At 39.3% G+C, this 144,179-nt stretch overlaps 2 protein-coding genes across 2 annotated transcripts; one reads left to right on the top strand and one right to left on the bottom strand.

The window, feature by feature from the left end:
• Positions 1–390: 390 nt before the first annotated feature.
• On the top strand, positions 391–4,071 carry FZD5 (frizzled class receptor 5). The gene is made up of 2 exons (XM_021008666.2): positions 391–1,097; positions 1,387–4,071. The coding sequence occupies exon 2, from the start codon at positions 1,666–1,668 to the stop codon at positions 3,442–3,444; it is 1,779 nt and encodes a 592-aa protein (XP_020864325.1). The 5' UTR covers positions 391–1,097; positions 1,387–1,665; the 3' UTR covers positions 3,445–4,071.
• A 10,910-nt stretch (positions 4,072–14,981) lies between these two features.
• CCNYL1 (cyclin Y like 1) lies at positions 14,982–85,133 on the bottom strand. The gene is made up of 10 exons (XM_021008668.2): positions 84,904–85,133; positions 51,906–51,980; positions 47,848–47,882; positions 44,065–44,165; positions 38,881–38,916; positions 37,361–37,412; positions 23,388–23,507; positions 21,301–21,467; positions 19,032–19,194; positions 14,982–16,772 (listed from the first exon to the last, which is right to left on the bottom strand). The coding sequence occupies exons 1-10, from the start codon at positions 85,109–85,111 to the stop codon at positions 16,656–16,658; spliced, it is 1,074 nt and encodes a 357-aa protein (XP_020864327.1). The 5' UTR covers positions 85,112–85,133; the 3' UTR covers positions 14,982–16,655.
• Between the last annotated feature and the right edge of the window lie 59,046 nt (positions 85,134–144,179).

Genomic DNA, 144,179 nt, shown 5'->3' on the forward strand with positions numbered 1-144,179 from the left:
GAGAACCCCAAATCATGGGGGTGGGGCGCAGGAGAGAGGGAGGGGAGAATTTAATCTGGAGGGTTTCCCGCTCGGGATCTCAAGACCGTATGATTAGCATAGGCTCCGCCCACTGTGGTCCTCCAGGCTGGGGATTGGCGAGTGCTGCCGGGACCGCACAATTCCGGACCTGGAGGCAGAGGCAGCGGGGCAGTGGGAGGAGACTTGGGGGGAGCGTGGCATGTGCTGCCCCTCTCGGAGGAGGCGTGCCCTTGGGCAGGCCCGAGCGGAGGGGGCGTGGCCTCTGGCGGTGCATTAGGAGGCAGGTGACAAGGGGAGGGGGTGGAGAGGCCGGTAGGCCCGCGGCTAGGGTTCCTGGGCTGCTGTGTCAGTCGGGGGTGGGGGCGAGCGCCGAGGGTGGGGGCGGAGTCGGAGTCGGAGCCGTAGCCGGAGCCGGAGCCTGAGCCTGAGTCGGGCAGCTGCTTCTGCCCCGGGCAGGCAACGCTGGACGCTGAGAGGAGAGAGAGCTAAGCGCGTCCGGCACCGGGAGAGCCCCTGACACGGGAATCTACTTGCTGTGAGCCCCAAGGAAGAAGAAGAGAGCGGGGACAGACATCGGCGACTGCCCGGTTTAATCCCAAAGCCCCGGGTGCAAGGACAGACTGCGGACACAGCCCTCGAAGCTAGGAAGACACCCTCATCCCTGTTCCTCCTCTACTCACCCCTCCCCTGCCCAGGTGAAGTGGCCCTGAGCGGGGTCCGGGGACCCTGAAGCTTTGGGCCCCGCCTCCTGGCTGCCCGTCATGCTGGGAGCTGCAGGCCCGAGAGGAGGAGGACAAGGAGGCGTAGGAGAGGGGGAGTGACCGGCCCCCACCGGAGTCCAGACCCCAGCCTGTCCCCCAGTCGGGGGTTCGAGCGGGCTCCCTTCCCTGAACTGCCGCGCACACCTGCTGCCATGTGCCGCCGCTGGCGCTCGTTCCATCGCTCCCCAACTTTGCAATCTGAAAGAAGCTCCCTGGGCCAGGCTCAGCTCTGAATCTCCATCCGTGGTTTTCAGCGAAGCATCCCAGACCCAGGACCGCAGGCGGCCGGCCGAGGACTGCCCACGGTTCGAGGAGGTGAGAGTTGCTTGGTCCCGGGCCCCTATTCTACTCCACCCCACCCCAGCCCAGTTCTGGGTCCGATTCTCGTTGAGTCCCTTCTCCAGGGGGAGGAAGGGGTGTAAGGTTAGGGGGGTCTCGGATTGGTCTGGCCCTGAACCCAGAGGAAGGCGGGGGAGATTAATGAGTTTGACTCCCGGATTTAAGGGACAATTGAACTTGTTCATTGCTTTCCTTTCTTTAATAACGAGTGTGTGTATGTGTGTCTATGTGTGTGTGTGTGTGTGTGTGTGATTATTGTTTTAAGATCACTGCTCCCGGAATTGGATCCACACTCCCATTCCCGGAGCGGCGCCGGCTAGGAGCTGAAGCCCAGCCAGCGGCGCCGGAGCCGCTTCGTGGCAGCTTGTCTTGGGAGGGATTTCGTAAAAGGGAAAGAAACCAACAGGTTGAAAGACTGAAGAAGCCAGCTTTACTCGGGACTGAGAAAAGTGTTTCCGTTTCTGCTGCCAGTCTTGGTTCCTAGGAGGGTGAAGCAGAAAGGGGACGGAGCTGTAGTGATTCGAAAGCAGGGCAGAGATCAGAGATGGCTCGCCCTGACCTGGACTCGCTGCCTGGGCTGCCGGAGCCGCCGCCACCGCCACTGCTGTCGCTGCTGCTGCTGCTCCTGGGGCAGCTGGCGGGGCGGGGAGAGGCCTCCTCCAAGGCCCTAGTGTGCCAGGAAATCACGGTGCCCATGTGCAGGGGCATCGGCTACAACCTGACGCACATGCCCAACCAGTTCAACCACGACACCCAGGACGAGGCTGGGCTGGAAGTGCACCAATTCTGGCCCCTGGTGGAAATCCACTGCTCGCCGGACCTGCGCTTCTTCCTGTGCTCCATGTACACGCCCATCTGCCTGCCCGACTACCCCAAGCCCCTGCCTCCCTGCCGCTCGGTGTGCGAGCGAGCCAAGGCCGGCTGCTCCCCGCTCATGCGCCAGTACGGCTTTGCCTGGCCAGAACGCATGAACTGCGACCGCCTCCCGGTGCTGGGGGACGCCGAGACCCTGTGCATGGACTACAACCGCAGCGAAGCCACTACGGCCCCTCCGCGGCCCTTCCCGGCCAAACCCACACTGCCCGCCCCGCGCAGCTCGGCGTCCTCTGGCGGGGAGTGCGGCGCCTGCAGGTGTCGGGATCCTTTCGTGCCCATAGTGAAAGAAACGCACCCGCTCTTCAACAAGGTGCGCACCGGCCGGGTATTGAACTGCGCGGTGCCCTGCTACCAGCCCACCTTCAGCCCGGACGAGCGCACCTTCGCCACTTTCTGGATCAGCTTATGGTCCGTGCTCTGCTTCGTCTCCACCTCCACCACGGTGGCCACTTTTCTCATAGACATGGAGCGCTTTCGCTACCCCGAGCGCCCCATCATCTTCCTGTCGGCGTGCTACCTCTTCGTGTCGTTGGGCTTCCTCGTACGCCTGCTCATGGGCCATGCCAGCGTGGCCTGCAACCGTGAGCATAGCCACATCCACTACGAGACCACCGGTCCTGCACTCTGCACTGTCGTCTTCCTGCTTGTCTACTTCTTCGGCATGGCCAGCTCCATCTGGTGGGTCATCCTTTCCTTCACCTGGTTCCTGGCGGCCGGCATGAAGTGGGGCAACGAGGCCATTGCGAGCTACTCGCAGTACTTCCACCTAGCTGCCTGGCTCATCCCCAGCGTCAAGTCCATCGCCGTGCTGGCCCTGAGCGCTGTGGATGGCGACCCCGTGGCTGGCATCTGCTACGTGGGCAACCAGAACCTAGACTACCTGCGGGGCTTCGTGCTGGCCCCGCTCGTGGTCTACTTGCTCACGGGCACGCTGTTCCTGCTGGCGGGTTTCGTGTCCCTGTTCCGCATCCGCAGCGTCATCAAGCAGGGAGGCACCAAGACGGACAAGCTGGAGAAGCTGATGATCCGCATCGGCCTTTTCACCGTGCTTTACACCGTGCCTGCCAGCATCGTGGTGGCCTGCTACCTGTATGAGCAGCATTCCCGGGAGAGCTGGGAGCGGGCCATCACCTGCCCGTGCCCCGCAGGGGAACCTGGGCAGCCCCGGGCCAAGCCGGAGTACTGGGTGCTCATGCTCAAGTATTTAATGTGCCTGCTCGTGGGCATCACCTCGGGGGTCTGGATTTGGTCGGGGAAGACGGTGGAGTCCTGGAGGCGCTTCACCAGCCGCTGTTGCTGCCACCCGCGGCGGGGCCACAAGTCGGGCGGGGCCATGGCTGCCCGGGACTACGCAGAGGCCAGCGCAGCCCTGACCGGCTGCAGGACCGGGGCTCCTTGCCCAGGTGTGCCCGCCTACCACAAGCAGGTGTCTCTGTCTCACGTGTAGGGGAGCCCGACTGGCCGCGCAGGCTGAAGGGCTGCGTGTTGGAGGCATGGGATTGGGGGAGGTCGGGGAAGTTGTTTTGAACAACTGATTTTGGTAGCTTTTTAACAGGTCATTTGTTTTGACTTCATGGTGCTGCTGCTGCTGCTGCTTCACTTCGGAATTTGGGAGGAGGGAGAAGAGACAATTTTGAGGTGGAACATAAGATAGATAGTCCCGGGACTTCTGAAGGGACCTCGCTTTTTAAATATAATTTTTAAAAAATTTTCTCATTTTCAATCCTGTGTGGGTACAAGTTGCTTTTTGGCAATGAACCCTACCTTGGCTTTGGGGAGGAGGGAGGGCTGGCTTTAAATGCTGAGATTGGGCATTATAATGAAGTTCAACTGTATCTGTTTTTTATGAACTTGTTTCTAGCCTGTTATGCCCTGAAAAAGATGTTTTGTTTTTTTAATGTGAACAGGGTAAGTTTGGGCATCTGATTGTGGAGTGGTGGAGCCAAAAGGCCTGTCCCCAGCTCACACCAGTACAAAGTGTTCTTGTGTCTTTAAGGCTAATCATGTCTGTTTTGTGTGGCTATTTGTTCCTCGGAACTGGGAAAGCGCGAAATTCTATCTAAGTGCTTTGAAACTTCACGTGTTCAGGGTCTTCCAAAGTGACAAGGAGGAGGGGAGCGGAGGGATGGCAACTTCTGTTTCTCAAGCTTGTTTGCTACATCCTATTCTCTAGGAATTTTGGTTCTGGAGGCATAGTATAACCTTAAAGTTAAAGGTAGTGCCCTTAAACTCTCTGGTGCAAACTTTTGGAGGCTTTTGAAAACTAGGTAGGCCGAGCTGTTACTTTCAAGCCTTGTGAAACTTGTTAGCTGTTGGTCGAGTCGGAGGAACTTCAACTCAAGTGCCGGACTTAAAGGGGAAATTTGCCTAAAGCCAGGACAAGTTACGTAAGGTACCTACTTGTGGAAGGACTTAGTTTGCTTGTTTCCACATAGAAGCTATGTCTTAATCTGTTTAGTATTTTAGGATGCGTGGGAGAAATCTCTTTAAAAATACATTCAGCCGTGTTTTTCTTTGCCACAACCATCCAAACAAACACCCCCACCACCTCATCAAGTGCATCACCTGAATATTACGTGTTAACCTGGGAAGGACTTGACTAGTGCAGTCCTAACACTGACCCTTGTGGTTTACCAGGGTCCTTTTGCCTCTCACTTCAACTCGATGCTGGCATTCCCGTCGGTCTATCCTTCAATGAGTGCTGCAGTTTAGCAGCACCTCTTTCTTGTCCATCCCATTTCCCTCCCCCTTGTTCCCTGTGGGCACTGGCAGTTTTGGCCTGTAAGGTGTTCAGTCCTGCCTTCCCTGGCCTTTAGAAATTTAGAAATCCAGGGGTGAGGAGCTAGAGAAGAAGAGCACAGCAAAGAAGGACAAAGAAACGTTCCCACTTCTGGATAAGTTTAAGGCCAACTGGTTTCAAAGCTGCCTGGGCTCACTGGCTAGCTAATTCATGGAGCTCTGGGTCTTCTGTAGCTTCCCCTGGTCTTTTGGAGTGTAGTCCATTGGGCGGCCACTGCCCCAGCAAGCTTCTCCCAATATTAATCTAAAAGCTTTTGTCTGGTACGGAGAGAACAAATGAGTACATACTTTACAGGTTGGTCCCTGAGCAGTCTCAACAGTCCATGTTTGCTTTCCCAATCTAATTAACCACTGATCAAAAGCCATTGAGGTTATTAAGCAGAGGAGGGGGGAGACCACTCATGATTTTTTTTTTCAAACAAGACTTGGTGAGAGCTGAACTTGAGCAAACTGAGTACCCAAAGTAATGAAAATTTACTCTAGCTGTCTAGCAAGCAAATCCTTAATATGGGAGGCCCGGGCCTTTCAGTTATTATTTGCACTAACATTACATCTACACATTGGCAAAGTGAAGAAATGTATGCCAAGGCAGGTCTTTGTTTCTCAGTCCTAAGTACTGAAAAATGCACAGTCCCTAATGGGAACAAATGTAGATGAGTTTTGCCAGGGTAAAACATGGGGTTGGTAGATAGGAGGGGAATTCCAAAAATATCCTTGGGAAAGATGATTTCTAGACCCCTAAGTCTGTCCTCAGAATGCATGAATTCTTTGTAGTGAGAAAATTACATTTTTTTGAGGCACCAAACACAATTTTCATGTGATAAGAACTGCATTAGGTGCTACCTTCCAACCAAGTCTATACAGGTGATCTCTTACCTGGGGAAAAGAGAGATGAGAATTGAAGGGCTTAGAGTCTAAGCTAGTTTTGAGTAGTAAGGACTAGACCTCAGAATGGAAAAGCTGTGGCAACAGAAAGTTTGGTTCTTTCTAGGAGACAAGTGGGGGTTGAGGGAGTGGCATTGCTCTGTACCCTTTTCTCTCTCTGCTTTATTTGAGAGCCTCATCCTGGATTCTTCTGGAGAGTATTTCTCTTTAAAGCCAAAAACCCTTCATGGAGGAAGCACCTTCATTCGTCACTGTTGGGATTTCCTTCTGGCACCCAGTCAGTTTCATTTGATAGTATAAATATGTAGTATATATTAGTTAAAATTGTCACCAATTTGAGTTGGCCTTTTGCAATTTTCTATTTTCAGTATAGAAATGTAGGTTGTGGAATGAGGTGGAGAAAATGAAAAAATCTGGGTAGTTTGCCAAAATGCCAACTGCAGGCAGGTTGGCTAGGTGGTTTATTTTTTTTTTAAACCTATATTTTAGTAAATGAAAACAGGTTACCACTGTAGAGGGCAAAACTTCTCTGAAGCCAGGCAGTACTTACAGGGTTAAATTCCTCATCTTTGCACTTTCATGGATAGGTAAGAGTACTGCTGCTGTTAGATGAATTCTCCTACCCCCTAAAGCCTCATATCCTTTATTAGTTGCCTTAAAAACCTGTTAAGTTTTTGTCTTTTAAAAGAGAAAGAGACAAAACCTTACATGCCTTTCCCAAGTCATATATTGTTATCTCACCTTCGTGAGTATTTTGACAAGTATCAGCCTTTCAAATCCATTCCTTGTGACACCATGTAGCCATTCCCCCCCCCCCACGCCACCTCTGCTTTAGACTTAGATGGACATTTGAGTCACTACCAAGGCTGGCAGACTCCTCTACCACTACAGCCAGGGGTGTTTTTAGTTTAAGCCCAACTATACCCAAGCAGCCTTTCCTTGGTTCAAGTTAAAGCACTATAAATTAGAGATCATAATGCTAAGCAAGCTACCCTGAAGAAGCAGAATTGTCACCTCAGTAATCCATATATCAAGGTGGCAAGTTTTCAGGAAACCTGTTGACTTTTATATCACAGTTTGAAATTGTCTAAATTACTGGGAGGTGCCTTCTCGGTTTGAAATCGATACAAAGCTCTTTCTCCCTTTCTATGGAATCTGTGAACTTGTCTCCCAACTCTGTGTGTGTGTGTGTGTGTGTTTTGTTTGTGTGTTTTTAAGGTGCAAAACAGCTTACAAAGTGGGACATTCATTACAATACACTGAGCCAGGGCTGCACTCACTGTACCACTGGCTACTAGGAGAGAAAACCTCCTGGTTCACACATAACAGCATTCTCATGCACAGAATAAGAATCCCAAAGCTAAGAAATCTACTTGTATATTTTTAATTAACTGCTACCTGAACCTTAAAAGGGCCTTGTTAACTTTTGTTTTCTACAGAAGGAATAAGAGGCTGAAAGGGAGAAACTTTGAAAATCCGCTTCTTGACACAAATGGAATATATGTGTAGTCATCAGGACTGTAAACAACACTCACCTTACACGTTTGGACAGGGGTGGGGGACCCTGGACAGTTAACCTGATCTCTGCTAGCCTTTCCCAATTTTCAGACAGCCGCCTGGGACATAGCAACTGGCCTACTCCTAAAGAAGGCCGTTGAATGCCATGCTTAACAAAAGTTGAAGGAAACAGGGTTCAAACACCTACCAAGGAATTAGGAGGATGACAGAAGAGCAGAATAGGATGGGAAACTCCACTGGTTTGGATCCACTTTAACCAACAGTGTATGGTACATCTTTTGAGACAGATGTTGTTACAAACTATGTAAATGTAATTTTGTTTTGTGGTTGTGTGTGTGTGTGTATATATATATACATACATATATACATAATATAAATATATATTATATATATGAGAGATTTAGTGACCTTTGATACGGGTTTGGTGCAGGTGAATTAATTACTGAGCCAAATGGAGTCAGTGGTTAGTTGAGTCCAGGGCATTAATAATTTCTCTAATAGCTATTTAATTTGTATAGTGCCTATTTCATTGCAATACAGTAACTACCATCCTGACAAATCACATCTTACTGAATAGGGGGACCATTCATCTCTGGCAGTGGTAGTTCTACATTTCAGACAACTTGGATCCATAAGTTAGTAATGAGATTATAATTCTGAATCCATCGCTCAAGGAGTGGTTATTTTGTGCCCTGTATTCAGTAGACAAAACAGTTTTATGTTAATGTTTAGTCTCCAGATACTTAAATTGCTGACTTTGTTACTTCAAAAAATTTTTTGTATATATTATATTTGTGAAAAGGTAAAATCATCTGAGATTTTATAAAATTATGGAGATTAGTTATTTATGAGAAAACAAAGAAATGTCTATTTTTTTCTTTGTTCCTGATTAATGTAGATTAAAATAAAAACCATTAAAGCAATGGGAAAAAATGAGATGATGCTGTGGAAATGAGTTTTCTCCTCTCTGTGGGAGAAAGGGCTTTCTAAGAAAACCAGTGGGATATTATTCCTCAAAACTGACCCAGATTCTCAAATTCTCTTCCTACACTGATGGTGAATCTAGAACTAGGTTGTCCTTAAGAAGTATTAAATTTATTAATGCTAAAATTTGTTGACATGAAAATTAACTATGCTTCAATGAAGGCTCAAACCCCCAGTGATGCTTCTTGAGAATCATTAATATATTTTTTTTAAAAAATCTTCACCCTATTCATGACAAACAAGGCTTCTTACTTTATTTCAGCTCTAGGCTAGATTCAGGGTAACAGTAAGCTGGAAAATGTTGAACGAACCTGACAGTGGATGACTGAAAAACTTGGGTAAATAAAGCTTAATTATTTACTTTAATCTCTTAATTTCAAATAGTACCAAGCCAATCTAGGAACACTGGATATGGCTTAATTGAAGCTCTGTTTGATCCTATTCAGGTCCAAGGAGGCATCTGAATGAAGGAGACAGAGAGCACACAGATCCAGAATCCAAAGGCTAGTACCAAATTCATGGAAAGAGCTATGCCAAAGAAGACTAAAGATGGTTCTTCTTGGCTAACTGGCATAGCTACCTCAGTGGAGACTCAAATTACTTTCCACCAGCTGAGTCAGTCTAGTGAGGTTTTAAAAGAAGCCATTCTAATGCAGGGATTACTGCAAAGTTTCTTCCTATGATTCTCTGTGGACTGGATGTATTAGAGAGAAGGTAGGCGTTTCTGCAATTCAAATACGTACCGAGTGTTTCTCATGCTAGCTGCTGTGGGGATTCTTCTTTAATCTACTACAAGTTTATTAAGTTGTAAGCTACTGAAGTTTAAAGCTGTACTCAGACTTTTGGACCACTGCAGTAAGTATAAAACATACTGTCCTCCGGGAGCTTAGAATCCAGTTTGTGAGGCAGAACAAACAGGACACGTATGATTATCAAAAGGGCTAATGCAGAAATGTAGCAAGTCAATCAAGATTTATTAAATACCTACCACCGTGGCAGGCACTGTGCTAAGCACTAGGGATGCAAAGAAGGCAAGACAGTCCCTGCCCCCAAGGAGGTCGAAAACTAAGGGGAGAGATAACATGCTAACGAATATGTACAAACAAGCCACATACAGGATAAGTAGGAAATAGTCATAGAAGGCAGGTACTAGGTTAGGAAAGACTTCCTCAAAGGGAGATTTTAGCCAGTGGGTAGAGACGACAAGACAGTATTCCAGGAATGGGAGACAGTCAGAGAAAATGCCCAAAGGCAAGTGATAAAGTGTCCCCTGTTGAGGAAGCCCATGTCACTGGGTCCAGGAGTCTGTGGTGGGGTGTAAGGTGTAAGACTGGAAAGGTAGGGCACCAACTTCAGTAAAATGGTCCAGAAGAGAAGGCAACTGATGTAGGCTAGAGCGGGTGTGGGAAGGCTTGGTAAGGGGAGGGGATGACGGCCTTTGGGCTGAACCCTAAAGAAGGGGTTTCAACAAGCAGAGAAGAGAGGAAAAGGGCAGGGATGAATGCATGTGCAAAAATATGGTGGTAGGTGCAGGTTTGCTGGTGGATTCAAACAATTTAGAGCTGAGAGGCAGATCTAGTCTAACAGCTTCATTTTACAAATAAGGAAACTGATAACACAGAGGATTTAAGTGGCTTGCCTAATCAAGGCCACAGAAATATCAGAGGAATATAGAGGACCATAAAGTCGAAGGACAGTGTTAGCCAGATTGATTTCTGAGGAGTGATGTTTAATCTATAACGGTCATGTGCAGGGTAGGTATGAATGGAAGAAAAACTGGAATCAGATGAATTTGTGTGACAGTACGGAAGTGAAGAGTGAAGGGGGAAAAAAAAAGCAGTATTCAGTGACTTAGTAGACATGGAAGGTGAAGGAAAGATGAGCAAAAAGTCTATTTTGAGCCCAAGTGACTGAGAATGATCAGGCGATTCCTCTGTCAGGTAATTAGGAAGAAGTTTACAGGGGAAGATGGGTTGGTTTTTAACATCTCCACTTTGAAATAATTGTAAGACATTCAAGTGGAAATGTTCAGTTAGTATTTGGAAATGTAAAATTAAACTGGGTGGGGAGGAGATGGGGGGGAGTGGAGAGAGAAGCCTTAAGGTCCATTCCAGTTTTGTATTGATTCATTCTATGTGACTGGAGATAAGATCAGGAAGCCATAAGCAGAGGTGACAGCTAATGGCTGGAAGACAGCTGAGTTCTCTGAGGGACAGTATAGATCAGAAGGACAAAGTTTGAAAAAGCTCACAGTTAAGGGATGAAGAGGATCCAATGTGTGAGTTTGGGGAAAAGAGGCAGTGAAGTCATGTTGCAAAAAAAAAAAATCAAGAAAGTGCAATGCCAAGTAAAAGTTTCAAGGTGGTCCAGAGTGACAAACTCAGCAGAGAATGAAAGTAGGGAAAAAGGTTGTTTTAACTTGCAAGAACATTACCACAGACTTCCTGAAATTTCAAGCACAAAGGTGGGAAATGGAGGCCAGACTGCCAAAGAGAAGGGGGTGAGGAAATAGCAGCAGTAAGGTTTGGAGCCACCCCAGTTGGAGTGTCAGTTATAGTAATAAATAAGATAGTTACTGAAGAGTTCAGCAGCATAACTGAGCTTTTGTCGTGTCAGGGAAACCACACAGGGAGATCAGCTAAGGTGGAAGAGAAGGAAAGGATGAATGTAGGACTAAGCTTCTTCAGAAGTCAGGGTTGAACTGGGGAGAAAATTCATTCAGTAATTGGGAAAGGTTAGCTTTAGAATGGAAGAACACATTTTTGAAATGAGGAAAGGGCAAGGGGACAGGAGTAACAACAGATGTGTTAAGTTAGGGATGAAGAAATAGCAGAGAATAATTTCTTGAGCTGGAAGAGGACTTAGAGGTCCTGTAGGTCACCCTTCTCATTTTACAGATGAGAGAATGCCCTTAAAGAGGTGAGATCACGTGATTTGCCCAAAGTTACAAAGGCAGTAAATATGACAAGCTGGGAAGACCCAGCTTTTCCCCACTATGTTACAGATGTGGGAACTTCCCCTTGGAAGGCCTCCCAGCTTTTCAATGGAGACTAACTGCTTTGAGTGATGGAATAGGTGGGGTAGGCACCTGACAGGTGGATCAGCAACAATGTGGGGAGTCTATTGGGTATCAGTTTAATAAAAGAACTGTTAGATACTAGGGCAAGGGTTCAGTTAAGCTGGACAGCATGAATAACCAGCTCTCCATGGCTGAACCTTTTCTCAACATTCCTCTGGGAGCCAGTAGCAGGAAATCTGGAAAAGGGGGCTAACAAGAGTGAATCCCTATTGGCTCAGTGGCCAATGACAGGCTATAAATGAAAAGGAGTCAGGTAAGGAGAGAAGGGCACCAACCAGCTATATACCGTGGGAGGAACTGAACGGCAGGGAAGATGGAGAACAGAAGGATTTGTGGTAACCAAAAAGCCTGAGTTCTAGGAAGCCAAGGGGGCTGTGTGCGAGAGGTTGGTGGAATTACGGTAGGTGGCGTTGCTGAAAACAAAGATACTTAACAGAATAGAGCTCTTATTTTTAAAATGCTAAGTTCAATAATATGTACATTACAGAATGTGCAGTATTAATTTGTGCACCTTCCTAATGGCTTTTAACTGAGGTCTTTTGCAGTAGATACTATAGTTGCTCTATAATTTACCCCCTTAAGCATTTCCATGGGCACTAATGAATTTCCCTGACCTCACACTCAAAAGCAGTGATATTCTGATAAGATTTAAAGTAATCAATTACTCCATTTCACTGTTTGCAAAATCTTCATAGCAATACTCTTACTTATCTGCATAGCCTCATCTTGCAATTTCTATACACCTCTAGTTTCCCAGATGGCCTTCCTGATGCCCAGATCCCAAACCACAAACAGGTGTTCTTGACATTTATGCCAACCCTGAAGTCCTTGTTCTCTCACCTGCCAAACCCACTTTAAATTGTTTTCATTTGAAATTGCCTTAGAAACCAAACAGATTGTGCCTGTGAGCTAAGGGAAGGGCCTGGGCTAAAGGGCTTCTGGATCTTCTAAATTTCCTTCAGGTACAGAGCCAGGCCAAATAGTGCCAGTAAATGGTGGGTAGAGTATTTAGCCTTTGGGCAATTTAATCCTGAGTTTCATCTAAAGATTCTGCTTAGAAACTAGCACTTAACTTGGGCAATTCCCCAACAGCCAGTTAGTGTTTTCCCAGGTGGTTGTGTATTCAAGAATATAGCTCTGGGGTCAGAGAACAAGTCAAAAGTCTTTTTCTTAATGTGGTTAGGAAGAATGGCTGGTGAGAACTTCTTTTAGTAGCAGCATAGGCTGGACATGAGAATAAATAAAGACACTTGTTTGTCATTTTGCCCAACTAATGGTGATTTGCCAGTTCTTGATAATATGAACACTTGGGTTTGAAATGGGAATAGTTCTGCTCTGCTTGCCCCTTTTCCAAGTAATTACAATCCTAGGTTTGATTTGTTCTGATGGAACTCTGGTTGCCCAGAAATATGAAGACAGCACAGTAACAAGCAGAGATGTTGAATAAAGGTTTTTAATTTGGTAGTAGGGCCTTGCTGACTTGATAAGGGCTTGGAGGCTTATCTGTCGCTTAACACTCAAGCAATAAGTTCCTTAATTTCAGAGTCTTTCATAAAGGATCTGAAATTTAGATGGCAATATACCAGTCAAAACAAAGTTCAATTGAGTCTTTAATGTTTTCAGAGAAAAACACATGTGGGTAAAATGAATAGATGGCTACAAACCCATGAAACAAGGTGCCATTTTCAAAAAAAAAATCATACCTTGGGGTATTACACGCATATCTATCTCACAGAATAATGTTCCTGAGATTTTTACTTCATCATACCTCTCCCAGCTACAGAACCTTGGGAAGACTGCCAACGCAGGAAAATACTACCAAGTCTTCTCCAGGTTCCACGACGCCTGGCTGACGACCTGGGTTGCCCTCTTGTGGAGCTGTAGTCATATGCCAGAGTCCACCTACCCAAATCTTTATTAATCCATTTCGGTAAATGGTTCAGTTCCTGTTGAGAAATAAAGCAAAAGAGAGATAAAATGAAATTATGCTAAATGACACTTTCAATTAGAGTGCTACGCATGCCAATGCTTACCTGACCTTGGCCATCTCCTTTCCCTTGGGCTTAATGTGTATTTGGATTATATGTAATTATTTCCACTCTTTTCCTAGTCACTGGCACCTAGGACGGTCACACTAACACATAATTCTATACCATGAAAAACATAGCATCGAATAGGATGACTGATTATTAGAATATCAATAATCACCTTCTTTGATTTTGCAGTTTTTTAACTGTACAGATATTATGAACTAATGAGTTTCTTAAACATAACAGATGAGTAAAAATTTGTCAGATTTATCATTTACCAATCATATGAGGTCCAGTTATATCAGCTGTCGATTCACAGACTTGTCCTCAGCCACCCTAAGCACCAAGCAAGAAGGCATAATATCATAATTTAGTGATGATTTCTTAAACTCAACAGCTATAAAAAAAATATCCTAAATCTCCCAAGAAGTCTTTAGAAGGAAATTCAACCTCTTCTACCTGCGTGCTTTCTGGGTACATGACCCTTTCACCCCCACTGGTATGAGAGAAAATCATGTAAAATAATCTAGTGCTATTAAGTCAATTTTCCATATCCTAAGTATAGTTTAAAATAGGATTTTGGAGACTGAAACACACGAACACCAATTTCTTTAGGGGTAAGGGAAATTTCCTGATGGTTTTTCACAACTTCTGTTATAGTACATTGGCCTACTTTCTATAATTCATGATTTCCAGGACTATTTTAAACCTTTGACTCATGAACAAATTCTACACCTTGCAAACTAATTAATCTTTCGAAAACAATTCTTAGCCTTAACAGTGACATCAAATAATTCACTGAGCTCATTCATTTCCCCCCATAGGTTAAAGTTATTTTTAATAATGACTGCATTTACCTAATGCTAGAGTTTGCAAAGTACATTCCAAGGTTTGACCTGAACCTCTCAAAATGCTTGTGAGGCAGACATTATCACATCATCACAATTTTACAGATAAACCCAAGATCCCAGTTTGGTGACTTGCTGATGGTCATACAACAAAGTATCAGAAGCAGGATTTGAATTTGGGTCTTCTGACATATAAGCATGCTATGCCACCTTGCCTATCAGGATGCTTTGGAGCTAGCAATGACATGCAGCATACAGGATCTAATCATTAAAATGCCAGTTCTTTATTACTGACCCAGAAGTACATTCTAATGGCCTTAGGGGAAGGGGAAAACATGAAGATCTCTCGGCCAAAGCACAGCAGCTGGGGTGGAAAGAAGGCTGGACTTGGAGGCCCCTTGGTTGGGCGAGGCATTTATTTGACTTCTGAGTCTCATTATGTGCATCTTTGAAATAAGGGAGCTGGAAGAGGTAGCCTCTGGATTCCACGAAGATGCTAAACATAGGATCACAAAATCCATTCTTTCAACTCGTTTAAAGAAAAATACACACCAAATTATCTTCAGATCTTATCTGATATACCTTATACATTTTACACAATTTAAAGAGCAAAATATTCTTCATTTGCAAAACATTAGTAAAATACAATCTGAATATGAGAACCAATTTTAGGTAATGATGGATATTTATCAAATGGATATTTGTGAACAAGCATACTGAAAGTTTGAAAATGCTTTTGGAACTCTGTTAGGTCCAAAGAATGAAAAAAATGAATTAAAAACACCTAGGTCAAGCTTTGTTAAGGACCAAAAAAGGGTTTTTACAAAACACACTAACCACATTTTAATTAAAATAGAGTTTATTATTAGCTTTTCTTTTAATATAAACGTGAGAAAGAAAAACCACCTGAAGTTGTAGCATTCTTTTCAAAATAAAACTGCAATCAATACCTGAAGCTCCAAGCTCCAAACTCCATAAACCATGTTTCTGGAGCTGGTAGATTGAAATATTAAAAATACCATTATTTATCATTTGTATAGCTCTTTTCCTTTGACAACAATGGGACCCGCAGCACGCAGATCTGTGGGTTTAATATGTAGCATTACTATGGTGGAAGAAAGAGTATACAGGATTCCTAGACCAGAAATGTTTTGTTCACTGGGCAAAATACCTAGGGATCTACACATAAAGGAGAAGGGAAAAGACACGTAAAATTATTAATATGCTCTAATGTTTCAGATCTATTTTGAATTTGGTTGGTATGGACACCAACTTCCTGAATCCTCCTCTCCCCACTTTTCAAAAACTTAAAATGTTTTGTTTCGTTTTGACCTTGTCTTCTCTTGAGCCATCGAGAATGAGAAGGAACGAAACTGTAACTACATCTAAGTTACACATAAAGTTTAAAAAGTTTGGACAAGTGTGATATGTTAGGAACAGAATAATCATCTATCACTATCACTGAGTCCAATTTTTTCCAATTCATTAATTTCACTTCAGATTCATTGTGAATCCAATTCCCTACCATTTCCCCCTTTCTTCCCTCCAACCCTCTAAAATCTAGAAGCAGAAATTTTAGGAGACCGAAGATAAACTGTATTTTGCACTGTAAACTCCACTGTAAATATAGCATGATGGCGCTTCAGAAAATAAAACTTCAAAAACAGCGTATTACACTAATCACGTGTCACTGGATCACCATGTTTGGAAGATTAAAGTGTTTTAACCCACTTCCTTAAATGCATGAAAAAATGTTATGGTCTGCATATTTTCCAGAGTAGGAGCAAAAGGAACAAGATGAGAAGCACCATAATTGACAAACAGCATGGACCCAATATAAATTTTCTTTGCTCACCAACCCAATACTTAAGACTGTCTGTATAACTCTAGGATGACACGGTGATCCACAGCCAGCATACACTCTGCCCAGCAGCTTTGTAATTTGATTGCTAATAGTAATTAGCAGCATTAATGGTAACAAAGTAAGGAGGAAAAACCTTTCAACGCTGACCAATGCTACAGGTTATCTGCTCCTAAGTGGCTTGATGCTTTATTTTAGAGTCCCACATTCTGAAGTTAATACCGCATTGACTGTGAAAGGCATCTGCAGCAAGGTTCTGGAGTGGTTGGAAAGGTAGAGGGAACTTTTTAACTACAGTCACACGGTTAGTGTTTAAATGCTAAAATTTAAAACTACTAATTTTTTAAAAAACTTACATAGTTCACAGCTATAGGCCTACACAGTAAGCAAACATCTGTGTATGGGGTGGGATTCAGGAGGTTTCATTATAAAGTTTGTTTTTGCACCTCTGGATACATTACAAAGGACAGGAGAATGTGCTGCTTTGACAAGGTCCCATCCTTCCTATGGAGTGTGATCCTCAGGGTCCCGAGTCCCTCGGAGTCAGTGCCCTTCCTCTTGCTGAAAACACTCTCATGCTGGTTGTCGGGCAGGGAGCATTTCTCCACTCTTTACCGATGCTGGCTTTCTGACGCACTGCACCTCACTTCTCCTTCAGGAGAGGATGGCGTTAGAACGGCGGATACCGACTAAATTATCAGCACTGAAAGATCGTCTCATGGCAGCTTTGGACAAGTCTTTGTATTTGTCTTCACACAGTCTGGAAATAGCCTAGAGAAGGAGCAGAGAGAGAATCAAGGCTTCAGAAATTCAGAGCCTCCCTCTTTATTAGCCTCTGTGAGAACAGAACCTATGACTTAGGACTCTCGGCTTCTGTCCTGTATGCTACAGCAAAACACCCTTTGTTGCTATAAAGAATTCCAGGGAGAAGAAATGGAATAAGGGTATGAAAAAAAATCTAAATTACCACCTGTCAGAAATAACACATCCCATTTTTAAAAATACTGTTATAGTTTATCACAACCTCATTTGCTCCCTTCATGTATATGTGTAAATTCAATAGATTTGATGTCCACATTAGATGGGAAATTCATTACTGTACTAGTAACTGGAGCAAGCTAAAAATAAAGGAAGTCTACCTTGGGCTCAATTGAAACACCCAAAGCATGTGAAAGGTGATTTTACTTATGATAAAGTTCCATGCCAAGGAGGACCCCAAAGACAGTGTTCATGGGAGTCCAAGGTAATGAAATGCATGGATACTCACCTGCATAATCATGCTTCATTAAGTCTTGTTCAGCACACATTCCTAATTCTTAGAAAAAACTCATTTCAAATATAAATTGGCATAAAAGTCCTCCTAATACAGCTATAAATTAACTAGATGAATTTTCATATGTGGCTTATATAAATCAGTCCTGATACTTTATAATCATATTACTTATGAATACTTTGGGGTCTACGGAAGTTATTCACAAATGGTTAAAAACAGTACAGATGGAGACTTCTTTTTTTGGAAATAGTCAATGCAAGAATTTGTTTTGTTTGACCTACACATATTTGTTGCAAGGTTTTTTATTTCATTCTTTTTCAGGGGAGTTGGGGAGAAGGGAGACAGAAAAAGCATATTATCATTAATTGAAAAAAGTAAAATTTCTTTTTAAAAATGGCTAAAGACAATAAAATGCCAACTGCTCATTTTGCTAAGAAACAGACTGGTCCTGACCCTGAGTGGCAGAAAGCTTCCGTTAGAAAAAAGTCACTATTAAATATTATTTGGTTGTGGTTTGGTTTATATCACTAAAGGAACATTGAAACTTTATAAATTCTGGGAGGACTGTGTTACATTCAGTGTGAATGATTTTATTCTATGATGACTGACTCTGACCTGGAAGCCTATGACATTACTACATTACGTTCTGCCAACACTCCTTAAGTCCACAGGGTAGATTATGGTTTGGAGCAAGCAGTGATCTCTTTATCTACTGTTTTAGACTACAATCCTCTGCTTAGTTAAAAAAAACAACAACAACAACAACTGATGCGACTGAATGGTATTAGATTTAAACTTTCCCTATCATGGTAACCTATGGTTTTTAATTAACATTTTAATTTTCATCAACAAACTGAGCCTACAAAAATATAGGCCCATGACCACAAAAACACCCCCTAAATCAAAACCAAGCCATTGTGATTGTACCCAACGGGGCCCATCAGCTGATGCTCCTGAGAGAAGAGCATTCAGGCAGTCTGTCCTTGACTTGTACTGCTCTTCTTTGATGTTCACATGGGTCTGAATGTAGGCATGATATTAATATTCTCCTTTTAAAGACGAGGAAATTGAGGGTCAGAAAAGTTAAGTAATATGTTCAAATTCTCCCAGTTAAGTCAGGAGCAGAGCCAAGTGCCAACCCTTGAGCTTCCTTCAGATGCCAAGTCCAGTGACCTTCCTGTCCCTAGCAAAGGCATACACACAAAAGGTACTTAATGCCTGTTGAACTGAATACTTCCTCCATGACACATCTGAGACAGTCTAGTTTAGGTCATATCAATGACTGAGATCATATTAATGAGGGCATTTCCTCCACTGGAAGAGATGGCAACCTATGTATGTCTTAAATAAAATTCTGGAAATTGAGTTAAAAGTAATCACCATAGTAATAGCTCTGTAGACACCCAGATGTAACAGAATACAATTCCAAGAAATTGTGACTGCATGTTTATGAGGGTGGGTAAGGACTCAGAAAAATGAAATCATTAAAATTTAGCAAATTAAATTTCAAATTTATTTGCTTTGATACATTCATTTGAACTATGATCCTCAAGGCCAGCACCTGTAACTTTTGTGCTCTGTAGATCCCAAGCCACAAAAGCAGCACAGGAAATGTTGATGACAAAGGGTTAAACTCTTCAATACGTTGACATAAAAGCTTTCAGTTTTTCTAATTACCTCCTAATATGATTAGCAACAGCCAGCCAGAGTTTTTGTTACACAACACAGCAGCTCAGCACAACGCCAACATCCTTTACCTCAAGTTTCTGTGCACGCTCTTTGCTGAGGGGCTCCAGCAGAAAACTCAAGTTGTTGTCATCTGCTAAGGAGCGAAGGTCAAAGTAGTATTTGGCATAAACACTGGCAGGAACATTAATATTAAATTGCAGGAGCTCCAAGAAGTGTCTTTCCATCTCATTCCTAGGGGAGATTAGAGAAGAAACAACACAGTCAACAGTTTTAGTCAAACTATCAGTCGGCCTTTAAAAATACCATTCTAAGCTACCAGGAGGGCTCTAAATTCGGTTTTGAAATAAATAAAGGCTAGAAGCTGGATGAATACACTTAATGTTCCAACAAGGTAGAGTTATTTATGGTCCCTTCGGAATCTCAGCACTTTCAGCTGGGCGTATCGGGGGGCAAAAGGTTAGGGCACTGCTTGTGCTCCCAGGCTGCTGACTTAGGGGGCTCATTCTTCAGAGTTCCATTAGTGCAGCTGGACAATTCATGCTCCATTCTCACTCTCGTAAGGCCCCACTCTAGTGATCAGATGAAAGGAATGATGTATGCTGTTTATTAGCTCTGAAGAACTTGCAGACATTTTCACCAGGCTGATAACAGGAAGGGGTTTATTGAAGTAGAGGCAGGCCAACAAAAGGAATAGGCATATCACCACGGCAACAAATGGATCTATGAAGAGCTACTGCTATTATCTCTAAGGAAAAAAAAAGCCTCTTGAAGCAACAAGGATTCATCTCCAAAATATTAAATAAATAAATAAGTAGCACTAGATCTGAGGTGGACACCCCTCCTTTCCCCCTCCCCCTCAAAGGATACAATGCAAGTTTTTGCTCGTCTTAACATATATCGCCTACTCAGTGCTACAGGAGAAAATACTCTCTTCATCAACAAAAAGCAAAAAGATCAAAGATAAAATGTGTCTCAGACTAAACCCACTTTATAAAATGAGCTGTGGCCAAGGCAGAGACAGTACACTCGTATGCTCTAGGTAGGGTCTGGAAATGGCGGCCTGTGTCTTACTGTCCACCAGAGGCTTGGGATGTAAATTCGTCCATGCCATGCAAAATCAAGCTTTCTGCCATTTGAAATATGAGCATTTATAAAAAGCATTACGAAGTAGCCCTTGCTGCCTTTCTAACAACATAGAGAAGAAAAACGGTGGAAGTGTAGGGTGTTATCAGCCCCTCCTAAAAGTAAACATAAACCTGGGGCTAGTACAAATTGATAAGAGGTCAGCAAACAAACAAACAAACAAAAGATAAGTCTTTGCAGCTTGCTGGGGATTTTAATATTTCTTTATTAACAAGTTAGACTAAAAATGTCCTAAGTAGAATGAAAGGAAATTACTGGTTAAGTCAAAAGAATTTTAAAATTTTTTAAAAATCTATTTTATTCACTGGAGAGAAAAACAAATGTAAAAATCAATGGTTCATTCTGCAGATAGCTGCTATAATGTGAGCAAAGCTTTGTGCTTTCTTATTCCAACACCTTGGTCCTATTAAACCTGCTGGCAAAATTAATTTCCTGTTCCTGTGGGGGTAAGCCTATAGAAATGTAAATCTCATCACGTCTGGATGATGAGCTGATCAGGGCTTGATTTACTTCATGAATAAATGCACATCACGATTTCTTTTATCCTTGTCACCCTAATACATTTTAATTGTGTAGTGATACCGTACTTCATAGGATTAACATGTCTATTAATAGGGGTTTAATCACTGAAACAAGTCAGTACACCTAGACTATTCAAAAGTCTAGGTTTGTGTGTGAGTTTAAATAAATACATAGCCAAAAGCATGAACAGCATGTCATTTATACATATAGTGAATTTGCTGATTAATAGCTACTTAGGTTTCTTATTTCCTCTTTCGAAGGTACAACTTACCTCACTAAGAGAGAAGATAAACAGGCTTTGAAATATTATTCCAAGTATTTCGTAGCAAATGAAATCTTAATTTCATCAAATTATTTCTAGAGCAATTGAAAAACTGATTTAGGAAGCAAAATGTAAGTATGAAAAATAGGCCCAAGCCTCAATTCCTATTCTATAAAAAGTGACTACATAAAAAATCTAAGTTGCAGTAATTTAACTACTTTTGAGAAACAGACAAATGGCCCATGAATCAATTACGGGATGGAATACAGTCACTGGGCTTTGAGATAGGAAAGATGATCTATGCAGTTGCATGTCTCTTGGCTTTCTGACCATTTAAGAAACTAAAAATGGATATTATGTAAGTAATTCTTATTTTATACTTGGAAAAAGGTAGACAGTTTGCAACTTACATGTCCTCAACTGTAATGTCCTTCAAGATCTGGCAATAGTCCACATTCCAAACTGCCTGATCATCCCAGACCTTAGAAGCAAGAAGAATGGCTCCCAAAACAATTCTTTTCCAGTTACTTGGGCAAATGTCAATCTCAGCATAAGTTAAAAGTCTTTCTAAGTAAACCTGAAAAAGCAGATCATTGGCCTTTAATTTTAGGTCAGTATAAATACAACGACAAGTTATTACAGGCAACTGGTTAGCTCAGAAAAATAGAATTCCATTTTACTAACCTATTCTTAAAACTGAATTTAAAATCTAATTTAAAGGACTGATTTAACATAGTCTTATACTTCATAACCAAGTGGTACCATAAAGTTTTATTCTAGTTCTACAATTTATAAAAAGAATCTTAACTGGTTCTACCAGTGTTCTAGTTATCTCTTTGGAAGCAACAAACATCTATAAATAAAACTAAGTATTAATTACTTTTGAGAAAATTGCTGTCTATTTTATGATTTTTTTAAAAAGTTCAATCCATCACACTAAATTTGCAATGAAGAGACATTCAGCTCAGTTATTAAAATAAAGAACAAAGACCATGGGTGTATGGATTCCATCCTCACACAGACCACCTTGTATCTGCAAACCCATAGTCAGCCAGCTCAAAATGTGTGCTCCTGGTCATAAAGGTGGATGGCTCAGTGCAACCAATATGCTACTGAAAGAATGCATCCTACTGAAAATAGGGTCATAAAAGATTAGAGCTGGAAGGGATCTTAGGCCACCTACTCCAACCCCTTCATTTTACAAATAAGGAAACTGAGTCCCAAAAGGTTAAAAATGACTTGCTCAAGGTCAAGTAAATGGCAGAACCAAACCCAACGCGGGTCTTCCAAGTGCAAATCCAGCACTCTTCCCCACTGTTGCATGACAACAGGTCAACAGTATCCTCTTCAAATACAGTGAGCAGCACTGGGAAGCCAAGTTTAAGTTCATTCAACAAATATTTAGTAAGTACCTATGTGCAAAGCTATTAGCATGATTTTAGACAGACTTAATGTTTTTTTGGAACAAGAGAAGAACTTGGTTGTTTTTGCTTGGCTCATCAGCATTTAGAATGCTGCTCCGGCTTTAAGGATGAAAACTGATGGTCAAGAGAGCCTCCCAGTGGCTAACTTGCAGTGTGACACTAAAGACAATAAGCAGCGTAAAAGTCTTTTGTGGTTTACTAGTGAAAGAATAACTGCTCTTTAAAGTTGCCCGCTAAATCAGTCCATGAAAAAAGCATGTCCAAATTCTTCCCCCCGCTTTTTTTAAACCATTTTTTAGCTACTTGTTTCAGCTCACCACAAAACGTACTTAACTGATATCACACGAACTAGAAGTGGTGCCAGCCACTGGTGCCCTCTGAACCACCAGCGCCATTTCCCAAGATTGCCATGTGTTTTACAAATAACAAACATTGATTCCACAAATGAACCAGATAAGGTTATAAACTGAATTACACAGATACAGACTTCCCTCTACATCAGTTACATGACTATACATACATACATACATATATATTCATTCATATATATACACACACATTCTATATATGTATCTACCACCTATTTAAAGCCTTCTACATAAAGACAAAAAACAACTCCAAAAATACATTTAATGATTGTGAAAGTTAACAGACTGAGAGCCCAGATTTGCCAGCCTCCTCTGGCTAGCCCTTCCACATATTATGGAGTAGTTCAATTCCCGTGTGCATTCAACTTTGGGGGCCTCTTGACACCTTCAACAGCAGTTCTGGTTTTGTGATATGAACTGCCAACTATCTGAAACCTGAATCAAACACCAAGGTGAAAAGTTTCTTTTTCATATCCTAGCTCAGCCTTTTCCACCTTTAACTCTCACCACTGGGGGGATCTCAGCACTTGATGGAATGGTTAGCGAGCTCCACGCTGACTACTTTGAAAACATACGTCATCTTTCTGTGACTGGCTGACTGATGCTGTCATTTAAGGATCTTATTTTTAATATGATGAAACAGGACATACAATGTGGATACAAAGCAGAAACAAAAGAGTCCTTTCAAAAAGAGAACTGCCTTACCAAAGTGACTATCGCACATTCTGCTGTTAGCTGTGCAGCACTAAAGAGCGTCCTAACAAATCGGTAAATATGCTTGTGATCAGGGTCGTGCTTGAAATAGTCATCAGGAACATCATCGCGCTGAAAGAAAAACAACAGTACTGAGTGCCCGTGGAAGAAAAAAGTCCTTTAAAAATATGCTTTTTAAGAAAATGTGCAGCTGTTCTAGCAAGCACACTTTATATGTGTTCCATGTTACTCTGTGAGTCATTTTTGGACCTTGTACCTCACCAAGGCCTTAAGGCCAGTGTCCTTAGGAGATCCAGCCTGGCCCCTCAGCCACCCCAGCTGCAAGAGGCTCAGGAGTTTGGGCCAAGTTCCAGGATTAAGTTAAACGTTCAGGTTCACTCTAAGGTGCGCCTGCCCTGAAACCAGTCTGGCCCCTGGGGATGAGAAGGAGAAGATGAAGCAGCATGAACCTGAGGATTTGCTCAGGTTCACTTCTCTCTCTTGATTATAGTTGGGGAACACAGCAATAGAACAGTGATAGATTAAAAAAGAAAAGAAACATCAGACCATAAGAACTGAAAACCATAGCTTGAGGATCTTTACTAAGATAGGCTCACTTAGACCCAAATGTCAATAGATAATCCAATGATAGGGCTTGCAAAATTATTCTCCCGCCCCATTTCTCTCCAATAATTGCTTGAACAGGAATTTGATCTTTTATTTATTTTTCTTAGTCAAGAACCAAAACAATTTTAAAACAAGCAGAAGTAACCAGGGTACAACAAAAAAAAAGCATGAGCTTAGAAATGAAATATGTACAATCACGGCAATTGTTTTTATGATCTTCCACGTTGGGGGGAGGAAGGTATCAATACAAAAATTCAGCTAATAGTTACATTCTTAGGAAACAGGCAGATAATAGGCTGAAGCTACGCCCGCCTTACAGCTCACTTGTGCCACAAAGCACCCATGAGGTAAAACTCATTCCAGGGAACAAGTGGTTCCCAAGGAGCAGTGTGATAAACCTTGCAAAGAGGAAGTAAACACTCCCCAAAACTATTAATTCGATTTTCACCTTGGGCTATCAATAGAATGACTAATCTTTTAAAAATCATCATTATCAAAATTATCCTGGGGTTTGGTTATAATGCATAAATGATACTGTTATAAAACGTTGCTTAAAGTATATACCTTATGCCATGGATAATCTTGGCAAAGCTGAAACACACTTGTTATAGTAAATAGGCTTAGAGGAAAAAGACTAGAAATGCAAATCTACAGTTTCTGAATCACTACATAAACTCACCTGAAGTAGTAGCAATGGCGCCAAGGATGGCCACGGACTAAGAGAGGGGGAGGTCCAAAAAGTTAGCACTTCTAACCCATTTAGATAACACTTATCAAGTACTTTGAAGTTTTCTACCCAAAATTTTTATCTATAAAAACATTCCACCTGAAAATATTCAATCTAAGAACTCATCCTCTGGATATATTCTGCTCAATAAGTACATCAGACAGAACAACAAACTTGTATCATTTGCTCTTTGAGCTTAATCAGAACATTTAAATAACCACATTTCCCCAGAAACTAGTGTTTTCTATTTCTAAATGACTCAACTTCGAAATTTCACTCTCTACTTGCAATTTTGAATCCTTACATCTAGAGGACTGCCACTAAATTGCCTTAACCCTTATCATGCCCTAAGGTCCCCTGACCCATCTTTATTCTTTGAATCCATTACTGACTGCCCACCCAGAAATGGCGTTGTGTTCACATGGAGTCTCAGGTCCGTCTACCGCTTTAACATTTGATATGCTACATGCTAGAATCCTTTGTCCCAATGACCTTATGTCTCCCCCAACACTGTTATCCCTCATTTCTGAATAAACTCCACCAACTTTACTCATCATTGTAAGAATGCTAAACAATCACTGGAAAAAGTCACCAAATGAAGCTAATGTATGTTACCAGGCCAACCCTTCCAGGAGCTGGACAATTCTATGACTCTACTATTACTATTATCTCATTTCCATGGTAATCGCTCCAAACCTTTTTTTTCCTCTACCCTAGCCATCAACTGCATGACTCTGCCCACCTTTTGCCAGTCGCACTCCTGTCCAGATGACCTACCTTCTTCTACTTCAACGAGGTGACAAAGGTCTCCTAACATCAACTCCCTCAACTATTTTGAATATCACCTATTCTTTTTACCCCCAGAAGCAGATAGTGTAGTATAATGGAAAGAACAAGCCAGGCTCTGATTCCACCTTTTGGAGCCTCAATTTCTTATCTATAAAATGGGAAGATTGGCCTAGATGACCCCTAAGGTCCCTTTCAGCTCTAAGATCCTATGACCCTAAAAGAGATTTCTAATCTTCACTAAGGATAATTTTCTATGCTCCTCTGATGCCATACCTTTTCCCCCACCCTTCCCCACATCTTTAATGGCTCTTTCTACTGACTCCTTCCCCACATCTATGAACGTTCTCAGTCTTGTTCTTAAAAATCCAACTCAAATGCTACCTCTTCCATGAAGGCCTCCTGATGCTCCAATCCCACAATGACCTTCCCCATTGAATTTCTCATAGCACTGTTTTACAACTCCTTAATAATGTTAGGTACTGTTTTTGTCATGTTGTCCATCTTCCCTATTAGAATTTAAGTTCTTTGACAGCAAAATCTTAAAAAAAAAATGGAGGAGGAAGGGAGGTATCCCTAATGCTTAGAAAAGCAAGTACTTCCTAGTGTTTTGTACACAACAGATACTTAATAAAGGCTTGCTGAATAAGAAAACTTTTAAAATAGTGGTTAATAAAAACATTTTTTATTTAATATTTATTATTATTGTTTAATATTTAAAATAGTGGTTAATAAAAAACTTTTAAAATAGTTTTAAAAATAGTGGTTGTACCTCATAGATTTCTGAAGTCAGCCATAAATAGTTGGGAAAAAATTTACTTTTCTTCCCTGAGGTAAGCGAAAATTTTCCAGACCCAACTTTAACTGCTTTCTTATTACGTACTTTTGCAAAGTTTATTGATCTTGGATTGATGTATTGGCCTGCGTTATTAAAACTAAAGATCTGTGGGGTCAAGGGGGGACATCAAACCCAAATTTGTAAAAGTGTTTCAGTTAGTAAAATGTTGGAAAATGATAGCCTTTACTGAACATAAAAAAAAGTAATCTCCCAAATATGAGGTTTCATATGGGGCAGCTAGGTGGTACAGTGGAGAGAATGCTGGACCTGGAGTCAGAAGACCTGAGTTCAAATGCAGTCTCAGACACTTACTAGTTATGTAATACTGGGTAAGTCACTTAACCTGTTTGCCTCAGTTTCCTCATCTGTAAAATAGGGTAAATTAGCTCCTGGGATCGTGGTAAGGATTTGTAAGGCAAAGCTTAGCACAGTGCCTGGTACAGAGTAAGTGCTATATAACCACCAATGCAGACAGTATAAAGTTTAGAGACAATCTAGCTCAATTCTATTTAACAGATGATCAAACAGCCTCATGGAGATATGGGGGGGGGGGGGAGACTGCCTACTCCAATAACACAGTATAGCATTTAGAGACAATTTAGGTCAATTCCATTTTACAGATGATGAAACAGCCTCACAGAGGTAGAGTGACTTCTTCAGCATCTAAGTAGGTTTTTTGTGTGTGTGAGGCAGTTGGAGTTAAGTGACTTGCCCAGAGTCACACAGCTAGTGAGTGTTATGTATCTGAGGTCACACTTGAACTCAGGTCCTCCTGAATCCAGGGCCAGAGCTCTATCCATTGCGCCACCTAGCTGCCCCTCAGAACTAAGTATTGATAGCAGAAGATAAACGAATCTTCTCTCTTAGTATTCTTTCCATCATATCCCAGAGCCCCTCACTTTTAGAGAGCTGAATTTAACGCTGGAAGTGTCCTGTAGGACCAAAAGTCATGAGAATAGCCCAAACTTAGATGACTGACATTGTGCATATAATAAAATATAATACTCACAACTGAATTTACAGAATCAACAAATAAAATCAATATCACTTTCTTAATTTAAATCTAAATTTAAATCTATGTATCAAATGTAGTTGCAAATCATAATCAATTCAAAAATTGGGGCATTAAGCTGGATTTATAAATTCTAAAAGGTCCGTGTAATCAATAAGAACCTTCAGTGAACTGGGAATGAGCTATATATGGCATATAAATAGATATAGGTATTTTATGTATATATGCATATATGATACATATGTATCTGTATTATATATGTAAAATATATAGAACATTAAAATACTCAAAGCTATTCAAACAGCCAACTCTAGGGACAGCTAGGTGGCACAGTGGATAGAGCACCAGCCCTGGATTCAGGAGGACCTGAGTTCAAATCTGGGCTCAGACACATAACACTATCTGTGTGACCCTGGGCAAGTCACTTAACCCCATTGCCTAAAAAAACAAAAACAAAAAACACAACAAACAGCCAGCTCTTAACCTTCACAGGAAATAAGTTCTAAGGGTCCTCAAATACTATATCTGAAAAGAAAAGAAGCTGGAGGCACATAGACATATAAGTCCTTTTCCCTTTTCCCCTCCTCCTCCCAACAGAGAAGAGATGAACTAGCCTAGCCTAGAAACTAGGCTTAGCTGGGGAAAGTTGAAGTTTATAGCCTTCAAAACTAGTTCTGATCTTAACTCAATGACAGGAATAATGTTCTGAGTCCTAGGAAATATTATAGAAGGTAGCTGAATTTACTTGGTATATTTCCAGTTGCTTGTATGTCCATTAAACACTTTAATGTCCTCTGGCTGTCCACAGTTGCCTCTCTCCTGCCATCTCATCTCTGGCCATCATATTCTAGGTCTTCTTACGCCAATCAAAACTATTTTCCCAGGGCTCAGGTATTTGGGTTTGCATTTGAATAGAAAAGTTCCTTATTCGAACAGATTTTTCAATTTTTTTTTTTTGGTGAGGCAACTGAGGTTAAGTGACGGCCTCGCCCCCAGTCACACAGGTAGTGAGTGTTATGTGTCTGAGGCAGGATTTGAATTCAGGTCCTCTTGATTTCAGGACCAGCGTTCTACCCACTGCGCCACCTAGCTGCCCCTCCTCTCATTCAATTTAACAGGCATTTATTACAGACCTGACAAAAAAGAAAAAGTGACTACCCTTAGAAGGCTTATTTTGGGGAGGGGGAAGGCCAAAATATATGACGCAAACACATGAGTAAATGAAAAAAAAAATTCCAGATATGAGAGAGCATGGAATAACCAGGACATTAAGGAAAGCTTTCCCATAGGAGGTGAACCTGAGAGGTGAGTGGAAACTACTTCCAGCTAAGGTGGACAGTCTGTGCAAAGGTAAAGACAGGAGATGGAATACAAAGTTAGGGAAAAGCAAGCAAGCCAATTTGGCTGGAACAAGATGAGTGAATAGAGCAAAGGAGATAGGATTACAACCAAGAATCACCTACCCAGCAAAACTGAGTATAATCCTTCAGGGGAAAAAATGGTCATTCAGGGAAATAGAAGACTTTCAAGCATTCCTGATGAAAAGACCAGAGCTGAATAGAAAATGTGACTTTCAAATACAAGACTCAAGTGGAACATGAAGAGGTAAACAAGAAAGAGAAATCATAAGAGACTTATTAAGATTGAACTGTTTACATTCCTGCATGGAAAGATATTTATAACTCACGAGACCTTTGTCAGTGTTAGGGTAGTTGGAAGGAAAAAATTATATGTATGTATGTATGTATGCATATATATCGACAGACAGATAGATAGAGGGCACAGGGTGAGTTGAAGATGAAGGGGTCATATCTGGAGAATAAAATAAAGGGATGAGAGAGGATTATACCCAGAGAAGAAGAAAGGGAGAGGCAGAATGGGGTAAATTACCTCATACACACACAACCCCCCCCCCACAGAAAATTAAAGGCTCTTACAGTGGAGGGGAAACGGGGGAAGGTGAGAGGGAATGAGTGAATCTTATTCTCATAGGATTTGACTTAGGGAGGGAATAATAAACACATTCAATTGGGTATGGAAATCTGTCTGACCCTACAGGAAAATAGGGGGAGAAGGGGACAAGAGAGCAGGGCAGATTGGGAGAGTGGGTAATCAGAAGCAAATACTTCTGAGGAGGGACAGGGTCAAAAGAAAGTATAGAATAAATGAGAGGGCAGGATAGGAAGGATTAAGGGAAATAGAGTTAGTTTTTCACAACATGTCTACTATGGAAGTGTTTTGCATAACTGTACATGTATAACCTATATTGAGTTGCTTGCCTTTACAGTGAGGGTGGGTGGGGAGAGAGGAAGACAGAAAATTTGGAACCCAAACTTTTAAAAACATATGTTTAAAAAAAGGTTTTCACATGCAACTGGGAAATAAGAAATACAGGAAATGGGGTACAGAAATCTATCCTGCCCTACAGGAAAATAGAAGGGGAAGGGGTATTCAGAATGCATTCCATCTTGGGGTGGGGGAAGGGGCAAGATGGGGTGAAAATTTGGAACTCAAAATCTTGTGGAAGTAAATATTGAAAACTAAAAATAAATAAATTTATAGTTAAAAAAAAGATGAGTGAATAGAAGTTGATATGAAATCAATCTAGAAAAATGGGGTCGGACCAGATTGTGACAAGTTTTAAATTCTAAGCTGAGAAGTTTATCTTAAAGGTAAATAAGGAGTCACGAAAGATTTAATTGGTGGAATGGCAGAACATACAACATTAGTGAGCCACCAGGAGTTTCTTCCCTACCCTCTTTTTGTATTTTGCCAGAGTAAAAAGGTTGTAATTAGTAATGCTTAGAGACTACCTGGGTCTACTGCAGAGATATTCAAAACTACAACTAATAATCATCAATGTCCAGAAGGTCTCCCACATCTTCTAAGCAAAGTCATTTCAAAGAACCTCGGTTTCTTCATTTGTAAAAGAGGAAAGAGAGAGATTAGATGACTTTGTAGTCACGTATCAATAGACCTAGAAGAGATGTTTTTATCTTGGGGCCCTTGTAATTCTCCTGGTGCGTGCTTCTGTGATTATGATGTCCTTTATTTAAATTTATTTCTTTTCTTTATTTGCTATGGAGTCTGCAAAGTCCTGTGGCACTGCCCACACAGGGGAAAAAGTCTTTCTAAAATGATTAAGGAGAAGGCAATATTCCTAACACTGGCAAACCCGTGTTTCCTGCCTCCCACTTTACTTCCTATTTTTCTCAACCAAAAGCATATGCTGGCCCTACAAAAGTGGAGGCAGAGATGAGGACGAACACCAGAATCAGTCAGGTATGGAATAGGGAACAGTGGAGAGAGCATGGGAGTAGAAAAAAAAGGAGTTCAAATCTTGGCCCTGGACCCACTGCTTGCCTTCGGAAAGGTTTCTTAACCTTTTGGGGGCCTTAGTTTTCTCATCTATTAAAATTGAGAGGTTGGCCTAGATAACCTACCTCTATGATCCTATGCCCTCTATGTGAGGTCCCTATTTGTAGATGCCAACTCCTGAAAGCTCCTTGGCAAACTTCAGAGATTATTTTTTAAAATGGAGAAACTTTGTTATGATTCCTTAATATTAAAAATTAATCACCACACAATGGGTTTTATATGTCCTATTAAAACTTTTACTGCTCTCCCCAGTTGATACCCATGAATTATAACTGTTAATTGAATCAACTTTCTATATCAACACTTTTAATTTCTTCAACTAGCTAAAGGCATGCTTCTGGCCAATCAGCTACATGGCACCAGGAATAACTGAAACAGTTTTAACCTCATTAGTTAAAATTCAAACTAAAAATCCCTATTATCAACTCAATTTTCTATTCTTTTCCTATACTTGTAGGATTATATATATAATTCAGTCTCTAAAACCTTACTAAGACATTTCTATACATTAGTAATTTTTGGAAGTTTCTTTACAATAGATTTTACTCCCATTTATCCAGAATCAAAATCTTTTGAGCTTCAAATCAACAAGAATTTAATACAAACTGTGCATTCTGTATTGCGCTGTCAGGAACCACGTGAAACTGTGATATGTAAAAAGTATGCTCCTGAAGGAGCATACCAGGTCAGGAAATATGATTAACATGAAATAAGGAATGGTTTCTGCAGTACTAAGAACAAAAGGTGTTTAAAGAGAGTTAAATGCCAGGTGAATAATATTGCATAAGAAATATTATTAGACTTAAGCAGGGCTTTGGAGAATAGATTAGGTTTGGAGAGACAAAGTGAGAGCTAGAGGGAGAAAGAGTGAATAAAGACACAGGTAGTGAAGTGACTGGATTTGTCCCAACATAAAAGGGAACATTAAGGAATAGGAGAAGGTGGCTGGAGACAGCAGGGTGGTACAGTAGATAATGGTGGGCTTGGGGGTCCCTGCCTCAAACACTTACTAGCTGTGAGGCCCTGGACAAGTGATTAACTTCTCTAAGCTTTGGTTTCCTCATCTGTAAAATGAAGATGAAAATAATAGCATCTACACCTCAGTGTTGCCTGAGATCAAATGGAATGTATGTACTTTCCCAATCTGTAAATGCTATATAAATGTTAGCTATTATCATTATTAATTCAATACTTTTCTGAGACATTTTAAAGGAAGAAACATGGATTGGCTCTACTAAATACAGGGAAGATTAGTTCCAAGACTTCAAGCTTGGGAAAAATGCTGTTAACAATGGACAAAAAATGAGAACTACATGCATACCATACCATCCTTCCAAATGACTTATCTTGGATTTTGCTAAATGCAAAAAGAAATAAGCCTAGGTACACAAACCGCATGGTTCAGACCAAGGTTTTAAATGTGGCTTAGTTGGATCTCATGGCCGAGCCACTGCCTCTGTTTTATGAGGTCATATTAATCATAATCTTCTACCATTCTCCTCCAGAGTGTTTTACAAATGACTTTACATTCTAAACTAGTACTGTCCTCAGCTGCTTTCCCTCTCCACTTTACATAGACATCAAGTGTTTGCTGGCTAAGGAAATTTCTGAATCTTTTTCCCCTCTCTTTTGTGGCAACTGCTTTATAGTGGTTACATTTTTGTAGGAAACAGTGACTGTGCCATTATCTTTTCCTTAAATCCTGTGAATCTCAATTTCCTCACTTATGAAATAGGCAAAATATTTCACAGGTTGTTATGAAATGACGAGATTATGGGAAAGTGCTTTGTAATAGTAAAATACTATATAAACATAAGCTATTACTATTATTATTTACCCCAAATCTATTTCAAAACATTATACACTAAGTTAAGCATTAAACAAATAGATACGTCACCCTGGGAAGTAATACTATGTAAGGCAGAATAGATCCCAGAGCTACCTTTGGAATTAGGAAGACTTGGATTGAAATCCTGCCTCTGATACTACATAGTCACAGAGCTTCAGTTTCTTCATTTGGGCACCTCACATGAGAATGTATAAAAAGGCTTTGCAAAGCCCTTTCACAGAATGCTAATTATTGCACCCAAATAGTTTGGACAGCAACCAAATCCTATTCTTATATGGAAATGACCTTAGGTTTTTGCAGCTCGTATGCCAAGTGAAACACCTCGCTCTGGTGAGCCTTACAATGCTGGTTAGGCTAGTGATCCATCCAGTAATCCAAGGACCAGCATAAGTTCATTAATATATAGCAAAGAAGGCTTTAGGCAGTGAGACTTCAAGAAGAGAAGGTATACACTGATAAAATCAGAGACCATTAAAGTATAAAATTATTTTTCAGAGACCCAAGTAACCATGTTTTTTTTTTTACAGAATCAACTGAAATAAGACAGTGTAGTACTATACTCAGCTTTCTAATACTCATTCCACATACTGGCTACTAGAGCTTTGTAACCATGTAAAAAATCAGAGAAAAAAATAGAGCTATCTTACTTCAAATATGAATGAAATTAAAAGAATCAGAAGAAAATTATCTACTTCTATAGTTATAATAAAATACTATAAAACTAAACTAATTAGTTTTATACTGTAATTCACACATCCACATAACTTCAAGGGTATAAAATCAATCAGCCATTACACAGAACCAAGGTCTCTGGTCAACCTTAACATATGAAAACTATTTTCTGAAAATGACCAGTAGAGAAAGGGATCTAGCTTGGACACACATACAAAAAAAGCGGGAGAGGGAACTTCATTTATATAAAATCTTAGGTAAGAGATGCAAGCTAATTTTCTTTTCCTACTCATTCTAAATTCACTTTTCTCATATTTAGGCAATTAATGAAATCATAATTTTCTTGAAAGGTTCTTTATTAGGACTCTAATGACTGGGCTAATCCATATACCCATCTTTTCATTTCTACTACACGAAAATGAGGCAACAGGAAACTCAGTTCAGGACAGGGTTATTGCTCCCCCTACCCCCTTTGTAAAAAAAGAGGATAGGTATTAGAAGAGCAATATCTTAATGCCATCCTTCTTTCTTTCACCACTGGGAATGTCTTTCTTTCTTTTCTTTTCTTTTCTTTTTTTTGGAATGTCTTTCTTTTATGGAACAATTCCATGTAACTAGTCAGACGGTCTTCAAAGGGGCCTTAATTTCAACGTAGCAACAAGGAAAACAACTATTCCTCTACTGAAGGAGGAGAAAAGGGGGAGGGGAGAGAGAGAGAGAGAGAAAGAAGAGTACATAGCTAACATATGCATTCCATAGTTTCATTTAAAATAATATTAGAGCTACTAGTTTAATTATGATTCCTACAGCAAGATAATGAAAACAAACTTACTAGAAATAGAGATTAAATAGTTTTCAGCACTGACATTTACAAAAACTCATTCTTTTTAATGTAGTAGTGAGCATGCCTATTAAATTTCATCTTATTTTTGTTCCACTGTTCTAGCCAGTCTGAATTTTCTGGATACCTATTCTGTTAGCCAATATATTAACTATCTCCCTTTGCTTCATGCCACTTGCACACTGACAAATACACAATTCACTGATGAAATTTTAAAAGCAAAAAGGGCAAAGATAGCTCTCCCTGGGTATACCTCACTAGGTATCTATCTATTGATGATTACTCTAGCTCTCTCTACGGCATTAATCTTTCCTTGTCCAATAATCTTTCCCTCAGTCCACCATCACATTTCTCCCTTTCCTGAGAAAATCCTTCACTGACCCAGTTAAATTCTCTACCAACCCACTTATTTCTTCCCTTAAAATTTTTTTTACCTACACTAATTGCTTCCATTTCCTTACTACCTATTCTCCTAAATTCACCAAAAACTGGTTTCTGTCTTTTCAACTTCATTAGAATTACTTTCTTAAAGGTAACCAACTGCTTTGTTTGTTCTCATCTTTCATGACCTCTTTGGTCAAGGATTCTTCATTTCTAACTCATCACCTAGTTAAGGAAAAGGTATTTAATAAGAAAACAGTTGTTGAAGGTAAAGCAGGAATTTTCAGAGTACAGTTACAATGTAAGTATACTGGAGCTACTACTATAATTATGGTTCTTATAGTAAAAGTTGTCAGATAATTAAAACTAATTTTAACTTTAGAAGGCAATTAGGAATCAAACAGTTTTCAGAAATTTATAAAACTCACACATATATCAACTTGGAAAACTTTAGAAAGTCTTACACAACTTTCTTTTCCTCTAAATTGCCAAGCTAAAAAGAAATGTATAATTAAGAGTAACTATTCAATTTAAATTGGTCTTTAAGTTTGATGGAATAAGTTGAGTAAAGAATATTAAAATTTAGTATGGAATTTCAAGTCTCCTGTTCAGTGTTTTATAAGCATATTACAATACAGAAAGTAATGATACAGACTGAGGGCTCTAAATTTCCTTCAGAAAGTTATATCCTTCAGAAAAAAAGATCATTTCAGCTGAAGCCTAAGGCAGACAACATTCAATTAATGTCTTAAGTAGCTAGACCTGTTTTCAGTTCAAAGTTAACTAAGATTTTTCTCATTTGGTAGTAATCCAATCTCAATTGCAAAGGAAAAAAATGACACATTACATGGTTTTGGGACAAAAAGTGCACGTTACAGATCAAACTGTGGAAAGACAATGGGAATGGTTCTGTTGGGGAAAGTAGCACTAACCTCTTAACTCTCGTTAATCCTGCAAATGTTATGCCTTATTTTTTTTTAAAGGGAAGACTCTTCTTAACACAAACATTCCCAAATAGAACTAACAATTCAACAACAATTTATTAATCTTCTACTATCAGCAAAGCACTGGTACTAGGCCCTAAAGATACAGAGACAAAAAAGGTGACAATCTCAGCATTCAATCTTGAGACATACAAATCTTAAAGGCCGAGAAGTATTGGAAAAAATGTTTGGTTACTATAATCATAACTTTATTCCTAAATGATCTTCCACATAAATAAATCTCCAATTAAATTTCACTCTAGAAAAAGCTAGGGATTGGAAATAATGTGACTAAGCTTTTGGTGTTGATGTTTCCCCCTCAAGTTGTATTATTTTACGTACTTAGAATAAAAATATTTAACTTGTTGTTCTGGTTAAGAAACACCACAGAAATAAAATTTTAAAAATCAAGAACAGCAATGTCATTTTAAAAATTAAGCTCCTTTATCTCTTCTGGTAACCAAGGTCAATTCAATATTAAAGAAACAATATACAAAAATGACCCAAGACAATGCCAGGTTCAGATAACCTAAAGTTTGCCAATACAAATTTCTTGAATCTCTCCCTAAGAGACAATTTTCTTTTCCATTAACTTGTTTGTGATATTAAGTGATAACTAAATTTTTGTCTCAGTAATTCCAAGAGATTTCAATTTATCAGTCCCCTCAATACAAATAACTTCTAATATATTTTCAAAAGCTTTTTCTACATCAAAGAAATGCATTAGTAAAGTGTTTCAGCCTTTGAGAGTCTATTTAAACTCATTCTAAATGGTTTCTCCACTCATTTCCCTTTATTGTTAGACACCTAAATAATCTCTTTATGCTGCCTTCACTTATAATGGAGGTGGTCTGCCTAAACAGTCTACTGAAAATGGGCGTGTACAATGCAAATGTACCACCTTAAAAATAAGTCCTCGCAAAGAGCTTTTTACAATCCACTATTAAAACCTGATTAGACTAATTGCCTATGATCTGCCACTCTTATGCGTCTCTTAATATTGTGATGTGTTTAGCTTCCTATCCATGAAACAGTGTAGAAATTTTCTCAATGAAGTCAATGAAGTAAATCCATGGATCAAAATAATTAAAGTTATAAGAAGATATTTCTGATTTACCATCAAGTGACAATTTTGATTTTCATAATGTTGGATTTCACTGCAGGAATTTACTTTAAGAGGTATCTTAATATTTTGGATTTGACAGATTAATTATTTTGACTAAAACTGAATCTTTTTTTCTCCTCTTCATACCATGACGGCAGGTTCAAGAAGGAGAAGTGAAACAAGATTCAGCTTTTTCATACACCAACCATTATTAGTCTCTTACTAATAATCTACCTAAATGTCTTTGTAAACTACTAGAAAGAATATCACTTCTTTAATGATATTTCTATTACACAAAAATGTAATGTTTTCTAACATGCTATATACTATTTTTTAAATGGCTTACCAAAAATATCAACTTTACCCCATAGTGTAAACTTTTAAAAGGTGATTTTTTTAAAACCAGTTTTGCCAAACAGAGCATGTTAAGGCTGTCCCTTGTTGCCTTATATTCTGAAAGTTTTCATAAGCATAAAGGAAAAATATGCTGTAGATCTCCTCGGTATTTTCTAATATGAACAACTGAGTACTCACCAAGGACCACTAATTACCTAAATGTCAACAATGATTCATATTTTGTGCTATTTCAGATAATCAATCATATCACGTACACGAATTTGATCAGAATAAGTACAAGATTATCAAGCCAGAGCTATAGAAAATTAACTCTGACCTCCTAATCTAGAATTTTTTTTTCTAATAGTGATTTTTAAAATGCAAACCAGATAATAGGGAAAAAAACAAAACATGATTTTATACGAAAAAACCTCAGGAAAAGACACTTACTGTGAGTGGATGTGATTTCTCATCAAAAATATCCAAGGATCTATCTGAATCTCTATAAAACAAGAGCATGCATTTTTTTAAACTAATTCAGGAATATAGTTACCAACTTAGTAAATTATCTGCCATTGGGGGTGGGAGGAAGCTTAAAGTTTAACATGATTAACAGTACAGAGTCACACACACACACACACACACACACACACACACACACACACACACACACACACACACTCTTTTGTAAATTGTCTTCCTGGATTCTAGCATTAAGTTTTTCCTCTATTCTCTTTGAGACTTAAAACCTCAAAGTATTCAGGATAAAATGTTATAATTAGATCTGCCAATGCTGCCTTTAAATATTTAACTCTCTTTAATGGGCAATAACCATTATTAAAAGTATTAAACTAAAACCATGACCCTATAATTCTGTCAATCTAAAGTTAAGACCTTACAATTTAGCTTTTCTGTTAAACACTCCACATATTACTTTAAAAAAAAACTTTAGCAACACTCCCAATTGCAAAATACAGTAGTGTAAGAGTTTATCTTAATCCTTACAGAAAAGGAAAAAATGCTAGGTAACAGATGTCATCCTTTTTTTTTCCTAAGGAATTTTTAGGAGCTCTAAACATATGAACCATTTAGGGATTTCTTCCCATTTGCTCCTTACCAGTTTTTGTTATGTTATTGTTCTTACTTATATCTAGTTGAACCAATTTCATTTTATCTATACCTGCTATTCATTGATGTAAAGAAACCATTTCCCCTTCTTCCCTAAGTTAAAGGGCAAAGCTTGAAGACTGATTGTTGATTGGGGCACTGAAAGGTTAAGGGACTTGCCCACAAAGCCAGTAACTATTAAATTAGGCAGGACTTGTTCCCAGATCTGACCCTCCTTATCCACTAAGGCAAACTACTTCTCTGAGTCAATAGGGTATTTAAGGGAAAAAAAAAATTTTTTTAAGACAGGTAAATCGGGGCACCTAGGTAGTGCAGTGGATAGAGCACTGGCCCTGGATTCGGGAGGACCTGAGCTCAAATCCAGCCTCAGACACAGCACTTACTAGCTGTGCGATCCTGGGCAAATCAAATCACTTAACCCCATTGCCTAGCCAAAAAAAAAAAAAAGACACGTAAATCATTCAAAAGTTTTGCCATACCAATTCACTGTGTCCATTTAATTCATAATTACTAATTAACTGCAACTAAGTTAATGGGCCCATAAAATAAATGAAATGAGAAAACATGTATTAAATTTATAATCACCTTCTTATTTTTCCTTTTCATTTTTCTGTGACGAATACATCATAGGCACAGCTTCTCTTTGTAAATACTTAAGGTCAGCACACCAAAGGCAAAATTAGAAATGATCCCCTCCCTCTTCATTGCTATAAGACCTTTTAGAAATTTATGTTCTCACAGAGCTGGCTTTCATTATTTCCATAAAACTAAATTTGCCTAAAAATGAACCAGACACATGCAAAGTGACAACTTGGAATAACTATAGTTTTAAAAGAGCTCACCTGTTTTTTATGTGGTAGTATATTGCTAACGTCACACTGTGGAGGAAAAAGATAGTTTTATAGCAACATATTTCATTACTTTTCTTGGCTGGATATCTCTTCTTTACAATACATTTATTTAAAGGATCGTGAAATTCTATGGGCCTGAATACTTTAATTCATAAGCATACGATATTGACAGTTTTCTTTTGTATCTGGCTTGTACAAGAAAAAAATACAAATACTTCAAAAAACATTCTGTTAGACTATACTGAATCATTCAGTACATAAATGCTGAATATTATACCACATTCCATGTGCTTTATGTCTCTTTGTATACAGTTATGAAGGCTATTTTAAAGTGAATAGATACTATACATCAGTTAAATGCTGAAAAATTTTCCTTCCCTTACTACCAAACCAGCTCCCCAAGATTTTTCACGTCATCTACCATTAGACAGCAAGTAAACTAAGATTTACTAAATAAAATCATTTAAAATTCATTTTCTGTAACTAGTAGGAAATACTTGAGTGGCTTCAATATAGAAGATGGTAGCTATTATGAAGTTTGCAGTGATAAATGAAGCACATGCTACAAAAAGTAAATCTATGGCAAGCATTCAACAAATTATTTTGAAAGAAGATTTGAGTGAAAAAAAGATTTCTAAGAAGTCTGCTAGTAGCTAAGCTATTATAGGCCAGATAAACCTGTCTATTAAAGCATAAAATAAAATTATTTTCATTCATTAATTTTTAATAACAACCACTGACACATCTGCCATTTGATATCAGGATCTAAAATAAAGCCGAAAAGAAATCAGAATTGGAGGGAAAGCACAATTAAAAAAAAAAGCATTGGCTTAAATGTATTTAAGAAAAGCAGTAACTACTTTTAAAAATATGTTAATTTAAGATATACATAATAGCATCTCCTTAGGGAGCTATTTTAAGGAACAAATATTAGTTTTCTGAAGGGATACTTGTAAATGAGCTTAAGCACAGTTTAATCTAGTAAATGTTCAAACATCCTTCCTAAAATCCCAATTACAGTGATTAGTTTGCTCAGCAAAGCCTTTTTTATAGGCATTATTTGAATTACTTCAAAAGTGAGTAGAATCTGGATTTATAGTACTTTACTAAAACTAGACATTTAAATGTAATCTAAAATTCTATGAAAAAGTAGCAAACTAACCTAAAAAGGCTTTTTTAGACTCATGAGGGAAGCTGAGGCTCAGGGACAAAGTGTGTCATCACTCCATCATTTTCTTATCCCTGATCAACTATCACCCTAATTTCAAAGAAGCTATGAACACATCTTTACTGAGTAACTCCCAGGAGGCATGACAATGGAAGACTGATAGCTATGCTGCTGCCGCCACTACTACTACTGTTGCTATTATTACTGCTGGTACTGCTGCTACCACTGCTGCTGCTGCTGCTATGAAAACCAAGAGAGAAAAGGGTAATCTTCTGAAATAATATAATTTGAGATTGGTAAATTATAAATACTCCCACAAGATCAATTACTAAACTACTCAGGTTCACAATGCTGAAAGAGAAAGTTATCATGAGAATATAACAAGATTCTAAAGTATACATTTCTATTCTAGAAGATATTTATTTATAGATAATGTTTGTTATGCCTTGTATCCAGTCTAGGACAACAATGCAGAAAATTTCTAGAACTGGGAAGCACAAGATAATCCCAAAGAACTGTATTTCCTAGTTCATAATTCAGCAATCTGCTCCTAGGCACTAAAAGTGCTTAACAGCTACGCCTCACACAATCTCTTAATATTATAAATTTCTTGAGAAGTTTGTTTGAAATGCTATTCTCTTTTTACACATACACTTCCTTTCTCAGATGGATACTACAGGATAAGCCAAGAATCTCCGTACAATTAAAAAATGTTACACTAGGAATTTTGAATCACCATCTATTAAATCACTGAGATGACGATTTTACAGCGCTTTATTCCAATTATTTCACTGTATGATGCCAGAACACAATACAACTTAGGTGTAGCATGTATCATTGCTATGCTGCTCATTTAGCAGCAGAGCTAAATGTCTGGTCCATTTTGAATTACTTGGATATAGGTTATATAATATAAATCTTCAATGTTTAGAGCTAGTGTTCTTAACTGTTCTGTATTATGGACCTTTTTGTCTGACAGTCTGGTGAATCCTATGGACCATTTCTCAGAATAATGTTTTTAAATGTACAAAAGACATAGGATTTCAAGGAAAACTAATTATGTTGAAATATAGCTATCAAAAGTTTAAAAAAAAATAGCACACCACATTCATTGACCCCAGGTAAAAATACTCTGTATTCAAGAGTGTAAGTCTATTTTAAGTTTTGGAATCCTTGCTTCTGATAGTTAATACTAACTCTGCTAATAAAAAGGGCTGATATGGGATACTCTCATTGGGTAGAAAATAGGAAATAATTCAGTTTGCACACAATTCCTACTTTTGGTCACACAACACGGGGGTGTCCTAGTACAGTAAAGTCCTAGTACAGTCCTGTATGGGAAATGGGTTGAGAGTATAGCATGCCGGATTATAGTTTGGCCTCTTTCTTACCCAAGTAGCTATATGACCTTAGACCACCTGACATCCCCTAGTCCCCCTCACTTGCCAAGTCTGCAAAACAGGGTAGCTTAGCTAGGCTTCTAGGGTCTCTTCCAGCTCTGAAATTGACTGGTTTTTCTAGAGCATATCCAGATCAGCAGGATAACATCTAAGCCCTTTAAAAAAACCACCTATTGACGTAAGTAGTCACTAAGCAAAATGGCCCTCCAAGGGCTGAGCATCTCCAGAAGCTACATCTCATACCAAGTTCAAAGCAAGTGAAAGAGAAACACCAAAGACTTATGAAAAAAGAGAACTGCAAAATAAAAAGTTGGATTATATTCCTTCAATTTCTTTACTGGAAAGTAAAACAACTGCTAAGAACAAACTCACAAAGTTGGCTAATATTTCCCCTCTCCCAAATCTGGCCGGAAGTTGTCTTGGCAACATTAAAAAAAAATCCTAATGAGTCTTTTCAAACAGCTTAAGAATATTAAATACTTAATACTCAGATTATAAAGATATCAAATTCTACATAGTCTAGGTAAGGAAATAGCAAAAGCTCTTACCTGTATTCTATTTACTCTCAGCAGGTCAGAGGAAGGAAGTTAATAAAGGAGACTGTTCAACATCACTGAGAAAATTTTAAACGCTAGCTAACCAACAACATAACATCCTCAAGGAACAATACATTTTCCCCAAGCACTGGACTTCGGAAATATTTGCAACAGTCTCCTAAAATCACTCTCTGAAGCATTATTAATCCTCATGCCTTAATCTAAGATTTTAAAGAAGGCTGAAAATAATTTTTTTCCATCTTATTTATTCTGAGAATTTTATGATATCCCAAAAGAAAACAGGCTATGTACTTTAACAATTATTCCCCACCTGAAATCACTCTTCCAATTATTTTTTTCCATAGTAATCAACTGTGATAACCAAGAACAAGTTTTCCACTTTTGGTTCTGAATATCAGCAAAGTAAAAGAAAATTAACACATCATTCATGGCATTAGTTGTCATTACTAAAAGGGATTTTATCCAATGCTTTTCATGCAGCTTCAGACTTGGTAAGAATTAAAATGGAAAAATATGTACTGTTTTGTACCCAGGCATGTAAACATTGACTGATGATAGAGAATAATCTCCTCAGAGTTTCAATAAACCAGAATATATAATTTTTTTCTGCAGTGGTTTTTTTTTTAAAAACCACTGAAGTTTTAAAAACTGAAGCCCATTTACGGCTTTTTTAAACATCAGAATTTCCTTCTTTACTACAGAGACAACAAGGGCTTTATCCAGCATCTATGACACAATATGGACTTAATTCAATAGTATCTTAAAGTTTGAAGGGGAGGTTTGTTGTGGTCATTACACATGTGTACATCTGCAAGTGAACATACATGAGAATGTACACACATGGGCATGAAGTAGTGGCTTTAAGAAAACTCTTGGAAGGCATAAGGCAACAAGGAATATTTGAGCAGGGGGACTGCCTGGGTAATGTTACACTTTTGGCTTCCAGCTACTTGGAAAGAGTTTACTTTTCCCCCTATAAGTATGAAAATGAGATCCAGATGTTCCCTAACCTTGAGGAATTCTAATACATGTAGAATTAACAAAAATCTGAAGGTATTTTCTGCCATGAGACTAAACTGTAGCAAGAACAGAAGGTGAGAGATGGTACAGACTATAAAAAAATCTCCCTACAGCCATCCAGTTTTGTAACTCTGTACCTAGATTTTCATTCAGTATTCAGGTGAGGATAATATACGGAGAGCTTTCTCTTAGAGGATTCTCTTTGTCCTGAGAATTGAAAGGTTAAAAGGGCTGCTAAAGTATTTGTGGCTGTATGCTTGGAATAGGGTTCCTTCATATATAGTTTTCAGAACTAGAACACTCACACTCTTTATGAGAACACAGTGAATGACCATAATTGCATTTTCTTATCTTCATTTACTCTTCTGAGCATTTTGTCCCCAAATAAAAAAAAAATTATGCTCTACTTTGGTCTAAATAGAAATAGACGGGAAAATAAAAGTTCCAGTTGGACAACCTTAACACCACAAATTTACTTTTTCAAATTGGAAAGATGATATAGGAAGCCAATTTTTTTAGAAAATCCACAACTTTAAATTGACACATAAAATAACACCAGAAATTCAATGAAATAAAAAAGGCAGCTACACTGTATTGCCAGTAGGGGGACAAGCCATTCCTCCCAAAAGTAGCTTGGAAAGGAGTGTAAGCCAAGTTAGTCCTTCACAAAGAACGAAAAGATAAGCTTGTCTAGAAATTGTCTATTTTAAAATCAAAGCGTCTTCCTCCTCATTCCTCCCAATGCTTGAGTTACTTGAGTAATATAAGGCATCAAATAAAAGATTTTTGTGACATCTTATTTAGTTAGTTTTTTCCTTCCCTCATATGGCATAAGATATAAATATAAAATCCCATATTAAAGTCTGGGAAATCAACCTAGAAGCTGAAACCAGTCTCTGAGAAAGAAGCTACTAAGGGTCAATTCACTGACTAAAAATGATGACTTGAGCTCAAAGAGTTTCCCAATTTGCTTTTAGCATAAAGAAAGAGTGATGTGTCACTCAACCTTTGGTACTTTAATCGTACTTACCACTTGATTGTGCTTCTAAGATTAGGCTGGCTCACTGTGCTGTCATCTATAAATATTGTTGAGCACGAGCTATACTTTTTAGTGAGCTGCCCTGGAGACAACTGAAGGGGAAAGGAAATAAAAAGAAAATAACATGGTAATTTTTTAAAGGTGAATTTCCCCCCTCATAGATTACAATTTCAAAATATGAAAATGAACGTAATACACATACACTCCAGAAATATATTATATGATAATACCATGCATGACAGTATGAAAGACATAAAAATTCAGACTTATTAAAGAAATATTTGAGCAACAAATTATAAAGTTTTTACTTGAAAAGTACCTTTAAAACATCAACTAGCTGGAGACTCAATGAAATATTTGTTAGCATCTCCTTTTTCGCACAGGTATATCTTACAAAAAGATTTGTGATTTTTAAGGACTAATGAAAAAGCTGAAAATTTATTTTTATCTTCTCATCTGTGTAACACTATCGACTAAATGCAATAAATATTCATGGCAATAAATTGCTGACAGCTGAAAAAAATTCATATGGGGCATTTTATTGTAATAAATAAGAATTGATAGGCAACATGGCCAGACAGTTGTCCTTAGAGTCATGAAGAGCTGGGTTCCAGGTTGGCCTCTGACACACGCTGGCCATGTAACCCTGGGAAAGCCCCTTTACCCCACTGGGAACTACTCCTCTCATCTATTTCCTAAGGTCCCTTTAAGCTCTAAGACTATATTATGATACATGATGGGAGTAGCTAGGGGGCAGCACAGTGCAAAGAGCATTAGGTCAGGAGTCACAAAAACCTGACTTCAAATCTGACGGTAGACACTTAACAACTGTGTGCCAATGGGTCAAAGTGATTAACTGTCCGTTTGCCTCAGTTTCCTCAACTGTAAAATGGGTCTAACAGTTCCTACCTTCCAGGGTTGTTGTGAGGATCAAATGAGATAATAATCAGAACATCTGCATAATGCCTGACATATATGTACTATATAAATGTAAGCTATTATTATGATATGAACAGAATACATAATATAGTAACATGAATCCCTTAACTAAGAATAAACTGTCAAAATATAATCCTCTTGGAGTTTATATTCACTTTGTTTAAATAAAATTCCCCAAATTCTAAAGCTAAAAAACACCAGCAAACTTTAGTTCCTCAGGTTATAATTTCAGAAAAAAATTGCAATCTACCTCTACTTACTGTAAATTGACTCTGAAAGCAATTATCACTTGGAAAACATCAAAAAGAAATCATTAGACCTCAAAAACTGAATACTGATAATAATTCTGACAGGACTTGGGAAAATAGGTTTGTTTTGAATATTATAAAATGTTCATTTAATACAAAATGGACTATTTTAAAGTACTTTAGAAGTTTCACTTATCTCTTTTTGTATGTCATTTTTGTGAATTATTTACAAATCTGCAAGCTTCATGAGAGCAGAGCCTATTTCTTATCTGAATTTGGCTTGCTAAGTCAATTTACTTGCAAAAAAAAAATAATAATAATAATTATACCAAGTAGGAGAAGCCATACTGATCAGGCTGATCCTTTTCTATGCATTACTTATTTATTCATTAAGGGAATACTTTTAGCAGGGAATACTTGGTTAACTTTGTTCCAACTGTTATATATATTTAAAAGTTAACAAAACTGCATTGCCTTGGAAACATTTTACAATTCAGATAAATTTAATGGGGACCACAATTGTCCAATCTTGTCCTGATATTGGTGGCAGTTCTGAATTATTCTGGTAACATTTTTAACTAAAATCCTGTATAATCAACATCATGTAAGTAACTGATAAAATGCTCCTTCAGTTGTTTTGATAGTAAGATACTTTCCATTTCTTTCCCCCTTGCTTCTTGGCTTGAAGTCATACCTCAATCACTTTCAACAGAGATGAATCAAGAGAGGGGATGAATATTTATCTATTTGGGGGTTGTATCTAAACAAGGAATCCTTAATATAACTTAAATTTTTAAGTACTGAGAGGAAAAATAATTCAGTTTGCCTCATAAAATGAAATCCCAAATCTCAAATAGATGTAATGCTTTCACTTAAGACCTTTTTAAAGTTACTAAGTAGAATAAAGATGACTCTTAAAAGTTACTGCCATCAAATAGTATTGAAATTCCCATATGCACACAACACTGTAAATAAACGGGAAATAACAGACCCAGTCTCCAACTCCCAAAGACTTAGGACAGAGGTCACCAGCCTGTTTGTCCCTAGGCTGAATTCATACCAACCAAAGATGCAAAATATTATGAAATTATCAAACTTGGGCCATAACCATGTTCTTAGTCTTGTAACAAACTTCTGGTAAGGAAAGTCTTGAGAATCACTCCATTTAAGGGAATACAAATGAACAGCCACTATTACTCATACCTTTCCCCCAAGCTATTTGCCAAAAGATTCAAGATCTAGTATGGTTTCCCCTCCCTTCAACCCCCTCCTCACCACTGTGAAGGAAGGGACAGTAGGGCATTACAAATGCAGCCCAACTCAGCAAATATTTGGGAGAGGTAGGATGATCTGACTAGTTAATGGAAGAAGACATGTTACATGCCATTAACTTCTGGTTCATGGATGACATAAATGAGCCCAAGGCTGCCCAATTTATTTAAGAACAAATCAGGCTGTCACAGAAAGAGGGAAAGGGACAAGCATTTATTAAGCACCATGCACTGCACTAAGCACTTTGAGAATATCACCTCATTTGATCCTCACAACCACCTTGGGAGATACGTGCTATCTTTTTATCCCCATTTTACAGTTAAGGAAACTGAGGCAGAGTAGTTTAGTGACTTGGCCAGGGTGGCAGAGCTAGTTAAGTAACAGAGGCTGTATTTGAACTCAGGTCTTCTTGATTCTGGGCCCAGCGCTCTATCCATCTAGCTTGCTGTTTAGCTATTTACATTTTGAAATATCCCTATAACAAAGATAAGTATATCAAAAAATGTAGAGAGCCTATTAATTCAAAATTATTTTAGTTCATTAACAGTTATGTAGGAGAATTCTTACATCACTTCTACTCATTCAGTACAAATTTCTCAAAGAAGAAATTTTAAGATGCTTGAAGCATAGGAAAAAGAGGGGTACCTGGCACAAATAAGTTGTAAAACAGTATCTTAAGTGTAAAAAGCAGATAAAAATCCTACTTAACAGCTATTATGATTACAATTTGAAATATGGTTATATTTCAGTTTAAACTTAGTTCCCTTCCACTGAAAAGTTCTATCATATTATTATTTTATCTAGTTTTTAAAAAAATGCTAATTAATTTTTTCATTTTCCTTATTTGCCAAGAGCATTTTCGTATAAGTTTCTATTTCAAGACCTTATTCATCAATGAAAATGTATTTTTTTACACAGGTTGAATACCTTTCACCAGGGTCTTAGAACACATTTTCTGACATGTACAAAATTATATTGTCAAAGATTTATCTAGATACCTTACATTTTTATTTTCAATGCATGTCTTTAAACCACAAGAATGTTACTGAAATTCAACTTTTAAAGAGATATTAAAATTGAAGAAATATTGAGCCAAAAATATTTCTTCCTGAATACAGATGGTACCTATTAAGATATTAAAATCAGCAAGAGATGCAGAAAAACTCATAAGAAAAAACGATGATAATACAGCATTATTAAACTAACAGTATTAGGCTATTGCTATTCACTGGGCATAATGGTACAATTATTTTTACTTTTTAGCTACTTAATTGTTCTTTCAAAAAACTTTATACTTCAACTGCTGTTTACTTACATGGTTTATATGGTTGCTCTTCCTCTTTTCTCTCACTAAGAATAAAAACAAATTAACCGATTAATTTTGATATTTACAGCTTGGAAAAATTAATGATATTTGATTTTATATACAGTTACATGTAAAGCTAGATATATAATTTAATTTCATTGCATATTAATTTCTGTTTATCATACAGTATATTAAAAAAGTCTGTTCTGTTTTGCAGTTCCCAATACAAATTCTAAAATTAATAGACAAGATAAGCTTCCCCACAGGGAGAAAGGACCTCACAAAATGAAATCCGTAATAACATTTTTAGTTTCACTCTGGGGCCTAACAGATACAGATACAAAGAAGAGACAGTTCCCACAGAAAAATAGGCAGAGCAAATTGGGTTAGTATTTAAAGCCATTTAACTTTCTCATATCTGATTTCTCAGCAACATAATGTTAAAAAAAAAAGTAAAAGGTCACATTCTAGGTTTAACAACTGGAAGTTCAATGTATTGATTTACAGCTAGGTGTGCTCCATCTTTACATATCTCAGTCAGTCAATGGTTCTATATTACATTGTTACTGTAAAATTAAATAGCTTTTTTGAAACAGTTAAAAAATTAACACTACATTTTCAATTAAAATAGTACACATATCTTAAAATTAATCATCCATGACATACAATCTTGTACTGCTCATAATGACCAAGTAGATGAAAAGGCACTGATGTTGCACAGTTCCTTGGTATTCTCTGATTGTCTCGCATGCTGCTGGGGGCAGTGCAGAAACTGAAGTGACAATGATAAAGGAGGTGTGCCAGCTACAACCTTCCATTCATTTAATTTTCCTTCTCTTTTCTCCAGAGCAAGCTAGTCAATGGCTCTAGGAAACTGCTGGCTTCCTTTGAGGAAGAATGTAGCTACAGCAACTCAGGTGATTTACTCAAGACAAGCAAAGTATACACACAAAAGGTTAGTAGACAAATGCCTGATTTGGATTCCCTGCTGTCACAGTACTTAAATCCATGTTGACCACCTTTCTGGGCAGCAGCAATCATTTAGATGATATAAAGTGAACTGCTTCATCTGAATTACTATTACATCCTACATATTTGATAGCTTGGATTTTCTCCTTTGCAAACTACCTGTTCATATCCTTCAACTATTTATCAACTGGGGAATAGCTCTTTTTCAATCAGTTCCTAAACAGGGTGTCCCAAAAGTTTAAGTGCTGTTTGAAACTTCAATGAGCTTTAAACTACCCCAAGACTTCTGGTTTACCTTGTAAATAAGACCTTTTCTGAAAAGATTTTTCCTGCTAGCTCTCTCCTTTCTAAATTTTTTTTTGTTTTTTTGTCAAGGCAATAGGGTGAAGTGATTTGCCCAGGGTCACACAGCTAGTAAGTGTCAAGTGTCTGAGGCCAGATTTGAACTTAAGTCTTCCTGAATCCAGGGCCGGTGCGCTATCCACTGCACCATCTAGCTGCCCCTCCCCCTTCTAATTTTAACTTCACTGGTTTTATTTCTGAACTTTTAAATTTTATGTAGTCAAAACTGTCCATTTTACCTTAGGTGACCTTTATCTCTTCTTTGGCCATGGACTATTCCCCTATCCACGGATTTGAAAAGCAATTTCTTCTTTGCAATCCTAATTTATGACATGATCTTTTATGCCTAAATCATATATCCATTTGGAGTATATCCTGGAATATGGCACCTTATTTCTAACAGCCTGCTTTCCAGTTTTCCTAGCAATTTTTGTCAAGTAGTGAGTGCTTATCCCAGTAGCTAGGGTCTTTAGGTTTACAGAAACCTAGGCTACTTGGTTCCTTTGTTTCTGTTGTGTACTTAACTTGTTACACTGAACCGCTTTTCTTTTTTTTCTTTTTTAACTAATGCCAAATAATTTTGATTGCTTTAGAATATATTATGAGACCAGGTGCTGCTAGATCCCCTATCTTTTCCACTTATTTTCATTTATTCCCTCCAGATAAATTTTAGCTCTACAAAGTAACCTTTTGATAGTTTGATTTTTTTTATGGTAGTAATGTGATTTTCATTGTATTGGCTCAGACTATTCATGAGGCATGCATATTTTTCCATTTTCTAACAATCTATTTTTCTGCAAAGTGTGTGTGCGCATGCACTTTTTGTGCATTTCTCGTTAAGCAGACATCCTCAATACACACACGCACACGCGCACATACATACATACACACACACTTTCATTTTCTAGTTATTTTAAATGGCACTTCTTCTATCTTGTCCTGCTGGTTTTTGTTGGCAATATACAGAAATGCTTATATTTTATGCCAATCTATCTTATATTCTGCAACTTCACTATTGTTGTTAATTGCATCTATTAAATTTTAATTGACTTTTTTTTTTGCTTAGTTAAGTGACTTGCCCAGGGTCACACAGCTAGTAAGTGTTAAGTGGCTGAGGCAGGATTTGAACTCAGGTCCTCCTGACTCCAAGGCCAGAGCTCTATTCACTGCACCACCTACCTGCCACCCTTAATTGACTCTCTAGCTCTCCAACTAAATACCTCTAAAAAAGTGATCATTTTTTTTCTTTGCCTCTACTTATTACCTGTTTATTTTTTACATATTAAGGAAAGGTTCATTTACTTCATGTGCATTTGAACAGTGGCATCAAACTCAAACAGAAATTGACTGCTGAAGGCTGAATGTTGTCTTAGTAAACTGCAAATTAACATCTATGTTGGACTGTATTTTTATTTATTTTGTTGAATATTTACATTTAAAATACATTTTAATATGGTTCCAACCCTACTGGGGAATTTGAGAGTTTTCTGCAGAACCCTCGACACCTATGCTTTAGAATGTTTTTATGTGTTTTTTTTAAAAACAGAAATGGATACTGAATTTTGCCAAAGGCTTCTTAAAATCTACTGATATAATTATTTTTATTACTACGACTATGATGTTTATAGTTTCCTGGCATAATTTGAAACTGCTCATAGAGAAAAATCTTTCTGACATGTTGCAGTGGCTCTTTGCTAGTACTTTACTTAAAAAATTTTGTGTGAATATTTATTACAGATAATTATCTTTGCTTCCTCTATTTTACATCAACCGGGTTTAGGTATCAAAATCATATTTATGCCAGAAAGAATTTAGTGAAATACATTATACTTTTATTTTAGCAAAACAATTTTACATGCTATTCAACTAAACAATGTTCAAAAGGAAACACAGGAGCCAGGTTATCTCCCTTCGATCATACAAGGAGAATATGTTAGCCAAGTTGTTCACATGGCAACAATCTCAAAAGAACTAGGAATCCACTTTAGGGAAAGCAAGCAAACAGCAGAGAAGTTAACAGGAAATTCTGAATTTCTCATCTCCATCAAACAGCAGACAGAAGAGATATAAGCTTGAACAGCCTAAAGCTTGCTGGATTATGGCTGCCCCTCCTGCACCTTCCCATTTAGGAAATTTCTTTACAAAGCACCCATGGAGGACTAGGCATTTCTGTATATTGCCAACAGGGTCAACGGGACACTAAAAGCTCAAAATCTCAAGGGGTCGTAACGAATGCCAGGCAGTGGGTACCTCAGTTGATCACAGATCACAACACGGTGCTTAAATGAGGCCCAAATCATGGGTTCACTTCCCATGTGAGAATGTCAGATTGGTAATCCTACAGCTTGAAAGCACCCTTATTTATGGCTATCTTAAAAATGAGTTTGCTTTATGGAGGCAAACTGGCATTGTGAAATGGTCAGCAGAAAATTGATTTTTACTCAAAATCCCGATTAGTACAGGCAACTGTGGTGTAGCAGACAGAGAACAAGATTCAAAAACCTGTAAAGTGATGGAGCTGGACTAGATACTATCTATCATCTGCACACATAAAATGCATAGCATTATGTACACCGATACAATGGTAAATAAAATAAACCACATGTGTTATCAGCGTTATCATGAAAGTTATTTATATACCAATCCATGATTCTGAATAAATGATACATAATTCCTAGCCAAAAAGGAGCAACCTATAATAGAAAAAAGTGAGGTCTTAACAGTCTCCTCAGAAAAGAAAATGGATGTCATCTTACCATCAGTCTGGGATTTGCTCAAAAATATTGTGCTTGCTCTGGGATGATCAGATGGGTTTGATTCCATGGCTAAATCTGTTGGGGAAAGAGATAAGGAAAAATGTGATATATCGTTTAGTACGTTTTAAAAATATCCATTAAGCCTTTTTAGGTACATTGCTCTGTTGACTGTTTTTTAAAAAGTCACCCCCAACATAAAGGTATAATAAGGCTATACATGAAGGAAATTCATGACAGTTTTTAAAAATCCTAACAGAAGAAAAGAAATTCTATGGAATCTTTGTGTGTAGGAATGCCAATAAAAATGGAATAATAGGGATATATGAAAGACAACCTGCCCAGTCTGAGACTGACCTAAAAAATATATGACTGGGAAAACTTCAAAACTAAGTCAGGATATAATACCACATATGTAATGACCTACAAGGAAATTGGCAGAATATTTTCACATAAAAGCCAATAATCATAAAGTTGGCCACTGTGACAAGAGGAAAAAACCCCAAGTTATTAGTTATTTTATTTTAAAAAGTTGTAAGATTTTTAGTAAACAACTGAAAAGCTTAAAAAGCACATAACCCAGAGGAGCTCTAGAGATTTATAAGTGAATATTAGAAGAAGAGCTTTACATTTGACATGTACAACATCCCTGTGAGGTAGGAACTGCCAGTAAGTATCCTCATTTGACAGGTAAGGAAACTAAGGCTCAGAGAGGTCTGGGGCCACATTTGAACTCAGTTCTTTGTGACTCCAGGCCTGGTGCTCTATCTGCTGCACTGAGCTACCCAAGAAACAAAAAACATCATGCATTCAAGCTAACCCAAACTAAAAAATACATCAGGCAGTCACTTCAAAGCTATAGGACAAAAATCAAATGGGGTGGGATCGAGGTTTGGAAATATCTTTCAAATACAGAAAAGTCTTTTAAAAAGCATCGCTACGTAGAAATTAGAAATAAGGTAGAACCATGTCCCTCACTCAACCCCAATATGGAGAAGCAGCTCACAAGAGACTTCAAATGTCAGTCTTTTAAAGAGTCCAAAAAGAGGAAGAAAAACTAGAGAATCAGTAGGACTACTTGGATCAAGGTATTAAAAAGGCAAGTATGTTCAGGATAAACAGAGAAAAAACTGAACGATTTTTTTTAACAGAAAGATGTTAGTAACACTGTCATTCGAAACAGAAAAGTAAAAGGTTATTAGATCAAATAGCTAAATGTACTAGGTTTAATTAACTAGAATTAGATCACAGGGACTGGACGACAAGACACACAAGTTTTCAAGAAATTCAAGGATAAGTGATGCTATAGACCAAAACCACATTCTATCATTACTGTACCAAAAGGTTTGCAACCCTTTTAACTTTTGCTGTCTGCTCCACTTAAGTCATAGGCTGCCTTGAGGTATATACAATTTATTAGTATTTAACATTTCATATGTTACATTGTATAGTTTAAATTTCCTTGAGGACAGAGATGACACAATATCCTCCACAAAACCTATAAGAGACAGCCAAAGAATGATAGCTGAATAAAAACATGATTATAACTAAAATATTCCAAGAGAACTCAGACCAGTGATTCTCTCTTTTCATAAAGTTATTAAGGTTATGATCTTTAAATGCAAATCAATTACTGTAGTTCTGGGAACCAAGATGGTGGAGTAAGAAGTAAACTGCTCTCACCCTCCCTTATTGACCTCTGAAAGCCCAGAAAACATCATCCCAAGAAAAACCCTGGAATAGCTGAACCAGCAGAAAGAAACCTGCAGCTTAGGAAGTTTGGGGAATTAACGGGAAAGGCCCCTCTCACTCCAGGGGAGGGGAAGCAGTATAGGATGGGAAGCATCCCAGCAAGCCCATCTCAGCAAACCAGGGAGAGATCCTGAGCCCCAGGATGGTGGAGCAGGCAAGTGCTAATAACAGGACTCCATCCCACTCCAACAGTGCCTCAACACAGGCAGAGGAACCAATAAACACCAGCTCAGAAAACCACCACGTGTGCTGCCATTCTCCAGCAGCTAAAACTCCCAGTGCTTTAGCACAACTCCAGGCTGGCGGACATCCTCCAGCAGCCAAACATTCGAGCGTTTTAAAGAAGCCTGGGTGAGCATCTGGCCCCTGGGGCCAGACTCCCCATCCCCACCCCAAGAGCTCCAGCGCTGCTGACCCCAGCTCAGCACCAAGTAAGCCGCTGGACACCTACAGACTCCAGCTGCCAGCACCTGGGATACCAGCACACAAAACCAGTGACCAGGTCCCGGGCTCCCAGAATAACAAACTTGGGTCAGTTGACCCCTGCACTCTAGCAGGAGAGCTCAACTTTAAAAGACAGAAAACAGGCAAACACCACGAGCAGAAAGAAGAAATGGACAATGATCATAGATTCTTATTATGGGAACAGGGAAGATCAAGGCACAAATTCAGAGGAGGACAAAACTGTCAACATACCCACAACGAAACCTCTAAAGGGAATATGAACTGGTCTCAAGCCCAAAAAGCTTTCTTAGAAGAGCTCAAGACAGATTTTTTTTTTAGACAATTGGGGTTAAGTGACTTGCCCAGGGTCACACAGCTAGTAAATGTCAAGTGTTTGGTCTGAGGCCAGATTTGAACTCAGGTCCTCCTCACTTCAGGGCCAGTACTCTATCCACTGCACCACCTAGCTGCCCCCCCCCGACGGATTTTAACAGTTAAATAAGAGAGGTAGAAGAAAAATTGTAAAGGAAACAAAAAGTATGGAAGAGAAAGTCAATAGCTTGGAAAAAGGAGAACAAAAATGGACTGTAGAAAACAAGTCCTTAAAAAATACAATTGGCCAAATGGAAAAAAAAGTACACTGAAGAAAACAAGTCCTTAAAAACCAGAATTGGCCAATGGAAAAGGAGACACAAAAACTCACTGAAGAGAAGAACTCCTTAAAAAGTAAAATGGGCCAAATGGAAAAGGAGATACAAAATCTAATAGAAGGAACCAATTTGTTAAAAAAGTAGAATTGGTAAGTAAAAGCTAATGATGCTATGAGATATCAAGAATTAGTCAAACAAAAACAAAACGAAAAAATAGAAGAAAACGTAAAATACTTCACTGGTAAAACAATTAACCTGGCAAACAGATCCAGGAGATACAATTTAAAAATTACTGATCTACCTGAAAACCATGATGAAAAAAAAAAAAGGAGCTTGGAGAGCATCTTTCAGAAATCAAGGAAAAACTGCCTTGAGATCCTAGAACCAGAAGGTAAAATAGTCATCAAAAGAATCCACTGATCACCTCCTGAAAGAGATCCCAAGTTGAAAACACCAAGAAATATTGCAGCCAAATTCCAAAATTACCAGGTCAAAGAGAAAATACTGCAAGCAGCCAGAAAGAAACAATTTAAATATCATAGAACTACAGTCAGGATTACACAGGACCTTGCAGCTTCTACATTAAAAGATCATAGGGTATGGAATATGATATTCCGTAAGGCAAAGGAGCTTGGATTACAACCAAGGATCCAAGGAAACCAAGGAAATTAAGCATAATCTTTCGGGGAGGAAATGGACATTCAACAAAATAGAGGACTTCCAAATCTTCCTGATGAAAAGACCAGCACTCAACAGAAAATCTGATCTTCAAATACAAGACTCAAGAGAGACATAAAAATGTAAACAGGAAAGAAAAAAAAATATGATGTTATTAATAAGGGCAAACTGTTCACACCCCTACAAGGGAAGATGATGCTCATAACTCTTGAGAACTGTACCATTATTACAACATTTAAAAGGGGTATGCATAGAGGACGAGGGTATAAGTTGACTTTGATGTGATGATAAAAAAATCTAATTATGTGGTGAGAAAGGATTGTTCTGGGAGAAAAGGAAAGGAGGAGGCAGACAAGGGCAAATTACATCACATGAAAAGGCAACAAAAACCTATTACAGTAGAAAGAAAGAAAGGAGGGAGATCAGCATTGTTTGAACCTTACTAATCAGTTAGGTACAGAAATCCAACTTACCCCATAGGAAGTAAGAGGGGAAAGGGGAAAGAAAAGGGAGGGCAGACTGAGGGAGGCAATGGTCAAAAGCAAAACTCTAGTGAGGAGGCAAACAGAGAAAGGAGAGAGAAAAGCATAAACAGGAGGGAATTGGATGGAGAGAAAGACACATCATAATCATATAATCATAATCATAACTGTGAATGTGAATGAGATGAACTCTACCATAAAACAGAAGTGCATAACAGAGTGAATTAAGAACCATAATCCTATAAAATGTTGTTTAAAAACCTGGAAAGACTTATAAGAACTGATGCTGAGTGAAATGAGAGGAACCAGGACAACACTGTACACAGTAACAGTCACACTGTTCGATGACTGACTTTGATAGACTTAGCTCTTCTCAGCAATGCAAGCATCTTAAGACAACTCCAAGAGACTCACAATGGAAAATGCTATCCACATCCAGAGAAAGACCTTTGGGGTTTGAATGCAGATGGAAGCATACTATTTCCTCTCCTTTCCTTTTGCTGTTTTGCTTTTTCTTCTTTCTCATGGTTCCTCCCATTGGTTCTAATTATTCTTTACTCCATGACTAACGTGAAAATGTTTAATATGAGTGTATAAGTAGAGCCTGTAACAGACTGCACGTCTTGGGGAGGGGGAAAAATTTTAAACTCAAAATCTTGTGGAAGTAAATGTTGAAAACTAAAAATAAATTAAATATTTTTTAAAAAACCAAAAGCAAATCAATTACTGTAAGAAAGGCAATAGTTTCTATAAATAGAAACAATATTTAAGAATTTTTGAAGAAACCACAAAGGATTAAGGGGAAAAAAAAACCACTTTGTAAATATCTGAACTGCTATGTAAATGGGAGCAATTATCAGCGATATAAAAGAACTGAGGTTAAACAGGAAAAAGCATATTCAATCATCTCTCAACAGCTGGAAAGTGAGGGGCATAAGACCTCCCGAATGCGAAAAACCATGAATAACTCTAGGCCCCATCTCAAGCCTTTATTTTTAATAATTCTGATCATATTTAACACACACAACAAGTAAAACAACACACTGCACCCATGAAAAGTTGCAGTTTCTATGTGGGAGACAGTACTATCTTGCATACTCTGCAGTCTTCCCAGCCACTTGTGAAGCTGCAGCAACTGCTTCATGGCAGGACAGAACAATCACTGCAGAGAAAAATCACTTGATTAAGCGTAGATGGCAGACAGCCAAACAGGAGGCACTCCCCAAAAGAGGGCACAGCCCACAGTTTTTTAGTGCACTGAAACTTTTAACAAAATTTAACTGTTTAAAATAAATTTATGTATGCACTCTTACAGCAGTAATTGATAAAATAGATGAATCCTATACAGCATTTATGACTTACTAAATTACTAATTTTTTTAGCCACAAATTTCCAAAATTTACCATGTAATTATTGATGGCCAATTCCCAAATAACTAAAACCATAGAGGGATGACTAATTTAATTATAGAACTAGGCTTACGAAAGTTAACGCATCATACAACTGAGAATTTATTTCATGGATGAGGAATTTACTTAAGAAACAAAGGAAAATTGGGATCATTGCTGAGATCTTCCTAATCCTCCCATTCCTCAGATGCCTTCTGCCATTCTCTTCTCCTTCACATTGGTCACTCCTGTCTCGCATGAAGAGACAGCCCTACTCCTAGACAAAGTAAATCCCTTCTACCTGCACAAGGGATTCATTCCATCATCCCATCTCCTCCAGCAGACTGCCAGTCTATCATTTTCTCTCTCCCATATCTTCATTCTCTCTCTGTCTACTGGCTCATTCCCTACCTCCTACAAACATGCCCATAACCACTTAATCCTTCCATCCCTGCTAACTTATCCCATATCCCTTCTGCCCTTTGCAACACCTCTCAAATATGCTTCCTTCTCTCCTCTGATACTGCCACCACCCTAGTGTAGCACCTCATCCCCTCATGCCTAAACTATACTTCAATGGCCTGCTGGTTGGTCTGCCTACCACAAGTTTCTCTCCACCCAAGTCTATCCTCCATTCAGAAGTCAAAGTGATTTTCCTAAAGCCCAGGTCTGACCAAGTCAACCCACCCCAATACCCTACAACTCAATAAACTCCAGTGGCTCCCTATTACTTCCAGGATCAAATACAAAATCATCTGTTTGGTCTTCAAAGCCATTTTATAACTCAGCCCTCCCTCCACTTTCCCAGGATTTTACAGCTTACTCCCCCCTCTGTGTATACTCTTCAGATCAGTGACCCTGGCCTCCTTGCGTTCCTCAAACAAGAGATCCACCTCTCAGCTCCGGACATTTTTCTCCAGCTCTCCCCCTATGCCTGGAATTGTCTCCCTCCTCATTCTACCTCTTAAATTTCCTGGCTTCCTTCAAGTCCCAGGTAAATCCTAAGCTTCTCCAGGAAGCTTCTCCCAGACTCCCTCAATTCTAGTGCCTTCTCCCCACCCCCACCATTTTATTGTGAGCTCATTGCAGACAGGGACCATCTTCTGCCTTTTCTTTTTATCCCCACTGCTTTTACTGACTTGATTGACAAGGATAAATGGGTACTTCTCTGAATGTAGAATTAAAAAGAGTAGGGCTCTTGAAGAAAACTAGGTCTCTTTACAAATATTTATAAATATTTTGGTATAGGGAACTCCTAGGTTGGGAAATTCTATCAATACAAGTCAGCATCTTTGCACCTGAAAGTCTTAGAAAGCTATAGAGGGTTTCCTTACACCAGTGAAATCACAAGTCTGGTCTCTATCTCTTAAAAAAATTATTTAGAAGACAGGGTTCACAGTAATGCCCAGGTGTACACTGGACAATAAGATATTCTAGGTAATGAAATATCAAGTAGATCAACATTAACATCAGGTAGATTTCTTGAAGCTTTAAGAGTGACTAAAAAAGTTAACAGGAAAATATTAATGTGGACCCTAACATTCAATTAGGTAAAAAAAATGCTCTAAATAAAGATATATGTATATATGCATGTGTATATATGTATGTATGTATGTATGTGTATACATATACACATAAATACACAAAAATATTAGAAGTTTGTAACTCAAAGCATAAAGCTAATTTTCAATGTCAAGTCTATTACTTACAAGACATTCCCACAATTTTTCATCTGGAAAAGAGCTTACACAGCATTTAGTCTGATACCTTTATTTTTACTATAAGGAAAGAGGCTGAGAGTGAGAAAGTGGTTTGCCTGAAGATGGAAAGCTGATTAGGGCAGAACCAGGAGCAGAATACAGGTCACCTGGTTTCTAATCTAGTTCTATTTTCTCCACACAACACAGTCTATGAGACAAAGTCACGTTTGTCTTTTCCTCATGGATTTCTAGAATGCTAGGAGAATATGAGTTATCATCAAAGAAGGACAATCTGAAACACTGCAGAGCAATGCAAATGAGTACAATCTTTTTCAGAAAGCAATGTGATTGAATCTACAACTAGCGACATTTTTGGGGTTTTGTTTTTAAAACTAGATTCTATCAGATTGTGATTTCATCAGTGTAGGGAATTCTCAATGTGTAGCCTCTTCATTCTACCAAAACAGATTAGCAACTGCTCTGAAGCATAATGACTTAAGAAAATGCACTGAGAGATTAAATGACTAGCCTAGATCTCCTAGGTCAACACTTTTTTTTTTAAAAAAATTAATTTATTTTTAGTTTGCATTTCTTTTTTTTGGGGGGGGTAATAGGCAATGGAGTTAAGTGACTTGCCCAGGGTCACACAGCTAGTAAGTGTTTGTGTCTGAGGCCACATTTGAACTCAGATCCTCCTGAATCCAGGGCTGATGCTCTATCCACTGCGCCACCTAGCTGCCCCTATTTTTAGTTTTCAACAATTACTTCCATAAAGCTTTTGAGTTTTAAATTTTCTCATCCTTTCTCCCCACCTTCCTCTCCAAGATGGTGTGCAATGTGATTTAGGCTCTATATATACATTCCTATTAAACATATTTTAACAGTATTCATGTTGTAAAGAAGAATTAGAACCAATGGGAGGAACCACAAGAAAGAAGAAACAAAACACAACAGAAGAAAAAAAAAGAGCAAATAGTATGCTTTGATCTGCATTCAAACTCCATAGTTCTTTCTTCACATGTGGACAGCATTTTCCATCATGAGACTTTTGGAGATGTCTCAGATCCTTGCATTGCTGAGAAGGGCTAAGTCTATCAAAGTTAGTCACTATATAACATGGCTGTTTATATATAACATTCTCCTGGTTCTGCTCACTTCACTCAGCATCAGACCATATAAGTCTTTCCAGGTTTTTCTGAAGTCTGCTTGCTCATCATTTCTTATAGCACAATAGTATTCCATTACCTTCATATACAACTTGTTCAGCCATTCTCCAATTGATGGGCATCCCCTCAATTTCCAATTCTTTGCCAATAAGTCAACATTCTATCAATCCACTAAACCAAGATGTCCTGGGAATATATCCCAAGGAAACAAAATAAGAAAAAAAAGCTATTTATGTGAAAATGTTATGTCAGCACTATGACTAATTTGTTGTTGTCGTTCAGTTGTGCCCAACTCTTCATGACCCCACTTGGGGTTTTCTTGGCAAAGATACTCGAGTGGTTTTTCATTCCTATCTCCAGCTTATTTTACAGATGAGGAATTGAGGTAAACAGGGTTAAGTGACTTGTCCAGGGTCACACAGCTAGTAAGTACCTGAGGCCACATTTGAACTCAGATCTTCCTGACTCCAGACCTGGTACTCCATCCACTGAACCACCTAGCTGCCCTATGCCTACTGGCAACAACAATTAAAAAAAGCAAACAAACTATAGACAATTCAAATACCTAATGACTGGGAATAGCTAAATACATGCTAAGTAAATTGAAACAATTGAGTTTTTAGTATCATAAAGAAGCATCAGAAACATGAAGAAATAAGGGGATTAAATGAAACAAAGATATGTTCTATACTGATTTAAATTAAAACTACATAAAATGTACATTCACAATATAGAGCGGATTAGAGTCAACCTCGGTGTCAAAAAAAATTCTAGTGCTCAAGGGTTGTCTCTGACAACATACCACCTCTGTGGCTATGGAGTAAATTACTTGAGCTTTCAGTATATGTCCAGGCACTGAAAATAGAAGATGCAAATGAATAAAGATAATTTTATTCAAGTCATAAGTCACATGGCCAGTCAAAATATGCACTGGACACAAAACTTAGAGGAATAGCTCATATTTTGGATTATGGGTCAGGACACTAAAATAGCTCCTGAAGGACTAGTTCACTGGAATCAAGTAAAATTAATAGGGATAAATACAGCCTTACACTTTGAGTGATAACAAAAACAATTTCATAGGTCTAACATGGAGTGGGTGTGGTTAAGTTGCAAATTGTCAGAAAAAAAGATGCAGGCATTTCAGTGGACTGTCCGTTCCCTGTGAGTCAGAAATGTGAGACGGCAGTCCACAGCTAGAGCTATAATGAGGCTGCATTAAGAAAGGCAAACTATCTGTTCTCTGTCCCGGTCCGGACCACATCTGGAGTCTTTTGGCTAGTTCAGAACATCCCAGTTTAGGAAGGCTGCTGATAAGACAGACTGTCCACAGGAAGGCAAACAGGATGGCCAAGTGCAAAGATGAGACTTGTTTCGTTTTCCCCCCAAAGGCAGAACTAGAAGCAATGGGTGAAAACTGCAGAAATAGATCTAGTACTGAACTACGGAGAGACCTAACAATTTGAGCTATTCAAAATATGCAGCGGACTACTACCTTGGGGAGTAATGAGTTTCACCATTACTGGGACTGCACTTCAAGCAGAGTAGATGACCACTTGTTGAATAGTTTGGAGAGGACATTCTTGTTCAGAGATTCCGATAAAATTTTTATTGGAAAGCTGACTTAAAAAACAAAAAAGATTTGTTGACCCAAGGATGATGATAGGATCCAAACTCTAGAAAAGATATCTAGAAATAAGTTGATAAGAGCAATGTCCTAATGTAGTCCAAAAAAACATAAAGATCATTGTTCAAGCCAGGCATGACTGCTGTAACTGTACAAAACCATAGTGCATCTAAACCTTCACTTGAAATGATACCATGTGCACTTTTTCAAGATCAACATAACAAAAATGGCAAAGACCCAGAGTGGAGGTTGGGGTCCACAGCTGTGGAACACTGCACAGACAATGTCATTTAAAAAAAGGGTTTTGTCACTGGTCTTGTTGGCTTTTTTTCCTCTTCTTCCTCCTCTGAAGAAAATTCTTTGTTATAAGCGCTGGCTCTCTGGGAGGCAAGGAGGAATACAGAAGTATAAGCAATGTAAAAATAAAATATATCAATAAAAACCCTTTTTAAAAAATCAAATGACATAAGAAAAAGACCCAGAGAAGGGCAGCTGTAAGTATGCTACATGTCAAGAGACTAAAAGTTTAGGACTCATTCTTCAATTTCCAAAGACAAATCTTGAGGGGAGGAGGGGTAAATAAATGACATCTATAAACATAAAAACAGATGAGATGAACACTGCCACGTCACCAAAACTTGAAACATTACGAGATATTACTTGGGAATATTTTAAAAACATACTTTAGGTGTAGCTAAGTGGTGTAGTGGATACAGCACCGGCCCTGAAATCAGGAGGACCTGAGTTCAAATCCAACCTCACACCAAACACTTGACACTTACTAGCTGTGTGACCCTGGGCAAGTTACTTAACCCCAATTGCCTAAAAAAAAAAAAATAAAATAAAATAAAATATACTTTATATAGTTTAAGTAATAAACATAGAAGATTCATCAACCCTAGAAGTAGTACAGGCCAAAAATTCAAACAGGTTCATAAAGGATAACTGATGGACAGAGATAGCAGATTAAGTCAAAGTAGGATTGGGAGCAGAGGAGCACATTTCTAACTTCTGAGGCTGACCTTAAGACAAACATTGAGAAATCCATTAAAAATGTGGAAAGAGAAATAAAACTTCAAGTATAAAGCATACCCCCTTAACTGAAACATATGCCAAGCATTCAATGACACCCACACATACCCATGAGAGACTGTCTTAGCACAAAAAAAGCTATAAACAATTTGCCGGATTGTTAAGCATTAGGCTTTAACAAAAAACAGATGTTACCAGAAATTTGTGCTGTAAGAATATCAATCTAGAGTTGGCACAGTTGCACTAATGACCTATTAGAATTAGTTTCCTAGGAATCTTGGTCCTTGTTCTTAAAAAGAATCCTTGTCAAATCATATCAACATCTAGATTTTGAAAATGAGGATCACCACATTGAATCAGATGAGTTAGCATCTAATAAGTATACTGTGTTAGGTGGTGGGGATACAAAGACAAATTAGAAAACAGTACCTGCCTTCAGGGAGCTTATTTCAACAGTGGGAAAGGAAAGGAGAGCAAAAAATAGAGAAATACAAGCTTATCTGGGGGGAGGGAGAAGGGGAGAGAGAGAAAGAGAGAAAGAGAGAAAGGGGGACAGAAGGAGAAGAAACGAAGGAGACAATGAGGGGGAGAGAGAAAGGATGAGGGCAGAAGAGGAGAGGGAGGAAGGAGAGAAGGAGGAAGAGGGGGAGAGGGAGGTGAGAGAGAAGAGGGAGAAGAGAGGAAAAGGGGAGAGGGCAACACTCTCCCCCAACAACCCACAAAATACTAGGTGGAAATCATGTAAAGGTTGGCTTCCCACAGGGATGGCACTAGAATTAAACGTAGAAGGAAAGCAAGGATTCTAAGAAGTGAATGAGAGTAGAGCATGCATCCCAGGCATGGAAGCAGAAAATGTCATGCTGACTACAGTAACTACAAAAAGGCCCTGGTTGGGAAGTAGCACGTGTACATAAAGGGGATTAATATAGAATACCATGGCACTGTACAGTCCTTCCATTACTTGGGCTCACACAGACAAGAAAAAGGAAAACAGAAGAAATAATCTACATATTAAATTTAGGTCAGGACTTCTTCAAAACCAACTTGAATCCTTGGGTGACGCTAGAATTATTTCAGCCTACCATTGATTCCCCAGAGATCTGGACCTGACCTCAGCTGAAAGCAGACCCTTATAACAGCTGCCTGCTACAACACATCATCTGAAACGGAACCAGTCCAAATTCACTGAGTGAGGCAACAAGTAGTGCAGCTCCTCCTTTCCCTTTAAGGGACAGCGTTGACCAGGGGCACTCAATAGTATGTGATTATGTATTTAGGTAATAGGAAATTACCACACCTCTCTATCCATATCAACTATCAAGCATATTGAGGAGATGAAATAAAAAGACAGACAAAAGAAGGAAGCGCTTAAAATAAAGGTTGGTTAATCTACGTCTGACAATTGAAATTTGATTTTGACACCTACAGCTCAATTAGCAATTCTCAAAAGAAGGCTAAAAGGTTTAACATTACCAAAAAGTAAAAAAGAAAAAGGAAGCAACTCAATAATGAAGGCTTAGAAATCAAGTTCAACTTGCTCTGGTTAGCTCTATGTAAAACAAGTATCTAATTTCTACCAAATCACAAATACTATAAAACGCCAACATAAGACAACAACTACATGGAATCAGGATGTACTTTTATCAGAGCAGATTATATTTACTGAAGACCCAGTAGCTTTCACTGGGTAAGAAAAGAATTTCAGGGGAGCTTCTTCCCAAGAAAGGGAAGTAAACTACTCAAACTCCCACTCTAGCAAAATCTTCAAGTTTTCATACTAGACTGAATAATGATCAAGAAATCCTATGAGAAACTACAGTGACTTCTTCCATCTCAGAACTGTTACAGGAGGCCAGATTGAAACCTGGGAGCTTCTAGGAAAGGCCTTTAGCAAGCCAGAACATGTAGCAAGGCTGTGTCCAGAGGTATCAAAAGCAGAAGAGTGGAGGGCTTCCATGAGAAAGCCCCAGGAGCCTAGAAGTGTTGAAGAGTGAAGACAGAGATCAGTCCAGAGAAACTTGAGAGGCACTGAAGATAAAGCTGGCCTAACTCTGGGAGGAAGTGGTCAGCCAGAGAATCGCGGAGTCCCAGGGCATGAAAAAACCAAGCTACCACCCCACTAAAAAGCACAGAAGGGAGTAGACCCTGGCTCTGAAACAAACCCCCAAATCAGAAGAAAATCAAAGAAAACATCCACTGGTATCAAAAATTGTTACCTATCTAGAGATCTGGAGGATGAGAAATACAATAGCAACTCTCTGTATAGAATTAAAGAAAAATATGGACTTTCCACAAGGACTATATAAGTACCTAGGAAAAAAATGAACAGATTAAAAACATGAATAAAAGCTCTTAAGAAAAGAATTGGAAGAACAGCTTAGAAGAGAAAGTAGTAAAAGATTACCCCAGAGATTCCCTGAAAACCTGAACAAACCAAAGAGGAATCAATCATGAAACCTCAAAGTATTAAAACAAAAATAAAAAGATTGAAAAAAACCCAAAATGTAAGAATCCCACATTTATACAGAATTTGCTACATGTAAATAATAATAATATTCCATAATATCTCTAAGCTTGCAAATAACAATAAGGTAAGATCGACTCAAGATTCTTCCATCTCTCTAACTTTTCTAAATGGGAAAAAAAGCAAATTATGTCAAGTTGATAGCTACATAAGGCTTACTTTTTAATGAGTATGGATGGCCTAAGGCCTAATTTCATTTTCTTCCCCATACAATCAACTTTTTAAGCATATGAATTTACAAGAGTCCCAATACTCAAATACTTCTCATTGTAACATTTTTATTTTCCTCTGTTAACTGACATCACCATCACCTGCAGTACTAACATTTTAATACAATGGAAATTTAAGCCATTATATTGTAAAATCACCTCTCTCTACATGAAATTTTTTCCAACTGAATAAGCCAACAGTAACAAATGGCTGCACCACCCTAGTTTCATCATCTATTGAACACTGCCAACTAGATTTAGAGATATTTCTGAAAAAAGGATTTACACTGTGCTTTCATTCTTCTAGTACTGTACTTTTTTCTTTTAAAAATTTGAAATTTCTTTAAAAAATTTTTTACATTGATGTTTTCTTACGAAAAATTAAGAATTTATGATTAAAAGTGATGAAAACATGTATAGGTTGTATCAGATTACTCGCTATCTTGGGGAGGAGGTGTGAAGGGGGGAGAAAAATTTAAAACTCAAAAGCTTATGGAAGTGACTGCTGATAAATCAAAATAAAAAAATTAACATAAGATTTAAGAAACAAGAAAATAAAAAATTGTGCTGAAAAAAGTGATGAAAACAAAAATGCATTTTAAGATCTCTTTCATTTACTGTTTAACTATTAAAATATAACCTGATTTGATGGCAAGATTAGGTGTTATAGGAAAAAATGAGATTAAAAAAGGAATACTGGGTTTTCATGTAATCTTTTACAAATCATAGAAAGAAACCTAGAATGGAAAAGTAAAGCTTGACAGGAAGACCTATACTATATGAACTGATACAAAGTGAAGTAAGGAAAACTGGGAAAATAAAATTCACAGCAACATAAGTATAAATGGAAAGAAAAACAAAAGTGCAAATGAACACTGTAATTTTATTGACCAAGCCTGGCCTCAAAGAAAAGATAACAGAATGCATCTACTTCCCTTCTTTACAGGAGTGGGGAAGCACAGGTATGGAACACTGAATATGATGTAATTTCACAGATTAAAGTAAACTTTCCAGGAGGAAACTCCTCCTATCAATGATAATCAGCAAGTGATCCACAACTTACAGAGAGGCCACTGAAGCAGGGTGTACACTAGCATCTGAGGGAGGACTTGAACCAAAGAGGTTTGGGAATGAGGCCAGTTCTTCATAGATTGTCTATGCTACCTCCACACTTGCCACAACCATAACAGAGCTCCCCTGCTCTCACTTGGAGGCCCAGGACTAGACATGCCCTAGGGTTAGTGCCTATGCCGTCAGGAAGTCTGAGCTAGGCCTATTGAAGAGAAGTAAACAAGTTCAGTGGCAAAACAGAAAGTAGTCAGGAGAATCAGAGCTAAGTATACACAGCTGCCCCATTCAAGTATTCCTGTCATTGGTGCCTCATTTGCTATTCCAACAGTTTACCCACTTGGTCACTTCTTTCAGGGCATCATCTTGGTCCAGTTTGTCTCTATTTTAGATGCCTGATTCCTTAGTTTCTAGTCTTGTTCCCAATCTCAGTTTTCTGCTTTGGAGCATGACACAGAATTTTAAAAATGACAAATCTAGAGCTGAAGGGCAGTTGAAGGTCATCTAGTTTAGCCTTCTCATTTTTAAAGATGAGGAAGCAGGCCTATAGAGGTGAAGTGATTTACCCAAGGTCATTAACAGTGACACTTGAACCCTAGTCCTCTGATTCCAAATCCAGAGTTTTGCATCATTTCACATTGATACATAAGTGTTTTCCTTGAATTCTGTCCCCCCCCCAATACATCCTTAACACAGCACCCAACTTGACACACCTAAAGCACAGGTCTGACTATACAACTTCCCTGGTCAAGTAGCTTGCTTGCATGGTTTTCCATTACCTCCAGGATAAACAACAAGCTGCTCTCCTCGGTATTGAAAGATCATGCACAATCTGGCTTCCAGCCCGGCTGCTCAACATTCCATGCCCTATCTCCATATGCTGCACAAGCTCCCCACAAGCCACAAACATTCAGACATTCTTCCTCCTCACCTCTGCTCCACAGAGCTCCTAGTGCTCTTCAAATGTCTTTCTTCAAGAGGCCTTCTAGATTCTCCCAGTGGTCTTCCCATGCCTCAGCCAATCACTTTGTACTTATTTGTATATATCTTATATTTTCATATGTGTAAACAAGTTTCCCCTAGAGGAACGTAAGCTCCTAGTCTCATTTTTATACTTTAGTCAACAAGCATTTAAGAGTTTATTGTGTGCCAGGCACCAGAAAGGCAAAAATATCATCCAGAGAACAGATACTCTAATGAGTCAAATAACATGCACCTGCATACAAAAGAGATATACAATGTAAATGGTCCAGAATGTCAGCTGGAAGACGTTGGGAGAAAGGGAGGAACCCGGGAAAGACCTACACAAGCTGGGATTTGAGTGAAGTCTTGAAGGAAGCCAAGAGGATGTTTTTGGGGGTATGGCGGGGGGGGGGGGGGCCGGCCGCGGGAAACGGGACGGACTATACAAACAAAAAGGCCAATTGTAGAGTATCTCTGTGTGAAGGACACAAAGTGGGCTGGTATATTTAGATGGAGAGTCAGTATAGGGGAATAAAGTATAAGAAGCCTGAAAAGGAAGGAAAAGGTCAGGCTGTGAAGGCTTTTAAATGCCAAACAGGGCATTTTACATTTGACCCTGGAGGTAATTTTTGTAAGTCCCTGAAGTTTTACTCAGTTGTGGATGAGAAGCAGGTAACATAGTCAGACCTGCACTTAAGGTGAGTGATTTTGGCATCTGAATGGAATGGAATGGGGAGAGACCTCAATTGAGGCAGGAACACCAACCAGCAGACCATTGCAATATTTTAGGCATAAGGTGATAAGAACCCTCGAGGGGCAGCAGTTATGAGTAGAGAGATGGAAGGCAAGGATGTGGAAGAGATGTTGTGAAGAGAGAAACCATATACTCAGCGCCTAACACACAGCAGGTGTTTAATTAAAGCATATGAAGTGATTATTTTTACCAAGTTGTAAATTAACTTCATTTTATTTCAAACAGTAAAGCTGTCCTCTCTTAGCCATGGTTTTATTATTACTGCACCCTGAAACAAATTTGAGGCTAAATAATGAGTTGTTTTTCAGTCGTGTCCAATTCTTTGTAACCCCAAGTGGGATTTTCTTGGCAGAGATACTGGAGTGGTTTGCCATTTCCTTCTCCAGCTCATTTTACAGATGAGGAAACTGAGGCAAACAGGGTTAAGTGACTGCCTACGGTCACACATCTACTAAATGTCTGAGGCCAGATTTGAACTCAGAAGACATCTTCCTGACTCTGGCCCCACCACTCTCTATCCACTAAGCCACCTAGAAGCCCCTAATAATGTGCAGTTCTATAAATTCCACATTCTACAATGGTCCAGATATAAAGGTTTTATGAATAATTCTGAAAAGTGGACACTTAAATTTATATTAGAAAGCTTACAGAAATGAGTTTACATACAGTGACAGTATTATATCTTATACAAGATATAAAACAATTAGCCCCAAGTTTTGGCTAAGAGGAAGGAAGCAGATTTCTTTAAGACCAAGAGGTTATCACAATATTCAGAGTCCACCTTCCCTGCAGTGTTGTCTTTGTTTACATTTTGTAGCTATTGTGGTCACTGTGTATATCATTCTTTGGGCTCTGTCTGTGTCACCCTGAGGTAGTTCATATGAATACTTTCGTATTCCTCTGAATTTTTCTGATTTAACCATTATTATACAATAACCTACTACATTCACGTACCACTATATTCATATGCCCAACAATGGTTGCTACCCTTTTGACCATTCTGCCAGTCATTGCAGAAGCAGAACTGTATTTTTAAAAAATCAATTACAAGAATTACAGGAGTTAAAGCAATACAGTATTTAGTGAACCTCTACAAACTTAGCCAGGTTGCATGTAACAAAGTCAAAGCCTCTCACTAGGCTCATACTCAAAGCCTTTCCAACTTGAGAGAACCTATTGAGGCACATACTACACTATCATAGGCCAGAATTCTGAGTCAATTACAAGTCACAAGGCAGCTTCTAGGCTGGACTTTCGTGGAAGTACATTAAGCAATGCCATTTGCATAGCATATAGCAGTTACACTGTTACACAGAATTCCAATATAATAGTATAATAAGAGGAATCCTGGCAGAGTAGACATAGTGTCTAGCCTGTAGTCAGAAAAATCTGGGTTCCACCTCTGAAACTGACTAAACGACTGACTATGGGAAAGTCACTTAACAGTGACCCAGCAATTCCCTATGATTATTTTAGATTTAATTTTTCAATTAATACCAATTTTCTGTCCCTCTCACCTTCTCTCTCAATTGAAAAAACAAACAAAAACACCAAAAACACCCTTTACAACAAATACGCATATCCAAGAAAAACAAGTTCTTGCACTGGCCACGTCCAAATATATGTCTTATTTCTGCACCCTTAGTTCACCAACATTCTGTCAGGAGTCAGGTAGTGTGCTTCATGTTCTGACCTCCGGAATTGTGACTGGTCAATGCACTGATAGAGTCTTTCGAAACTGTAAAAACTGTTCTCCTGGTTCTGGTTACTTACCTTGGTATCAGTTCATACAGCTTGTATGAAACCCAACGCATTTCTCCAAAACTGCCCTTTTTCATAACTCCTTATGGCACAATAGTACTCCATTATATTTATATATCATAATGTGTGTGGCTATTCCCCAACTGATGGGGATCCCCTTAGTTTCCAGTACTTTGTCACCACAAAAGAAACTGACGTCTAAGTCTCTTTGCACATACAAGTCCATTTCCTCTTTCTTTGATCACTGGGGGATAGGCCTGGTTGTGGTATTGTTGGATCAAAATTTAATAGAGCTTAGTAACTTTGGGGGCAAAAGCCTAAATTGCTTTCCAGAATGGCTAGGCCAATTCACAGCTCTACTAATAGTGTACTAATGTACCTGTTTTCACAAAGCCCCTCTACCATGTGCCTTTTTTTGTCAAATTTGCCAGTCTGAAGGCTGGAAGGCAGAACCTCAAGAGTTGCTTTAACTATTCTGAGCCTACTGCAGAAGAATGGTCAATCTGTACTCAGAGAAGGGAGTCTCTTACCAAAGAAATCACAGGTCAAGATTTCCCTCTTGCCCTATGACAAACCTTAAATAATTTGAGGTAGAAAGTGAGTCTGAATTACAGACCGTTTTTAAAATAAATCATAGGCTGGGGCAGTTAGGTGTTACAGTGGATACAACACCGGCCCTGTCCTGAATTCAAATCCGGCCTCAGACCAAACACTTGACACTTACTAGCTGTGTGACCCTGGGCAAGTCATTTAACCCCAATTGCCCCCACCAAAAAAAATAAATAAATCGTGGGCTCCTAGAATTTTTTAAAACTGAAAATGACCTTAGTTTATTTTAGCCCAACTAGAGTCAGAGAATTGTTTATCTAGAAACAGATATACAAAGTATATCTCAGCCCAGCAGGAATTATCCCAATTTCACATTAATGGGTCCAGGTTAATATAAAATCTTACTGTAATTAAATTAACTATACTAAAAAGCACTGTGCCTTATTTAAGGGAAGGGATACTATGTAAAATACCTGCTTAACATAGATAATTGGTATGATGTGCTATATAGCTACATCTAGATTAATAAATAGGAAGACATCTTGTTTTATCTCCTTCCTGATTAGTCCAGGTAAAGAAAAGACAAGAGATGAAACTGATTGTTGCTTGAATTATTTTTTATATACAACCACAGAATTTCAAGCTGCTGTTTTTCAACTTCTATACCATTATTTAGAATAAAAAGAATTCTTCTCTGTTAGTCCCGTGTAGTAACAGAAGCGTGTTATGCCTCAATACCTATTCGATATAAATTTGTATTAGAGCTGGTGAAAAAATGAAAGCTTAAGGAGGAGTACAGTTTAAATTAAATTAAACGCAGGTAAAGTATTCATCATCTAATATCTGAATACTATACTATACTACTTCTGGTATAGAAATTTCCTTGAATTATCATCAAAACAGACCATTAACATAAAAATATATCATAAATTAAACTTTTCTTACCTTATTCCATTTTTACATGCTTTTACTATTCAATAACTCTAGGGGAGATAAGTTGTAGTATCTTAAACGTTTGAAACCAATTTAAATACTCAGCAGAAAACTGGATTCATAGCTTTAAAAGAATGAGGCTGCCTTAATACTCAAGAACTCTCATCAGATGTCACCCAAAACGCAGATAAAGTATAATTTCTTTTTCTTTAAAGAAACAGTAAAATACAGTGACAAGCCCAAACCAAGGCATTTAAAATACAGTGTGATTTAACTTATTATAAGTAAACATTCCATTGGCAGAAGCAAAAAGAGAAGAGCATGTTAAAATGAGGGTTTTGAACTAAAAGACCATATTTGACCCTGTTGCTAGTAAGATATGGAGTTATGATACTTCAAGCTTCTCCTGGACACCTGGGTGGCAGTCATGTGTGGAGAAAAAGTTGGAAGGCATCTGTTCTCGGGAATTCAAGAAATGTAACAAATGAAATTTGGTTACCTCTAACTTCAAATTGAATACCTAAGCAGGCCCTGAATTTTCCAGGCCCTATCGCTGGAAATTCTCAACTGAGTCAAAAATGAAGTATATACAACTCAAACACATCCTTGAAACTGTTGTGTCCCCAAAAGAAAAAAAAATCTAAGCTTCTAGAATCAGAGATAGGCCTTGATTTAGTTCACAGATAGCATTTATGGAGCTCTTTAAGGTGTGCAAAATGCTTTACACATGCTAACTCATTTGATCCTTGTATAACAACCTCCTAGGAGAGAGGTGTTATAATTCCCATTTAACAGATGAGAAAACTGAGGCATAGACAGCCTTTTGCCCAGGGTCGCACTGCTCTTAAGTGCCTAAAGTAAGATGGAACTTGGGCTTCTTTACTCCAAGTCCTGTGATCTCTCCCCTGTGCCATAGATATGTTTAAATTAAAGTCAAATGTAAGTATAGCATGTGAAAATTTAAACTCAAATACAAGGCTAAAATTATATTCATCACACCTATCTAAAAGAAGTTTAACTTTCCTCACAGAAAGAAAGCAACCCAAAATCCATGTCTTACTGAAGTAAGAGATTAAATAAACTTAGTTGGATGCGTTTCCTTGTGAACAGATCTGGTCAGATCAGATCTCCCTCCAAATTCCTTCAGTGACTCCCCTTACCTACTGAAATAAAAATAGTGATGATGATAGCAGCAGCTAACACTTATATAGGGCATGCTGCGTGCCAGGAACTGTGTTAAGTGCTTTACAATTATTATCTCATTTGATCCTCACAACAATCCTGGGAGGTAGGGTGCTGTTATTTTCTCTAATTTACATACAAGGAAACTGGAGCAAACACACCAATGTCTGAGGCTAGATTTGAACTCAGGTCTTGCTGACCTCAGGCCCACCACTCTACCCACTGCACCACCTACCTGCCCTATATAAGATAAATAAGGCTTAAACTCTGCTGCCTAACATCCAAGATCTCCAAAATCTGGCACCACCTTACCATTCCATTTGGATTTCCTGCTGATTCTCTTTATACATCTATGTTCAAAGTGGACTACTTGCATCCTCCATCTATAACCTACACTTTCTTGTGTGTTTTTATTTTTAAACCAATGATGCTTCCTTCTCTTCTCCTTTGTAGGTTCATCATCCAAATCCTGCTCCCTAACAGTAGGTGTAACTCAAGGCTCTTACTGGCCTAAGGAACATCTCAAACTGGATGTCCTGTAGACATCTTAGACTCAGCACATTCACAACTGAATTCATTCTTTCCCTGCAAACCCTCCCCTCTTGCTAACTTCCCTATTTTACCATCATGGACATCTATCTTTCTAATACCTCTCACATATGCACCCTTTTGACACTGCCACCATCCTGGTGTAAACCCTCAGAGCAAGATTACTGTAACAGTCTGACGGTTGGTCTCCCTGCCTCAAAGTCTCTCCCCATGCTGATTCTCGAATTAGCAGTCAAAGCATGGGTGTGACGTGACCATGTCACCCAGCCCCACTATCCCATAAACATCAGTGGTTCCCTATACCTCCATGATTAACTATAAAGCCTCTGCAGCTTTTAAAAGCCTTTTATAAACTGGCCCCTTCCTACCTTTTCGATCTCCTTACACCTTATTCCCTCCACATATTCTCTATGATCCAGTTATACTGGCCTCCTTGCTGTTCCTAGCAAAACACATTCCATCTCCCAACTCCTTGCATTTTCACTGGCTATCTTCCATGCCCCAAATTCTCTCCCCTCATTTCTTAATTTCCTTCAAGTCTTAGCTAAAAACCCCACCTTTTGCAGACTTTCCTGGCTCTCCCTACCCCCTTTAACGCTTATGCCTTCCCTCCGTTGATTATCTCCAATTTATCCTGTATATATCTTGGTTTGAATATAGTTGTTTTCATGTTGTCTTCTTCACTAAATTGTGAGCTCTAGGAGGGCAAGGACTGGTCTCCCTAAAAACACAGTAGGTGCTTAATAAATGCATATTGACTCAACTTAAGCAGATGACTCCCAGAGCTCTACATTCAAAACTATGCTGTCGTCTGTTCTAGTCCTGCATCACCAATTGCCAACTGAACATTTCCCACTTGCTGTCACACCGCAAATTCCCTGCTCGTAAATGTGCAGCTTGAACCAGATCAAAATGTAAATGGGAAATGTTTTTTTTTAAATAAAGTAAAAATACAACACAACACAGATAACATTAATTTGTAGTTTTCTATGTCAATATGTAGCCTGCAGGGATCTGTTTTCTATTTAGGTTTGACACCACTGCTGCAGGCATATCAAAATCAACGATCCAAAGCAAAATTCATTATTTTCCCCCTAAAATCCCACTACTCTATCTAACTTCCCCACTTTTTATCAAGGATGCCATTCTTTCAGTTACCCAAATCTGTGACCTTAAAATCATACGTGACTCTTCAATTTTCCTCATTTCCTATATTCAACTAATTCAAGTCCCCTGTCAATTCTTCCTCCACAGAGTCTCTTGCAACTCTTCTCTATACTCCCATGACCACCACCCTTGTCCAGGTTCTCATCACCTCTCCAATGGAATATACACTGCAAAAGCTTCCTAACTGACCTCACTTTATCTAGGCTCTCCCCTCTTCAATCTTACCTCCCCTGTATCTGTCAGATCAATATTCCTAAATCACAGGACAATGTTACTTCTCTGCTCAAAAAGTCCCAATGGCTTCCTGTTGCTTCTAGAATAAAATTCAAATTCCTGTTTGGCATTTCAAGCCCTTCACAAGTTCCAGGCCATCCCATCTTCCGTCTCTGTATCTGTACCCAGTCTGTTCCCCATACTAAAACATAACTTAAATCTTCATCCCAACTTCTTATAATTTTCAGCTCCCTTCAAAACTCAGCTCAAATGCCATTTTCTGAGACCGTTCCTCTTCCCCACCCGTCTTATTTAGTATATATATTTTGTATTTACTTACCTTTTCTTATCTTCATCACTCTCCCACTCCCCCCCCAAATGTAAAGCTCCTTATGGACAGGAACTGTATCATTTTGTTCCCTCCCCCCAGCACTCAGCACAGTGCGCAGCACACAGTAGGCATGTAAATGGATGTTGACTGATCGTTCAATTGCTCCCTATTCCTGGAAAGCCCTCAACCTATTTAATGCCTACCTGTCTTTCAAAAAGTTTTATTAATGTTTTAAAATGCCAATTACTTAATAATAACTCTCTGTACCTTCCTCCTTGTCGCCAACGCCCCCCCCGGCCAAAAAAAGGACTCACCTTTCTATCAAAGAAAAATAACTCAGTAAAACCAATGGACACATGAACCTAATCTGGCAGCATAGGAGCCTTTCTGCACTGGCTACCTCCCACATCTCTACCAAGAAAGGGATATATTTCCTCTGAAACTAATATTAACGTATTTAATCTAAATTCAACTGTCAGTTAGTGCCGTTTTCCTTTAGATTACTGTAGTTGCTGTACGTAGTTTTCTTGGCCTGCCCTCTTCATTCTGCAATTAATTCATGTAACTTTTCCCATACTATAATAAAAGGTGCTATGACGATCATTGTTACATGTAGGACCTTTCTATCTTTGCCCTTTTGAGGGTATATGCCCAGTAGTAGAATCACAGAGTCAAAAGATAGGAACATTTTTACATAATTGCAAATAATTTTCCAGAATTGTGTTTAATTCACATGTATACCAACAGAGCATTAGCCTGCTTCCCCACAGACCTTCAAACACGATTTCTGTCTTCTATTATTTTTGCCAATTTGACACTGTCTCTCCTTTAACGCCCAGCTCAAATATAATCCTCTCTAAGAGGTCATCCACAAGTCCCAGCGATGGACTTTTCTACTTTTAACTTTACAAATCACTTTGATTGCTTATGCCATCCCTGTACGAAACAAAGTCTCTAAGTGTTGGGGTTACTTCTTGAACTTCATATACTACAGTACTTTACACACAGCAGAGCCCTTAATGTCTATTTGATTCAGTTACTACAGAACTGACCACAATGTTCAGCAAATGCTCAATTTATCTAAACTCTCTATTTTACTAAACCCCAGAACTCAGTGTATAGCACACAGTAGGTGTTTAATAAAAACTTACCAAATTGAATTCATTGCTGAGAAGAAAATATTAAAAAAGCTGAACTGACGTGAAAAATGCACAGTAAAATTATATTAAGAAAATCATTTTGTAAAGTTTAAAGTCATTTCCCCCCCGTGTCCTTAAGCTTTATTGAAAATTATGTTAAATTAGGAGTTCAAGATCTTCCTTAAAATATAGTGTCTAGCCAAGTAAGTCTATCTAAGTATAATGATTTCATTTTAAAGACTGGAAGAAATAAGAATAAATAATTATGTTCAATGGTACATATAAAGGCAAGTTTTAAAAGCAAGCTACTGATGGTTATTTCGGCTATTTTTAAAGAGACAAAGGAAGGCAGCCTTTTTAAAATCCACTAGACATTTTCCAGTTACTTATCTGCAGAGATTATAATAACACTAGCTTCTTGCCCATTCTGTTTTAAGTAACCATAATGAATAATGTTGCATTTTCATTCATCCCTCTAATGAGGAACTGAAGGATCAAATATAGTTTTCTAAAATCACTAGGCCAAAAACATGGTTATTCTCGCCAGCAAACTGCACAGCTGCTCTCTGTATCAACCTTTCAATTGAGCCTTCCTAGTTAGGGCAGATCTACAACCCTGTGAGAACTGTACAATAAGCCTTTTGAACTTGGCAGGCCTTGAGTTTTATTGGCATAGCCTTTGAAAACCCAGATTCACTTTGGGGTTTTAATAGGTTTTCCTCTCTATCATGCTTTTCTTGTGTATATTTTAACTACCTATTAGATTGAGTTCTCTTAGGGCAAGGATTGTGTGTATCATCTTATCCCCAACATAGCTAGCATGATACCTTTAGCACCTTCCCCATACAGAGATAGGTAACAAAAATTTGTTGCACTGAAATTGGTAATATCTATGTGCAGTCTACAAATACCTTATTTTAACTGCAAAAGAAAATTTCCAATTCATGTCTTATAAGGGAAAAAAAGTATAGATTCAATTCATAAGAGAATCGGGCTTCTTTACCACATTTTCCTTTTCAGATAAATTGGCTTGGTGGGGGAGGCACACTTTGCAAAGGCACCTCAAACCTTCATCTATTTGACTTCATACAGGCAACAAAATTGAAATATGCAAAGGGCAAAAAGCGGGTCACTGAGTATCTTAGTGGAAAGGCATAGGAAATACATTTCCATTCTTCCGTAAACATTCAATCGGGCTAATACTATGAGTCAGACACAGATGAATGCTGGGGACACAACAAAAATTTAAGGAGAGTTTATATGCTATTGGGGGGAAGAGACGGATACAAACACAAACAAGTAAAATACAAGGTAAAGTGAAGAGGGAGAAAACACTAACAACTCATGATAAGACTCAGCAAGGATTCAGAGGCAGCAGCCCCGGGGCACATACCTGAAGAGAAGGAAAAGCTAGGATGCACTCCAGGCAAGAGGGAAGGAGCAGAGGGAATGTTAGGAGATGGACTACTGAGTTCAGGAAGCAGCTTAGCTAAAAGAAAAGGGAGAGTGAAGGGAGGTCAAATGAGGCTGGAAAGTGAGGTTGAAACCAAACTGAAATCAGTGCTTTACACTGCAGATAAAGAGCCTGCATTTTATCCTAGAAGCAATAAGGAACCGCTGAAGATTTATGACCAAGCCAGTAACAGGGTCAGACCTATGACACAGGAAGAATATTTGGCAGCTGTATGGAAAGGAACTCATTAGAAGGTCCAGATGAGAGGGAATAAAAGCCAGAGTTAAGGCTGCTGACATAAGTAGAGATGGAGAAGAGAAGGGAATTAGAAGAGTAGGGTTACAGGCCTATGTTGACAAGATGATGGTACCATCAACAGAAACAGGTCGTTTGGAGGTGGGTCAGATTTAACAATAATAACTTGCATTTATAGAGCACTTTAAAGTTCATCAAGTGTTTCACATATTACATCCTTTTATTCTCACAGCAACCCTGGACGGTAGTGCTACTACTGTCTCCATCTTACAGATGAGGAACTTGGGTCTTCCTGATTTCAGATCCAGGGCTTTTCTCCACAGCACTGTGACCTAACTGCTCCTTTCCAGCAAGGATACGCTTTTGACTTTGTTTTCTCCGTCTTTCTTCACAATGTCTGGCACTTAAATGGCTCTTAATAATGCTACCTAGCTGACTGATTGAAGAAAGAGGAACACGATCAATTCACTTTTGGACATGTTGAATTTGAGATGCCAATGGGACGTGTATTAACAATGATGTCTAGAAAGCAGCTGGCAATGTAGGATGGGAATTTTGACTACAGATTTAGGAGTTACCTATAATGCAATGATAAATGAATCCTCAGGAAAAGATGAGATCAAGATGGGGAGGTTATAAAGAGGGAGATGAGAAATCTCCACTCAGAGATAAAGTAGAAAAACTTGGCTCATGGAATTAATGTTTTCAAGACAGTATGTTTTATTTAGTCACCAGAAAGGAAGATGTTGACTTGTTCATTTTTCTTTCTGATGGTTCTAGTTCAGGAAAGGGAGATGAGACTTTTCCTGGTCTTGCCCACAACCTCCAAGGCGGACAGCAATTTTAACACCTTATTTTTTTCCTTATATTTTTTCTCTAAAAATAAACATCAAGATTTTTGTAGTCTCTGACTGAAGCATTATAATATTATAAATGCAAGACAAAGTTCATTACTTACTGAATTTCTACACATACCCTCTCCAAATCAAGTTAACTATCATTATAAGACGTAAAGTTCACTTTTTAAATGTTTCAGTTCTCTCCAGCTGTCATTATGGGTAGTGGAAGAGCTAACAGAAAGTCAAACACTGGTTATGTGGGAATTTTTTTTTTAATTGTCAGCCTAGTTTTGTTTACTGTGACTAGAGGCTGCTTAAATTGAAAAAGTGAGAATTGATGGTGAAAAAAATGCCCAACATTTGTTTTTGAGATTGTTTTTCTTTTTGCTCGATAGTATCTGCTGGGAATAATAGATAGCCAGGAAAGGCACCTGTTATTTTTAGTTCTTTATCCTTTAAAAATTAACCAATCCCAAAATTTCTATCATTACTACCCTCAAAGGCACGTAGTTATTAAATTCATGTAAGGTCCTAAGTTGAGGGCCCAAAAGTCTGGCGTGAACAATGGTACTATCGCCTATACTTCTATGATACCAGGATAAAAAGAAAAACTAATGAACTTAGTAGTTAAAGGAATAGATGAAAAATTACAGTAAGTTCAGAAACTATACACATGAAATACTACCTCTTTTTAAAGAAACAAAGTGGCATTCAAAGAATGAATTTGGATAAATAATTGCAGCCTTTATGTTACCCTTTACAGTTACAAAGCACTTTCAACTACATTATTTTATTTATTCTTCAGGGTAACCCTGTAAAGTAGCACTGGAAAGTATTAGGAGCTAAGAGAGGGAAAGAAAGGCAGAGGCGTTGCTGAGATTGTCCCACAACTTCTATGATGGGCAATACTTCACAAAATTTCATTTTAGAGATGGGGCAATAGGAGTTTATTGAGGTTAACCAACTTGGTTATGGTCCCACAACTACATGTGTCCTTGTTAAGGACCAAAACACGGGTCTACCAACCCTGGGCATGGTTTTTTCACCAGGCCACACAGCCTCTCTCAAAATAATAGAATTCTTCATCACAAAAAGGACACTGGAATATTTGATGGCAAAGTAGTTCTTTCAGTTTTAGTTTCCAAGGAAACAGAAGATCATCTAAAATGAGGCGAAGAAATTAAAAATGGGGGGGAGGGGGAGGAGAATGTGAGTACTTTTTATGTGTTGCTTTCATTTTGTTTCAATGGAGATTAAAGGGCAGCCCAAAAATCAAGTGTGGTAGACAAGTATTGAAATAGTTTAAGTTTTTCTCATCACTTTTAGAAAACTGATTGAAAGGTAAAAAAACTGAGCTTCAAAAGTCAGGTATAGATGAAAACATTTTCAACACTATAGGCAGTCTTTACTTATCTCTAGTCTAGCTCATCCATTGAGATGGTACAGTGGATAGAGCACCAGGCTTGAAATCAGGAAGACTAGGAGTTCCAACACAGTCTCAGACACTTAACTAACTACGTGACCCAGAGAAAGTCACATAACTTCTGTCTGCCTCAGTTTCTCATTTATAAAATGGGGATAATAATAGCACATATGTCTTAGGGTGGTTGTTAAGAACAAACAGACTAATACTTGTAAAAGGCTTAGCACAGTGCCTGACACACAGTAAGCCACGATTATTAATAAAAACCTATATTTCATTAGGTGGTAGAGTGCTGGGCCTGGAGTCAGGAAGACTCATCTTCCTGAGTTCTGATCCAGTCTCAGACATTTAGTAGGTGTGTGACCCTGGGCAAGTCACTTCACTTTGCCTCAGTTTCCTCATCTGTAAAATGAACTGGAAAAGGAAAACGGCAAACCACTCTGGCATCTTTGCCAAAAACAAAACAAAACAAAACAAAACAAATGAGGTCACAAAGAACTGGACATGACTGAAATGACTAAACAGACGTATTTCACATACTGGTACCTTTAACTATGTGCACTGATCAAGAATTTTGCCTGTGACCTGTTTTATCACGTGGCATTTCAAAGAACATCTGTTGTTTTTCTATTATTTGAACCAGGTCTGACTTTTCATGACCAAGGTCACAGAGTTAACAACCAGAAGAATACAATCCATACCCATAACTTTTGACTCCAAGGGCAATGACCAGAAAAGGGCTGGACCTAGGATTTTCATGACACAAAGAACACCCTGGATGAGGAAACCCCATTTGCCAATGCAGGTTAGCTCTTTTTCTGCAAACGCCAGGATGTGTCTGAGGCAGGATTTCAAGCTGGCCTACCTCTCTATTCACTCTATCCCTCTCTGTCACCAAACACAGACCTACAGGGAGGAGCTCCAGGTGAAGCGCCTCCCTCTACATATGCAAGGTGGTGTGTTTTCTGCAACTTAATCTTAAAGAGCTCTCTAGAGCACTGAGAGGTTCACTGAGTGACTTGCTCAGGGTCACGGGGCCAGCAAGGGTCACAGCCAGCATGTGAAGCCAGGTCTTACCGATTCAGAGGCCAGCTCTCTATCTACTATGCCACACAGCCCTGAATTCTCCAGCTCCTATCTGGGAAGTAATGCTATGGCTGTACTGGACAAAATCCACATGGATATACTGTATGTTATAGTCCCAGTTTTTCCAGAAAGGAGAATGATGTCTACTTCATCTCTGGGAGGTTTATCATTACAGTATGAACCACAGGGTTGAACTAAAACTTCATTTCCTAAGTCCCCTTCTACCTGCAAAATTCTACACACATGACTTTTCTCCAAGTCCTCCACGTAATTTGCCACAACTTATCAACGTGGTTTGAATGAGTATTTAGAGTGTCAATTTCGTTTTTAAAATCTTTTGGGTGGCAGCTAGGTGGCACAGTGGATAGAGCACCTGAATTCAAATCCAGTCTCACATGAGACACCTGACACTTACTAGCTGTGTGACCCTGGGCAGGTCACTTAACCCCAAATGCCTCACAAAAAAAACCCAACAAAACCAAACCCAAAAACAAACCCTCTGGGTCTCCTTAGATGGACAATTTTTAAAATATGAGTCCATAACGTACTTTCTTCAAATTAAGTTTCTCTTAACTGCCCTCTACTCTGAGGTGCACAAATGTGCTGACAGCTGCACAAAGATAAAATGATTATCTAATTTCTCCTTTCAACATAGTTCATGATCTTGAATATCCTGGATATATTTCATTCAGTGAAATTATTCATAAAGTATAGAATCCATAGATTTACAACTGAGAGGAACCTTTAAGGGTCATCTAGTCAAAAAACTCCTCACTGAAGATGAAGAAAGTGAGGCACAAAAGAACTTAAGAGACTTGCCCAAATTCACCCAGGCAGTAAGTGGCAGAGCCAGATTTCGAACACTTATCTCTGACCCCAAATATAGCATTCTTTCCACTGTACCATACTGCCTCAAATTAATTCAACTATACAAGAATTTGTATTTGCTTTCCGTGCTTAATAAGAAATTAAGTGGAGGGGCAGCTAGGTGGCTGTCAGGAGTCAGGAGGACCTGAGTTCAAATACAGACACTTGACACTTACTAGCTGTATGACTCCTGGTAAGTCACTTAACCCCAACTGCCTCATCAAAACAAACAAACAAACAAAAAAAGGGAAATTAAGTGGAAAAAAATTAACAGATGGCTACTCTCTTCCAAGATAGTCATTCAGTTTTACTTTCACGGCTAAGCCAATACTAAACAGATACCATATTAGTATGAATACAGACCATACCCCTAAAATGATTTCTGAAAAGGAAAAAAAATCTAGGTCCAATAAAAAGAATTTTATGATTATAATAAGCTGTTTAAAACATTCTAGATATGAATGCTTTTTATTAATGTTTTATTATTTCTGTGTATCAGTCCCTTTTCATTATTGCTCTAAGAATCACATGATAAACCACTGAAGTTTTATAGAAGCTAGGTTTGAGAGACATGGTCTGGGTAGTAACAGATCAACATGGTAGTCAGCTAGGAGGTACAGGGGACAGAGCACTGGACCTCGGACACTTACTAGCTGTGTGACCCTGGGCCAGTCACAATTTTTCTCAGTCTATATTTTCTAATCTATAAAATGGGGATAATGGTACGTAACAGAGTTGTGAGGATCAAATGAGATAATAAATGATAATAAATGAGATGATAAATTTACAAATCTCAGTGAACTGTATAAATATTAAGTTATTATTACTATTATCTTGTTTCTAAGCTGATCTGTTCTGTTATAAACCTGTCTTAGAGCAGGCTAACTTAGTAAACAGCCTTTTATGACAATTATACAAATAATTCATACCTCTTGTTAATTTATTCACTATAAATCTATAAGGCCAAAAAGAAACTGGGGAAACCCTCTTTACAACCCTGAGTACATCATTTCTATTAGTGTGGTTCATTCCCTCGAACTGGAAAGAACACAGCAATAGGCATCCAAATTTTCTGCGTCTTAGTCTTCTCATCTGCAAAATGGGGATATTTATTCCATAAAGTTATCATGAGAATCAAGAGCAATAAACCCATTAAATCTTATTAAAAAGGTACTGTTTCTTCAGTGTTGTAAAGGAATGACATTATCAACTGAGAGAAACTTTTAAATAAGAGTTTTTGTACACTAACTGAAGCACTTAGACACATTCCCCTTACAGAGGCAAATGTGGAAATAAGGCCAAGAAATCTCCTCCTTAAATTGCTTTCACAGACCTCCAGAAGAAATGGTCTATTTTTACAACATATTTGAAAATTAATTCCTTCCATGCTGTTCAAACAAAACTATCCTTTGAAACAAAAAGAATTGAGGGTATCCCTCAAAACAGAGTAAGAACATTATTTTAATGGCAAATTTTAGGAATTGCTAACCAAAGAGTAACACTGCTAAAGATAATTTTGTCCAGGAAGTGGAGGAGTTCAGAATTTCCAAAGTATAGGGAAAATTACAAATCATTATGAGGATCTGAATTTATGTTCAAGAGATCAAATTTTTCAAAAAGGACAGAACAGCCAAGAAAATAAACTCTGGGAAAAATGAACTCTGTAAGTTTAGTCTAATTATGGCCAAAATGATTTCAGCAACTCACCTCTAGTATAGTTTATCATGTGGGTGTAGCTTGGGTATAGAAGGATTATACTCAAGACTAAAACGGAATAGCTATGTCAAAGTGGGGCTCTCAATGGGACTCATTTCCTTTGTGTTATCAACTGCCTTCAGTCCAGCTGTAGCAGTGACATTTCACACACTATGTTTTGTTTATTTTAAACTATTATCCCCACCTTTTCCTTCCTTCCTTCCTTCAATGTTAACACAGATAGGATCAGCCTAATTTATCACCCCACTCTTCACTGCCACTAGCCTGTCTGCCACTTTCAATCCTCAGCCAATTCCTAATTTGACTTAAAGTTCCCTAAAAGTTTATAGCCCATCATCTACACTCATTCAACAGGTATTTGATTAGGGCTCACAAGCAAGGCTCCCTGATACATTAACCTGTTCTGTTTTGTTGTTCAGGAGATGTGAGTATCTGAGAGGCCAATCTTTTGCAACTCAACCTTGGGACAGGTAGACTGAGATTTTACCTGTGGGAACTGAGTGAATCCACTTTCAACTTTTCTCAGCCAAATTCTAATTTGACTCAGTTCCCTAAAAGTTTACAATCCATCATCTCCATTCATTCAACAAGCACTTAATTAGGGCTATATTAACCCTTTCTTTCAGAAGAACCAGCTATTACTGAGAGGACAATCTTTTTGCAACTCATCCTAGAGATAAGTGGGCTGAGATTTTACCAGTGGGAAGTGGGTGAATGAGAAAGTCAGTGAGACTGGGGCGTGGGGGGGAGGGGAGAGGGCGGAAAAAGGGCAGATTTCATTAACCTAGCAGGCTCTGCTTGGGCACCCGAAAAGCGCAGAGACCAGATGCTCAGAACACGGAAGCTCAGTAATTTGGGTGGAAGACAGCTCACTTTTACTTTCACACACGTGTACGGAGAGGGGTGTGTGTCCCCACATAAGGCGCTGGGCTGCGGGGCCCGGGGAGTCGCGGGGGGATGGCCAGGGGGAATCGGGCAGCGCCGCCACGCCATGCCTCGTCTCGCCTCGCCCCTGGCCCGGCTCTCCCTCCCCGGATCCCGCGGCGTGGGGCGGCCTCGCGGCGGCCCGGGCACTGCAGCGCCGGGGCCGCGGGAGCTTACCGTCGGGAAACTCTCGGTCGCTGATGTGCTGCAGGTGCGGTCCCTCGCCTCCCGAGTCCGCCTCCTTGGGCTCGGCGGCCGCCAGCACCGCGTCCCCGGCCGCCGCTTCGTAGGCATCCAGCCGGCGCTCCGGCCCCGCCGCCCCCGCACCCCGGCTGAGTTTGGGGCTGGCATCCGGAGACACGCAACAGGTCACCGTGTTCCCCATGGGACACCCCCTCGGCCCCCCGGCCCTCGCGTCCTGCGGCTCACCCCCGCGCCGCCCCCTGCTCGCTCGGTCCGCCCGCCCGCCCCGCCTGCGTGCCTGCCTGCCGCCCGTCCGCCCGCCCGGAGTTAGCTGCCGCCGCCGCCGGTGCCGCCGCTGCTGCTGCTGCCGCCCCCTCCCCCAACAATGGCGGGGCCGGGCATGGGCAGCCCCGGAGCTATGCCCGGGCTGGGCGGCTCATGTCCGCCCGGAGTCCGCCGCCTCTCCCTTCCCGCACGGCTGAGGACCGCGGCTCCGCTCGGGCACGGCGGCAGCAACTGCGCCCCGGCCGCAACACCCGGCGCCGGCGCCGCCGCCGCTCCCGCGCCCGCTCCTCCTGCTCCGCCGCCGCCGCCGCCTCCCACCACCCTACTCTGTGAGGGCAGAGATAGATCGGGCTCATTTAAAAGGGGTGGGAACACGCGAGGCACAGGAGGGGCCGGGGCCGCTACCGCTGCCGGGGCCACAGGGCTGGGCTGGACTCCGCTCGATCCCCTCCCTCGCCCCAGTCCTCCTCCTCTTCCTCCTCCCTCGCTTTTCTCCGGGTAAAACGCCCTGAGGAGCTGGGAAACCCGCCACCCGCCAACCAGGGAGTGCCTCCAGGTCACCTGGCTAATAAGAACCAATCAAAAGAAGAGCTCCTGTTCTACTCCCTCCCCCTTGGAGTTCTTATCATGTGACTCACAAAGCCCTCCCACAGTCAGCACCGGGCGGCCCCCACCCGGCCAGCCCCTCCCCCTCCCTCTGTCCCTCCCTCCTACCCCTGCCCCTGCCCCTGCCCCTGCTCCTGCCCCTCCCATCTCCGCTTCCTTTCCCAGACCTGGTCTAGCCAGTCAGAGCGTCCGTCTGTTAATCATAGAGTTCCTGAAGGCATTCCAGTCCAACGGGAATCACTCAGGAAATCCAGTAATCTACTACATTCCCAACCAAGAGGCCCCTCAAAGAAAAAAAGGGGGGGAAGCCTCCTATTCATAATTAATATCCTTAGAGACGAATTCCATTTATCCATCCTCCTCCAGATGTTAGGGAGGGGGAAGTGCTCCAGAGAAATGAACTTGGAAATGTGGTTCTTCTAACTTGGTGCCTGGGTTCCCCAACTTGTGCCAGACTCATCGACATCTGATTCAGACAATCTCCTAACTCTATTGTTCGCGGATTCTCCATCCTGTCCTGGGCCCCCTGACCCAATCATCCCTTACTTCCTGGATTGCCTGGAAGCGAGGGCCTCTCTTCTGAAGCCCACTACCACTATTTCTACAGCCTCCAGTGTACCTTCTGACCCGAGACCGGAGCATCGGCAAACTGGGCAAATGTTCTCATTCGAAAACCCAGGAGGGATGCCTGGGAGCTGATCAGTGCAAACAAGAAAAATTACGCCGAGGACTTCAAGTGGACTTAAGGAGAAGTGACAAATCCATTCTCTTACCTCCTCTTAAGGATTTTTAAAAGAGAAAATTCAAGGGAAAAAAAGATGGATTTTAACAAAGTTGATTTTAGTAGTTTAATATAAATAGTTTAAAGATACCTTTTGTAGGATGGGGTTAAGGCAGTCTAAGAAAACCTGATAATGCTTAGGAAATTTTAAAAAATGTATATACGTCCCCCAAAGAAAAAATGTTACCTTTATTAAATGGAAAGAGAAAGGATAATGTGAAACATTAAAAAAGATTTAATGTTTATTTTGCCTCAGATTTAAAAAATAATGATGAGACAGAATTAGAAATAGGCATTAAACAAATGGAAAGGGTAAAAAGTCAGCTGGAATAAGAGAAGATCAGGTTTAAGATCAGTTTAAATAAAGATAGCCAAATCTGTAAGACCCGGTGACTCACATTTTAGAATTTATTTTTTTAAAAACTCAACAATTGTAGCCTCAACAGATTTTTTCAGAATTCTAGTATATATGGTGGAACCTAAAAATCAAGAAAGAGCTAAAATTTTTTTAATGAAAAAGTATATCTTTGGAAATTAAAGACCTTCAACACCCCAAAAGTTACTAGAAAGCACCTCAAATGTCAACTTGAAAAAAAACCTACTGCTTGAAAACAACAATGTAAATGGGCTTATAAACATCACATACTGTCAGATTAATTAAATTTCTTTTTATGAAAGAATGTCAGATCTCACAAATCAGAGGGGAAGAAAAAGAAATAATCTACTTTGATTTTGGCAAGAGTTTATGTCACTACTACTGCTACTACTATTACTGCTACTGTTGGTACTACTACAGTAGTACTACTACAGCAAATAACAGTAAACATTTTTACAACATTTTAAAGTTTGCCAAGTGCTTTCCATATGTTATCTCATTTGAATCTCAGCCACTCAGTGTCTTAGTGGATAGTGCATTGGGCATTGAATCAGGAAAATTTGAGTTCAAATCCAGCCTCAGACATATGACCTTAGGCATATACTTCTACTATGATACCTTTCAGAGTTGTGAGTGAGGATCAAATGAGATAATATTTGTAAAGTGCCTGGCACAAATATAAATCTTATTATTATTACTTTTTGGTCTGGCCTGTGATTTCATCAGTGTAGGGAATTCCCAGTGTGGAAACTTTTCCCACCAATACAGATCTGTAGCATTCAGGAACACTGAGGGATTATGAGACTTGACTATGGTCATACAGCTAAGTCATTAAACCCAGGTCTTCTGAATTCCAAATCCAATGCCTTACCTACTACAACTGGCTGTTCTTATCAATAAATTAAGAAAATCAATTTTAAATCATGAGCCTGTTGAGTAAACAACTGATTGGAAGGTGTTTTTAATGTATTTATTGGGTTTCAGTGTTATCTATTGTTTCATGGAGAGGGGGTATCCTGAGTCTACTGTAGTCTAACACCTTTATAGATTACCTGAGGGGATAGGAAGAGAAAATTCAATAACTTTTAATATGACTTAGAGTTAAGGCAGAAGCAGGCTGACGGTGGGATAGATAAGACTCAACTTAGAGTAAATTGGAAGAAAGGAAGAGATGAAGTTTGCTTTTGGAGAAGAAACATTCATAAGATGGGGAAAAAGTGGCAATGGGCAAGTATAGCAAAAAAAAAAGTATAGGGGTAATAGTAGATCATGAAGACAACTGTTTTTAAAAGTGTGATCCTCGGATGCATAAAAGAGTACAGTGACATACACTATCAGCTTTGCAGAAACCCTTACTACTGTATTATGTCCCATTACGGCAGATGTGGAGGGGGGTTTATATGAGAGATGTCATAATGACTAATGAGTCTAAAAACAGGATATCTAAGGGAAAGCAAAAAGAGTTGAGATTATAGAGTAAGAGAAAGAAAGGCTGCGAAATGCAGTTTCATAGCATTCCCATGAAAAACACAGAGAACTCTAATCAGCTATTCTCCGTTTCGGAGGACAGAAGAAGCAGCATCCAATCATAGAAGGAAGAATTTAGGTTAATACATACAAGGAACAATTTCACAACAGTGAAAAGTTGTTAAGCATGGAAATAGGTCAAGTGGCCAAGAGCAGCTTCTTATCATGACTAACTGTTTAGGAGCTTAAGGTAGGTTATATAGACTTTCTTTTCTGAAATTCTTTTGAAATGGAAGAGGGACCATCACCTCTTTGCTGCTGAAATTCCATTTATTAGACTTAATTTCATAATGTTTTTAACCCATTTTTCACACCTTTGGTTCAGAATGGCATGTCTCTCCAGCAATTTAAGTGCCTGATACAAAGTCCAAAGTGTAAAATCCCCTTTTTTTCCTCTTGCTGCTGCTACTCCTATTGGCTGTTCTTTTTTTTCTTTTTCTTTTTCTTTTTTTTTTTTTAAACAAAGCTGCAAAAAATAACTCTTAGCAGTGGTTTGAATGTAGTGCTGATTAAACTAAATGATCTTTCAAATTCCCTTCAAAATCCTGGAATCTTATCTTTGCCCCAAATTCGTAGGCCTTTGTCATAGCCCTGGATCCAGAGTTAGAGGACCCGGGATCAAATCCACACTCTGCCACTTCATACCTAGGTTCACTTTAGACAGCTCACTTCACGTGTCTGGGTCTCAAGCTCTTCAAGGACGGAGCCCCTCTCTACAAGATGCTGCATGTCTTGGTCACAGACAACAAGCAGTACAATTAAGGAAGATTTCAGGTTCAAGGAGGTGCCTTTGCCAGTTTTAGAAAGGACTAGGAATTTCCTTTTAGCCTTCCTTAGGAAAAGCCTGAAACTCATGTATTCTTCCTGTTTACTGTTTATTGCCTTATGGTGGTTTATGAGCTTTCTATTGTTTTCCCCCACCATAAATCCCAAGGCTTTTTGTTTCCAGTACATACAGGTTTTACTGTTTCCTCTTCTTCTGCCTTTATAATATCCTTGTTGCTCTTGAGATATGTCACCTCCTACTGATGTTAAAAGGGAGCCTTTGCTGAAGCCACTTCACTGTAGTTGGAATCTTTTTTCTAGCAATTATTTAACATTTTTTTTCTGTTTCCCCAGAGGCATTGCTTGACAGCAGCCTCTTCAAAAGAAGTCTGTCTTATAAAGGGAAAATCAGCAAGGGGGAGGAAGAACTTCTCTAGATTTGACAGTTAGGAGAAAAAGTTTGAGAAATGCATTCCAACCATATTCATCTCCTCAGAAATAGAACTCTTAAACACTTCACAATAATATTCTGGGCGACAAATCTAGTATCTTCTGGCTGAGATAATTCAGTTTCCATTTTATTCACATATAACCTTCTAAATTCCAGAGACGAAACTTGGCTATGTGGTTGTGATGACCTCTCTGATTCAAAACTAAACTATTAGAAGTCCACCTCCCCCTTAATTTCATTCCAATGCAGATGAAATGACATACCTCAGAGGAAATGTTTTCGTAGGTATGCAAATGTAACTTTCTACAGAAATTAAGAAAACACTGGATATCCTGTAGGCGCCTCAAACTCAGCATGCCCCAAATAGAATTTATCTTCCCTACACAGTCCACTTCTCTTCCTAAATTCCCAATTTCTACAGAAGGTACTAGCATCTTTACAGATTTGTAAAACCTCCAAGACTTTGTCCACTCACTCATCCCTCTCCCCACATTCAACCAGCTGTCACGTTCTGTTGATTCTTCCTTTATAACAGCTCTTGCATCTATCTCTTTCTCTTTATTCACATAGTTACTACCATAGTTCATGCTCTCATCACCTCTCACTTAGACTATTGCAACAGCTTCCCCATTGGCCTAACTCCAGCCTTTTTCCTCTCCCATCTATCTTCAACATAGCTATGAAAACAATATTCCTCAAGCATAGGTCTGACCGTGTCACTTCCCTGATCAGGACACCTCAGAGGCTACCTACTATCTATAATACAAACTCCTCGGGCATCTAAAAATCCCTCACAATCCAACTCAACTCATCTTTCTAGATTGAGCCCCCATTAATCTCTTTCCTGTGCCCACCATTCCAGCCAAACTGCCCTACTTCCAGTTAATATGGCAGCATTATATGTCCCACAAAGGTGCCTTTGCACAGGCTGTCCTACTTGTCTTAGCTTTATCTCACAGAATCTCTGTTTTCCATTAGCTTCCTTTTGTCTCTACCTAAAGCAAGAACAAGTGTCGCTTCTTCCTCATCTCCCCAAATGTCAGCACTCCTTCTAAAAGTATTTTCCATTTACCCTACATATGTATTTATGTATGTATGTAAATATATGTATGCAAATATTTATATGTATATGTATGTGAATATTTATCTGTGTATATGTTGTTCTTCTCCAGTAGAACATGAATTCCTTGAGATCAGAAATAGTTTCATTTTTTTTTGTATCCTCAGTGCCTAACATATAGTAGGAGCTCAGTAAATACTTGCTGAATTAAATTAAATTGAATTTGACTAAACAAGACCAAGGCCTATGGGGACATATTGTAGGAATGTCTCCAGTTTTATAGAGCAGGGTTGGTTTCCCTTTGAGGTGATGGAGTTCAACATTTGTTTGGTTTTCATGTCACCTGAGGCAGAAAAGGCTAGCCTATGGAAAGTTGACATCAGAAAATTTAGCAGAATTCCTCCTCTCCTGCAGGAATGTCTTTTTCATCTAGTAAATGCAGGAGAGACTTTTTTTTTAGTCTTAAGAATTGTATCCTTTTTATCTTTTGTTATTAGTAAAGTAATTGTTATTACATTTTATGGTTCATAAATGTGTCATTGCATTTTAATCCTGAGTAAGCTACAAGGTTACCTGGAGGTAAAAGTCCCCTGAATTGGTCTTTCCTCATCTTTGTAGCAGTATAATGAGTTATGGGAGGAAAGTGGTCAGAAATCTAATACTTGATAGTAAGTAAGGTGTTGGGACTCTGTGTTCTGGCCTATTGCCCTTTCAAGTGTGGTGTTAATGTACTTTCTTGTTCCTTCTGCATTTTAGTGCCTCTGTTCCCTTTCTGTTACCTCACGATTGCTTTTTCAAACCTTGTTTTTCCATTGTTTAGGTAGCCATTTTTGATATTAAAATGCTGACTATTAAACAAAGTTAATTATTCAGTTCTTTACCTTGGAGAAGAATAGGGCTACATAAACCCAATAAGTTAATAAATTATTTCAGCAAGTTTCTAGTTTCTTCTCTAGCAAATATTACTAATTAATCTGACAAAATGGGTGTGGGGCTGCATTCCTTCCTTTTATTTTTTCATTTTAAGCCTTAGTTTCTGTCCTGCTATCAAATTCACCTGGATCACCATTTCACAATAGGGCCCATTAAAATTACTGTAACTAAATCTCATTTCTCAAACAGCACTTGGCATATAAACAATTCTTTTCTCCCCAGGACTTTAGGCCCTGAGGTAGATTGGAAGGCCACAGATTTCTACATGTCCCCCTAGAGAAGACTCTTGGCTCAGTCTGTTTTGTGACTGTCTTATCTTTTGGGTTCAGAAACAAGGTACACAATAAATTAAAGGTTTGAGGGAATGAGTGAGAAAATTGGCCAAAAAGTAAATCCCAAGTAAAAAGAAAATTGGCATTTTCCTAGTGATTTGTATTACATAAAGAATAAATTGGAAGGACAGCAGACATGAAAAATGAAAATGATCTGTCAAGATTTCTGAACAAACTATTTTCTTCTTCCTTCTGATAGTGGAGATACACTACATTTGGACTCAACCATCATAGTTCTGATGTGATGAATGGGGGCAGTAGAAATGGCACTAAACACAAAAATTAGGAATAACATCTGTATTAGACCAAGTATACATAAAGGAGGTTCATACTAGAAGCAACACAATTTTAAGGTCATTGAGAGATCAATGATCAATACATGTGAATAACAACAGGATAAAAATATCAAACACTTGGAAAAATCATAAACATTATTACTCATAAAAAAGTTATTGAAAAATATCAGTAATTATCTACTCATCTTTATTTTCCCATCTTTATGAAATTTGTAAGGATAATCTACACATACATTAAATAGATTTTCACAAATCATATTCCATAGCAGACCACATCTTTATAGTCACATAACTGACTGAAAGGTGAAAAAAAAATACAAGATGCCACTGTGGTTATGTATGTTGGAGATATAAAAAAAGTATTTGATTCCAAAGAATGAAACACTGCCTTAAAGACTTCTCCAACAAGATGTCTCTCATGTATATGTGTCAAAATCATGCAAGAGTCTCTGAAGACATGTGACAATAAAGATAAGTTTGATAATTAATATTATCAAATTAATTTTAAATAATTTAATTAGTTATTAATTTTAATTAAATTAATTAACTATTAATATCAAACGAGGGAGATGTGTACTCACCAGACTCGTTTTCCACTATTACGGAAGATAGTATGGAAGCAAGATTGACTCCAAGTGGTAAGGTCCTCTAGATGCTCCTATGTATGGATGACATGGCATTGATTGCATCAAGGAGCCTTCTAAATGAGATACATAACCCCTCAAAAGATTTCAGTCAAATTCTTCACACAGGACAATCAAGTGGATGAAAAATACCTAATCTATATACTATGATATGCAATTACATGGAAAGCCCATTGAGTTGGCATATCAGTATGTACATATAGATATATATAATTATATGCACATATACACATGTATGTTTGTATATATGTGTGCACACATATACACAGGCACACATATACGTATCTTGATACGTACATACACACATAAGACATATATACATACATCTTGGACACTGCAGATAGTCAATAAATTGGGCACAAAATTGAACAGAAAGAAGAGAATGTATTGGATTGCATCTGGAAAACTAAAGTGCTTTTTAATGACTCTATGATAAACCTTGAAACAAAGACCAATCTTGTTGACAGAAATATTCTTCCAGTAAACAATGAATTAATGATCATTTATTAACTGCCTACTATGTGTTATTTACTGTGAGAAACAATGGGGATACAAATGCAAAATAAGACTCTCCCTGACTTCAAGAAGCCTATATTCTACCAAAGGGATATAGCATGTTCACAGGTAAGTAGAAACAGGATATATAAAAAATAAATACAAATGAGGAGCAGATGGAGTTGGTGGAGGGGGGGGGGGTTTACTAACAACTGGGGGAATCAGAAATGGCCTCTTGAAGGAGTTAGCATTTTAGTTGGGCGTTGAAGGGAGCAAGGGCTTCCGGGAGGCAAAGGTGAGAAAAGGAGAGAATTCTGGGTATAAGGAAGAGCCTGTGCAAAGGGATGGAAGGATGGAATATTGTATACAGGGAAGAACAGCAAGCAGGCCAGTTTGACTGGAATGCAGAATTTGTGAGGGGGAGGAATGTGAGATCAACCTGAATAGGCTGAAACCAGTTGAAAATGGCTTTAAAGGCCAAACAGAAAGAATTTGTATTTTATACTAGAGATAATAGAGCTTTTTAGCGACATAACCAGACCAGTGATAACATATGTGACTTTGAAGAGTGGAATAAAGGTGGCAAGTAACCAAAAGGGCCGTGGACAAACACATAGTAGGCACAAATAGGTTTCAGCTTCTTACCAACAAAGAGTTACACACCAGCAGCAGTATCAAGGACATCAAATAGATGTATAACCAGAAAAGAAGGTGGACTGGTTAAGCAGTGAGAACAAGGGATGTCAGAATCCAATTTGCTTCAATGGTACCTCCATAATGGGAGAGCCAGAGAAAGGTATCCTCAGGACAGGACTTAGGATAGGGAATGAATGAGTCACATAAGAGAAGGCATGGCTGAGATGCACTTTGGACTGGTGGGGGAGCACCCACTTTAATAAACTCACAAATCTTGGATTTCAACAAATAAGCATTCGTTCCTACATACAACTAATCCTGTTAAGACAAATCTGACATTTCCTAATCTTTAATAGTGATTACCAGACTTCTTCATCTTGCAGCCAGTCACATTAAGAGCTTCCATAGTTGAACTACATTTTACAATCATTTCCTTTTTTTTTTTTTGGAAAAGAGATATTTAATTCTTGACATAACCACAAATCTTAAAGGTTGGTTGGAGGCCCCAGAAACTAGCTATTCCACCATAGGCTCCTCTCACCATTACCAAATATCTATGTGTTTCATGGATGTTCTAGCTCTTCCAAATCTCTCAGCAATCCTCCCCACAACTTCCTGGTATTACCAATTCCTTATCTAATCCACTTTGCCATTTTAGGTAGATAGGTAGACTAAAATGCAAGAATTACCATTTTAAACTTCCCTACAACTTTCTATTTAGCCTTTTTCCTTACTACTAAATTCCATGCAACTATTCTTCTTGATTCTACATAATGTAGCCTTGTTTCTCTTTTCTTCTGATCACCCCGTGAATGTCAGTATGCTATATCCAAATATCAAGCTCTCTGTTTTCTCAGCCCAGTCCTCCTTAAACTGCTAGTTCTCCCTGCTCCCAACTGCCACACACCAAGATTCCAGGGTTCTGTCTGATCACCCATACTTCCTCTGCCAAGTTATTCCATTTCCAGGCTTCCTCTTAGGAAGCCAAAAGAAATGTAAGCCTGTTGAACCACTTCATTAACTCTTTCAGGATAAAAATGTTATGAAAATGAACGTTCTCTATTAATCACACATGAACAATGAAAATCTGTCACATCTTGACACATCTGGAAACGATGTACCAAACTGGCAAAGCCAGAGGAGAATGGTTGTTAGGAAGACAATATACCTACAAGGTGAAATTTCACCTTTGCCTTAAGTACCCTGCCTTGGGCAACCTTTTTTGTTAATATGTAGGTTAAGTGGGACTCTGTGGTAGTCTATTCTACTATTATTGACAATAGCATGATTATATGTAATTATAATTAGTAATGATATATAATCATTATTAATGTTATTATGAAGAATTACAATCACAGGCCTGGACCTAAGTTATAATTAGTCACATGATTTTAATAACACAGGAATATTCCTGCATAAATTTGCACGCTCTTTTCTGCCTATTCCCAGAAAATTAGGGAAGGAACCCAATCACTTCAGAATTCATGGCTCAATGGTAATAATTAACTTTCATAATTAGTAACTACTTGTTGATTGATTTACAAGCTTAGAGATTAAATATTCATTTCTGCCCCATAGAATTCTACTGAAGCTTTCTGGACTAGGCTTGGAACTGCTGAAGCTTCTCTGCTTTGCTTTGCAACTATGAGGCTTTTGCTGGGTCTCTGGGGTTTGGGGATGTCATCCATATGCCTTCACATACTTCCCTTCCGCCTCTGCACTCCAATTGTAGCCTGTGGGTTGCTTCTCCAGGCACTGCTCACTTAGGTGGCTCTGGCTCCATTTTTTTAAGCTCTCATCGTCAGAGTCTTTACCTGGTGACATCATTGCTCTGTGGCTATATCGTACAGTTTCCTGGGAAATGTAGACCAGGCAATTTCTCCCAAAGAATAGTTCCCTGGGTTCCAAACATTATCATCAACAAACATTTATTAAATATCTGCTATGTATCAGGTACTATGCTAGGTTCTTGGGATATAAAGACAAAATTGAAATTGTTCTTGCACTCAAGGGGTTTACACTCTAACCAGGGAGACAACATGTGCATGCATATATATAAAGTATGAAATAATTACAAGATAAGTACAAGGACGTTCTGGGCTCTTTTTTTTCCTGCTGCTATAACTGCTAAAATGGTTCATATTTGTTGCAGAGCCATTGAATATTTATAGTGTATTCTTATGGTACTTCTTAAAACGATATTTCAAATTGTTTAGGGAGGAAACACTATGAGTACGTTTCTGCTAGGATACTTTCTTTATGTGCTCCTCCTGCTGAGATTTGTATGCCATATTATTGCTTTTAGCTTTAGCTGATTTCTTTTCATTGGAAATAAAGGAATAGCCACTGTACTTTCATAATTAGTCTATTTTTTTCCCAAAGGGTAGTGGACAGATAGATACATCTTTTTCTATCCCTATCACTTAGCACAGAGCCTGGCACAATAAATGTTTGTTGATTGATGCTTCCAAAAGTAAGGGGGGACATTTAGCCTAGACTATTACGATTTTCATTTGACATTTCTTGTTTGACTTGAGATTTGACACCAAACACCAGCTGGTAAATGCCTAGGAGCTGCATGTATTTCAAACATGAAGGCCCAAGACTAAGGCTTCAGGTACAGAGTCAGCCCCGGGTCAATGGATCTTTACAGATTCAGGCCAAATTTCTAAAACCTTGACTTCTATGGATCTGATAAGCTCCAATGAAGATTCTGCACTGGAAATGACTTAAGCTGGATCAAAATAAATCCTCCAATTTTGAGTCCACATATTTCAAATAAAGCCAAAACTCAACTTATTTCTGCAGGTAAGTGAGTCACCTGGTTTACCTTCTGAATTTATCTCTCTATTGAATGGGAGGAATAAAAAGTTGCCCATAGCTTGCCACATGAACATTCCCTATTTGTTTCCATGAACAGCAAAGACTTAGGCTACCACGTCAAGAATTGATTACTATAGGGGCAGCTAGATGGAGCAGTGGATAGAGCACAGGCCCTGAAGTCAGGAGGACCTGAGTTTAAATCTGGCCTCAGACACATAACACTTACTAGCTGTGTGACCCTGAGCAAGTCACTTAACACCATTGCCTAGGAAAAAATTTTTTTAAAAAGCACCTAAATTATTATCTTACAAGATTGTAAAAGCTTCAAAAATTGATATTTCCAAAAAGAATACAAAGATGGTGAAGTCAGGCTCTTCTCTCCAATGGTACTCTCAGGTCATTGGCTTTCTTTCAATGTATTATGATACTTTTTTCCCCTTTACATTCACTTAGCTCAGATGGGAGTATGCTGATGTTCATTTTCCTTCTTCTGACAATACCCACTAAACTGCAGACATTGAATCATGAGTTAGAGATGGAAAAGATGCTTTAGGTCACTTAATGTCTGATTTCCCCAGGACATAGAGGTCATGGGGATCCTATAGTGGAACTAGCGTTGACAGGAATGTTGAGACTACCTAATCCAACCTCCTTATTTTACCAATGCAGATTGAGAATCAGGGAGGGTAAGTGACCTGCCCAATTCATACGGTGAATGGTAGAGTGAAAAAAAAAACTAAACCATTGGCTTTGGAGGGAGGGCATGGAAGCATGAATTCTCTAGGTAGCCTTCTAGAATTTTCCAAGTGAATGAAGATTTGAAAAGTAGAAAGGAATAGGAATTGATGCAAAGTGAAGGAAGAGAACCAGAAAAAAAATGTCTACAACAATGTAAGTGGAAAGAATAACAACAAAAGAAACTGAAATTAGAATTATTATGATAATGAAATTTGCCCTAAAAAAGAGAGGAGAAAAGGTGCATCCCTCTTTTCTTTGCAGAGGTGGGGGACTATGAGTGTAGAACGTTGCATATACTGCAAGGTTCAATTGATGTCTTGGTTAGTTTTATTGAACTGCTCTTTTTCTCTCTTCTTTTCTTTTTGATTCAAGGGATGGCCCTCTAAGGACAAGCAAACACTAGAATATATTTAGAAATGAAGGTGATATGACAACAAAGGATGTCAATAAAAATTTTTTTATAAAAAATAGAAGTGCTAAATGTGTGCTACCAGAACATAGGCTTGTTCACTGGGGGAAAATCTAGCTTGTCATTGTTGTTGTTGTTGTTTTAATTATTAATTAATTATTTAAAACATTCATTTTAAAAAGTTTGAGTTCTAAATTCTCTTTCTCCCTCTAGCCCCACCTTCACCAACTGAGAAGGCTATGGTGGTACCCATTATACATGTGAAATCATGCAAAGCATATTTTTGTATTAACCATGGATGTGTAGATTTTTAAATTAATCATATCCCAGAAAAAGAGAAATATAACAAACATAGAGAGATTGGCCCCTCACAGAAAATCAGGAATGAATAGCAGGCTAGGAATAGTTTACCATCTAAGAATTCCTGCAACAACCCTCAGCAAACTATTGGAGGACTATATCTCATTACTGCCTTTCTTATAGTGATTCAGGGTTTGCCACGCACAACCTTCATTGGAAGAATAGCTATCTGTGGACTATACTGCTATGCTCTGCTCCCACTGAAGCTCTGTGTCTCATAATTTGCAGTCATCTGTTCAAGTCTGTAGTTCTAAAAGGCTGAAGTCATAAGGAAGTGTTAGAAACTCTGAGGATATTGTACTTCCAAAATTTAAGATCTCAATAGTCACTAAGTTTTTCCTGTTGTTCATTTTGAGTTTCCTTTTCATAACTATTGGAGGAATTATTTTACAGTTTTCAGTTTAATTTTGCTAGGTTGTTCCAACTGTCCTTGCCTATAGCCATTTATATTTATTCAATCTTTTTTGCAAAGATATATATTATTTGTTATAGCATAGCAGTAGTTTATGGTGTCAAAAATGGAAGCAAAATGGGTGTCAATTGATGGGGGGAAATGGAATGAACTGTAGCAAATGAATGTAATGGAATATTACTGTGTAGTAAGAAATGATGAACATGAGAAATGCATTTGAAAACATTGAAAGATACACATGAATTGATGAAAAGTGAGATGCACAAAACCAAAAGAATAGTGTGCATGATGGCTACAACAATGTGAAGCAACAGATGGCTAAATAGAAGCCAAACTCTGAGTAACTGAAAACCCGGTGACGGTCTCAGAGAGAAGATAATGAAACATGCCTCTTCACTTCAGCAGATGTGAAGGGGACAACTTGGGGAGAAAGATGAATGCATTGTCAGATGGGGCAGCTGGTTTGGATGTTTTTCGTTAACTGTTTTTCTCTATTACAAAGATTAGGACTTATTTTTGTCAAGGGAAAAGAGGTGGAAGAGTATTTCCAAAAATGACAGTGATGTAAAAAAAAGCCCTCAATAAAACTTACTTAAACACACACACACACACACACACACACACACACACACACACACACTTTAATTGTAGGGTTTAACTATTTTGATGCACTGTACAAAATATTTTTCTTTTGATGGACAGATGCTTTTTAAAAAACTGTATAACTAAGCATTAGTCAAGGCATATTTTATCATCCATCCATGCAGCCATTCATTCGACAAATATTATTGAGGGCATACCATTATGGCGTAGTGGTTAAAGAACTGGACTCAAAGCCTGGAAGACCCAGATTCAAAATCTGCCTCTGACAAATCCTAGCTGTGTGACCCTGAGTATGTCGCTTAACCTCTTGGGGCTATAGGCAGCTCTCTACAATAAGTTACAGAGAAGTGCCTATCTGAATTAGTTAGAGGTTGTTGCTTCATCTGAGAGCTCTCTATACCAACGAAATCACAGGACCATTCCGTATTTCATTTTCTTCTATGGCCAAAAGTACCATAGTAGGCATTGGGGATGGGGTAGAGAAATGCAAGGATAAATCAGTTATAATACATGTCCTCATAGAACTTACAGTGTAATGGAGGAGCTAAGATCTGTACAAATGTAATGCACTGTCTCTTTCCTATGTGGTATCTTATTTACTAAAAGGTGCTGAAAAGGATATTCGTATGAGACAAACACAGAGAAAGGCAGCTTGAGACAGTTCTGAGGACCTGAGAGAAAACAATCCAGTGAAAGCAGCTCAGAGACAAAAGTACTGGCTGTCCTGTGGTGAAGTGACTGACTCAGAGTAAGGACCGAGGTGTTATTTTTTTCCTTTGGATCTGGTCAATGCAGGAATTCGTTTTGCTTGATCACACCAGTTTGTTAGGGCAGCTAGGTGGAACGGCGGATAGAGTGCCAGAGGAAGAAAAACTCATCTTCCTGAGTTCAAATCTGGCCTCAGAAACTAATTAGCTGTGTGACTCTGGGCAAGTCACTTAACCCTGTTTGCCTCAATTTCCTCACCTATATAATGAGCTGGAGAAGGAAATGGCAAACCACTGTAGTATCTTTGCCAAGAAAGTCCTAAATGTGGTCATAAAGAGTCAGACGTAACTGAAAATGACTGAACGATAACATGTTTGTAACAGGTTTTGTTTCTTTGCTTTTTTTAATGGCAAGGTGGGGGGAGAGGGGGGCAAGAGAGAGAGAGAATGCAGATTTTGTTTTTTGGTTTTTGTTTTTTAGGCAATGGGGGTTAAGTGACTTACCCAGGGTCACACAGCTAGTAAGTGTCAAGTGTGTGGTCTGAGGCCAAATTTGAACTCAGGTCCTCCTCTTCAGGGCTGTGCTCTCTCCACTGAGCCACCTAGCTGCCCCTAGAATGCAGATTTGAAAATAAAATAAAATTGAATTTAAAAATTAAAGATCAAAAATGCTGACTGAGGTAAGATCTGGCATTGTGGCCCAGACGCTAATTTGGCTGACTTTCTGTGACTTTTGAAGTTTATTTTGGGGAAATTCTGAATCAAAGAACTGTTTGGGGACTATGGGAAAAATTGTATATTAACTAGTTGTATGATTTCTGACAGAAATGTGGATTTAGGGGTTTTCAAGCCAAGAAAGGTGGGTCCCTACACATAATAGGAGGCAGGGAGGTCATGAGAAAGAAGCCAACTGAGAAGACTCAGAGAAGCTGATGAGGAAAAGCTGCTTACAGAAGACAGAATATGGAAGCTGGAGCAGAGATGCCCAGGAGAGAAAGCAATGGACACGCTAACCGAACAGAGAAGCTGGGTAGAGCTGAATACACCTGCATTGAGAAAGGCAGGCTCTGCAGTTGATTTCAGCAGCTGACCTGTTTGGAGCTGGTTGGAGGAAGCAGCCTCCTCTTCTGTGGGAAAAACTGGCTGCGGAAACGCTGCTTTGCTCTCTAACTTCATCTCCAACGGGAGAGAGGGGAAGTTTCTCAAAGACTTGCTTCTATTACCCTGTATAGCTCGAAGGGGAAAAATCCCCTCAAAGCCTATAGAGAGAAGAACTGAATAGCTTTGCAGATCCTATGAATTAAGGGAAATGTTTTTCCTTGAAAGTGTCATGCAACCTTGTTGTTTGCCCTTTGTCCTCGAAGAGGACCATGACATCAGGGAGGTGATGCCATGACATGCAAATGAAGTGGATTTAAGTGAGAGAGACCTATGCAAAGTCACCAGCCTCACTCTCTCCTCTGGAGAAGTCTGGGTCCAGTGGCAAAATATAGATCTGGATGACTGGAGATGTCCCTGATACAATAGGAGACCTTGGCCTTTTAAGCTAAGGTCTTTAACAGGTCTCAGTTTGACTGAGGCAATGCTAGGTAAGAAATGAGGCAGAGAATGGCTTCTTTATCTAGTAAAAAAAAAAATCAGTTTGGGAGGGGAAGAAGGAATAGATCTGAGAAGCTCTCAAGACTCCAAAGGCTGAGATTAGCTAAAAGGGCTCAATGCTGCTTCATTGGCCCAAGAGTATCAAAGAAGCAGTTTCATACATCAGCTCAGCAAAGCTGAGAAGAGGAGCAGTCCTAAACAGACCACACACATCCAGGGGGGTCAGTCCAAGGTTGAGACCCCAGGCACATGGGTTTCCCTGCTCATGGACTTCACTACTAGGTTTCCTTCTGTCTCTAAGTTTGTGCCCACTCTCAGCCTCCTTCCATGGCCACCGTGTGCATTGGTGGGAGAGTGTGACCTGGGTTTATGGGTAGACAGTTACATTTTCATTATTCCTGTTTTTGCCTTCTTGGTTAATTATGTTTGATGATTAAGAGTTAGTGGTAAAAAAAAAAGGGCTAGTGGTATCTTAATAACCCAGTATTCAATAAACTTGAAGATGTAGTTACCTAGGAAAGAATTTCCTGTTAGATAAGAACTTCAGGGAAAACCAGAAAGCAGTCTGGCAGAAATTCAACTTAGCCCAACATCCTACATCATATTCCATAACAAATTCAAAATGGATAAATAACTGGAATATTAAAGATCATATTGTTAAAAATTTAGAAAAGAAGCAGATCATATAGTTTTTACATCTAGGGGCAGGAAATGAATTCTTAACCTAAAAGAGACAGAGGCAATTAGAAAAGATAAAATATATTTGATTATGTGACATTTTGAATGATTTTTTGCCCTTTTTCTATTTTTTCTTTTCTTGAATAATATTTTATTTCCCCCAGTTATATGTAAAAACAATTTTTAACATTCACATTTTAAAATTTTGAGTTCCAAATTCTCTCCCTCCCTCTCTCCTCTTCCCCCTCTTTGAGATGGCAAGCAATTTGATATTGGTTAAAAATGTGCAATCATGCAAAACATATTTCTATATTAGTCATGTCACAAAAGAAACCACAGACCAAAAAAAACCATGAAAAAAATAAAGTGCAATCTGCATTCAGACTCCATCAGTTCTTTCTCTAGAGGTGGATAGCATTTATTACAAGTCCTTTGGAACTGTCTTGGATCACTGTATTACTGAGAATAGCACAGTTATCATTGAACAATGTTGCTGTTATTCTGTACAATGTTCTGGTTCTGCTCACTTCACTCTGCGTCAGTTTATATACATCCTTCCAGGTTTTTTCTGAAATCATCCTGCTCATTATTTCCTGAAGCACAATAGTATTCCATTATAGTCATATACTACGACTTGTTTAGCCATTCCCCAGTTGATGGGTATTCCCTCAATTTCCAATTCTTTGCTACCACAAAAAGAGCTGCTATAAATATTTTGTACAAATAGGTTCTTTTCCTTTTTTAAAAAATCTCTCTGGGATACACATCTAGTATTGATATTGCTGGGTCAAAGGTATGCACTTTTTATAACCTTTTTGGGCATAGTTTCAAATTGTTCTCCAGAATGGCTGGATCAGTTCACAATTCCACCAACAGTGCATTGGTGTCCCAATTTTCTCATATCCCCTCCAACATTTCTCATTTTCCTTTTCTGTCCTATTAGTCAATCTGATAGGTATGAAGTGGTACCTCACAGTTGTTTTAATTTGCATTTCCCTAATCGATAGTGATACACAGGGCATGTTTTCATATAATTATAGAAAGCTTTGATTTCTTCATCTTTTTCATCCTTTCATCTTTTTCATCAACCATTTTGGAAATCAATTTGGAATTATGCAAATGAAGTAGGTAAGTATTCTTTATCCTTTGACCCAGAGATTCCACTACTAAGTTCACTGATAAAAAGAAAGGCTCCATATGCACCAAAACATTTATAACACCACTTTTTGTGATTGCAAAGAACTGGAAACATTGGGGAATAGCTAAATAAATTATAGTACGTTAATGTAAAGGAATATTAATGCACTGTAAGAAATGATGACTATGATAAATATAAGGAAGGATGGAAAGAGTTCCATAATTTGAAGCAGAGTAAAGTAAACAGGAATAAGAAAACAATATCTACAATGACCACAACAGGGCAGATGGAAAGAACAACCACTATAAAATAATTGAAGATTAATGTTTCAAAATGATAAAGAACAAGCTTGGCCCCCAAAAAGCTAAATATGAGGAAACACCTCTCCACTCATTTCAAGAGGGTTGGTGGGGAGGGTCCATGGGTGTAGAACATTGCATATAACGTCAATTTTTTCTATGTATTGATCCATTTTGGTGATTTTTTTTCTATCCTACCTTTTCATTAAAAAAAATCATTGTTGCAAATGATGGCTCTTCAGGAGGCAGAGAAAGAAAAGGATGCAGGGGGGGAAATAATTGATATAAAAACAAAAGATATCAGTACAAATCTACTTTTTTAAACCGAGTTAATGGTGTCATTGTGTTCAATTTGGGTAAAAGGGAGGCACACTGGTGGGGACTCAGAAGCTATAGTTATTAGTGTATACATACATATATTTTGCCATGCCAGAGACACCCATAGGACCCTGAAAATGAGTTGTAGTTGCATGGCCTCACCTTTGGAGAATTATACCAATCTACCAGCATGTGTGCAGGTGGAGTGAGCAAGCAAATCCCAGTCAGGGAGAGAGAGACCTGGAGAGATTGGGAGGGGGATGGGAGTAGGGTAAGTTCTATGCCCTTGTAGCACAGGCTTTTAAAGGGAAGGAGCAGGAAATGAGACTTCAAGGTAGGTTCAGTTCTTTCATCCAGATCAGAAATTTTGTTATACTGTCTCTGAATTCTGTCTAGTTGTCTTCATCTACCCCAGACCAACTGCTCCATCTGATATGTTCCCTTACATAGGATTCAAACATCCCATATTGCCTAAGTCCCTGCATATGCTCATATTTAATGATCGAGAAGGCAGTGAGAGCATATGGAGAGGGAATGCTGACATTAAAACTTTGCCTTTGCATTCTACATTTGCCTGCTCCTCTTTATCATATTACCAGCTTTTAGTCTGATGACTCTTTAACTGTCTTCCTATTACTGAAGAAGGTTAACACAGGTATGCAGAACAGAAGTGCTTGGCTCTTCAGGCCCTAAATTCCATCAGTCTTCAGCTTTAAAAAAATAAGCTCAACTTACTTTAATTTTTAAAGTTTTCCTGAGAATTTGTATTTCTGTGAGTATTCTGTTGGTTTGACTGATTGTATTCTCTTAGTCTGTATTGCTATCAGGGGACAGAATTCTGGACCCAGAGTTGGGGAGACCTGAGTTCAGATACAACCCCATATACTTAGTAGCTGTGTGACCTTGGGCAAGTCATTTAATTTGCCTGCCTCAGTTTCCTCAAATGTAAAATGAGGACAATAATAGCACCTATCTGCCAGGGTTGTTGTGAGGATCAAATAAGATAATGTCTGTAAAGCGCTTACCACAGTGCCTGGCATGTAGTAGGTGCTCAATAAATGCTTATTTCCTTCCTTCCTTCCTTGCTTTCTTCCTTCCTTGCCATGGTACATAGTTGCAGGGGTAATGGAGATGCCAACAAATTTCACAAGTAGAGACGATCAAGTGTTTTTGGTTGGGTGGATATTTTTGCAGCTAATTTTTCAAAACCTGTTACTAGGGAATATCATGTGATAGAGTGGAAAGTGTCTGATTTGGAGTATGATCTTGAGTTTGAGGTCCAAGCTAGCTACTTATTCCTGTACAATCAGCTACTTTTTTTAGCAACCACTAAACCTCTCTGAGACTCAGATTCTTCATCTGAAAAAATATCTTGGACTAGATATCCAATGAGAAGTTTGGACTATACAGGTGATCTCTAAGGTCCCTCTCTAAAAGTTGGATCCTTTGAAGGTACCATGAGATTTCTATCAAGTTACAGAATAAAGGGTAAACAATATTGAAATGAATTCCAAGGTTATTTTAGCTACCAGAATGGTTTGGTGCAGAAATATTCAATGCTATAAATCATTATTTCCCATAATAACAGCTAACATTTTTATAGCATTTTAAAGCTTATAAAACACTTTACAGATATTATCTCATTTGATCTATGTTTATGAGCAAATCAAGAAGTAGCTGCAATAACTCAGAAGCTTCCATGACAGTTCATGCCTGGGTTTTTCCTTTTTCCAATCATAGCACCACTGAGCAGGCTTCTTGCTGAATGGAGTAGGTACCTGAACTTTATGAGATTTCTTTATCCTCAATATGAATGAGGTTGAGGTTGGTCCCCTTCAAATTCACATATAAGCTTTTGAAATGAATTTATTTGCTCATGAATTATAAGTGTAATGAGTGTCTGGAGTATGTCCAGACCCCCTGAGACGGCATCTCTCCACATAAGGGATGCTCGGAAGCTGCTTCTGAGAGAATTGTGATAATGTATAAGAAGTTTGCCTTGAAGAGGCAGACTGTGGAGTGTGAGTAGACATTCTGTATCTGATGAAAGAGGAGGCCCTTTGGTTGCAGAAGCATTCAAAGTGTTCTGTCAATTTTAATTATATTCTCTTGGCTGTTGGGGAGCTCAGTGACAAGTGAAGAGAGTCATTGGAAAGGTTCAGAGGGTTCCCTGGCACACCATTGTTCCAGAGTTATACGACATTGACATCCTTCATTCCATAATCTGGGGTTTGAAGTCAGCACAGCACTGATGCCTTGAGAAACAAGGAGTGATTTTGGAAAGTGAACTTCAGGAACCCAGTTCAGTGGTAGCTGAAACTCAGGTTCATCTGGCAGTCATGCTGGAACTGAGACTGTAGGAACTGAGCTAAATTTTGAGCCTAATTCCCAGCAGCCTCCCAAGTGGTACAGTATAGATTATGCCCCTGAGATTTTAGGGGAAATGCTTATTCTTTTTTTTTTTTTTTGCTATACCTTTACAAAAGCTACACAATGTTAAGTGGCTAAATGGAACTAGGGTGCTAGTTACTGACCCCCCTATCAGTAGGTGGAGGAGAGAGGAGTGAACACAGCCAAAGGGAGCTAGAGCTGGTGGTAGAGGAAAGAGATGCTCCAAACCCCTCAGGGTACCTTAGAACCCTGAAAGGGGTGGGGAGAAAATGTTCCAGGCCTAGCTCTGAGAGAGTGGGCCCAGATCAATCCATGTTACAACAACCACATAAGACTTGTTTAAAACTAGTTTAAAACATCACAACAGCTCACAATCGATGAAAATCGAGGATTCAAGAATCTAAACCAGGCCCTTCAGACTATTGCTTTCCTGTTCAAAAGCCTCCACTGACTTCCTCAGATAAAATACAAGCTATTTTTTTCTTTTTTGGCTAGGCAATGGGGTTAAGTGACTTACCCAGGATCACACAGCTAGTAAGTGCTAAGTGTCTGAGGCTGGGAAAATACAAACTCTTGAGCCTGGCTTTCAAAACCTTGCATAAATCACAGTGCCTGGCACATAGTAAGGGCTTAATAAATGCTGGTTGATTGATTGATCTGGCTCAAAACTACTTTTCTATCCTTATTTACACTAGAGGGTTACTGTTTCCCCAAATTGACATTCCATCCCCCACCTTGGTGCTCTTGTCTAAGCCATCTCCTGGGGTTGGAATGCAAAACCTTCTTATCTCTTCCTCTTCATATAGTTAAATCCTTATCTTTCTTCCAAGATACCCCTCTAAGAATATAGCCTGGATTTCTTTCCCTCACCCCCTCTTCAAATGACTTCACATTTACTTCTCTGTGTATTTCTCCATATGAATATGAGTTTTTTGATGGCAGGGACTGTGATGTTTTTGTCTTTGTATTTTTACTACAAGGCAGGGCCTCGCACATGATAGGGACTTTATAAATGCTTGTTGAATTGAACTAAGGAAATGAATTGACTTCTGTGAGGTGTGAAAGGGGAGACTGCTAGCAAGAAGGAGTGGGAAGGTGTCAGGCAAGGCTTCCAGAAGAGAGCAATATTGGAGTTGAGTTTTACAGGATCGACTCCTGGCTCACCTAGCTACCCACTTGGTTTAGGCCCTCATCGCCACTTGCCTAGATTACTGAACAGCCTCTTCACCGTCTCAAGTTTCTCCTTACTCTGGTTCATCCTACACAGTGCTGCCAAAGAAATTTTCCTTAAAAACAGATCATCCATGTGACTGTCCTATGCAACCCACTCCAGTGGCTTCCTGTTACCTCTAGGATGAAATATAAACTCCTCTGTTTAGCTTTTAAAACCCTATCCAATCTGGTCTCAGCCTGTCTTTCTAGCTTCACTGGACATTAGCCTCCCTCCGGCCAAACTGACCTTCTCTCTGTTCCTCATACACAACATCCTACTTCCCATCTCCATATCTCAAACCAGCTGTCCCCCATACATGGAATGTACTCCCTTCTTTTTTTTTTGTCTTTTTTTTTTAAGGCAATTGGGGTTAAGTGACTTGCCCAGGGTCACACAGCTAGTAAGTGTCAAGTGTTTGGTCAGAGGCCAGATTTGAACTCAGGTCCTCCTGACTTCAAGGCCCGTGCTCTGTCTACTTGGCCTGCCTTCTTCTTTAAGACCCAGTTCAAGCACCATCTTATGTAAAAGAGGCCATTACTGATTCCCCCACTCATTGGTACTCTCCCTCCCAAACTACCCTGTATTGAACTACTTTTTGTATATTCATATCGATTAATTTTATATTTATTCTGTCTATATTTTACATATGTATTTGTTGTCTCCCCCATTAGAGATTGTTTCATTCCTTGTACTTGTACCCCCAGTGCCTAGCACATAGTAGGTGCTTAATAAATACCTATTGATTGACAGATCAGAATCGGTAGGTATAAAGAGGGATAAAGAAGGGGCATTCCAGACAAAGGGAACAGTTTGCCAGATAATCATTAATTCTAATAGATTCAAATAAGGGAGATTCTAGATCTCTTGTAGGGAAATGTTTCCAAAATGCTAAATAGTCATTCAAAAGTGTTCTCCCAACCCTTAATTTAAACCTCCTTTGTTTAAGCCTAAATCCAGTACTCTTTCCCTCAGTGATCACCAGGAATAAGTAACTTCAAAGGTATTTTTACAGCACAATCACATCCCTCCCTACCCCACTCATTCTTCTTTTTTTGACCTAATAATCTTAGTTCCTTCATCTTCTTCCTAATAGGTTGTCTCCTCTAGGCCATTTTTATAGTCTTTCCCCAGCCTTCTGAAGATAGGTGGACCTTCCTCAAAATGTTTCTTAAAACTGAAAACAAAATGTCTAGTGAAGTCCTTACCTCTGACAAGCAGAGAAATGGATTTATTTTAAATATCTTATCCATGACATTTCTGATAAGTAATTCTAAAGCATAGCTTAACCTTACTGCAACATATTTTGGAAAAAAATGCTATATTTATTTAGATGTTCTGTCAGGAGGTTGAACTGGACTCCTCTTTCTATGAGCCCTTTCTAGGGCCTCATGATGTTAATGAGGCCCTAGAGCAGCAATTATTAACCTTTTGTGGGTCTTGGTCTCCTTTGACAATCTGGTGAAACCTATGCATTCTATCTCAGAATAATGATTTAAAATAATTAGAGGAAATGTTAAATTTCAGTTTGAGGTTAGTGAAAATAAAATGTAATTCTTTATTCTCATCGAAGTTCATAGCCCCTCTGAAATCTAGCCACAGGCCTATGGGTCTGTGGACCCCAGGTTTAGAAACCCTACCCTCTTGGGTAAAGTAGCTTAATCTCTTTGCAAATCTGCATTTCCTACTTTTTAATGCTTCCATCTCTGTCTGGTACCTCTACCTTAAAAAGGGGGGGGGGAAGAAAGAAGAAGGAAAGGAAAGGGGGAAAAGAAAGGAGAAAAGAGAAGAAGGAAGAGGGAAAGGTAGGGAATTGACGGTAAACACGGTCTGAGGCAGCTAATGGATGAAGTGCTGGGCCTGGAGTCAGAAACTAGCCGAGTTCGAATCCAGCCTCAGGTACTGACTAGCTGTGTGACCCTGGGCAAACCACTTAACCTCTGTTTGCCTTGATCCGCTGGAGAAAGAAATGGCAAACTACACCAGTATCTTTGCCAAGAAAACCCAGTGGACAATGTGGCCCACAGGGTCTCGAAGAATCAAACACAACTCCACAGCAGCAAAGCACAGTCCCAGGGTAATTGCCTACGTGGATGTTATTTTTAAATGCATGGCTAACATTCGGGCCTCTCACCAAGATTTCTTTAAATCGGTTTCTACCTCCACTGCTTTTCTTTATCTTATGAGGCGATACTGCTCATAATTTTCCATCATACTTCTCCATCAGATTTTATGGTGACTTTATATTCTAAACTGCTGTTGTCGCTGGCTGCCATTTTTTACTCCAACTGGCAAGTAAGTCAAGTGTTGGTTGCTTTTAATGTTGTTGCCTTTTGCTTCTCTTCTGCCAAATTTTCCTTCACTTCAGTGTTTTTGTATTCCACATCTGTTATTTGCTCACAACTTCTACTTTTTGAGAGAAATTCTCTACCATATGTTCAATTTTCCTGCTCTGCTGGTTGTTTTCACTTGTGTATTGAAAGCTTTATTATCAGATCTAAATTCATTCCTAGTTTCTGCTTTTATGAATTTTATTTTACTTCTGAACCATTCTGGAATTTCTTACTATTGTTCCTTAGCATCTGGATCTCTGAATCCAGATTCAGGATTTGTATCTTTCACTAGGGAATATTTGTTCACTTTCCTTCATATCATAATACTTGTTTAAGATGCTTTTTATAGGGTCAGCTAGGTGGCCCCGAGGATAGAGCACCAGCCCTGGAGTCAAAAGGACCTGAGTTCAAATCCAGCCTCAGACACTGGATACTTGCTAACTATGTGACCTTGGGCAAGTCACTTAACCCCATTGCCTAGCCAAAAGAAGAAGAATGTGCTTTTTATTTCTCTTTGAAGCTTTACTCATTTCCCCCCTGTTTTTAGGACAGTGATCAGTGGTCTGTTGGTTTATCTGCTTGTGCACTAGGCTTTTGTTCACTTTTTATCTTGATAATGTGGTATTTCCACTATTTCCTTATATTACCTGTAATATCCTTTCATTCTTTCCCCTTTACTCATTCATAGGCCCCTAAAGGTGGACTGCTGGGTGGGCGTTAGTCTCCTGTCATTGGGAAGCAGGAGCCTCAGCTAGGTCAGGTCTCTGATCCCTAGGAATCTTTAGGGGAGAGAAATAGCCCCTGCCTAGCTTCCAGCATCCTTTCCTTCAGGCCCCACACTTTGCTCTGCCCTCTGGATCTGAGTAGCCCATGTGTCAGAACATTTCTCCTTCTCTTTCCTTTCCTTCTGCTTCCTTTACCGGTAGATGCCTGAAATAACGCATTGATCTGTATTGGTAGAGGGATTTTCCTCAATGAATGTTACCTACATCAATAAAATCAGAGGCCTAGTTTAAAAAAATAAAAGATACAGACATACCAGTGAGTGATTTTAAGATCACAGATTTAGAACTTGAAGGGACCTTTGAAGCTCTCTAGCCCAAAGGCTCATTTTACAGATGAGGAAACCGAGGTCCAGAGAGGAGAGATTTCGAAAGCTGCACAGGTAGTAACTAAGGGGCAGGGCCAGGTTTTATGACTCCAAATCCAAGGCTCATTCCACTGGGCCACTCTGCCTTTCTTAAGAACCACCCTTTCTTGAAAATAAAATCAAATTTGCAGTTTTTTCTGGGTATGACAGCACCCAGATTTCTTAAATGTCTTGTTCTAAATGACTTTTACATCTGTTATCTCATTTATCCTTAGCACATTCCAAAAAGGAAGGGAGAGGTGGCTATTATTAGCATTCCATGACAGCAAAAAAAAAAAAGTGTGTTAAGTTGCCCAAATCACAGATCAGACACCAAGCTTGCAAACCCAGATCTTCTCGATTCCATCAGAATTCGGAGCTCGTGGCAGACCTCCCATTCCCATATTGCTTTCCCTCTCCTGGAGTTCTCATGCTCACCACTGGCTCTCCTATCATAAATCTTGTCTCTGTTGTTCATGAAATGCATCTATATGGATTTTCACATGAACCAACTGCTTCCCAATGCCCATTTATCACTTCTTCATACGTTGATGACTCTTAGGACAAGTATTCTATATAACAATAAAATCAGCACAACTGAAGCACTGGGACATGCAAAAATTATAGGAATGAAAGTTATAAATCTTTGAGAAGACAGAATGGAAAGATAAACACCACTTTGCTACTTTACTGGAGATGGGAAAACAACTTAACACATCATAGACATCGGAATTTATTAGCATGGCATAGCAATAACGTTACTGCTAATGTGTGGTGGCTTTTGTCACAGTCTGATAAAAATTATATTACTATCTTGCAGGTTAGCACTAGTCATTTATTGCTTCCTAAGACTATAAAATATTCTGTTTTAAGGTTTTATAGACTCACAGAATTCCATAGCTATAAGGGACCTTAGAGTCCAACTCCCATATTCATTGGGTGCTCATAATTTATAATTAATTTCCTTTGCAATATGTGCATGTAACTTAGCCTAGCAACGTTAGCTTAGTCTTTAAAATATATAATAGTCTAAATACTGCTAGATATTCCCCAATAGTCCCCTAAGGTGATTATTTTAGGCTAAAACTCTGCTTCAAATTTTAATTTCTGTAAGCTAACATTGGTAGTCTAGGATGAGGATAAAGGGTGTTAGCTAAGTAAACGTTGAATATGCCTTCCAGCCATTGGTCCAGCCCTGACGGGAAAGGCCTGGCCAAGGCTACATGTGCAGAGTGAGAAGTAGGAAGTGGACTGGGTGGAGGCACCAGTAGGGGTGGGAATCAGAAAGGACTGGAGGGCAAAGATGAAGGCTATCTATCAGTCAGGGTCTAAAACCTGGGGAAAGGGAGGAGCTTTCACTCCTTGAAATTTGCCCACTGAAACTCATTTTTTAAAACAACTACATTGTTGTTTTAAAAAATAAACTTAATGATAATTTCCTTCACACAACTATAGCTAGTAGGTAAACTGTAGTTGGTAGGGAAGAAGTTATAACATGTAGTGACTTTAAAATGTCATCATGTTTTTAAAACTATATAAACTTTAAATTCATTTTAGAGTGAAAATAAGATCAAATGAATGAGATAAAGGAAAAAAATAAAATTTGTATGGTGTTACTTAGCTTTAAACCAATATTTACTTTATCTTAATAAAGTAAAAAATTGTATTTATTCAACATAAATCATTTAAAGTCTTCTCCATAGAATCAGGCAGCTAGGTGGCACAACAGACAGAGTGCTGGACATGGGGTCAGTAACACCTGACTTTAAATATTCCCTCTGATAAGTCACTTAACTTCTCTGAGGTTCAGTTTCCTCACTTGTACAATGAGGATAGTACTAACATCTACCTCCTAAGCTTGTTTTGAGGATTAAATGAGATAAGATATGTAAGGTAGGGGCAGCTAGGTGGAGTGGTAGATAAGCTCCAGCCTTGGAGTCAGGAGAACCTGAGTTCAAATCCAGCCTCAGACACATGACAAAAGCTGTGTGACCCTGCTCACCTCACCAAAAAGAAGAATTAAAGATTTATTTGTTTTGGGGCAGCTAGGTGGTGCAGTCAGCACCGGCCCTGAAGTCAGGAGGACCTGAGTTCAAATCCTGCCTCAGACCAAACACTTGACACTTACTAGTTGTGTGACCCTAGGTAAGTCACTTAACCCCAATTGCCTTAACCCCCCCCCAAAAAAAAGAAGTCAACAGGCCTTGGCAACAGATTGGATATAGGGAGCGAGAGACAATGAGGTGTCCAGGATGTCTCCTAGGATGGGAGCCTGAGGGCCTGGAAGGATGGTGTTGCCCCCTACAGTAATAGGGAAGTTCAGGAGAAAGATAATGAGTCCATTTGGATATACTGAGTTTAAGATGTCTACTGGACATCAATGAGGGAAGGGACTATTTTTTGCCATGCCTGATACATAGTAGGTACTTAATAAACATTTGTTGATTGATTCATTAAAAATAACAAGCAGTTGTCAAAATGGACCAGATAATAGCTGAAATACGATATCTGGTCTCTCACCTTAGTACCAGATGTGCCATGTAAGGCATGACATTTAAGAAGTTGAAGTTAGGGAGGGGACCTAGACCTAGGTAAATATACACAGAAGTACGCTCTCCTAGAGGTGACACAATTTTGAGTCTTTTCAGGGACTGATTTTCAAGATTTCTCAAAGAAGGAGAGATTCCATAAGAATAGAAAAGATGAGAAATGGTTGGCGTGATATCATTGCCACCATCATCCCCATCTTTTCAAAGGGCAACCAAGATGATATCAGCAATCATTGATCCTTATGCTAACTCGTCCATCTGTAAAAGATCTCCCTGAAAATCATCTTTGCTCTCAGTGAGGACAGAACATGCTTAATGAAAAGGCAAGAAGGAAGATTTTCTAGAAAATTTTCCCAGCAGACTATATTTTTGTAGTTATACAAGTGATTAAGAACATAGATAATATTAAATTTCATTCTGTGTATTATTGATTCAAAAAACGTATGCACAACACATTTTAAAGTTTAATCTGAGTTAACCTTTTCTTCTCTTAAATCTAGATGCTGAACAAAACCATCAAGCCCTGATTTGTGGGGTTTTTTCAAAATAACCCTCAGACAAACCAGTTTTGCTCTCTTCAAGCAAGGTATCTCCCATTTTTTTTTCTTTGACTGGACTGTTTTCTCTCTCTCTGCCCCTCGAAGGCAAGGAATATGGTTTTGCCTTTCTTTGTATCCCTAGTGTTTAGCATGGTATCTGGAACATAGTAAGGACTTTCCACTTGTTGACTGACCGACTGTGTCAAAGGTGGGACTTGAATTCGGGGCTTTCTGAGTCCAAGACCAGCACTCTGTCAATTAAGACATACTACCTCCCTCATGTACTAACACTATTGCATTACTAAATTGTACTATATACTTGCACTTTTAAAATAGTACAAAATTCTAGGATAAACACAACCACAGGGATAACTTTGTTCACGTGCTGAATATTAACATGAATCAAGTCATAAAGCAGGACAACATATATGCTCAGCTAAGTGCTCATGAGTGACATGTAAGTGTTCCGTCAGATGGGTTCATTATGGAGAGTAATGTTCTCTAAATGCTTCTATCTGCCAATAACATTGCACAAATTGCATCAAACCTAGGACTACTACAAAGGCTACTCAGTGAAATCTAGAATTGTTAAAATAGCCTGCTTTGGCCAGAAACACTGGAAAAACAAAGAGGATAAAAAAATACATTTTACCCAATCAATCAGCGAGTATTTATTCAGCACTTACTATATGCCAGGTGTGTTGGAAACTTGATTAACCCAAAGGGAGCTGTTCCAGGAAGCATTTTCCCAGAGTTTCCCTTGGAAACTTCTGATGACTCCAAGGATGCAGCGATACATCACCTGGGCTTTTGGGGGATGACTGACTTCCTGGCTGCTTTCTGCCCTGTAGTAGACCAGAAGTGAAGGAACTTGGCATTTTAGTAGAACATGGAAAACTAGTACCTTAGTCACAAGACGAACCCTGAGTGATCTTATAATAAGTTTTGATTATATATCTAAGTAAAGAATTTCCTCTAATTCCTCTTTTTCCTTCAAGGAATCCACAGATAGAGAAGAAAAATCTATTGTTTTCCCCCTACAATTATTTATCTATGTTATTGATGTAACAGATTTTCAAGGAACAATATCCCCAAACACAGTTTTCCCACTCAGACTCATAGGGTGAGAATCCACATTTCTATTTTAGGAGAGGGGAGGGGAAAAACTGTTGCCAGGGTTTTCCTGCTTTTCAGACAAAGCTTCATTTTTACTGCTTTGCAAAGCCCTACATTTCTCTCCATGTTTACAAGTGCTAAAATTATATGAGAAGGAGTAATAAGGTAGGTAGGGCAGCTTAACAGGAAGCTCAACCATAGCACGGCGCTGGAGGCGACAGCAAGAGGAAGACTGCCCATTCAGGACAAAGGAAGAATACATAGTGGTTAATCAGGTGGTGGGTCTGGGCTGGGTCAGTACAGTGAAAGAAGTCTTAAAGGGAGATGGGAAGGGGAAGAAAAAGAGAGGAAGAGTGAGGACAATTAAGAGGAAGTATCCTGAGAGGAAATAATAGAAGAGCTTGAGGACAGAAGCATGCCAAATCTATCATACCTACTTCCTGGGCTAGAAAAAATAGCTTGCACCCACATAAAATCATTGGCATTTCTACATATTACTAACAAAGCCCAGCAGCAAGAGACAGAAAAAGAAATTCCACTTAAAGTTACTGTAGACATTATAAAATATTTGGGAGTCTACCTGCCAAAAAAACTCAGGAACTATATGAACATAATTACAAAACACTTTTCACAAAAAGACAGATCTAAATAATTGGAAAAATATCAGCTGCTCATGGGTAGGCCGAGCTAATATAATAAAAATGACAATTCTACCTAAATTAATTTACTTATTCAGTTCCATACCGATAAAACTACCAAAAAATTATTTTGTAGAGCTAGAAAAAAACAGTAACAAAATTCATCTGGAAGAAGAGGTCCAGAATATCAAGGGGACTAATAAAAAGAAATGCAAAGGAAGGTGGCCTAGCTGTACCAGATCTTAAATTATATAATAAAGCAGCAATCATCAAAACTACCTGGTACTGGCTAAGAATTAGAGTGGTGGATCAGTGGAATAGGTTAGGTATACAAGACACAACAGTCAATGATTATAGAAATCTACTATTTGATAAATCCAAACACTCCAGCTTCTGGATAAAAACTCACTATTTAACAAAAACTGCTGGGAAAACTGGAAAATAGTATGGCAGAAACTAGGCATAGACCCACATCGTACACCCTATACCAAGATAAAGTCAAAATAGGTACATGATTTAGATAAAAAAACTGATACTATAAGCAAACTAGGAGAGCAAGGAATAGTTTACCTATCATATCTATGGAGAAGGGAAGAATTTATGAGCAAACAAGAGATAGAGAACATTATGAAATGCAAAATGGATGACTTTGATTACATTAAATTGAAAAGTTTTTGCACAAAGCCAATGCAACCAAGATTAGAAGGGAAGCAGAAAGATGGGGAACAATATTTACAACCAATGTCTCTGATAAGGGCTTCATTTCTAAAATATATAGAGAACTGAGTCAAATTTATAAGAATACAAGTCATTCCCCATGATAAATGGTCAAAAGATATAAATAGGCAGTTTTCAGATGAAGAAATTAAAGCTATCTATAGTCATATGAAAAAATACTCTAAGGGGGCAGCTAGGTGGCACAATGGATAGATCTCCAGCCTTGGAGTCAGGAGAACCTGAGTGTAAATCTAGCCTCAGACACTTGACACTGACTAGCTGTGTGACCCTGGGCAAGTCACTTAACTCCGATTGCCTCATTTAAAAAAAATGCTCTAAATCACTATTGATTAGAGAAATGAAAATCAAAACAAGGCTGAGGTCATACCTATCAGATTGGCTAGCTTGACAAAACAGGAAAATGATAAATGTTGGAGAAGATGTGGGAAAGTTGGAACACTAATGCATTGTTGGTGGAGTTGTGAACTGATCCAACCATTCTGGAGAACAGTTTGGAACTATACCCAAAGGGCTATAAAATTGTGCATACCCTTTGACCCAGCAACAGTACTTCTAGGGCTACATCTCAAAGAGATCATAAAAATGGGAAAAGGACCCACATATACAAAAATATTTATAGCAGCTCTTTTTGTGGTAGCCAAGAATTGGAAATTGAGAGGATGCCCATCAACTGGGGAATGGCTGAACAAGTTGTGGTACATGAATGTAATGGAATACTATTGTACTATAAGAAATGGTGAGCAGGCAGACTTCGGAAAAACCAGGAAAGACTTGTATGGTCTGATGATGAGTGAAGTGAGCAGAACCAGGAGAACGTTGTACACAATAACAGCCACGTTGTGCAATGACTAATTTTGATAAACTTAGCTCTTCTCAGCAATTCAAAGATCTAAGACACCTCCAAAAGTCTCATGATGGAAAATGCTATCCACATCTGGAGAAAGAACTATGGAGTTTGAATGCAGATTGAAGCACACTATTTGCTCTTTTTTTCTTCTGTTTTGTTTTGTTTCTTTTGTCTCGTAGTTCCTCTCATTAGTTCTAATTCTTCTATACATCATGACCACTGTGAAAACATGCTTAATATCAATGTATAAGTAGAGCCTGTATCAGATTGCATGCTGTCTTGGGGAGGGGAGAGGAGAGAGAGGGTGAGGAAAATTTAAAACTCAAAATCTTATGAAAGTGAATGTTGAAAACTGAAAATAAAGTAATTTTATGAAAAAAGAAAAAATAGCTTGCTTTAAGGTTTACAAAACATTTTTCTCCCAACAAACCTATGTGGTATGTAACGTAAGTTTTTTAAGAGAGTTAGAAGGGAACTTGGAGATGTGGTGATGCAGTCCCTTCCTTTTATAGATTATGAAACTGAGGCCCAGGAAGGTGAAGTAATTTATTCAAGAATATACAGGTGGGAGGGTGGAGCCAAGATGGCAGCGTGAATTCAGTGACTTGCTTGAGCTCTCCCCCAAGCCCCTCCAAATACCCATAAAAAAATGGCTCTAAACAAATTCTAAAGCAGCAGAACCCACAAAAAGACAGAGTGAAGCAAATTTCCAGCCCAAGACAGCCTGGATGATTGATCAGAAAGGAATATCGCGCCGGGCAGTGAGCGGAGCGCAGTGCAGCGTGGGCGCACAGGCCATAGTGAACCTGGAGCAGGCCTCAGAGGAATTAATCACAGGCAGCTGTGGTGGTTTCCAGACTCTTGAATCCACAAACGCCAAAGATAACTCAGAAGGTCAGTGGGACAAGTCTGTTTTTGCGGTGAGAGGAGAGCTAGGTCAGAGGCAGTTCCCTGAGTGCAGAGCGCGGGTCCCCGGGCGGTGGCTGTGTCCTGAGCTTCTGGCCCACAGACTGAGGGGGAATCAAGTGGCCGATCAGAGAGGGATTTCAGGAATCTCTTTGCCAGTGCTGAGACAGGAGTCTCTTGCTTTGCCCATGCTTGGTTCTGGGTCACAGTTCTGGGTGGCGGTCCTGGGGTGAGGAGGAGTGCTGGCACGGTGGAGCTTGTAGTGGAGGCGGAGAGAAGACCCTCCTCACAATTCCAAGAGAGAAAAGACTGCTTGTGGCCAGTTACTCAGAGACCAGAGCTCAGGCCAGGAAAAGAGCAAATACCTCCACCCTTATCATAGCACCTTGGAAGAACTGAAAATTTACAGGTCCCTAGAAGTACAAACCCCCGAAGCTTGGGACAGTACATTCTCCACATTGGAAGCAGACTCTTATCTTAACAAAGAGTTTAAAACTCAAGTAATTGGCCAGATCATGAGCAAACCTCGCAAAAAGAGTCAGACTATATTATCTTACTTTGGTGACAAAGATCAAAACATACAACCAGAAGAAGATCACAAAGTCAAAGCTTCTACATCCAAAGCCTCCAAGAAAAATATGAATCTGTCCCAGGCCTTGGAAGAGCTCAAAAGGGATCTTGAGAAGCAAGTAAGAGAAGTAGAGGAAAAATTGGGAAGAGAAATGAAAGTGATGGAAGAAAATCATGAAAAACAAGTCCACAGCTTGCTAAAGGAGACCCAAAAAATACTGAAGAAAATAACACCTTAAAAAATAGCCTAACCCAAATGGCAAAAGAGGTCCAAAAAGCCAATGAGGAGAAGAATGCCCTAAAAAAGCAAAATTGGCCAAATGGAAAAGGAAGTCCAAAAGCTTACTGAAGAAAATACTTCCTTAAAAATTAGAATAGAGCAATTGGAAGCTAGTGACTTTATGAGAAATCAAGGCACTGTAAAACAAATCCAAAAGAATGAAAAATTAGAAAACAATGTGAAATATCTCATTGGAAAAACAACTGACCTGGAAAATAGATCCAGGAGAGAGAATTTAAAAATTATTGGACTATCTGAAAGCCATGATCAAAAAAAGAGCCTAGACATCATCTTTCAAGAAATTATCAAGGAAAACTGCCCTGATATTTTAGAACCAGAGGGCAAAATAGAAATTGAAAGAATCCACTGATCTCCCCGAAAGAGATCCCCAAAGGAAAACTCCTAGGAATATTGTAGCCAAATTCCAGAGTTCCCAGGTCAAGGAGAAAATATTGCAAGCAGCCAGAAAGAAACAATTCAAGTATTGGAAACACAATCAGGATAACACAAGATTTAGCAGCTTCTACATTAAGGGACCACAGGGCATGGAATATAATATTCTGGAGGGCAAAGGAGATAGGATTACAACCAAGAATCACCTACCCAGCAAAACTGAGTATAATCCTTCAGGGGAAAAAATGGTCATTCAGTGAAATAGAGGACTTTCAAGCATTCTTGATGAAAAGACCAGAGCTGAATAGAAAATTTGACTTTCAAATACAAGACTCAAGTGGAACATGAAGAGGTAAACAGGAAAGAGAAATCATAAGAGACTTATTAAGGCTGAACTGTTTACATTCCTGCATGGAAAGATGATATTTATAACTCATGAGACCTTTGTCAGTATTAGGGTAGTGGGAGGGGAAAAATTATATGTATGTATGTATGTATGTATGTATAGATAGATAGATAGAGGGCAGGGTGAGTTGAAGATGGGGTGATATCTGGAGAATAAAATTAAGGGTGAGAGAGGATTATACTAGGGAAGGAGAAAGGGAGAGGTAGAATGAGGTACATTATCTACAAAACAGACAAGAAAAGGTTCTTACAGTGGAGGGGAAATGGGGAAGGTGAGAGGAAATGAGGGAATCTTATTCTCATAGGATTTGGCTTAAGGAGGGAATAACATACACACTCAATTGGGTATGGAAATCTGTCTTACCCTACAGGAAAATAGGGGAGGAAGGGGACAAGAGAGCAGGGGGATGATAGAGAGAAGGGCAGATTGGGAAAGGGGTAATCAGAAGGAAGTACTTCTGAGGAGGGACAGGGTCAAAAGAAAGAATAGAATAAATGGGGGGCAGGATAGGATTAAGGGAAATAGAGTTAGTTTTTCACAACATGTCTACTATGGAAGTGTTTTGCATAACTGCACATGTGTGGCCTGTATTGACTTGCTTGCCTTTTCAATGAGGGTGGGTGGGGTGGGAGGAAGGGAGAAAATTTGGAACCCAAAGTTTTAAAAACACATGTTTAAAAAAATGTTTCCACATGCAACTGGGAAATAAGAAATACAGGAAATGAGGTACAGAAATCTATCCTGCCCTATAGGAAAATAGAAGGGGAAGGGGATAAGAGAAGGGAAGGGGGAGATAGAAGGGACGGCAGACTAGGGGAAGGGGCATTCAGAATGTATGCCATCTTAGGGTGGGGGAGGGGCAAGATGGGATGAAAATTTGGAGTTCAAAATCTTGTGGAAGTAAATGTTGAAAACTAAAAATAAATTCATATTAAAAAAAAAAAAGAATATCCAGGTAGTCAGTAAAGTGGCAGAGTCACTTTGTAGCCCAGCCTTCTGTTTCCAAATCCAGTGCTTTTCCCACTTTTCTTTCTCTGAAAGGGGTCATTCTGAAAGCTATTCTCAACTTAATTTTACTAAAACATTAATTAAAATGTTTTCAAAAACATTTTACTAATGTTTTTGAAAGTGTCTACTAGGCGAGAGCCTCTATCCAAGGTGCTGGGAATTTTTGTTGTTGAGTCATTTCACCTGTGTTCAACTCTCCATGACCCATTTGAGAATATAAAACCAAAACAGACCTGCCCTCAAAGTACGTATTTTTCACTGGGGTGGGAATGGGGTAAGATGACAAAAGATAAATAAATATAACATGTATGTGTGTGTGATGAATAGAAAGAAATTTAGTGGGTAAAACACTAATTAACTGGGGAAATCAAGAAAGGACTTGCAGGAGATGACTTTCAAAGCTAAGCTTTGAAGGGAGATAGCCACTAATCAACCATGTTGAAATTATCTAAAGTATGATTTAGAGGAAGGAATGTGAAGATTCAGAAAGCATGTGATCCAATTTTGTTTTGGCATGATCTATTTTTTTTAGGGGCTTGGGGCTGATGGAAGTCTCTTACTTTATGAGACATAATTCACTCTCATAAATAATGTCAATAATATCATAATGGAAACAAAAATGCCACAGGGTAAAGGCTTGCATCCTTCAGAGAAACCTCACTTAAAGTTCTGGTACAAGTATCTAATAAAGATAGAGGTCTAATATAGCTCTTCTTCACTTCATTTTTCACTTAACAGTTGCTATGTTATCTAGAACGTATAACCCTAAGAGAAACTTGGCATTCATATTCAAACAGAAAGACTGTCAACTCTAAAAACATCTTAATTTCCCTTTATTTCATTGCCAAGAATAAAATAGCAACCAGTCTCAAAGTGTAAGTGCTTATTATGTAAACCAAAGTACTTGGGGGAAAAAATCTTTTGGGTAATGATATCTGAAATTAGGGACGGGAAAACCAGCTGTGCTTTGCCTCCATCAAATATTTCAAACCCTATCCTACCAGCATTGCACAAGTCACATTTTTTCAGCATTTATTCCTTAATTTTAACATAATTTAGAGTCCTCAGAGAGGAGGGAGGCCACAAAGTCAATCAGTCAATAAATCAATAAACATTTATTAAGCTTCTACTATGTGCCAATCAGCATGCTAAGTGCTAGTGATACAAAAAGGGCAAAAGACAGCCCCTGCCCTCAAGGATCTTACAATCTAATGGCAACCAAGCTGGTGAACCAGCCCACTTCTGGAATGGAACAAGTGAAAGCTTCTATCCTGATTAGTAGTGGGATTGGGCTCATGGGTAGTCCCTTTTCTTTCTAATCTGGGTGAGATGAGTAGACTCATGTTTAAAAAAGTAATCATAAAATAAAATAACTCATATCTACAAGTTCTTGAGTTATCATGTAGTTTTAGCATGGATAAAGATAGCAGGACAGTGATAGCAGGAAACTGAAAAGTCACAGAATTTAAGAGTTGGAAGGTACCTTACAGATCATCTAATCCAGAAGTATGCAGTATCAGTCACTGACAAGAAATTAGATTATTTGTACATTTCCTCCAGTGGAGCTTCAATGTCATCTATGGGAATCACAATCCATTCACTCTTTTTCATCTGTTGAGACTTTGTCCACATCTTCCTATAAATCCTGCATATGGTGTCTGTCTAATGTGCTAGGGCTTTTGAAAAGGTCTGTTAACACTATGTAGATAGCATGAAATCTACCAACTACCCCTCATTCTCCCTTTGTGATGAAACCACCTCCTTTACCATTTATATATCTCTTGGATGATGCCTTTTATGCCATGTTTGCACATAACACTTGCTAGGTAATATGCTTTAATCTATTTATTATCACTAAACATCTTTTGGTAACCTGCAATTTTGATTTCTCAGAAATTATGCTGCTTTATGATTCATAGCCCTGTAGCATCACTGGATTTTGTTTTGCTCCAGAATTGTGATTTCTGAGTGGAATTGTAATTGAGTGGAGACCTCCCACTGCACAAACTCCCTCCATCAATGTAGTTTGTCAATTGGTCTGTAATTTATAATCTCAGCAATTTGCTTGGGGCACTGGGTCATTAGCTGACTTGCTCAGAGTCACATAGCCGATACGTTTCACAGATGGGACTTGAACTCAGCTTTTTCTTGACCCCAAGGATAGCTTCCCTCCACTATGCCATACTACTTCTTACCAAAGGAAAACTGATTTTAGAAAAATGACTCTTAGTTTCAAGGTGAAGCTTGGGGTTATTGACAGTATTACATGATTTCTCAAATACAATATAGTTTATTCTTCCTTCTATTTAGTTGTAGGCCAAATTCATTTTTTATTGGCAGTATCTATCCAAGATATGTATATGTGTACATGTATATTTATGTACACATACATATATGTGTGTGTAAATGTGTGTATTTACATATACATATATACAATATATATATAAACATATACTATCTATCTATCTATCTATCTATCTATCTACCTATCTATCTATAAATACACACACATACACACTAATAGATCAATTCAATGGGCTATCCATCCAACTGTCTATTATAGGCTGAACAAAAGGTATTTTCAATCCACTTGGTTTTTCCTTTTGGGTTGCTAGTCTGAACTCTTTTTCATGATTGTGGATCTCATTTAGGAGACTGGAATGTTCTGGGTCTCAGCAAAAATAGTGCCATGTCATTTACAAATAGGAGCTTCTAGGGGACCCCTCTTTCATAAAGGAACTCCTCCATGACAATGGCAAACACCTTTGACAAATTTATGTCTCCTCGTTTAATTCCTTGCTTGCTTAAATAATTAGACATTTGCTGTTTTTAAAAAAGAACTTGAGATCACATATATCTGTATTTTGCTATGGTAACACCATTTACAGCAGTGTGTCTGGATACCAAAAATAATAGGTTCTAAATAAGTTGTTTTTACATGTATGTTTTGATACCCATTTTAGATGAAGTATAATTTTAATAATGCTGTCTCTAGCTTTTTTGTTTGAAATATCATTGCACATTCAAATATGTTCCTTTCAGGATCAGTCTCCTAAGAACACCACTTTAAAAAAAAAACAGCCTAGAACTATTGGGTCACGTAGCATCCCTGGAAATGTGACACTTGTCTTCTGCCTTCTTTCAAAATATTTAAGGCTCAATACTTTCTTGAGGAGAATGAGCATTTCTCTCAACTTAACGCAGCATTACAGACAATGAAGCGCTCTGTGGTTCTCTCTGATGTCATGCCCTAAACAGGTTGTCTGCAGAGTACTATCTGCCAATATTCCTGGATATAGAGATAGCCCTTGAGTACCATCTCACACTATGATCGATTGCTGCTAGAGGCAAATTTACATACTGATATAACACAGACGGCCTCTTGCCCCAAGGAATTCAGAACAATCTTCCCAAAGACTTGACCTTGTGGCTGTTCATTCCCTGAGCATTTCCTCTAAAACTATCTATCCATAGCTATGATTTTATGAGGCAGGTCAAGCCCAGGGTAATGTTCATATGATGGTATATAAATTATGCCCAACATTTAGCTGACTCGAGTCCTCTGCCATGGGGACTCATACCTACCCTTTGCTTGCTATTCCCACAAGCTTGACCTTTACTCAGGCCCCCCCCTCCTCATCACCTCTTGCCTGGACTGTTCCAATAATCCCCTAACTTGTTTCCCTGTCTTGTCTCTCCTCTTTCTAATCCATCCTCCTCACAGTTTCCTAAGTCAATATTCCTTAGATATGCATACGACCATGCCACACACACACACAACCCCTAAAGATACCCTGTTGTCTCCAGAATAAAATGCAAAATCCCGTTTGGCACTTACACTTTGGCTTCTAGCTACAATTTCATATTTATTGCACATCACTCCCCTTCCCCTACTCTGTTTTAGTCAAATTGGCCAGCTTCCTTCTCCCCACACATAACATTCATCTACCAATTCTGTGTCTCGCCGGAACGTACTTCCTCCTCACCTCCACTTTGGTGAAACTTTAGCTTCCTTTGATACACAACTCAGACATCAGCCTAAACAAGGCCTTTGCTGATGTTCTCAATGGTTAACTCTTGCTGTCTTTTGAAATTACTCTGCAATACTATGTTTATATTTGTATTTGCTTACTTGTGTCAGTTGACAAGCATTTATTAGGCATGTACTAAGTGCTAAGGCCTGGAAATACAAAGAAAGGCAATATGGTCCCTGCTTTTGAATTCACAATCCAATGGGTCAGACAACATGCAAATAACTATGTACATACAAGCTATGTGTAGGGGGGAAAAAACGAGGGAAGGCACTAGAAGTGAGAAAGATTAGAAAAGACTTCTTGTAAAAGGAAGTACTGGGGCAGCTAGGTGGCACAGTGGATAAAGCTCCGGCCTTGGAGTCAGGAGGACCTGAGTTCAAATCTGGGTTCAAACACTTGACACTTACTAGCTGTGTGACCTTGGGCAAGTCACTTAACCCTGATTGCCTCATCAAAAAAAAAAAAAGGGGAAAAAAAAGAAAGTAAAAGTGGTACTTAGCTGGAAGCCAGGAGGCAGAGAAGAGGAGGGAGAGAATTTCAGGGATAGACAACAGCCAGTGAAAATGCAGGTGGAGTGTCTTGTTTGAACAGCAAGGAGGCCAGTGTCACTGTATTACAGAATATAGGGAAGAGGGACAGCATAAGATGTAAGAAGTCTGGAAAGGTAGAAGGGAGCCATATTGTAAAGGACTTTGATTGCCAAACAGAGGCTTTCATACCTGATTGTGGAGGTGCTAGGGATCCATTGGAGTTTACTGAGTCAGGTGTGTGTGTGTATGTGTGTGTGTGTGTGTGTGTGTGTGTGTGCGCGAGCGCGTGTGTGTGTGTGATGATCACACCTGTTCTTTAGGAAGATCACTTTGACAGCTTAATGAAAGATGGACTGGACAAGGCAGAGACTTGAGGCAGGGAAACCAACCAGTAGGTGACTTCAGCAGTGATGTAACAGGGCCTGGACCAAGATGGTGGCAGTATCAAAAGAGAGAATATGGCAGATATTAGAGATTTTGCAAAGGTGGAAGCTACAAGTTGTGGCAAAAGATTGCATATGGGGGGTGGTGAGAGAGAGTGAGGAGTCAAGGATGACCCCTCAATTGCAAACCTGGGTGACTGGGAGGATGGTAATTGCCACAACAGTAACAGGGAAGTCAGGAAAAGAGGAGGATTTGAGAGGAAAGAAAATGAATTCCATTTTGGACATTTTGAACCTAAGATGCCTATGGGATGTCCAGACTGAGAATTCTCATAGGCAGTTGCAGATGCCAGTGTGGAGATTAGGAGAGATGTTAGAGCTGAGTGAACAGAATTGCTAATTGTCAGCATCAAGATAATAATTAAACCATGAGAACTGATAAGATTCACTAAATGAATAGCATAAATGGAGAAGAGAAGGCCCAGGCCAGAGCCCTAGGAGACTGCCACCTTCAACATATATGACCTGGACAGAGATCAAGCAAAGATGCCTGAGAAGAAGTAGTCAGGCAGGAAGAGAACCAAGAGAGTAGTATCACAGTAGCCTAGAGAGAAGAGGGCATCTAGGAGAAGAGAGTGATCTACAGTATCAAAGGCTACAGAGAAGTCAAGAAGGATTGAAAACGAAGGCCTTTAGGTTTGACAATTAAAAGATCATAGGCAATTTTGGAGAGAACAGTTTCTGTTGAATGATGAGATCAGAAGCCGGCTGTGGAGAGTAAAGAAAAAAGTAGGAAGAGAGGAAGTGGAGACCTGGTGACATGAAATGGCATTTTCTGTCCTTACCCGAAAGGTAAGAGACTGGTGCATGATGGGATAGCAGGTGCTGTGCTAGTACCTGCTTCTAGCCCTTAGGTTCTGAAGGCAGTGCCATAGGGTAGAAAGAATCTGGAGTCAGGGGAGGCACAGGCTCACATCCCAACTTCGGCACTTAACAGCTCTTATCAACTCTCTTGAACCTTCATCTTTTATCTTTTCATCTTTATCTAGTGTCTTCATCTTTTTAAGATGAGGCGTTGGAAATTACTCCTTTATGGCTGAAGAAACATCCACCTTCAATTCTGGTTATAGAGGCAGTGTGGTTCAGTAGAAAGAACCTTAGCCCTGTAGTTAAAGGACATACCTGGGTTCAACTCCCACCTCTGCCATTTACTACCTCGGGCAAGTCCCTACAGCTCCCTGATTCTCCGTTCTCTTATCTGTAAAATGATGGATTGAATGACTTCTGACATCTCTTCCAACACCAGATAGATGATCTTCTCTCCTAGAATAGAAGTTCCTCGAGGGTAAGGACTGTTTCATTTTTGTCTCTGTTCATCAAACACTTGAAAATTTGCCTTGCACATACTGAGAACTTAATAAATGTGTATTGAATTACTGATGCATTTTCAAAAAACACCAAGAATTTATAGACAATGATGAGTGAATAGGCTCATATTCCTGGGGGGGGGGGGTCAATGAGACACAGTAACTTCATCAGAACCTCTCACCCTGGAAACTTTTCTGAAGTTATTTTAAGATATAATTTTAATATGCTACAAATATGATTCTAAAATACATACCCCTCCAATTATTGGTGGCTTAGAATTACACCTGGAATACCATAAGCTACTGTATCATTTAACCTGCCTTCCCTTACAATTCATGTTGTAGTGGGCTTTGCTTTCTCTTTATCAATTTGATAGTTTCCCTCCCTTCCTTAAAAATCGACATTGATGTCTAGAGTTTGTTTAGTATTTGCTTAATGTTTTCCTTGACCCTTAATTTCTATTTCAGTTTCTTTCCTGGGCACATATAAGACTAAAATTTGTAAGATTTAAAATCATCTCTACTTTGGTTTAAAATAATGTATGCACGGGGCAGCTAGGTGGCGCAGTGGATAGAGCACCGGCCTTGAAGTCAGGAGGACCTGAGTTCAAATCTGGCCTCAGACCAAACACTTGACACTAGCTGTGTGACCCTGGGCAAGTCACTTAACCCCAATTGCCTAAAAGTAAAAACAACAACAACAACAAAAATAAGTATGCACACTCAGTATAATCTAGACTTCAGAGTTCTTAACAGCACAGTGCCAGGGCCTGCACCTATGATTTTTATCAATAGAAGAAACCCCCAGAAGAGGAACCTCCCTCTTGCCAACATAATTTAGCACCTTCTCTGAAAATTATTGTCTTAGAAACCTGCTTAGAACCCTTGGAGGTTGAGTGGCTTTTTTGGAGTCCCACAGCCCATATGTTTCAGAAACAGGACTTGAACCCTCATCTTGCTGGCTTTGAGGCCAGCTCTGCTGCCCCTCTGATGCTAGTTATACTTTTAAAAATTCATCTCATGGAAAAAAAAAACCAAGTGATGGATTACAGCAATTATTCTGTAACTGCAAAAGTGAACTGGAAATCTCTTACTATATTTAGGTGAGTGGATTTGCATTGAAAATCTTATAGACTCAAAGGGTGTTAAAACTGGAAAAGAGCTTAGAGATTTCAAAGCAACATAAAGAAGTATCTGATCCACCTAAAAATAGCCACGAGACCACGTTTTCCTTTTTCTCTTGTCCTGAGGAGTGGAATCTGCTTTACCTTTGAGTTCTTTTAACATTTTTGGACTTTAGTCCTAAGGCAGATATTCTTAAAAGGTAGAAACTCCAGATACAAAAAACCCCCCAAAACCCTCAAAAAAGCCTACCTTACAAACTGACAAATTCACGTTATAAAAATCCTTTTCTTTATGTAGGAATCATCAGAGATTTTCTTTAAACAGTGAGGTCTCTAATACCCTAATATGATCTCAATGATGTGGGTATTATATGCAATAATAGATGCTAGAATTTATGGTTTTTTTTTAAGGTTTGCAAATAACTGTGGGAGGAAGATGCTACTATGAGCTCCACTTTACACATGAGGAAACTGAGGCAGAGGATAAGTGACTAGCCCAGGATCACACAGCTAGTGAGGTCAATTTGACCTCAAGTCTTCTTGAATTCAGGGCCAACATTCTATCCACTGTGCCACTTAGCTGCCCTAAAACAGACCACAAACCAGCCATGCCTTCTTATTCTGTGCTCCTCTCTCTCATCCATGTCCTCCCATAAATTTCACTTAACTGTATTAAGGGACTTCCTTGAGTTCTCCTGACATTGTGAGGACACACTAATGTAGATCTTTGGGCATCCACAGGTTATCCTTCAATCTGGTCCCATGACTAGTTCCTCTTTGGTTAAGTAAACCTACCAGGTCACCCTACTTAAAGCTGATGATAAATGTCTTGATAGCCTAATGAAGTGAAAAAAAATCTAAATCAATCAATTGTAGATTTCACTATTCATTAGAGTTTTAGACTAAGTGGGAAAAATTCTAGGAACTGGAATAGTAGTGCTGCGCATGAAGAGTGTTAGGATAGGCTGAGGAAACTTGGTCAGTCCCTATGGGTTGTCTTTCAAATATCAAGTTAGTTGGGAACTACTCTTATTTCAGAGATCAGAGCAAGTGTGATATAAAACCCCCAAGGGGAAAACCACTTGGGAGTGGGAAGGAGAGGCCACAGCTTTGGGCTTGGCCTAGTTCTCTTCACATCCCCATTTGGGCCAGAGGAAGACCTTTCAGGTTTCAAAGGGTTCAGAGGATTTCAGACTTTCTATTTTCCCACTAGCATCTTAATGGTGTTTCTGGTTCAGCTAACAGCAGTATCTGTTTTGGGAGTCAAGGAGATTATGGATATAAATGTATGGCTCCATGTTAACAAAAAGACTGCTCAAGGCAGGGTACTTAGGGCAAAGGTGTCAGCAGTTATGAGTGAAGAAGTCCTTCATCATTAAAAAGAAATGCAGGAAAGACAGTCTCAGTTATGTGGTTTTAAAGAGGTCGAGAGTTCTACCTTCAGGCAATGGAAAGATGCTACTCCTAATTCATGTGAGAGGCTAATGAAGACCGCCCAAGCAGGCTCTCGTCCTCCTGTCTCCCAGAAACAGGTCCTTAGTGCCCTCTAGGTGGGTGGCACTCCATCTTAGGTCATCTGGGCATTGGCAAAAAACCTGTTCTATTATTTGCAGTAAACGACAAAACAACAAGCATAGTGGGAGTCTCAGGTGTTTAATCTGAAAATCTAATCACCAAAAAAAGGTTAAGCTTTTGCATTAGTTACAAGTTAGACTTTCACAAAAATCTAATACAACAGGATGAGTATGTTAAAAGTGAAAATGTTCTTCTGGAGATGGCAAATTCTCTTCTCCCTGCTACCCATGAATGCTAGCGGCAGATAAGCTTTTTAAAGCAGAATATTACAGACACAGAGAATCTTAGGCTCAAGACCTGTTGGAGCCAAAACTTTTTGTTGTGTGAGATTATAGTCAAGAAACTATGTGTTACTATAGACTAGGAACTCGCTCTTTCTGAGCTTCAGTTTCTTCATCTGTAAAATGGAATAACCACGTGCTGGAACCAGCTCAAAAGAGGCAAGCAGGAGGTGATTGTTACATTTTCAATGTGAGCACTTACACCTCAGAAATCAGGAAATGCTACAGATTAGGGCTTGATTTAGTATTTTGTTGATTGTCTAGACTTAAAAAAGTAATGGAGAAAATGTTAAGAATGCAGATTAAACTTTAAAGTGCATCAGGCTCCATTCTCCCCCGCCCGCCCCCCCCCAATAAAAGAACTAGTTGTGAAACATCTCCCAGCACATCCCAGTATCCGAGAGCTGGAAGACACCTTAGGAGCCATCCAAGTCCAATCCCTTTGTTTTGCAGATGTGGAAGTGCAGGCTTAAAGAAAGGTTAAATGATTTCTCTGAGGTGGCAGAGAAGCAGTAGTGGATGGCAGAAGTAGGATTTAAACCTAGACTAGGGTTAAGTGACACGTCCAGGATCACACAGTTAGTAAGTGTCTGAGGTCGTTTTTGGACTCAGGTCCTCTTGATCCCAGCCCAGTGCTCTATTCACTATGGCCCCCAGCATCCTTTCTGCTGGTCTAAGTTGCCTCATTAGGCTTTTATCACCTCTGGGTTCAGAAAGTCCTTTCTCTTGTCTCCAAGGGAAAACTGGACCTCATGGTTTGTAAAATATTTAAGGATGTTTCATTATAGAAAATTATTTTTAATGCATAAGATTTATCTAAAAATATTACAGGTTCACTAGAAGTTTTTTTAAAGCAATTTTTAAAAAATGCACGCTTATATATGTGATGCAATATACAACATTGAGCTTAATACTTAAAGATTCCCAGTCTCCATAAAAGTAAAAGGGAAAGTTTCCATAAACTGCTTTATGTGCTCTGAGCACAGACAACACACACACACACACACACACACACACACACAGCTCTATGTGAATCATCATTTGTTCATTTCCTGCCCAGCCTGTTTAAATAGAAGGGTTTTTCCTCCCATTTTACATTGTTTCCTGATTCTTTTTTTAAAAGAAAAGGAGGAAAAATTATGCAGTCAACCACCCATCCTTGAGGACCCAACCAGAAACACAAATCACAGTCTGGAAGCCCAGTCCGCAGCACTGAGTCTGCTAAATGCTGAGAACAATAATTCAGCCTCAGAGTGCGCAATGAATGTCATTGTGAGCACAGAGGAAACGTGATCCCGTTTGTACAGAAGGGCAGCTTCCAAATAATCCCTCCCAAGGCTGCAGTGCCTCCCAGAGAAGACTGAGTGTGTGCATATTACTGGAGTTTGAGTTTTAGACATCAGTGAGTTTGTGTTATCTTGGTCAATAGACATTTATTAATTACCTATGTGTCAGGCACTGTGCTAAGCTATAACAAAGATGCCTCTCCTCCCCACTCCAAAAAAAAGCTTACACTCTAATATGGAAACACAATGCACAAAGGAAGCTGAAAAGAGATGGGGAGGTGATGGGGTCAGACACAGATTGGATAGTTTTGTTTCGATGGATGGATGGTGGAGAAATCCATCAGAGAAGTCTCAAAGTAGTGCAGCCAGGTGAGATGTCTGAGCTGGGCTTTTTCCTTAAATGGAGGTTTCATGGTCTCACACTCCAATCAGAAAAGGAAGAGGGGGAGGCAACTAGGTGGCCCAGTGGGTACAGCACCGGCCCTGGAGTCAGGAGGACCTGAGTTCCTATCTGGCCTCAGAAACATAACACTTAGTAGCTGTGTGACTCTGGGCAAGTCACTTAACCCCAATTGCCTGGCCAAAAAAAAAAAAAAAAGAAGAAGAAGAAGAAGAAGAAGAAAGGAAGAGGGTAGTGATGAGATCTTACAGGATGATGAGGTTATCCCAATAATGAGCTTCCTGGGTCTTGCTGGAGATATCAATCAGAGAAGCCCAAAGTAGACAGCCAGGTAAGAAATTACCTGCTTAGGTGGGCATTAGAAAAACATAGAAAGACTTACATGACCTGATGCTTAGTGAAGTGAGCAGAACCAGGAGAACATTGTGCACAGTAACAACTACATTGTGCAATGACTAGCTTTGATAGACTTAGTTCTCAGCAATGCAAGGATCTAAGACAACTCCAAAAGATTCATGACGGAAAATGCTATCCACATCCAGAGAAAGAACTACGGAGTCTGAATGCAGATCGGAGCATCTTATTTGTGCTCTCTCTCTCTCTCTCTCTCTTTTTTTTTTTTGGTTTCTTCTTTCTCATAGTTCCTCCCATTGGTCCTAAGACTTCTTTACAACATGATTAATATGAAAATCTGTTTAATATGAATGTATATGTGGAGCCTATATTAGATTGCACACCGTCTTGGGGAAGAGGGAGAGGAAGGAGGGAAAGAGAGGGAGAAGAGAGAGAAATCAAAATCTTATGGAAGAGAATGTTAAAAACTAAAATTAAATAAATTCATTAATTAATAGAAAAAGAAATCACCAGCTTAATAAATTGAAAGACTAGTTTGATTCTGAAAATATACATGTATATATTCTACATTTGGTTCCCAATGTTTTTTGTTCTGTAAACCTCTTTCATTAAAACAAAAAGTTTTGCAAACTCCAAGAGTAATTTGATATACTATTTATAGTATTCTTTTAGATTTATTCATTAAGTAGTTACAGTAACTACAATGATGACTTTTGCCCCCCAAAATCTCCAAATTAAATTTTTATCATGTAATTATAATGATAAAATATAAAATGTTATTCTACCTATAACTATAAAAACCCTAAACATAAAATTATAAAACTCTAAAATAATTAACAATACTTATGTATAGAAAAATGAGAAGTAAGATTTGTAAGAAGTAAGAATTAGAAGAAATAATCCTGTAAAATGTCATATGCCTACCATTATTGGCAAGACTTCATATTAAATTTCTTTATTTTACAAATTTTGTTGAATATAAATAACATTTGAATGGAATACGTTTTACTTGGAATGTGTTTAACATAATACAGCAATCACATATATAAACTTAATCTTAATATTGGCCTTTTTTATTTGAACAAAGTTGACAATATTTTGCTCAAGAGCAAATAAACACAGTCTTCAGTCTGGTTCCACATAGGGTTTATTTCTGTATTTTGATCTAAAACGAGAATTAATTGAAAGTGTTCATTCACACACAAATATCTTGTGGAAAATTGTAGGAGGATTTTATAAGCTCTGTTGGTGAGAGATGAAAATTCATTTTTTATTTTTAGTCACCAAACCAACTAACAAAAATAAATAGCAAGTTATTGTGTAAAATATTTACTTTTCTACTAATGACAAGTACTATATTAAATGTGTACTTAAGGGGCAGCTAGGTGGTGCAGTGGATAGAGCACTGGCCCTGGAGTCAGGAGGACCTGAGTTCAAATCCAGCTTCAGACACTTGACATTTACTAGCTGTGTGACCTTGGGCAAGTCACTTAACCCCATTGCCTACAAAAAAAAATAAATGTACTTAAATTTCAATTGCATATATTGTTTCATTTAAAAATTACACGTAAATTAACATTTATAAGGAAAGAATCTCTTCAGATTTGACTTTCTTCTCTTTTACCACTGGCATACCAGCTACATGCCCACAGAAACACCATTGAATGATTGAATGGTATTGCCAACCACTTCACTTGAAAATCTGCCCAACAGAAGAATAGTAAAACAATCACAAGATAAATTTAAATGGGAAAACAGCCTTAATAATGCAACGAGAGGCAATCTAAGATTTGTTTCTGTAGAATGTGACAGTCATTGATGATTTCAGGATGGCTTGGAATTCTCGGGCCCAGCAATCATGACTTTCAAAGAACTTGACATTGGTGCTTCAAGAATGCAAACATTCATTACATCTTGATCACCTGATTTCACAGTTGATGAGGTATGATTACAGAGTAACTGAGGGAAACAGGAGGTACTCTGGTGCAGAATGCAAATGAGGGCATGTCCATGCGTCTGAGCATCCATTGGGAGCCAGTTTGCACTCTAATGTTGAATGTCAAACTCTTGTGGTGGTTTGGAAACAATTTGATGACAAATTGAGAAACTACAAGAATAGGTTGTGCTCAGTTAGAAGCAATCAGAGTTTGATGTAATTGCCGCACAAATACTCAAATCACTGAGTGCACTAAATGGGAACTCTTAGGCTAGATGATGTTACATAGTGGTAGCATGTCAACTTAAGAAGGGGTTTCCAATGGAAGAAAAAAAAAAGAAAGGATGCAGTAGATTAATTGGCATCTTCTTTCTTACTTTACTGAGTTCAAATAATTTTCTTTCATTAATAATACTGGCCCTGCCTACTTCATAAGATTATTAGAAGGATCAAGTTGAATGGGCTGCTTCAGGAAGTAATAGATTCTATATCCCTGAGGATCTTCAATCACAGGCTGATTGACAGTTTTTTAAGAATGTTATAGAGGGGATTTTTGAATATATAGGTATAGGCTAGACTAGATGGTTTCTGAGTAGAGCTGTAACTAGCATATACCTGGTCTTTGCCCCATGGCTCCAGTGTGCCAGTCAGTTTCTTAGCTTGCTCATTTCACATGACCTACTTCTCCGCCCTACCTCATTCAAACACCCAAAGATGGCCATATCCTTAATTTTGCCATTACCCACTAATACTTGACTTCCATATTCAAGAACTCTGAAATTCCCTTATCTGATAATGATCTACTGTCATTCTACTTCTCCCTCTGCCATAAAACTCCAAACCCTGTTCTTCTACAATCTACAATGATCTACAATCCCTAGAACCCTCAGTGTACCCCTGCACTAGCTACACTTCTTCCTTCCCAGAGTTTAGACCTGGATTCAGACCCTTACTAGATGTGTGACTCTGGGCAAATCTCTTAACCTGTCTGCTTCAGCTTCCTCAACTGAAAAATGGGGATAATAATAGCACCTAACATGGCAGGTTGCTGTGAAGATAAAATCAGATAATATTTGTAAAGCACTTAGCACAGTTCCTGGTACATGGTAGATACAATATAAATGCTTATTCCATTTCCTTCTCCTTTCTACTTCTCCCCTTTCTTTCCTCATATTGACCCATCGGTGAATCAGTTCAAGTCTATACTCTCCTCTTTTCTTGAATCCCTTGACCCGTTTTTATGACCAATCTTGCCCTGCCAAGCCTCATCCTTGGATCATTCCTACCAACCATGACCTTTACTCCTGCACACGTGCTGCTGAATGAAACTGGAAAAAATCAGAAAACTGTGCTGACTAAATCCACTACAAATTTACATAACCTTAACTGAGCCCTCACTGCTGAAAGGCAATCTTTGTTTTATACTTCCCTAATCAACTCATTATTCAACTCATTGCAGAAGCTCTTCTAAACCTTTTTATCCTTCCTCAAACTGCCTATGTGTCTCCCTCCTCCACCTTCTCAGTTGAGAACTTTGCCTCATATTTTATTTAAAAAGTGCAGATGTTTGCCAAGAGCTCCCTCCTTCCCCCTCCCCCTCATCTCATATCACCTACATGTCTTCTGCTACTATCTCCTCCTCTACCCCATCTCACACAAAAACATGACCTTCTCCTTGCCAAGCCACACCAAACTCTCTACATGCACAAGTGGTCCCATTCCAATCTGTCTTCTCTAGCATATTGCTCCTTCTATCATCCCCACATTCTCACTTATCTTCAATCTTTCCCTATCTATTGACTGCTCCGCCCTACTGCCTACAAACCTGTCCATGTCTTCCCCATCCTCAAAAAACCCACACTGGATCAATCCATCCCCACTAGTTATAGTCCCATATCTCTCTTCCCTTTTGTGGCTAAACTCCTTGAGTTCTCCTTCTCCTTGAGAAGACCATTTACAATAGGCGACTCCACTTCCTTTCATCTCATTCTCTCCTTCACTTTCTATAGTCTGGCTTCCAACTCCATTGTTCAACCAAAACTGCTCTCTTCAGAGCTACTGATGTTCTCTTAATTGCCAAATATGATAGCCTTTTCTCAATCCTGCTTCTTCACCTTTCTTCAGCCTTTGATGCTATCGATTGTCCCCTTCTCATTCACACTCTTCTCTTTGGGTTATCATGACACTTCTCCATCCTGGTTCTCTTCCTCCCTATCTGCTCCTCAGTCTCCTTTGTTGGATATTTGTCAGATCATACCACCTAACGGTGCATGTCCACAGGGTGTGTCCTGGGCCTCTTCTACCACAGACTCTGTGATCCAGTAGCTCTGTCCTCCTTGCCGTTCCTTGAACAAGCCCCTCCAGTCTCCCAATTTTGGGTATTTTCACCATGTGTCCCCCCATGCCTGGAATATTTGCCCTTCTTGTTTATACCTCCTGGCTTCCTTCAAGTCCCAGCTAAAAGCCCACCTTCAACAGGAAGCCTTTCCTGATTCCTCCTAATTATAGTTAGTGCCTTCCCTCTGTTGAATATTTCCAATTTATCCTATATATAACTTGTTTGAATCTAGCTTTGTAGCAAAAGAAAGGATCCTATTATGCATAGTTAGGTCCCATGTATAAAGGCGAATAGCCCTACATGTATCAAAGGCTGTCCCAATGTGGCTGGAAGGGAGGGAGAATAGACATCTCTAGCCTCTTCACCTCCCACATTCTTCAAGGGAGATTTTCATTCCTGTCAGGAGCAGAAGCAGGAGGTTGGGGCTTGAGGCCACTCTCCTCTCCTCAGAGAGAGGAGGTACTAGGTCAGGAGTATAATCTGCTTCCTTAAATATTGCTAATCTAGGATAATTGGGTTCCATCTAACTTCTGATTACTTTGTCTTTTTTGAGGAGAAGGAGGAGCTCAAGCTCTATACTCAAGGCTTGACCCCTTTCTAACCAAATACAAGTTCTACAATGAGCATACTTAGTGAATAGCAAAGGAAACTAATTTATCCAAATAGGTAATAAAATAGAAATTAGAGAAGGCATATATATATATATATATATATATATACATATATATATATATATATATATATATATATATATGTGTGTGTGTGTGTGTGTGTGTGTGTGTGTGTGTGTGTGTGTATAGGAGGCTACATTCCTGGCAATATAGAGTGAAGAAGACCTCCCACTGAGAATGAGATATCTCAGCTCGACCAAAAGACAGTGTCCTGGATCTCACTCAAGGTGAAACTCCCTAAAGTCTTGACCATAGCTAGCTGGGGATGGGGACCTGATGGAGACTTCTCGCTCCTCTTGTGATTTTCCAGGGTCTTTTCCTAAAGCAACCTGAAGTGGGATTGGCCTCTTCCATCTTCTCCCTCTACTGAAAGAAGTGCCCAAAGCTACTCCAGGCTTGAAGAGTCCGGATGAGTGGCCCAAGAGGACTGGCCCTTCCTAAAGAGTCCTAAAGGAGGACTGCCTGAGAATGGAAGCCTTGACCACTCTGCCCCACCCCTCACACAGGGCAAGGCATTCATCTCCACCCATAAGGACTGTCCTATACCAGTGGGCTTTGTGACTGGGCTCATGGTTGTTTGCGTGCTTTGTGAGAACAAGGGCTCTTTTTACATTTCTTTGTAAAAGACAAGCATTTAGGTGGCATAGTGCACACAGGGCTGGGCCTGGAGTCAGAAAGACTTGAGTCCAAATCCGGCCTCAGATGCTTACTTGCCCTGGGCAGGTCACTTAACCTCTGTCTGGCTCCATGTCCTCATTGGTAAAATAGGAATAACAGCACCTACCTCCCAGGGTTGCTGTGAGGATCAGCTGAGTTAATATTTGCAAAGCACTTAGGGCAGTACCTGGCACACAACAGGAAATTAATAAATGCTTGTCCCCTTTCTTCCCCCTCCTCTGTCCTTGTACGCTTATCGCTTAGCACAATGCCTGACACTAAGTCGGTGTTTAACACGTGTGTATTGACTGTGAGATTGAAAATGATTTTGTAGCATTTGCGCATTTCATGCTCCCAAGGAAAATCTGACAATCAGATATTTGGTAGGATCTGGCTCCTCCAGCACCCACTCTGGCTAGACCACCTCCTTCCTTTCTCAGGGCTACTGCACCCACCAGCCAGCCCACTGGCCTCTTTGCTGCAGTCTTTGGCCCAAGATGAAAAATGCCTACCTGAGCTAATAGCTCCGAGGTCCCTAACAACCCTGTGATTCTGTAAATCATCGAGTACTTTGACCCTTAGCAGTGAGGCCTCAGTGGCCTAATTACAAACGAACACCTTGCTGCCAGGGTGTTTGGTATTCATCTAAGAGACGGATAAAATTAGAAGAATTGAGAGAACACAGGAAATACTGGAAAACCTTCCCCGAACTGTTCCTTGTTGTGAAACTAGACCATTTGGTAGAAGCAGCAGCTCTGGGGAGACTTTTTTTTTTAATGAGGAGGGGATGGTTTTTCATTAACAAAATGAAATGGCCGAATGTGGCATTTATATACTGAGTTGTCTTGGTAACTAGATGTTGCTTATTTAGAATAGTCCTGTGTGCCTGGCAGAGTTTGCGTTTGTTAGTTTCACTTTGTGATTATGTAATATCAAGAAGGTGACATGAGAAGCAGAAACTGCCTGAAGACACATATGACTTTGGTGGATTCTTCATGAATGCTTTTCTGCCCTACTCACCTACGCTTTTTTATCCTATGCATCGCCAGGGGTGAGGACCCTGCAGCCTGAGGCCACAGGCGGCCCTCTAGGTCCTCAAGTTTGGCCCTTTGGTGAATTCAAACTTCACAGAACAAATCCCCTTAATAAAATGATTTGTTCTGTAAAACTGGGACTCAGTCAAAAGACTGCACCCAAGGACCTAGAAGGCCACATGTGGCCTTGAAGCGGCAGGTTCCCCATCCCTGAAACCCCATGTCTTAGGGAAAGGGGTCCTAAGCAGTTCCAGAAGCTCTTTAAATGGTAGCTAGGCAATGCAGTGGATTGAGTATCTGCCCTGGAGTCAGGAGGGCCTGAGTTCAAATTGGGCCTCAGATACTTACTAGCTGTGTGACCCTAGGCAAGTCACAACCCCCAATTGCCTTGAGGAAAAACAAAAAAGCTTTTCAAGTGACTTGGGAAATAATTTTGAAAAGAATTATATTTCATTGTTGAAATTAATCTATTTTGTTTTTTATGTGCACGTGCAAGGTAAACTCTAGAATGTATTTTCTTTCATACTGAATAGGGGGTACGAAGTTTGTGTTGAAAGTCAAAGAGTGTGGGGATGGAAAAAGATTGCCAACCTTTGCCTTCAGCCTTCTGCGTGTTCTTGACTCTTGAGATGCTCCTCCGCGGGGGCAGCCAGAGCTAACCAGACAGCTTGTCTAGTCCGCCCAGCCAATGCCACACAACTCACCTATACAAAGGGCTCAGAGAGCTGACTTAGAAATGCCGCTGCAAGCCCACTGAGGCACAGTGGCTAGAGTACTGAGCTGAGAGTCAGGAAGACCTGGGTTTTCCACCCTGTTTCCTCATCGTCATTTCGGTGGGGGTAATAATCCCACCCGCCTCACAGGGTTATTGGGATGATCAAAGGAGATGATGCAAATAAGGTGCTCTGCCAGCTAAACGGGGGTGTCCCACAAGTCTTAGTGCAACTTAAAGCTTTAACAGCTTCTGTTTTAATAGCAAAAGCCTCAGACTTTTGGGACATCCCGAATACATTAGTCGTAATCATTAGAATGCAAGCTCCCTGAGAAAAAGGACTTTCCTCCCCCTTTATTTGTATCCCCAGTGCTTAGAAGAATGCCTGACACATACTCCACACTCAGGTGGATCTGGGATCTTAATGAGGGAACTAGGTGGATAGAGTGATGGATTTGGAGTCAGAAAGGCTTGAGTACAAATCCGGCCTCAGATGCTTATTAGTTGTGTAACCCTGGGCAAGTCATTTGTACTCTGCCTCAATTTCCTCATCTGTAAAATGGGAATAATAATAGCACCTACCTCCCAGGGTTGCTGTGAGAATCAACTGAGATAACATATATGAGACACTTTGCAATGCTTAAAGTGACATGTGAATGCTAGCTATTATTGACTTAGGCATTCCTTCTTTTTATTTTTTAGGGTTTTTTTAGGTTTTTGGGGTTTTTTGAGGCAATGGGGGTTAAGTGACTTGCCCAGGGTCACACAGCTAGCTAGTAAGTGTCTAAGGCCATATTTGAACTCAGGTCCTCCTGACTCCAAGGGCAGTGCTCTATCTGCTGTGCCATCTAGCTGTCCTTTGGGCGGTCCTTCTAACAATATGGATTGTAACACTTTTATGCTTGCCTGTCCTATGTGACTTTGTCTAAGTTTTACCCAGAGATCACCACACAGAAGAAAACAAGCATTTATTAAGCACCTATTATATGCCAGGACTGTGCTAAGTATTTTACAAATATTATCTCATTTGATCCTCACAACAACCCTGGGAGGTAAATGTTGTTATTTAACTTCATTTTACAGTTGAAGAAACTGAGGCAAACAAAAGTTAACTGACTTGCCCCAGGGTCACATAGCTTGTAAGCATCTGAGTCCAGATTTGAACTAAGGTCTTCCTGTCTCCAGGCCCAGCACTCTGTGCACTGTGCATCTGTTTGCCCAGTTTGCTAGAGAAATTCCTTGCTCTCAACATTGGGAAGGTACCAGTAGAGTTCTGTAGCCATCCACCTAAAGAGTGGGTCTAATCCTGTCTGTCTCTGTCTCTCTCTCTTTCTCTGTCTCTGTCTCTCTTTCCATCTCTCTCTCTGTGTCTGTCTCTGTCTCAATCTCTGTCTCTGTGTTTATCTTTCTGTGTCTGTCTCTGTGTCTGTCACACACACCAACACACACACACACACACACACACACACACACACACACACACACACACATACACATACATATACTTCCCTCAACAAACTCTAGTGATACCTAATGCATTGTTGGTGTAGTTGCAAAACTATCCAACCATTTTGAAGAGCAATTTGGAACTATGCCCAAAGGGCTATAAAAATATGCATACCCTTTGACCCAGCAACAGCACTTCTAGGGCTGTATCCCAGAAAGATCATACAAATGGGAAAAGGAGCTACATGTACAAAAATATTTATAGCAGCTCTTTTTGTGGTGGCAAAGAATTGGAAATTGAGAGGATGCCCATCCACTGGGGAATGGCTGAACAAGTTGTTTTATATGAATGTAATGGAATACTGTTGTGCTATAAGAAATGATGAACAGGCTGACTTCAGAAAAACCTGGAAAGACTTGTACGGACTGATGCCAATGAAGTGAGCAGAACCAGGAGAATGTTGTATGCAGCAACAGCCACGTTGTGGGATTACTAATTTTGATAGACTCAACCCTTCTCAGAAATACAAGGATCTAAGATATCTCCAAAGGCCTCATGTTGGAAAATGCTATCCACATCCAAAGAAAGAACTATGGAGTTTGAATGCAGATCAAAGCATACCATTTGCAATTTTTTTTCTTCTGTTGTGTTTTGTTTCCTTTTTCTGGTGGTTCCTCCTGTTGGTTCTAATTCTTTCTTACAACATCACTAATCTGAAAATATGTTTAATAGGAATGTATATGTATAGCCTATAACAGATTGCATGCTGTCTTGGGGAGAGAGGTGGGGAGGGAGAGGGAGAAAAATTTTAAATTCAAAAGCTTATGGAAGTGATTGTTGATAATTCAAAATAAATTAATTAAAAGAATGTCAGGAAGGCTAAAACCAAAAAAAACCAACCAAACAAACAAACAAACAAAAAACTCTAGTGATTCTCCAGGATCAAATACAAAATGCTCTGTCTGGCATTTAAAGAACCTTCATGACTTAGCCCCCTCCTACCTTTCCAGTTTTCTTACACCTTAAACCCCAATACGACTCTTGGATTTAGTGACATTGGTCTCCCAGCTCTTCTAGGAATAAGACACTCTATCTCTTGGCTCAGGACAGTTTCCAGGAAGGGAGCCAGGACGGGGCACTGGAAGAGCCTTGAAGGTTGATTTGTTCACTGGGCTCTGGTCTCACTACCCTTGTGATTGATTTGCCTCTGTGATAGATCTTGGGCAGCTGCAAGGGGGCAGGAGCGTTGTGTTTTGTCTGATTGTCTGCCATGCTGGGAGGTTCTCCTTCCTCTGCTCCTACTACTGACCTCCCTCTCTTCCTTTAAACCCCAGCTAAAATCCCTCCTACAAGAAGCCTTCCTCAACACCTCTGGTCTCCAGTGCCTTCTCTCTGTTAATTATTTCCTATTTATCCTCAACATAGCTTGCTTTGTATATATTTATGTCTCCCCCATTAGATTGCAAGTTCTTTTTACAGATGAGGAAACTGAGGCAAACAGAGGTTGAGTGACTTTCCGGTAAGTGTCGGAGGTCAGATTTTGAACCTAGGAAGATGAGTCGTCTTGGTTCCCAGCCCAGCGCTTTATCCACTGTGCCACCTAGCTGCTGCCCCACATGGTACCTAGTAGGCACTTAATAAATGGTTAGTGATTGACTGATTCATCCCTTGCTCTTGCCACATGCCCAGTCCAACTGTTGAAGTATAGGGGTGCTGGGACCCTGAAATTGTGACCCAGGTCGTGCCTCAAATGAATTTGACCCAGGCCTTCTTTCAGCCACAGGCAAGGTTTTTTAGAACACCCATCAAGGTGAGCCTGATTCTAAAAATCCGCCCTATTGGCCAGACTCTTAAGGAATCTGAGACATTTGGTGAACGGAAGAGGTCTAGATGGAATTAACGGGGAGGGGTTGGGGGGAAGCAATCCATAGGTAACAGATAATGAAGGGCTGGGCTAGGTTACAGGTAACAAAGAATTGGGAGATTGGGTGTAGGCCACCATGAAAGACCAGCTGAGAGGATTACTGGGATGATGCCTCAGGCCAACACCAGACTTGACTGTGTAGGAGAGTTCAAGGAAGTTGGGGTGGGAGATGTTTTCCAGGGCCTATACCCCATCACATCTTCACTTCACTTCATATAATTCCTTCATGATGTCCTCGACCCCTGTTCTTCTTTGAAGTTCCTATTTAATTACATTTTGCAGCCTATTCACATCTACCAAATGGCCTTCTCTTTGGTTTTTTTTTTAATTAAAAAAATTTTTTTTTGGTTTTTAGGCAATTGGAGTTAAGTGACTTGCCCAGAGTCACACAGCTAGTAAGTGTCAAGTGTTTGGTCTGAGGTTGGATTTGAATTCAGGTCCTCCTGACTTTTAGGGCCGGTGCTCTATCCACTGCGCCACCTAGCTGCCCTTTTTCACTTCTTTGCATCACATAGTAGGTGTTCAAATAAATAATGCTGGCTGATTGATTGACTGACTGATACCATCTCCCTATCCCCATGTCACATATGTCACGAGCATGGGATCAGCATTATTAAAGTACGATCCAAGCCATAAGACCTTCAGTCTTTAGAAGGGCCATTTTGGTTTGCCCCGGCACAATGAAAAAAATGTCACCAATAAAAACTCCATGATGTCCAAGTTAATTTGAGCAACTTTCTTTATGTAACTGGATGGGAACCCCTCCACACTCACCCACCCCCAAAACCTGGCTGATGGTGAAGTCTTGCTGGGCTCTGAGCTATCTGGATTACAGTTCAGTTCAGTTTAAATGAAATGAAGTTATCTTTCCCTTTCATTGCCTACAACATTAT

The sequence above is a fragment of the Phascolarctos cinereus genome, unplaced genomic scaffold (genome assembly GCF_003287225.1).
Source record: "Phascolarctos cinereus isolate Bilbo 61053 unplaced genomic scaffold, phaCin_HiC Scaffold_7;HRSCAF=346, whole genome shotgun sequence".
NCBI lineage: Eukaryota > Metazoa > Chordata > Mammalia > Diprotodontia > Phascolarctidae > Phascolarctos > Phascolarctos cinereus.

What these genes read in the sequence shown, in the direction of transcription:
- FZD5 (XM_021008666.2), top strand. Translation starts at nt 1,666, where the DNA reads ATGGCTCGCCCTGACCTGGACTCGCTGCCTGGGCTGCCGGAGCCGCCG.
- CCNYL1 (XM_021008668.2), bottom strand. Translation starts at nt 85,111, where the DNA reads ATGGGGAACACGGTGACCTGTTGCGTGTCTCCGGATGCCAGCCCCAAA. An exon ending in AGAGCAACCATATAAACCAT is followed by an intron (nt 44,166 to 47,847) that starts GTAAGTAAACAG and finishes TTTCCCCTTCAG; the next exon opens with TTGTCTCCAGGGCAGCTCAC. An exon ending in TACTACCACATAAAAAACAG is followed by an intron (nt 37,413 to 38,880) that starts GTGAGCTCTTTT and finishes CTTGTTTTATAG; the next exon opens with AGATTCAGATAGATCCTTGG.